The sequence below is a fragment of the Microcaecilia unicolor genome, chromosome 7 (genome assembly GCF_901765095.1).
Source record: "Microcaecilia unicolor chromosome 7, aMicUni1.1, whole genome shotgun sequence".
Classification (NCBI taxonomy): domain Eukaryota; kingdom Metazoa; phylum Chordata; class Amphibia; order Gymnophiona; family Siphonopidae; genus Microcaecilia; species Microcaecilia unicolor.
The window spans coordinates 294493123-294637301 of NC_044037.1; the positions used below are offsets into that span (position 1 = coordinate 294493123).

At 44.1% G+C, this 144179-nt stretch overlaps 3 protein-coding genes across 3 annotated transcripts in view; all 3 read right to left on the reverse strand.

Moving 5' to 3' along the window:
• Window positions 1–18514: 18514 nt before the first annotated feature.
• Window positions 18515–102066, reverse strand: LOC115473967 (general transcription and DNA repair factor IIH helicase subunit XPB). The gene is made up of 15 exons (XM_030209199.1): window positions 101943–102066; window positions 86527–86732; window positions 82519–82755; window positions 80511–80560; window positions 74270–74405; window positions 72618–72782; window positions 65628–65832; window positions 62308–62622; window positions 59666–59850; window positions 54358–54560; window positions 42049–42145; window positions 35415–35532; window positions 28376–28494; window positions 26653–26808; window positions 18515–18822 (listed from the first exon to the last, which is right to left on the reverse strand). Exons 1-15 carry the CDS (start codon window positions 101968–101970, stop codon window positions 18688–18690), a joined length of 2355 nt encoding a protein of 784 aa, XP_030065059.1. The 5' UTR covers window positions 101971–102066; the 3' UTR covers window positions 18515–18687.
• Window positions 102067–139848: 37782 nt separating this feature from the next.
• Window positions 139849–141313, reverse strand: LOC115475167 (mitogen-activated protein kinase kinase kinase 2-like). Its single transcript, XM_030210924.1, has 2 exons — window positions 141143–141313; window positions 139849–140163 (listed from the first exon to the last, which is right to left on the reverse strand). Exons 1-2 carry the CDS (start codon window positions 141223–141225, stop codon window positions 139938–139940), a joined length of 309 nt encoding a protein of 102 aa, XP_030066784.1. The 5' UTR covers window positions 141226–141313; the 3' UTR covers window positions 139849–139937.
• A 1417-nt stretch (window positions 141314–142730) lies between these two features.
• The window catches only part of LOC115475146 (mitogen-activated protein kinase kinase kinase 2-like), a 69593-nt gene continuing 68144 nt past the window's right edge, over window positions 142731–144179 (reverse strand). The window contains exon 5 of the mRNA XM_030210886.1: window positions 142731–142763. Within this exon, the coding sequence (XP_030066746.1) occupies window positions 142731–142763 (33 nt within the window). The remainder of the gene's footprint in view (window positions 142764–144179) is intronic.

Sequence of the window (144179 nt, forward strand, 5' to 3'; positions counted from 1 at the left end):
TTGGCACGCATCAAATATGCGCAGAAGAAAATATTTTTCGGCCACGTGTATCGGACACGCGGCAAGTATGAAATTACTGCAAGAGCCACACGGTAGCCATGTAGTAAACTCCATTTTGGCGTGCATTGGGCGCGCATAGACACTTACACGGCTTAGTAAAAGGGCCCTTTGATATCCAAGCTATGTCTCATGGACTACTCACAAACCCTGGCATAGAGTCTAAAAGTGGGAAGAGAGCCTCCTTTCAGAGATCAAGATGTATCACTACCTGTCCAAAGAGAGGAGTGTGGTAGCCGTGTTAGTCCACTCTTAAGGTTATCAATAGAAATCAAACAAAATAAAACATGGAAAAGAAAATAAGATGATACCTTTTTTATTGGACATAACTCAATACATTTCCTGATTAGCTTTCGAAGGTTGCCCTTCTTCGTCAGATCGGAAATAAGCAAATGTGCTAGCTGACAGTGTATATAAGTGAAAACATTCAAGCATTACTATGACAGTCTGACAGGGTGGGAGGATGGGGGTGGGTCGGAGGTATGCATGGGGACATCAAAGCATATCATTGATATTCTAACAGGATGGGTGTGGATAGGTGAGGGGTGGGGTGATCAACAGAGACATACAGCTTTATGGTTTATAATGTGCTAGGAACCCCAGATCCTTGTTAAGTCCTTTCTGTTGGGTGTTAAAATAATCAATCACTCTGACTTCAAAGGTCTTACGTTCTTGTATGGTTTTAAAGGTACCTTTCAGGATTCTCACTGTGAAGTCACTGGTACAGTGTCCTGGTCCTGTAAAATGCTGACCAACAGGCGTGGGAGCCCTACTGGCACCAGTATTGTTCATGTGATGTCTATGTAAATATATTGGCGAAACAGGCCAGATGCTTAAGACAAGATTCAATTTAATGGTGCTGGGGCCGCTTGATAACAGTGATCATAATATGATCGGATTTGATATTAGCTTTAAGTATACATAGGAAATCAAATATGTTAGCGTTTAACTTTAAAAAAGGAGACTATGATAAAATGAGAAGAACGGTGAAAAGAAAACTTAGAGGAGCGGCTGTGAGGGTCAAAAATTTACATCAGGCGTGGATGCTGTTCAAAAACACCATCCTGGAAGCCCAGGCCAAATATATTCCGTGTATTAAAAAAGGAGGACAGAAGACCAAACGACAACCGGCGTGGTTAAAAAGTGAGGTGAAGGAAGCTATTAGAGCTAAAAGAAAATCCTTCAGAAAATGGAAGAAGGAACCGACTGAAAATAATAAGTAACAGCATAAGGAATGTCAAGTCAAATGCAAAGTGCTGATAAGGAAGGCTGAGAGGGACTTTGAAAAACAAGATTGCGTTGGAGGCAAAAACACATAGTAAAATTTTGTTTATGTATATTAAAAGCAGGAAACCAGCAAAAGAATCGGTTGGACCACTAGATGACCGAGGAGTAAAAGGGGCGATCAGGGAAGACAAAGCCGTAGCAGAGAGACTAAATTAATTCTTTGCTTTGGTCTTCACCAAGGAAGATTTGAGTGGGATACCGGTGCCAGAAATGGTATTCAAAGCTGACGAGTCAGAGAAACTTAATGAATTATCTGTAAACCTGGAGGATGTAATGGGGCAGTTCTACAAACTGAAGAGTAGCAAATTTCCTGGACCGGATGGTATTCATCCCAGAGTACTGATAGAACTGAAAAATTAACTTGCGGAGCTATTGTCAGTAATATGTAATTTATCCTTAAAATTGAGCGCGGTACCGGAAGATTGGAGGGTGGCCAATGTAACGCCGATTTTTTAAAAAAGGTTCCAGAGGAGATCCGGGAAATTATAGACCAGTGAGTCTAACGTCGGTGCCGGGCAAAATGGTAGAGACTATTATTAAGAACAAAATTACAGAGCATATGCAAAAGCATGGATTAATGAGACAAATTCAACACAGATTTGGTGAAGGGAAATCTTGCCTCACCAATCTACTACATTTCTTTGAAGGGGTGAACAAACATGTGGATAAAGGTGAGCCCGTTGATATTGTGTATCTAGATTTCCAGAAGGTGTTTGACAAAGTACCTCATGAAAGACTCCAGAGGAAATTGGATAGGAGGTAATGTTCTATTGTGGATTAAAAACTGGTTAAAGGATAGAAAACAGAGAGTAGGGTTAAATGGTCAGTATTCTCAATGGAGAAGGGTAGTTAGTGGGGTTCCCCAGGGGTCTGTGCTCAAACCACTGCTTTTTAACATATTTATAAATGACCTAGAGATGGGAGTAACTAGTGAAGTAATTAAATTTGCTGATGACACAAAGTTATTTGTGATGACACAAAGTTATTCAACGTCGTTAGCGGGAGGATTGTGAAAAATTACAAGAGGACCTTATGAGACTGGGAGACTGGACGTCTAAATGGCAGATGACGTTTAATGTGAGCAAGTGCAAAGTGATGCATGTGGGAAAGAGGAACCCGAATTATAGCTACGTCATGCAAGGTTCCACGTTAGGAGTCACGGACCAAGAAAGGGATCTAGGTGTCGTCATTGATGATACGTTGAAACCTTCTGCTCAGTGTGCTGCTGCGGCTAAGAAAGCAAACAGAATGTTAGGTATTATTAGGAAAGGAATGGAAAACAAAAATGAGGATGTTATAATGCCTTTGTATTGCTCCATGGTGCAACTGCACCTCGAATATTGTGTTAAATTCTGGCCGCCGCATCTCAAAAAAGATATTGTGGAATTAGAAAAGGTGCAGAGAAGGGCGACGAAAATGATAAAGGGGATGGGATGACTTCCCTATGAGGAAAGGCTAAAGCGGTTAGGGCTCTTCAGCTTGGAGAAAAGGCGGATGAGGGGAGGTATGATAGAGGTCTATAAAATAATGAGTGGAGTAGAACGGGTAAATGTGACGCATCTGTTTACGCTTTCCAAAAATACTAGGACTAGGGGGCATGCAATGAAGCTACAATGTAGTAAATTTAAAATGAATCGGAGAAAATATTTCTTCACTCAACATGTAAATAAACTCTGGAATTCATTGCCGGAGAATGTGGTAAAGGCGGTTAGCTTAGTGGAGTTTAAAAAAGGTTTGTATGGCTTCCTAAAGGAAAAGTCCATAGACCATTATTAAAATGACTTGGGGAAAATCCACTATTTCTGGGATAAGCAGTATAAAATGTTTTGTACGGCTAGGTCAATGGCAGTGATAAGGGTTCAGGCCATAGATAGGTGCACACTAATTGTAATTTTTGCACACGCCCATTTCCTGGCAGATTAAAAAATGACCTTTTTCCCAGCCACGGTAAGAAGTGTCTCAGCACGCGCCAAAAAGACCCCCCCCCCCCATTACTGCAGGCTACTTTTTACCGTGGCTTTGTAAAAGGACCCCTTAGTTCTCTTATCTTCCTGTGCGTGTGCTCTTAGATCAGCACAACATCAGCTCCTTAATGCACCATCACATAGGTGCCCCGTATAAGAGGCTTAGCCTCCCCAGCCCAGTTGTGACCTTTCCCGCCCATGCTGCATTGCCCCCCCCCCAAACGTAGCCACTTTCCCTCCAGGCTCGAGGCCAGCTCACCCAGACCTGCCAAGTCGGGAGTCTCCCGCACTCCCGAGTCTGGGCCGGCAAAGTGGGAAAGTCTCCTCTTCAGCGCGAGTCGCGCAACAAAACAAAACAAAAAAAAAAAGAGCGGGGCCGTGGCAACCTTCAAGCATGGGCTGTCTGCGCTGCAGCCGCTCCTCTCTCTGCCCCTGGAGGAGCAGGAAGGAAGTTGACATCGACTTCCTGCTCTGCTCCGGGGACAGAGAGGAGTGGCTGCAGTTCCGACAGCCCATGCTGAAATCTGCTACGGTACAGCCCCGCGCTTGTTCCAGCAGCCAGCTGTTGCTCCTGGGGGCTCCAAAGCGGTTGCAGCTGCGTGGTGTCGGTCCTCCCAGCTGATTCCTGCGCTTTGGGGGGCGTGTAACGCGTGTTACCTTTTTTTTTTTGTCTGGACTCGGGGCGCTGCTGCTGAAGAGGAGAAGCAGCAGCAGTGGCCAACAAATTAATACCGGGTGGAAGGGGGAGCGAGAGGCACTAGGCAGGTATAATGGAGAGAGTGGGAAGATGGGGAGAGAAGGAGGGGACATGGAGAAGGGCTGGAGTCCTGGAGACTACTGTAACATTGTATATGCTGGGATTACTCAAGCAAACTTAAAGCGATTACAAAGAATTCAAAATACAGCAGCACGTATGATCTGCAGGGCCCGGAGGGATGATAGAGTAACACCTTTATTGCATCATCTGCACTGGCTCCCGATCGAAGCAAGAATAAAGTTTAAGGCTCTTGTCCTGACACACAAAGCCTTTTACACATTAAATCCTAGCTACTTGTCGAATTTAACAATTCCCTACACCGCTATGCGAACTCTTAGATCTCTAACAGATAACAGGTTAGTTATTCCCCCTCTTGCTAAGGCTAGGTGGGAATCTACACGGAGATCGGCTTTTTTCTATTTGTCACCCTCCCTTTGGAATAGCCTTCCAAGGGAGATCAGATTAGAGAAATCTTATCTCCATTACCGAAAACTTTTGAAAACCTTTCTCTTTATAAGCTACGTAGAACAGAACTTAGCATAATGAGATAAGGTCAAAAAGAAAAAGAAAAATGGGGTAGCTTAACTGTATATTAGATTTTTAATTTGTATTGATTTATTATGTAGTTTATCCTGGTTGCTGTGCTTTCCTGTCATGAATGGAATTCCTATGTTTGTTTATTTGTATACACTAATTTTTTATATATATGTAAACCGTTCTGTTTTGCAGTTGCAATAAGACACGGTATATAAATCAACATAAATAAAAAATAAAAAAAAATAAAGGGAGAAGCTGCTTAAAATGAGGAGAAAATGGGAGGGGGGGTGAAAGAGGGAAGACACTGGAAGGAAGAGTAGGGAGAGAGAAACTAACAGGAGGAGAAACATTGAAGGATGGGGAGAGAGAGGGGGGCATGATGAATGGAAAAGGGTAGAGAGAGAGACACTGGATGGAAAGAAGGGGATAGAGAGAGAGAGACACTGGATGGCAGGGAGAGAGGGGGTAGATGTTGGATGGCAGGATCGGGAGAGGGGGGATAGACATTGGATGGCAGGATCGGGAGAGGGGGTAGACGAATGGAAGGATATGGAGAGAAAGAGGGAAGAGGAACACAGAAGGTTGGGGAGATAAAGAGGGAAAACGGATGGAAGGATGAGGAGAGAGGGGGTAGACGGGACAGGGGAGAGAAGAGAAATCACTGGACATGTAGGAGAGGGCAGAGGACAGAGGAGAATTGCTAGATATGGAAGGATGGAGGGGTCAGGGGAGAGAGGAGATTTGCTGGACATGGATGGATGGATGGATGGATGGATGGATGGATGAATGGAGGGGAGTGAGGAGAAATGCTGAATATGGATGGAGGGGAAACTGCTGAATTTAAGGACTGGATCGAAACGCATTGAGGGCAGATGCTGCAACTGGAGGAAGGATAGGGACAGGGTGCCACAGATGGTAGACAGAACGCATAAGGACACAGGAGGATGGTGGACATGGTGAGTGAAAGAATATCAAATGGAAAGAAGACACCATAAAACAGACGACACTGGGACCAAAGCGAATAGAAAAACTAAATGCTCAGAAAACAAAGGTAGAAAAAAGTATTTTATTCAGAATGTATTAATTGGAATATGTCAGCTTTTGGAAATGTGCATCTGTGATATTTTGCACGTAAGTTTCAATTTCTCTAGTATTGCTGCATGCCAAGTCTGACTTCTTGAGGTAATTTTCCAGTTCAGTATTTTGTCTTCATATCTTTTGATTTCTAGTCCGTTGTGTCATATCTGTTGTCATGTGTTTTTCATGAGTGATCAAGGTGCAGTATTCTGCTAGCGTGTAGTATTTGCAGCCCTTTTTGTTTTTGTTTTTTTTCACAAGGTAGTGTATTGGTGTTTTAGAGACTGGTGTAATTACAGTGCTGCCTTTCCAGGCATAAGATTGTAGCTCGTCCTGTCCTTGGAATTAGTGCTGTTATGATTTGGTAAGTTTCTGAGTGTGTTTTTGCACAAGTTTGTGTATAGTGTTTTGCAGTGGAAAGATTGTGTGTTGGCCGTACTAAGGTGACATCAACACTTTAAATTCATTTTAGTTTGTCATAACATCAGACATGATTTTATAATATTTTGGAGGATCTGATGTTGAATTGTTAAAGGTATTAATTGTGACTATTTTACTTTTATTTATTTATTTTTCCTGTGTGTTGTCGGACAATTATGGATGTAAGCCCCGCCCCCTGGTACCACCCATAACCACGCCCCCTTTAGCCTCCCCAAACAGTTGGGCCACCGACCGCCTATGCACCATCATATCGAGAGATTATTCACAGTTCAAGGTCCAGCCCTCTGGAACTCCCTGCCTCAACATCTTAGACATTCCATCGCCCTGGATCAATTCAAAGCTGAGCTCAGAACATTTTTGTTCACAGATGCAGACTCGTAAGTCCCCACCTAGGCTGCTTTCATGTAGCTACTTTGTCCTGTTTATACAACTCACTCTTAAGCAGAGTGTGGCACAGGACCGTGAGATCTAGCGTCAATATATCCTTATGTATTCCTCTCTCCCCTCTATCCTATCTGCAATTGTAGTTCTACCCTCTTTAACGTGTGTAGTATACTTTGATTTCTCAAACTTTGCTTCTCCTCTATTTTAGATTGTAAGCCATCCAGGTGATTATATGGTTGAGCGAGATAGCAAATTTTTATTAAACTTGAAACTTCTCCATTATGAGAGCATAAACGTAAGTAAAGGGGTCCATAGTTTTTTTGTTTGTTTGTTTTTCTTTTACAAAAGTAAGAGGATCGGCCCATCTTGCTGGACAACCCTCTACTCTGAGATAGTTGAGTCTTTGTGGATTGTATATGTTTATCAATCTTTGCTGCTTATGTATTGCTTACAATTTTTAGGGTCACTTTTATCAGTGGCAATCTAATATAATAATTCGCACCTCCAACTTTCTGAAGCTGACTCCGTGGCAGCGTGGCAGTGAAGCCGTGTAGTGTTCGTGGGGTTCATAATCACACTCCCGATCACTGCCCAGCCTTCGAACCGCAAGTTTGTTCCCTCTCTCCGAGTTACAGGGTCGTCGTCCGTCCCCCCTTCCCCCCCTCCCTCCCAATTCCAGGGTCCCCCCTCCCTCCAAGTTCCAGGGTCATTGTCCCTCCCTCCATCCCACAGTTCCCGGACCCCTGCCTCCGAATTTTAAAAGTCATCCTGACTTACTTCGCGCAGTAAAAAGCGTGCAGGCTTGACACTTACTTCAGTTTTCCCTTCTCTGTCTCTCAGCTCTGGTCCCACCCTCATTTCCGGTTTCCGCAAGGGCGGGACCAGAGCTGAGAGAGAGAGAAGAGAAAACTGAAGTAAGTGCTGACCCTGCATGCTTTTTACCGTTGCTGCCGGCCGCTGTAACCCCGACGAGGTAAGTAGGATGACTTTTAAAAGTCAGAGGAAGGGGGCCTGGAACTGGAAGGGAGGGAGGGACAACGACCCTGGAACTTGGAGGGAGGGAGGGGGGATGCTGGAACTTCCCTTAAAAACATTAATGGCAGAAGGTGATTACCTTGCTAGCGCCCGTTTCATTTCAATGAGAAATGGGCTTTTTTTTACCCATGGCACTGTGTCCTCACCCTGTTGAAAGTAGAAGGATGCTTCAGACCAAATTTGCATGAGCCAGAAGGAAGAGGAATACATGCTTGCATTAGCCCAGGTGAAAAGATGGAGGAGTAGGGGCTGGTGGTTGGGAGGCGGGGCTGGTGGTTGCGAGGCGGGGATAGTGCTGGGCAGACTTATACGGTCTGTGTCAGAGCCGGTGGTGGGAGGAGGGGCTGGTGGTTGGGAGGCGAGTCTGGTGGTTGGGAGGCGGGAATAGTGCTGGGCAGACTTATATGGTCTGTGCCCTGAAGAACACAGGTACAAATCAAAGTAGGGTATACACAAAAATTAGCACATATGAGTTATCTTGTTGGGCAGACTGGATGGACCGTGAAGGTCTTTTTCTGCCGTCATCTACTATGCTATGCTACTGACTCGAGATATTCAGCTGAATCCAGAAAACACTGAATTCAGATGAATCCAGATTCAGTGGTAGCTACTATCGAGATGCCAGAATAGAAAATCTGGATTTAATTCAACCACAATGTTTGGCATTTAAATAAAACCCTGAATGTTGACTTAATCACATTTAGGGTGTGTGTGTGTGTGTGTGAGAGAGAGAGAGAGAGGTTATTTTAGTCTTATTCTTTGTCATTTATTTTCTTTGGTCCCAGGTTCACTTCACGGAGGCAGTGGGGGGTTTGTAGCTCAATAATACAACAAACAGGTGTGGCTTGGGAAAAGTTTATTTTTGTTTAATAGAGAAATAAACTTATTGCAAATGTACAGCACTTAGAACAGAAAGTTATTACAGAGCTCTTTCTGAGCTGAGGATGGTTTACAGTTTATTAAAAATTTGCTATACCACTATAGCTAACTAGCAGGTCACAGCGGTTTACAAAGTAGAAGGTGGAAGATGGAAAAGAACTACATTTTGGACGCAGACTCACAGAAACAGAAGCCTGTGCGGCCGCGTTGCTGATCTGCAAGGGCAGGCTTCTACATTACTACTACTACTTATCACTTCTATAGCGCTACAAGGCATACGCAGCGCTGTACACCATACATGAAAAGACAGTCCCTGCTCAGAGAGCTCACAATCTAAAAATGGAATGTTGCTAGTGGAATAGCAATATTCCATGTAGAATCTCAAAGAGTAGAAACAGAATCTCAAGTAGTAGCAACATTCCAGAATCTCAAATAGTAACAACATTCCATGTTCCACTGCACTAACCACTAGGCTACTCCTCCACTAGCAACATTCCATCTAGAAGCCTGGCCTTGCAGATCAGTAATGCGGCCGCGCAGGCTTCTGTTTCTGTGAGTCTGACGTCCTGCACGTACGTGCAGGACGTCAGACTCACAGAAACAGAAGCCTGTGCGGCTGCGTTGCTGATCTGCAAGGGCAGGCTTCTACATTACTACTACTACTTATCACTTTTATAGCGCTACAAGGCATATGCAGCGCTGTACACCATACATGAAAAGACAGTCCCTGCTCAGAGCTCACAATCTAAATAAGGCATGTAACCTGTTGTTCTTCCATGTTGGTCAACCTTGGTATACCTTGCAGGGCTCCTGATGCACATCTAAACCAAAATATAGTTCCAACCTCACTTTTTAAAATTCTCCTTCCTTTTCCTCTCTTTTACCCACCCTCTGTATTTGTTCCAAGCACGTTCAAATTCTTTCATGGTTTCAATTACAGCCAGCTTTGCTGGTAGGGCTATTGCCGGAATCCAGCCCTCACACCAAAATGAATTCAATGTCCTCTGAATCTGTCTCCCTCTTCTCTTTTACCTCCTTTATCTATGGAAAATGTGATTATCTGGTGCCTTCAAAAGTTGGCTAATTATCCCTTCTTCCAGTTTATTACACGAGTTGCGGGTCATACCAGAGAAGAGACTTGAAGGCTTAACCCTGGACTGCTGAATCACAGGCCAGAATTTTGTCCACCAGGCTACAGCTCCTCCAGTATGGTGAGCGTCTTACCTTGGTGTGTGACTTAGCACTAATTTGTCTTTTGAAGCCAGTGATAGCAATGAACGTTCATGCCCTGGGAATGTGCACATGTTCTATTTCTAATTATAAGCCAGACTGAAATCTGGCCCTGTGGTGCTGAGCGTTGCAAATTCTGCTATTGCAGAAGGCAATCCTGAGGCTTCTGTGACATTTTTCATTTGTGGCAAAAAGCTCTTCCTGCATTTCTGTCCTTGGGTCATCATGGAAAAACTGTAAATGTTAACCTTTTGCTTCACTTCTTGACGTTTATCTTGCAGTGGAAAAAAAGCTCTAGCCCTAGTTCTCTTGATTTATGGTTACGTTTAATTTGGAGTGATTGAAATCACAGTGTAGCACTAGCCTGGAAGCTTTAGTTTGCGGTGGAAGAGATTCCTCTTCCATAGCATACCAGGGTTTGTAGAATTTTGCTGCAGATTTTCAGGCATTAGAGCCTTACTGCAGGTAGTTTCCAAGCCCCTTGATCTAATAAACAACGGACTATTACCTTTACCAAGTCCTGGAATTTTCTTTGCCTCTGAAGCAGTGGCAGTCTGCTTGCTATGGGTAGGATAGACAACTGGTCAGTGCTAAAGCCAGTTTTCTGTTGATCTCCATCCTCCACCTCCCGTCTGCTTCAGCTGTTACCACGGCTGCCAAACCTTTGTAGGACCTACAGCAGCAGCGACACCTGTATGTTATTACCACGTTTGTTACCTCTTCCGTTCCCTTCCCCCACCTCCATGATCTTGCTCAAGGATGTTTGATTAACAGGAGATGGCACAAGGGTGCTTGGCCCATTATCTGGCCTGAAACCAGGAGGTAGAGCTTCTTGTCCTATTAATGACCTTGTTTTGAGTGTACCAAGATGGTGGCAGCTGCATTGGTGAGAAATGAAACTCTCCTCCGCTGGATAGACTTCAGCTTTGTGATGGCACGCTATCTCCTATCCATCAAACCTCCTTGGTCCTGCTCTTCTCCTGCTTCCCAGAATGTGTCAGAGCCCAGAAGAGAACTTGAGCTGAAGAGATCTATGACACATTCCTGTCATAGTGAACACAGCTTGCTAATAGGAAGGTGGTCTGGCATAAAGTGAAGTATGAGAGGAGGCGCAGGTCCATGGGAAGAAAGAAAGTGAGGGGCTAGAACATGGGGGGGGGGGGGGAGTAGTGTGAACAGAGAGTGAAGATCTGGACTATGTGGGGGGATGTAAAGTAAGGATGAAGGGTTTGACCATGGGGGTTATGGTGAGAAGCTGAACCACGGGAGAGCTGAAGAGAGGGTGAGGTGCTGGTCCATGGATTGTGAAAAGAGGGTGAGGTACAGGTGCAAGACTATAGGGGGAGGGGAAGAGAGGATGATGTACAGGACCATGAGGGATGAAGACATGGTGAAAATATGAACAGAAGGTGAGCAGCTGGACCACAGGGTGGGGTGCAATAAGAAACGGTGAAGCTGAACAACAGTAGGGGGGGGGGGAGAAAGTGAGGTCCTGGAAAGGAAGATGCTAGTCTTCAGGGTGGTTTGGAGAGCTAGGCTGACATGATGAGGCTGTGGAAGAAGGTGCTAGATTTGGGAGGGACAATAGGAACATAGATGGGGAGATGCTGGACTTTAGGGAGGAGAGTTGGAGAGGCATGCTGGACATGATAGGGCTGTGAAAAGGACAGAGATAGAGAGATGCTGGACTTGGGGGAAAAGGGGGGAGGTTGGACATGGTGGGGCTTTAGGAGGAAAAAAGAGGAAGAAGACAAAAACCTCATGAAATTGTGAGCAACCAACAAAAAAAGTGAGGCACATACCAGGAGGATACCAAAATATGCAAGGAACTTTATTGTAGCAGTCATATCAAGGGACATGACACGGCCATGTTTCGGCACATGGGCCAGCCTCAGAGGTGAACAAGCTTGTTGGACTGATGTGAATGAATAAAAAGGAAACGAAGTTATAATTTCTTCATTCTCTACAATTCTATCAGACTTATGGTACTGTTATAGCATGAATGAGCTATACTTCAAGGTGGTTTTGACTACCAACTGCTGGAGAAATGATGTTGCATTTGAAAGACTATTCGTCTCACCCAGCAAGGCTCTTCTATTCTTATGAAAACTTAAGTATCCAGAAAGGGGCAATGAGAAAGCCAATTTCCTTAGTGCAGTGGCTTGGCTGTGTCAAGCACCTGAAAGTGAGATTATTACAGAATTGAGAAAGGTTTCACATGGTTGCAAAAATGACTGATGATTATAGTGATTAGCTCAGCAGACTGAAGTATAAAAAAAAATCTCTGCCAAATGACACAATCTAGTCCAGAAAATGTGATTGCATTGTAGAAACAAGGAGTAGTAATGTTATTAATAGTAGAGTGTCACAATGGTAGTAATCCCTGCAATCAAGAAAATTTGCTTAATATGCACCAACTATTTTTGCTTGAATATCCAAACTGTTACAAAATGCCAACTTTCACTTCCCATTTTTGTATGGTGAATGAATTCTGGAAGGAAACAAATTGAAAAAGTGAAACATTAGTATTATGGTCAGAGTGGCTGCTGTCTTTTGGTTTCCCACTGTCATAGGTTTCATTTTCTCTCGTCCTATGACCAAGTTTCACTTCCTTCTGTGTTCAAGAAAAGCCACTCGCAAAACTTTATATCACTTTTTTATTTTATTTGAGAGTCTTCTCCTGCTCCTTTGGCCTTGCTACTCACTCAGAACCAGGACTGGGATCAAGCACTGCAATGCTTCATTCACAACTCCCATGGATTTTTCTTTTACTTTTTATTGATTGAAGTAAAATATATTTTTTTAATCAGGTTACACTTTTCTTTATTAAGCTTTATTGGCTTCCGGTACAGGCTCATAATAACTTTTAAGTTGTCCCAGTGGCATAGCCACAGGTGGGCCAGGGCCCACCCACTTAGGGCTCAGGCCCACCCAACAGTAGCACACATTTAGCGGTAGCTGGTGGGATCCAAAGCTCCATCAGCTGAAGGCGGTAACGAAAACGCTACTCTCCACGATACTGGCACCTGCACATGCTCAGTTTTCAGCGCATGCCTGCTGCAGACTGCCAAGGTAGAAAGAAGCGTTTTCCCGCCAGCTGGGATATTTTCTTGGTGGTGGTGTGTGTGGGGGAAGAACACTTGGTGCCCACCCACTTCTTGCCTAGGCCCACCCAAAATCTGTTGTCTGGCTAAGCCCCTGAGTTGTCCTGTTTTGTTTTTAAGATTCTTTATAGTTTTGCACCTATTGATCCAACTTGATTTCTATTCCTTCTGGAAAACGAACCTTTCGTTCAACAGATTGTTACCTATTAAATTTTCCATCTTCAAAGGGTGTACGTATCAAAAATGTTTTACAAGGCTCTTTTTTTGTTGTTGTTGGATCAAGCAGTCCAAATTTGGAATAATTTACTACTAGCCATAAAACAACAATTTTCTTATTATTCATTTAGAAAAATCTGAAAAATCACGTAAAATCCTTCTTATCTGTTCCCTTCTCCACTACTGCCAACTCCAGACTTCGCGCCTTCTGTCTCGCTGTACCCTATGCCTGGAATAAACTTCCTGAGCCCCTACGTCTTGCCCCATCCTTGGCCACCTTTAAATCTAGACTGAAAGCCCACCTCTTTAACATTGCTTTGACTCGTAACCACTCGCCTCCGTCTACCCTCCTCTCCTCCTTCCTGTACACATTAATTGATTTGATTACTTTATTTTTGTCTATTAGATTGTAAGCTCTTTGAGCAGGGACTGTCTTGCTTCTATGTTTGTGCAGCGCTGCGTACGCCTTGTAGCGCTATAGAAATGCTAAATAGTAGTAGTAGTAGAGGAGTAGCCTATTGGTTAGTGCAGTGCAGCTCCTTGTGACTCTGGGTAAGTCACTAAACCCTCCATTGCCCCTGGTACAAAATAAGTACCTGAATATATGTAAACCGCTTTGAATGTAGTTGCAAAAACCTCAGAAAGACGGTATATCAAGTCCCCTTTCCCCCTTTCCCTTATGACGTCACAATATCAGAAGTGAGCCAAGTATCAGGCAATCAAGCCATTGTGACATCACTGATGAGGTTGGCTCTTATTGGTGGACTAAGCCTCCACCTACCCTCCTCTCCTCCTTCCTGTACACATTAATTGATTTGATTTGTTTACTTTATTTTTTGTCTATTAGATTGTAAGCTCTTTGAGCAGGGACTGTCTTTCTTCTATGTTTGTGCAGCGCTGCGTACGCCTCGTAGCGCTATAGAAATGCTAAATAGTAGTAGTAGTAAAAAAGTTGAAATTGTTATTCTTCTTCTGCTGTAATATTTCTTCACATGACTGTATGATCTTGGTTATATGTACTATACAGTTTGTAAGTTGCTTTGGACCTACTTAGGGATTAAGCAGGTTATATAAATATTCAGAATTAGATAAAATTGAATAATCTAAGGAAGCAACTGCAAACTATATAGTCAGCATAAAGTATTGAAATACCCAGTGCTTTTTTTTGTGAGGTGTGGCTCACCTGCCCGGTCCCTTCCGTTCGTACACCCGTGCTCCCTGCTTTGAAATCTTTAGAGAAAATAAAGGGGAAGATACTGAAACTAAAAATTATGAAGAAAATGAGAGAAAATGAAGGAAAATTCCACGCAGGAAGGTACTGAAAAATATCTGTTAATACACGCTGTGACCTCTCAGCCCTGTAGAAAAAAAAACCAGACTAAGAAACCTGTGCTTGTGTGTCAGGCGAGAAAGCACACATGTACAGTGACGCTGCTAGAATGTTCTCATAGCTATATACACTAGCCAGCGTTCACAACGGGCTCCATCATATGACATCACCCAGATGTGAGAATACTGACAGACTGCTTGTCCTTAGAGAAAGATCAAAACAAACAAAATAACGTGGACTTTTGGAGCTACCCTGTATGTTCAATAGGTGTATCAGCGTTTTTTCTTTTTTTTTTAAGCAGCAGTCATAATAAAGTGTGATCCTTTAAAACTAAAAATCCACGATCCCCCCTAATTTTGGTTGTGTTTCTCCTTCTGGTGTTTGTCTACATAGTAACATAGTAGATGACGGCAGAAAAAGACCTTCATGGTCCATCCAGTCTGCCCAACAAGATAAACTCATATGTGCTACTTTTTGTGTATACTCTACCTTGATTTGTACCTGTGCTCTTCAGGGCACAGACCGTATAAGTCTGCCCAGCACTATCCCCGCCTCCCAACCACCAGCCCCGCCTCCCACCAGCGGCTCTGGCACAGACCGTATAAGTCTGCCCAGCACTATCCCCGCCTCCCACCACCGGTTCTGGCACAGACCGTATAAGTCTGCCCGGCACTATCCCTGCCTCCCAACCAGCAGCCCCGCCTCCCACCACTGGTTCTGGCACAGACTGTATAAGTCTGCCCAGCACTATCCCTGCCTCCCAACCACCAGCCCCGCCTCCCACCACTGGTTCTGGCACAGACTGTATAAGTCTGCCCAGCACTATCCCCGCCTCCCAACCACCAGCCCCGCCTCCCACCACCGGTTCTGGCACAGACCGTATAAGTCTGCCCAGCACTATCCCCGCCTCCCAACCACCAGTCCCGCCTCCTACCACCGGCTCTGGCACAGACCGTATAAGTCTGCCCAGCACCATCTCCACCTCCCGCCACCGGTTCTGCCACCCAATCTTGGCTAAGTTCCTTAGGATCCATTCCTTCTGAACAGGATTCCTTTATGTTTATCCCACGCATGTTTGAATTCCATTACCGTTTTTGTTTCCACCACCTCCCGCGGGAGGGCATTCCAAGCATCCACTACTCTCTCTGTGAAAAAATACTTCCTGACATTTTTCTTGAGTCTGCCCCCCTTCAATCTCATTTCATGTCCTCTTGTTCTACTGCCTTCGCATCTCCGGAAAAGGTTTGTTTGCAGATTAATACCTTTCAAATATTTGAACGTCTGTATCATATCACCCCTGTTTCTCCCTTCCTCCAGAGTATACATGTTCAGGTCCGCAAATCTCTCCTCATACGTCTTGTAACACAAATCCCATACCATTCTAGTGATTTAATGGTTTACATATTCCCCCTAGTTTTATATAGGGCGCCTAACTTTAGGCGCTCACACGGAAGTTGAGCACCAAAACACGAGTGAAATGGCAGTTAAGCGCCTAAGTGCACTTAGGTGCTATTCTATAACTTGTCACCTAAGCGTTCTCGTGCATTACCGCAAAGGGGAGTTCACATGGGAGGGGCAGGTCATGGCATTCTGAATATTTAACAATGTGCTGTCAATTAAGCAGCCATTTACACCTGGCATAGAGCAAGAATCCTGTAAATGGTGGCACGTAAAACAGATTAGGTGAACAGATCTGCTGTTATAGAATACTAGCTTAGCGTCTAGATTTTGGGTGCTTTTTAGAAACAGAGAAAAATTAAGGTGTGGTCTATCCAGTCTGCCCATCCATGCCATCTACTCTCCCTATCACTCCCTTAGAGATCCTATGTACTTGTCCCAAGCTCTCTTGAATTCAGGTACCGTTTTTGTCTCCACCACATCCACCAGGAGGCTGTTCCACAAATTCACCACCCTTTCCATGAAGAAGTATTTCCTCAGGTTACTTCTGAGTTCATCCCCTTTCGCCTTCATCTTATGCCCCCTTAGTCTAGAGTTTCCTTTCAACTGAAAGAGGCTCGTCTCCTGTGCATTTATGCCACATATGTATTGATCCCATAATGCTTTCTATTTCTAAGTCATACTATTATTTGTAGTAAATATAGGGTCTGAATATTTCGGCATTTTATAAATTGTAATTATGCTAGCATAAATTCTATATTATGCTCTTCTGGGAAGGCTTTCCGTCCTGTTCATCCAGCTTGCATTAGACAGCTGTCCTAAACAATCTCTGTTCCCCCCCCCCCCCCCAAGACACATTTGATGAACCTTTCGGAGATGTGCTAAAACTTGTAACACAAAACAATGTTACAGTATCTCAAAACATGCTGCACTTTGATACGGATTCAAGATGGCCGCTTAGAGCAAAAACGTAGAAGCGCAGTTCTCGGCGAGTTCATCCTAGCCTTCGCTATGCCTAAGCGAAGGGGCAAATCGGCCAGCGCAGTGTCTTCTGGCCGACAGGCAGTCCCTGTGATCGGACCTATGGATTCTTTCGTCCAGAATGTGCAAGGAACGAGATCTGTGAGCGGCACGCTGACGCCGGCTGGAGCAGTTGGAGGCCTGGATCCGACGCTTGTGTTTGAAACAACTTTGAGCCCAGATCAGAGGACACCACCCCCGCAACCGCAGCGTGCAAGCACCCCCATGACGGCGTCTATTATGGGAAATTCCGATAGACTGGAGACACGGGAACAACTCGGGGTTGACTTGGAGAGCCCCGCAGGAGCGGAGGCTAGAACCGCTGCGAGACAAACATCTTTATTATCGGGGGAATCCTTAGCTGCGAGAACTGAGATAAGTACTTCTTATACTAATATACCCATGCAAATGTTTGCTTCTTTAGAAAAACCATCTGAAGTAACTCTCGATTCATTGTGGGCCTTGATTGCCTCTTTTGGCAAGGCGCTATGTCCTCAAATTAATCAGTTGGAATTAAAAATTCAAACTTTAACGGAAGATACAAGTAAAATAAAAACTGAAGTTAAGGTGTTGGATGAGAAAATAAAAAATATCGACCAAATGGAAAAAAAGACTCAAGATACTCAAATGACGATGATCAAAGATTTGACGAATCTGCGTAGGAAAATTGAAGTATTAGAAAATAATCAAAGAAGTAAAAACCTTAGATTTATCAATTTTCCAAGAATAAGATCAATATCATCAAAAGAAATGTTATTAAAATATATTAAAGATATACTTCAAATTCCAGTGGAAGCAATACCACCTTTTCTACGAATATATTATCTCCCGGTGAAAATACCAGAAGATCGGATCTCAGAATCACCTCTGGATGTATCAGCATTGTTAGAGTCTTCGGACTCTGAAAAAGTTATTTCTTCTACTTTAATTGCCACGGTGGTTCTGGCACCCGATAAGGAATGGGTGATGAGACTTTTCTTTAAAAACAGAAATAAAGACTTTTATGGTTTAAAAGTTAGAATATTTCCAGACGTGACAAGAGAGACTCAAAAAAGAAGGCGTCAATTTCTTCTAAGTAGACCTGGAGTACAACAGATGGGTGCATCTTTCTTTTTGCATTACCCATGTAAATGCATAGTTAGATTTCAATCTATTAAATATGTTTTCTTTGAACCTAAACACCTTATCGAATTCTTAGCGACTAAGAGAATTGAAAGAGAGACTCAAGTGTCCTGAGAGAGAATGTATTCCTTGCTGCTCTACGTTTGCTCTTTTTTTTCTTCTACATTGTTAATCTTGTTAATATTATTATTAATTATTCCTCCAAGTCGTAAATCTTGAATCCTATTTGTGGACTTTAGTGGATTAAAATATATTAAGGGAGGGATTATGGTCCACTCCCTTTTTCTTCTTATTTCTTTTTATTGTTAATTTGTTTCTTTAATTAACCACTTTCTGGACAAGCGTGTATTGCTTGGAATGTAATATTAAAAATTATAAATAAATAAATAAATAAAAAACATGCTGCACTTTCTTTAACCAACCAGATTTCTACAAAATATTTTATTGAATTTTGTTTAAATATTTGACTTGATCAATAATAGATCATCAATAAGAAATATCTGGTCAAGCAACAGTATTTTCAGTTCTTCCATCTTGCAAGTTAAATAAAAGTTGTCCTTAAAACTCACATTCTTCTTATAAAAATGTAGGTATTACTACCTTTGAATGTCATTCATAAACCGTGGAACAGATACACGTAGTATCAGGAACACTCCTCTTCACGGCAGTGAAAAGGGTTCATTCTTTCGTTAACAAATCTTGTTCTTCTCTTATCTACACTGACAGAACCATCTCAGGACACAAAGCAAAAAGGCCCAGGGGACCTAGATAACATTTATGCCCTGAATCTATACGGCCACTGAACTCATGTCTCTCTCAGAATATAAAGCCATGTCACAGCTGTAGAGCTCATTTCCTGAAGCGTTTGAAAAGTGGATGGATGTGTTTTGAAGTAGAGCTCTTGGAGCGAGGGGCTTGGTACTCCATATAAACTGTGTCATCTGCCCCAGACATGGAACTCATGGTACCAAAACGACGAGCCACCTGTGAAAAGGAAACAAATGGTAAATACAGGAGTTGGTAAAGCAGTTAGAAAACACAAAAAGCACATTAAGGTTTGGGCTTAATATGTAGTAACGCAGGTTATGGTTTAATATTCAGATTAATGCGCGGTACTGTACCTGTTCCCAGTTAATGTGGAAGCAACTTAACGCCTCCTATTTAGGAGGTGAAAGGTGGTCTCGTGTTAACTCTGTGTTAAACAGCTAGTGAACAGTAACACACTAGTAGGCTAATGCTTGCTTCCGTGACCATTCTCCGCCCATAAGTATTGCCATACTGGGACAGACCAAAGGTCCATCGAGCCCACCATCCTGTTTCCAACAGTGGCCAATCCAGGTCACAAATACCTGGCAAGATCCCAAAAATGTACAAAACATTTTATACTGCTTATCCCAGAAATAGTGGATTTTCCTTTAGGAAGCCGTCCAAACCTTTTTTTAAACTCCGCTAAGCTAACCGCCTTTATCACATTCTCTGGCAACGAATTCCAGAGTTTAATTACACATTGAATGAAGAAAACGTTTCTCCGATTTGTTTTAAATTGACTACATTGTAGCTTCATCGCATGCCCCCTAGTCCTAGTATTTTTGGAAAGCGTAAACAGACGCTTCACATCTACCCGTTCAACTCCACTCATTATTTTATAGACCTCTATCATATCTCCCCTCAGCCGCCTTTTCTCCAAGCTGAAGAGCCCTAGCCGCTTTAGCCTTTCCTCATAGGGAAGTCGTCCCATCCCCTTTATCATTTTCGTTGCCCTTCTCTGCACCTAATTCCACCATATCTTTTTTGAGATGCGGCGACCAGAATTGAACACAATATTCGAGGTGCGGTCGCACCATGTCACACCCCCGACAGAAAAATTTAGTAATGTGCAACTTAACATGTAGAAACGACTGCAAACCCTCTTAATTTGGTCATGCAACAGCCTGTTTCTATGCATTAAGTGCTTAACAAGCCCTTTAGTAAAGGGCCTCTTAGAACACCAGCCTACAATTTTTAGAAGCCAAGGAATTTTTTTCTCTTCTCCCCAAATTTTGCTTTTAATATTACCTATAGTTTTTTTTGCTTCTTTGCCTTTATTTGTACTTTTCTTTTTTTGCTCTCCCTACTTTTCACACTCCCTCCCAGAAGTGTTTCCATCTTACAAGCAGACATTCTCATCTCTTCCTTTTCCCCCGTTAGCATCATGGTACAGGAAGAGGCTCAGGAAAGCAGATCTTCAGCCAGGGCCCACTGGTGGCAGGCACCTTCTTTTGGGTTGGTCACTCGATATTAGCGGCAGCAGTGGCTCCTCAGTGCACCAGGTGCTTTATATTTACAATAATTTCTCAACCTGGACTTGCACTGAATGCAAGTGGCAAGGGACTGATTTTTAGGTATCTGGGCAACCTGGCTTTGCATAAACCAACATGTTCTGAATTGTGTAACAGGAGATCAAGCATTACTGCACGTGAAATGTCTGGCAAGTCAGAGAGATCAAAATATTTTCTCTAACTGTCCCATAGTCTAACCCTCCAACAAATCTGTCAGTCATGTTACCTAGATTGCTTAAAGCAGAATGTCTCTTCATGTTCAAGTGTACAGCGCTGCGTACGTCTAGTAGCGCTATAGAAATGATAAGTAGTAGTAGTAGTCTTTGGGATTCCGGAATCTTGCTACTCTTTAGAATTCTACACAGAATCTTGCTACTCTTTGGGATTCCGGAATCTTGCTACTCTTTGTCCTTATCTCTTATTTGTCCTGTTTGTATGTCCTTATAAGATTGTAAGCTCTGTCGAGCAGGGACTGTCTCTTCATGTTCAAGTGTACAGCGCTGCAGTAGCGCTATAGAAATGATTAGTAGTAGAATGCAAAATCTTAGCAAATCACTGATCCCAGTTCTCTCACATATTATAAAATGACAATTGTGATTTTGAATGTTTTCAAAAATACTGACACTTCTCCTCTGATGTCATTGGCTTTCATGCTGTCAAATCACTAGACTGCCTAACAGGACTCGTCAGCTTCGAATAGAGATGGCCGAGGGGGATATAATAGAAGTCTACAAAATACTGAGTGGTGTAGAACAGCTAAACGTAAACTGATTTGTTTACTGTTTCAGGTAATAAATAGAAATAAATCAAAACGCAGAAAAGAAAATAAGATGATACTTTTTTGTTGGACTAACTTAATGCATTCTTTTGATTAGCTTTTGAAGGTAACCCTTCTTCAGAATGGAAATAAGCAAATGTTGAAAATATCAGAATACTAGTAAAAACATGCCCGTTTCTCACACAAATGAAACAGGCGCTAGCAAGGTTATCCTCCGAGTTCCAGCTTGGCCCCCTCCCTCCCCCCTCTCATCTGAGTTCCAGGGCCCCCCCCCCTCTCCTCTGAGTTCCAGGCCTCCGTCCCTCCCTCTTTCTCCTCCGAGTTCCAGGCCCCCCTCTCCTCTGAGTTCCAGACTCCCCTCTGAGTTCCAGGCCTCCCTCCCTCCCTCTTTCTCCTCCGAGTTCCAGGCCCCCCTGTCTCCTCCAAGTTCTAGGCCCCCACCCTCCCTCTCCTCCGAGTTCCAGGGCCCCTCCCTCCTAGTTCCTGGCCCCCCTCTTCTCCCTCTCATCTGAGTTCCAGGTCCCCTCCCTCTCCTACGATTTCCAGGCCCCCTCTCTCTTCTCTGAGTTCCATGCCCCCGCCCTCCCTCCCTCTCCTACCCTCTGAGTTCCATGCCCCCTCCCTCCTTCCCTCTCCTCCGAGTTCCATGCCCCCCTCTCCTCCGAGTTCCAGACCCCCGCACCTTCCTCCCCCTCTCTCTCTCCCCTGAGTGGCAGCCCGACCTGCGTTGCCCGCCCTCTTCTCCCAGTCCTCTGCCTGCCCCTCGCCTTCCTGCGTGCCGCCCAGAGTTAAAAAGTTCTTACCTCATGGTCCGGCAGCAGCAGGGCACGGCGCTTCAGCCTGCCCTCCTTTCTATCTCAGCTCTGCCTCTGGTCCCGCCCTTATTTCCTGTTTCCGGAAGGGCAGGAGGGAGGGGGGCCTGGAACTCGGAGGAGAGGGGGGGCCTGGAACTCGGAGGAGAGGAGGGGCCTGGACCTCAGAGGACAGGGGGGAGGGAGGGAGGGGGGCAAATTTCTCCCCATTGTATCCTCACCTCCAACGTTCTGTGGCTGGCTGGTGCTGGTTTCCCTTCCCTCTCATTGATCCACCCTCTGATGTCATTATGTTCAGACGCAAGGGTGGAGCAATGGGAATTATGTTACGAACCCAGGCATCCAGACGTAGAACGTTGGAGGTGCAAATTATTATATAGGATATAAGTGAAACACAAAAGCATTCCTACTACTACTACTTCCGCCAGGGTCGCTTTACTCATACTACCCCTCTCCTCAAGACCCTTCACTGGCTCCCTATCCGTTTTCGCATCCTGTTCAAACTTCATCTACTAACCTATAAATGTACTCACTCTGCTGCTCCCCAGTATCTCTCCACACTCGTCCTTCCCTACACCCCTTCCCGTGCACTCCGCTCCATGGATAAATCCTTCTTATCTGTTCCCTTCTCCACTACTGCCAACTCCAGACTTCGCGCCTTCTGTCTCGCTGCACCCTACGCCTGGAATAAACTTCCTGAGCCCCTACGTCTTGCCCCATCCTTGGCCACCTTTAAATCTAGACTGAAAGCCCACCTCTTTAACATTGCTTTTGACTCGTAACCACTTGTAACCACTCGCCTCCACCTACCCTCCTCTCTTCCTTCCCGTTCACATTAATTGATTTGATTTGCTTACTTTATTTTTTGTCTATTAGATTGTAAGCTCTTTGAGCAGGGACTGTCTTTCTTCTATGTTTGTGCAGCGCTGCGTATGCCTTGTAGCGCTATAGAAATGCTAAATAGTAGTAGTAGTAGTAGTCTCTTGTAACCAGAGCTAATATTGTGATGTCATAATGCCTCAGGCCACCAATAAGAGCCAACCTCATCAGTGATGTCACAATGGCTTGATTGTCCTATACTTGGCTCACTTTTATTACATAGCTCTTTGAGCAGGGACTGTCTTTCTTCTATGTTTGTGCAGCGCTGCATACGCCTTGTAGCGCTATAGAAATGCTAAATAGTAGTAGTAGTAGTCTCTTGTAACCAGAGCTAATATTGTGATGTCATAATGCCTCAGGCCACCAATAAGAGCCAACCTCATCAGTGATGTCACAATGGCTTGATTGTCCTATACTTGGCTCACTTTTATTACATAGCTCTTTGAGCAGGGACTGTCTTTCTTCTATGTTTGTGCAGCGCTGCGTAGGCCTTGTAGCGCTATAGAAATGCTAAATAGTAGTAGTAGTAGTATTGGTGGGTGTCAAAATATTTAATCATTTTGACTTTAAAGGTCTCATGTTCCTGTCTTAAAATTTCCTTTTAGTATTCTTACCATAAGATCATTGATGCAGTGTTCTGGTTTTGTAAAGTGCTGCCCTGACTCTCATCCACCCAGCTCTCCCTGTTTCGGGATCATTTCTGTTTTCTGCTATTCATCTTTGGAACAGTTTACCAGTAGTTATGTTCTATACTGAATTTATTAGCTTTTCAGAAAGTTTTAAAAACATATATTTTTTTTCTAATTTTAATAGCTGATTTATTTTGTTTAGTTTACATAAGTACATAAGTACATAAGTAGTGCCATACTGGGAAAGACCAAAGGTCCATCTAGCCCAGCATCCTGTCACCGACAGTGGCCAATCCAGGTCAAGGGCACCTGGCACGCTCCCCAAACGTAAAAACATTCCAGACAAGTTATACCTAAAAATGCGGAATTTTTCCAAGTCCATTTATAGCGGTCTATGGACTTGTCCTTTAGGAATCTATCTAACCCCTTTTTAAACTCCGTCAAGCTAACCGCCCGTACCACGTTCTCCGGCAACGAATTCCAGAGTCTAATTACACGTTGGGTGAAGAAAAATTTTCTCCGATTCGTTTTAAATTTACCACACTGTAGCTTCAACTCATTCCTCTAGTCCTAGTATTTTTGGATAGCGTGAACAGTCGCTTCACATCCACCCGATCTATTCCACTCATTATTTTATACACTTCTATCATATCTCCCCTCAGCCGTCTCTTCTCCAAGCTGAAAAGCCCTAGCCTTCTCAGCCTCTCTTCATAGGAAAGTCGTCCCATCCCCACTATCATTTTCGTCGCCCTTCGCTGTACCTTTTCCAATTCTACTATATCTTTTTTGAGATACGGAGACCAGTACTGAACACAATACTCCAGGTGCGGTCGCACCATGGAGCGATACAACGGCATTATAACATCCGCACACCTGGACTCCATACCCTTCCTAATAACACCCAACATTCTATTCGCTTTCCTAGCCGCAGCAGCACACTGAGCAGAAGGTTTCAGCGTATCATCGACGACGACACCCAGATCCCTTTCTTGATCCGTAACTCCTAACGCGGAACCTTGCAAGACGTTTTCTTCAGCTGTCTAATTGTATTTATTTGTTTGTAGCATTTGTATCCCACATTTCCCCACCTATTTGCAGGCTCAATGTGGCTTACAATTGTTCCGTAATGGTGATCACCAATTCCGGAAAAGAGAAATACATAGTTAAAAGGAGGTGACAGAGAGGATTAGGTAGTCAAATAAAGTTCTTCTCTTGTTACATCCTGATTATGTATCGGTTTATATTCTTTTGTTACCTCGCCTTGAATTTCATTCTCTCTTAGTTTTTAACTTCCCCTAATCCTCTAGGCCAGAATACTGTTTATTTCAGTCTCCCTCCACCCACCTCCCAACCCTCTTCTGGTAAACTACCACATTTGTGCTTCATAAAATCAAGATCTTCAAACACAGACCACCATCCGATCCCTGGTTTCCATATTTGGGGGTACTGGTCAGTCCAACCCCTAAGTTCACTTCTGATCTAATCACATCTCTCTAATTTCCCAAAGTTTCCTTCCCACTGTTCTAGGCTGTCCCTACACTGCTCTCCACTGATGCAGAAAGGCCATCTTATCTGCCAGGATCCCTCTGCATGCCAACTGTACAGAGTCTCTCTATGTTCCTGCTTGTCCACAACCCCTCCACCCTCAAATCCAACCCAGTCCACCCTCTTCAGTAGATCCCAGAAATTCTACGCTCATGCACACTTCCCCCCCCCCCCCCCCCCCCCCCCCAGAGAGTGTTTCGTATATCCCTATCTCCTGCAGCCCCTCTAGCAAATGCCTTTAAAATCTCTATTACCTTTAACTTCTACCTCAGGGGTCAGGTAGTGTTACTAAATCAGTTACCTATGATTTGTTACTGTAGACCACCTATGCACATAGAGGTGAATTTCTCTCCCAAGTGGCTCCATTTCTCCAAGGCCAGAATGTGCATTTTCTTAGGGGCATCCCATATGAAGCAGTGTTTTCAAAATGGCCCTCCCAAAAGCAAAATGTGGAGGAGTGGCCTAGTGGTTAGGGTGGTGGACTTTGGTCCTGGGGAACTGAGGAACTGAGTTGGATTCCCACTTCAGGCACAGGCAGCTCCTTGTGACTCTGGGCAAGTCACTTAACCCTCCATTGCCCCATGTAAGCCGCATTGAGCCTGCCATGAGTGGGAAAGCGCAGGGTACAAATGTAACAAAAATAAAATAGATACTATTGGAGATTCTACATGCAGGACGTCAGACTCACAGAAGCAGAAGCCTGCGCGGCCACATTGGTGATCCGCAAGGGCCGACTTCTACGTGGAATAGCAACATTTCATATAGAATCTCAAATAGTGGCAACAGTGGAGGAGTGGCCTAGTGGTTAGGGTGGTGGACTTTGGTCCTGAGGAACTGAGTTCGATTCCCACTTCAGGCACAGGCAGATCCTTGTGACTCTGGGCAAGTGACTTAACCCTTCATTGCCCCATGTAAGCCGCATTGAGCCTGCCATGAGTGGGAAAGCGCAGGGTACAAATGTAACAAAAATAAAATAGATACTATTGGAGATTCTACATGGAATGTTGCTATTCCACTAGCAACATTTCATGTAGAAGGCTGCGCAGGCTTCTGTTTCTGTGAGTCTGACGTCCTGCACGTACGTGCAGGACGTCAGACTCACAGAAGCAGAAGCCTGCGCGGCCACATTGGTGATCATGCAAGGGCCGACTTCTACATGGAATGTTGCTAGTGGGACTCTGGGCAAGTCACTTAACCCTCCATTGCCCCATGTAAGCCGCATTGAGCCTGCCATGAGTGGGAAAGCGCAGGGTACAAATGTAACAAAAACAAAAATCATGTGGGGAAAGTATAGAATGTATGGGGATTTCATCCCTAAGCATCCTATATAATAAAACTCACCCTCAACGTTCTGAAGACACTGACGTCACTTCCTTCAGCACAGGTTCGAAGCTTCGTGGTGGTGAAGCCACCAAAATCGCCGGGCCCCGCCCTCGCACCAAACGTGATGACGTCGAGGGCGTAGCAACGGCGTACGGTGCGTGGAGCAATGGCGTCTGAACGACCAAGGGGTTGGTAGGTACGTAGGGAGGCAGGGAGAAGGGAGGGGTGTTGGGGAGGAAAACCTTGCTAGCGCCCGTTTCATTTGGTCCACAAACGGTACTCTTTTACTAGTATTTTAATAAGTATAGTTCTCGTTTGCTTCAAAGGAGGCACAAAGTAAAGAGCACTTGGGTCCACCAACCCCAAATTTAAAGAAAGCTCTGTGGAGATCGGCAAGAACCTTCAAGTACTTAAAAAATTTCTGTCCTGCTCTCCCAGTGTGTAGTTTTTCCGTACACTTGTCTGGATTTCACTGTGTGTGTGTGAATGACATTCTGCACAGTCCAAAAAATAAAAAGTTGTCCTCTTACTTGAGTCGAAGACTTTAGACCAGATTCTCCTGCCACCACCTCCTCTTCAGCATCCAGGTCAGATGCTGCTAGCACTTTCTGGAGAAGTTGCTGCTGGTCTTTTTTAGTTGAGAAAGCGAGCTCTTCCTCTTCCATTCCTGCAAGCTTTGTAATCACCTAGGCAAAACAAGGTGGAACAGTCTTGATGGCCCTGGTGCAAAACCTTCCATGCATTTCTAATAGGAAGTGTGAATTTGTCCTCACCCTTGCATACCCAAATCACTTACGTATTTTATGACATGGAAAAGTCTGTCATCTACCAAATACTTTCTTCCACTCAAAGTTTGGAGGGGCTAGGTCCAGACTTTGCAAAATTATGTGTGTGGAAGGAACCACGGACATCCCAGACCATACATGGACATTCAATATCATCTGATAAACCCCTCTCTTCTACTAAACCAAGGTTAAAACAATCCTGCTTTAGTTAGATAGCAAATTATCCATAACTTAGTCAGATATATTGATTTCTTTTAATGCTTTGGTTATCAATAGAAATCAAACAAAATAAAACATGGAAAAGAAAATAAGATGATACCTTTTTTATTGGACATAACTTAATACATTTCTTGATTAGCTTTCGAAGGCTGCCCTTCTTCGTCAGATCGGAAATAAGCAAATGTGCTAGCTGACAGTGTATATAAGTGAAAACATTCAAGCATTACTATGACAGGGTGGGAGGAGGGGGGTGGGTAGGAAGTATGCATGGGGACATCAAAGCATATCATACTTCCTGCGCAGCCTTCTACATGGAATGTTGCTAGTGGAATAGCAACATTCCATGTAGAATCTCCAATAGTAGCAACATTCCATGTAGAATCTCCAATGGTATCTATTTTACTGTCATAGTAATGCTTGAATGTTTTCACTTATATACACTGTCAGCTAGCACATTTGCTTATTTCCGATCTGAGGAAGAAGGGCAACCTTCGAAAGCTAATCAAGAAATGTATTAAGTTATGTCCAATAAAAAAGGTATCATCTTATTTTCTTTTCCATGTTTTATTTTGTTTGATTTCTATTGATAACCTTAAGAGTGGACTAACAAAACTCTGTTTTGATTCATATTTTCTTCTCCCCCCCCCCCCTTCCCCTCATGAAGGAGTCGGAGGTATTGAGATGGTGGTGTGGAGGTTTATGTGAGATAGGTGTGGGTTAGTGCATATGGGAGAGCAGGCTCTGGAAGTATGTGAAAGGTGACTTTTTTTTTTTTACACTATTCTTTAGCTGCTGCTTCATTTGAGGAGTAACCTAATAACAGTGTGGTAGTCTAATGGTTAGTGCAGTGGCCCGAGAACCTGGGGAACTGGGTTCAATTCCCACTGCAGCTCCTTGAGACCCTGGGCAAATCACTTAACTCTCCATTGCTCCAGGTACAAAAAAACCCCCAAAATACTTAGATCGTAAGTCCAGCAGGAACAGAGTAGTAGCCAGTGTCCTACAGCTTTTAACAGGTTCCCATAGTAAACAGTACAGGTGTTTTGGGGCAATATGGCTCTCTGAAAACACTGATTCAGTATTACCAGATTTCACATTTGTCCAAAGAAAACTGACATTTTCTTCCTTCATGCCAAATTTGGTGAATTTATGTAGCTTTTATGGAGAGTTACTGTACATATAGACAATGGCAGATAGACAGAAATTAATCCCCTTTTGGAAAGCATAATGCACTCAAATTGTTTTTTACCTTGAAGCTATAACCTTGATCAACCAGAAATCTCTGTCGTTTGGTCGAGTATGCCATTTCTTGAGTGTCTTGAGATACGAGGGAGTAGAAAAAAGCATTGTACTCCTCTGCTATCATCCCTAGTGATGAAATGATAAGAAATCAAATGGAGCAGTTACGGCCTTGGCCTCTGCATCCAGTCCTTGAGGGCTGCCAACAGATCAGGTTTTCAGGATATCCCGCATGAAAGATTGCACACCTACTATCTCCACTGTACACAAATGTCTGTCATGCATATTCCTAAAAGCCCCAGCCCACTGGCAGCCCTTGAGGACTCGGAGTACATCAATATCCAAAAACAAATTAGGCTAGCCAGCTCCCGGTTACCAAACTGAAAAATCAAGCAAGCAGCTGGTGCTCTAAATCTACGACACTAGTGTACCAAAAGTTTTCTATGTTGGAGAAAAAGATCTCAGCAGCCTTCTAGTGCCCATCAGATGCAAACAGACCATAAATTTCAACCCCCCCCCCCCCACACACACACAACTTTTTTTCATAACATCTACAAATTTACTTTCACTCATTCTGTTTATATGTTCTCACTGACTATTTAAAAGTGAAACATTGAAACAGAAAAATGTAGGCAGAAAAAGACCATATGGTCTATCCAGACTGCCCATTCAAGCTTCTACTCTTCCTATCACTCCCTTAGAGATCCTATGTACTTGTCCCAAGCTCTCTTGAATTCAGATACTGTTTTCATCTCTACCACTTCCACCAGGAGGCCGTTCCACAAATTCACCACCCTTTCCATGAAGAAGTATTTCCTCAAGATACTTCTGAGTCTATCCCCTTTCACCTTCATCCTCTGCCCCCTCGTTCCAGAGCTCCCTTTCAATTGACTCGCCTCCTGTGCATTTATGCCACATAGGTATTTAAATGTCTATGATATCTCCCCTCTCCCGTCTTTCTTCCAAAGTCTACATATTGAGATTTTTAAGTCTGTCCCCATACGCTTTATGACGAAGACCACTGACCATTTTAGTAGCTGCCCTCTGAACCAACTCCATACCATTTATACATTTTTGAGGGTGCTGTCTCCAGAATTGTACACAATGTTCCCAAGTCTGATACAGGGGCATCAACACCTCCTTTTTCCTACTGGCCATTCCTCTCCGTATGCACCCAAGCATGCTTCTGTTCTACCTGTTTCGCCACTTAAGATCATTACATATGATCGACCCAAAGTCCCTCTCCTCTTTGTTGCACAAACGTTCTTCACCCTCTAAATTGGGGAGGGGGGAGGGGAGGGGCAGGGCTTTGGTTTTGGATTCTACCAAAAATGCATTGGCCTTTTCGGCTGAAACCTGAACCTGGATTTCGGGTTGATTTCTGTGCTGAATCTGAAGCCAAAACTAAAATTTGGTTGGTCTCTAGAAGTGGTGTTTCCCCCCTGTGACTTGGATGCATCTGTATATGGGTATAAATATACTTTAAGTCCAGAAAGAATAACTAACCCCCTTTTTGTAGAATGTGAATAAGGGTGTGTAAGGAAACCATCCTGAACTTTTGCTTGGTTAGATACTTGTTAAAGGCTCTCAGAAATGCCCATGTCTTTTTTGGATCAGGAAGTACTTGGAATAAAATCCTTTCCCTTTTTCCGCAGTGAGATGGGCTCAACTGCATTGAGAAGACCTTGTGAAGCAAATCCTGATGTTTTGACATCTTGATCTTAAAGCTCTTGGTTGGCAATTCGTTGGAGTGTTTTCTAATTGCAGACGACCTTCCCAGACAATTTTGAGAACCCACCAGTCTGAGGTTATAAGGGGCCATTCTGCTGCAAAAACATTTCAGCCTTCCTCCTACCGGAAGGTCACCTAGGACAGTTACAGATATTGAAGTAATGCTCCTCTGGAGAGAGCCAAAACCCCATCACTAGTTTTGACTGTGTAGCTGATTGGGTCTTTTGGGCCCTCAGCTATCTTGTATAAGAGCAAAGTCCTCGAGTTGATTGCGAAAATGAGAGTGATAGGATCTCTGTTGCCCTCTGACATAAACTCTTCTAGGAGAGGAGGCTGGGATACAAGTGGGCATGGAGAGGTTCTTAAGAATATCCAAGTGCTACTTGAGGAGGGTAGCAGACTTCTGTGCTTCATCTCTGAAGAGATTCTCTCCATGGTACAGCATGTGAGCAAGCTTCTTCTGAACCTCTAGCCTGAGTCTGAGGCCCACAGCCAGGCAATTCTCTGGATGCCAATCTCCATTTTGCAGGATCTCAATGTTATCAAAAATATAGATTGCACAGACCATGTATTTTCCACAATCCCTTTCCTTGTTACTAGCTAATAAAAAGTTGGTAAGATGCTATGGGGAAGTGAGCAGAGCATTCTGAAAGAACCTCTTCCCAAAAGATTCCAAGGTCCTCACCTCCCTCCCAGAGGCACCGAGGAGCGAGACTTTGTACTCTTGGGAGAGTGGATTAGACCAACATGGAATGGTGAGGAAGTTGTAGTTCCTCAAACCCAGAGCCTTTAAGACTCTGTGGAAACAGCTGACCTCTTAACAGGAAGTAGGGAGAAGAGGCTCCACATTCTCAAACACACTTCCTTCAGGATTTTGTGAACAGGCATTGTCAAAGCCTCCTGGGAGGAGTAGGGGGAGGAGAACTCCAAAGATACAACATTTCTGTCCTGGGATTCTCCTCCATCTCTAAAGAATACGGGAGCTGTGTGAATCCTTGGAGAAGGGAAGGCTGCAACAAAATGCTAGGAAGCAGAAAACCCTAGACAGAGGACGGAGTGGGAGAACAGTGCTACCCTGCCAAATCCTGGAAAGTTAAATTGAAGCAAAGCAGCATAAACTTCCATATTTGGGAAAACTACTAGCCCAAAATCCTGGAGAGAGTTGAACAGAAAGCTATCAAAAGTCCTACCCGAAAAAGTCAGAGCCAGGACTCATACAAAAGGGTATGAATCAGAATATGTGAGATGGGCCAATGAGGAAAGGTAAACCCATCTCATGAAAGGAATGATGTAGTCAGGCTGGGAAATCTAGTTCTGGTCCAAGTAGCTAATGGAGGTTAGGAATAGCTCTGATGTCCTCCTGTGGGAGGGGGGGAAGGAATAGATGGGGCTCAGAAATTACCATAGTTCCAAGCCAGCCATTAACAGCACTCCCAGGGGAGAAGGAGGAAGAAGGTCCTAAGAAAAGTAAAGACTTGCTCTGAACCTGAAGCCCTGAGAATGCCAGAGCCAGCTCCTAATTAACCTCTTGTGAGGAGATGGACATTATAGGATAAAAGACGGTGAGAATTTTTTTTTTTGTAAGCAAAAGCTCTGATTGCTTGGCTGCTGCTCAATGGTCATGGGGAGGTTTTGGTCAAAATAATCCATGTGGGCAAGACCTTCCCCCCCCCTTTTACCTGCATCCACCCTGAGAGGTAAAGCTATATACGAGGAGCAAAGCAGAATGCTGGCAGACTGAAAAGGGTGTTGTGTTTCAAAACTGCAACCTTGCAGAATGTGATGAATGCAGCCAGTAATTGGCGCAGCCGGGAGAGTTTAAGGCTGCTGAAGGCCTGGACACAAAGTTTCAGAAAGCATGAAGGTATTCTGTGAATTGGAACTGATACAGAGCAGCAGTTTGTTTAGGATGCCAGAAATGATTTTCTTTTACATACTGGTGAGAGTGGGACAGCACTAGTAGAGACTGGGGAGGCGGGGATAGTGCTGGGCAGACTTATACGGTCTGTGCCAGAGCCGGTGGTGGGAGGAGGGGCTGGTGGTTGGGAGGAGGGGACAGTGCTGGGCAGACTTATACGGTCTGTGCCAGAGCCGGTGGTGGGAGGAGGGGCTGGTGGTTGGGAGGAGGGGTCATTGCTGGGCAGACTTATACGGTCTGTGCCAGAGCCGGTGGTGGGAGGAGGGACTGGTGGTTGGGAGGCGGGGACAGTGCTGGGCAGACTTATACGGTCTGTGCCAGAGCCGGTGGTGGGAGGAGGGGCTGGTGGTTGGGAGGAGGGGACAGTGCTGGGCAAACTTATACGGTCTGTGCCAGAGCCGGTGGTGGGAGGCGGGACTGGTGGTTGGGAGGCGGAGACAGTGCTGGGCGGACTTATACGGTCTGTGCCAGAGCCGGTGGTGGGAGGCGGGACTGGTGGTTGGGAGGCGGGGACAGTGCTGGGCAGACTTATACAGTCTGTGCTAGAGCCGGTGGTGGGAGGAGGGGCTGGTGGTTGGGAGGCAGGGACAGTGCTGGGCAGACTTATACGGTCTGTGCCAGAGCCGGTGGTGGGAGGAGGGGCTGGTGGTTGGGAGGCAGGGACAGTGCTGGGCAGACTTATACAGTCTGTGCCAGAGCCGGTGGTGGGAGGAGGGGCTGGTGGTTGGGAGGCGGGGATAGTGCTGGGCAGACTTATACGGTCTGTGCCAGAGCTGGTGGTGGGAGGAGGGGCTGGTGGTTGGGAGGCGGGGATAGTGCTGGGCAGACTTATACAGTCTGTGCCAGAGCCGGTGGTGGGAGGAGGGGCTGGTGGTTGGGAGGCAGGGATAGTGCTGGGCAGACTTATACGGTCTGTGCCAGAGCCGCTGGTGGGAGGAGGGGCTGGTGGTTGGGAGGCGGGGATAGTGCTGGGCAGACTTACACGGTCTGTGCCCTGAAAAGGACAGATACAAATCAAGGTAAGGTATACACAAAAAGTAGCACATATGAGTTTATCTTGTTGGGCAGACTGGATGGACCATGCAGGTCTTTTCGGCCTTATCTACTATGACTGAGTTTGAAAAGCACCGTCATACTACAGCTTGCAGCCTTCTGCTGGAGCGAAAATGTAGGACTGAACCTTATCAATGAAACCCCTTCTGAATGGAAATGATGAAAGATATGTGGATTAAATCAGAAGGTATTTAAAGATAGCTCAGAGAGACCACTGAAAGAAAGGTTGTGCAACACAGACGCTATCCCGATATAGAAAGTTGCTAAAGTGAATGAATTAATGGATCAACGTGAGAAACTTAAAAATAAGCTATCTTATACTGGGAATGTAACATGTTCTGATTTTCTGTTTAAGATTTAAAATACCAGTGAAAGCGTTAAAGACCGTTGTGTCAGGTGTGTCTCTCTGGAAGCTTGTCCTATAGTTAAAAGGGAGAGTGATCCTGGTTCCTGAAAATTGGTGTCACATCTCTTCAGCCAACAGAAATGTGCCTGCAGGACCAGTATGTTTGTCCCACCAGAAGACGGTGAAAGTACTTTGTAAGAGACATCAGTCTCTGCTTCAAATGGCTAACTTCTTGGTTAGGCCTGGGCTGAGAGCACTGAGGCACCAGGGATCGTCAATGCACTGGGGAAGCGTCATCTCCTGAGGGACTGGAGATTGACACTGGAGTGATTGGCATAGCCTCCAAGCCATTTCAAGGCCTCAGTGTTGATATGTCTCCTTGAGTATCGGCTGGATTACTTTGAACCTCAGCATCAATGTTGTTGAAGCAGGAGCCTTGCGTCAAGCATACAGCTCCATCTGTACTTCAAACTTCTTCATGAGCTGCTCCTTGAAGGCTGCCATCAAACAAAAGTGGGGGTATCACAGGTCTCAGCAACATGGAGGCTGCTATGCCCCCTCCGATACTATGGAGGATGAACAGTCCTCAAAATTGGGAGTGTTTCTCAATAACTTGGTGTCCTTGGTGCCATGCTCTGAAGGGGCTCAAAGCTGGTTGCACTGGGCCTCTCTGCCTGATAACTAGCATCCTTGTTCCTCAGAACTGATGAAGATGAGGACAAACCCTTCCTCTTCCTTGGAGAAGGATTTGACAATGACCGATCCTGATGGCCTCTATTGATGCTTGAAACTGAAGGTAAATCAAGACACTATTGATGTTAGTAAGTCCTCAGCGTTCAATGCAGCTCTGGAAGCCACAGAAACCAATGTTTCAATTCCGATAGACTAGTCTCATTGGCACCAAAAATATGTTGGCACTGCTTCACATGACTACAGATTCCTCTCTGACATTTATGACCATATGATTTGGTCCCAGTCATTGCAGGTACCAGGAGTGGGTATCCGTTATGGATAGAATCCTTTCATACCAGGAATATTTTGAAGTCAAAGGGAACTTTTTTTCTGGGACATGTTCAGAACAGTGAAGCAAAATCAAATGATTCAATGATGAAAGATAGGTGCTCGAGGCCTACTAAGGCCAGAATTGAGCCAATGAAAAAAAAACTTAAAACCTACCGCAAAACCTAAGGCAGCTAACAGGAAGAGACACTGTGTTACAACAACAGAACGTATTCAATGAAAACAAAATGCAAATATTAACAGATAAAGGCCCAAAAGCATCAGACACAAGCTGAGAGGGAGAACAAGAAGAGAATTGACCACTGAGCTCTGAGGAAAACAGTGGCAGGCAAAAATGCACAAGCATGAGCAGTAGAATACTTTCAAAGGTTTTGACGAAGCTGGAGCACCATCAGATGACATCACTTACATACGAGGACATAAGTATCCTGCTTGTCCTCAGAGAAATCAAATATCAAAAAATAATTTTGTTTTTGAAAAGAACAAAAACACTGGAGACAAACCCTCAGGTAAAACCTCTTCAAAGACCGGATCTTTGTTTTTGCATCCATTTGGCACAGCAGAAAAAATTGAAAACTGCCAGGATTGAGGAGACACTTGAAAACGGGAAGGGCCATGAATGCTTAGTCTCACGCACTTAACTCTGAGCTCATGGACAGCTGTTCCATCCTGGTGCCATCTGATGACATCACCCACTTGTTTGCCTGACTCAATCCTGACAACGGAATGTAAACGTATGGCAACACAGATAATCCAAATATGATGAGGTATTATTTTTGCGATGCATGAAAGAAGGATAGAATTCCATACAGTTCCTAACAAAGTAGGTCATTTTTTTTTTTAGTGCAGTGCAGCAGTTTATTACCAAAACTTTAATGTTTATATTATCCACTTAATAGGGCTCATGGAAGGAATGTGATATGTACAATATTTACATTATTTAGAAATTATCAGGTGCTCTTGCACGACACAGAACGTTACCTTTCTTTGCTCTCAGCACCCTCCCCAGTCTCTGAGCTTCTTGTCTCCGAGACCCTCCATGGGAAGAAATCTGAATTAGAACATTGGCTTCTGGTAGGTCAAAAGATGTGTCACCCACCTATAAAGAAAAATACTCCTCTTAACATGCAGTTATTACCAGCAGTAAGGACAAAACCCCACCCAGCACTGAACGGAAAGCAGCCGGCAGGCTTGGATGAAAGGGCCAAAAAGATTACCTGTTGGGCTCAATGTCTTGACATCTCTTTACAACTGTAGTGCCTTCTAAAGGTTTACACACTGTAACATCTTTCACATTCTTATGAGCTACAAAATATATGGGCCACTTTCAACATGAAAGAACAATTATTATTGTTCTCTGCATTAGTCAGTCTGTGATTGGATTTGTGGATTAACACAGTGGTGTACCACAAAGATCAACAAGTGTGAACCCTTACACATATATCCAGAACTGCCTCACGATATTTGCTTGTTATTCTACCATCCTGCTTTATCATTATCATGTTACCCAAGATCCTTATGCAATACTAAATGTATATTTTCTTATATATTTCCACTATTCATGATGTAATAATGTAAGCCACATTGAGCCTGCAAAGAGGTGGGAAAATGTGGGATACAAATGCAATAAATAAATAAATAAATGGGTGGGCCCGCGTGGGCACAGGCCCACCCACTTTGGACTCACGCCCACCCAGCAGTGGCATAGCAATGATGTGGCTGGCGGGGATCCCCAAGCTCTGCCAGCAGAAGATTCCTGGCATCTCTCCCTCTAGGAGATCATGGGGGGTCAACTTAACTCCACTCCCTTGAACCCTCCCCCTTTAATCTTTAAATCCTTTAGTTCTTCACTGGCAGCGAGCAACAACACATTGCCCCTGCTTACACCGGCCTGAGCCTTCCCTCTGATGCAGGAAGTTGCATCAGAAGGAAAGCTCGGAGCCGGTCCAAGCAAGAGGAATGAGTTGCTTCTCATTGCTGGCAAAGACCTAAAGGATGTAATGCTACTGGGGTAGGGGGAATACAGTTAACTGACCACCCCCAGATTGCCTGGGGGGAGGGAGAAATGTTCGGTGGGGGGGTTGCAGGGAGTGGGGTTGTTATGCCCACCCATTTTGGCCTCAGGCCAGTGGTGTGCTGGAGCGGGCTCTCACGGGCTCGCGAGAGCCGTTTGTTAAATTTTCAAGAATTTTGGGAGCCGGTTGTTAAAGTAGGCCTCCCCATGGCTATTCTAAGAACTGACTCCCAAAATGTAGGCTTGGGTCCCCTCCTGAATTCTCTTTTACTTTGCTGGCAGTGATGCTGGCCCCACCAGCCAAGTAAATAGACTGCTGCTGCTCCCTGCTCCTTGTTTCTGACTCTGAGCATCAGGCTGGGACTTTTCATGGAAGCGCAAGAAGGTTCCATCATGCTGCTCAGAGCCAGAAACAAGCAGCAGAGAATGGTGGCTGTCCATTTATTGGCTGGTGGGGCTCGGCAAAGGTATGCCTAGCGTGCCTAGCGCCCCCCCCCCCCCCCCGCCCCAAATTTCAGGGCCGGCTATGCCCGGAGAGAGAGCCCGTTGTTTAAAATTTACCAGCACACCCCTGCCTCAGGCCCACCCAAAATTGGGTGTCTAGCTACGCCCCTGGATTAGCATCTGTAAATAATTAAAATACAGAAACATTCAAAAAGTTAAGAAGAACAAAAATGCCTTGAATGCATAAATCTTCATACCCTTTGTCATAAACTCATATTTGCTTCAGTTCCAAAAAACTGCTTTAACAAGGCCTAAGTTGAGCTCATACAAATACTCCTGGATAAGGGAATCAAGCTATTTTTTTTTTTTGAGTGAAGTAAAGAGCTACTGAAAGAACTCTGTGATAGTTATTCAATGTATTTAAACATCATTGTAAAGTGAAAACAGTTTGACACAGCCAAGACACTGCCTCAAGTAGGCTGTCCCTCCCATGTCAGCAGCCACACGATAAGGAAAATGGCAGTGGTACCTTATGTTGTGGGTTTGCTTTGCAACAGCAGAACAGGGAGGCTTATGCAGATTGAAGGAAGGATTGATGGTATATACAGGATTAGGGGTGACATTAGACCTTGTCTTTATGGGGAGTATTTCTGATGTTGTAGTAAGTGATCAACCCAACAAAAAGAGGGTCCAAGTCTCCCGCAAAAAACACATGAAAATGCAACATAAAATATTTGGGGACGAAATATGTTTTCTTTAATCCTGAACATTTAAAACAATTTATTTCTCAGAAAAAATTATTATAGTACTTGTTGACTTTAAACCGTCTTGTTTGGCTTCAAGATTTAAATAAAGGGCAACATGATATGATTTGGGGGGTTATAATAATCTGCTAACGCTTTATTGCATCTTGAAATGTGTTTTACTGAATACACTTTCTCCTAAGTTAACGGCTCTTAGCCCCTAAATGGTGGTCTAATGCAAGTTTTGTAATGGTTTCCTGGATTTTTTCTTTAATTTGAAGATTTTCTAACTGTTTTTCTTATTCAAGTAGTAATGCTTGTAATAATGTGAAAATGATAAATAAAAAATTAAAAAACAAACAAACAAACAAACAAACAAACACATGAAACAACAAAGAAAGCGGAAGAAAACCAAAATAGACCAGATAAAAACCACAAAGTGTAAGAGCACCAAAAAAGTTTTAGTGGGACCCTACACGGTCCGTGTTTCGGGGTCTTCAAATTGACGTATACAGATGTACCTCCAGAATTCTCCTGGAGTAAAAGGCATACACTGGACCTTTGGCGTTTGCAAAGGCTTTGCAAATGCCAAAGGTCCAGTGTATGCCTTTTCTTCCGCTTTCTTTGTAGTAAGTGATTGGCCAGGATGGTGTGGTTCCGTAAAAGGCACAGATAGTAATGGTTTGCTCAAAAGCAATAGTCCTAAGTTTCAAGAGAGCTAACTAACTCTGCTAAGATGGGGTGGGATACCTCAAGGAGATGTTAACGGGACAGGAATCTCTAGGGGAAGCAGAAAAGCAGTGGGTAAACCTGAAGAAGATACTGTAAGGTCAAGAAACCTCTGTTAGAAACAAAGGTCAGAGGAAAGACAGGTCACTGTGGATTTTGCACGTAGCAATTAAAAAGGTAAGGAAAAGGTTAGTGTTCATAAAGCTACAAGAGACTGCAGAAAGAGGAAGGCAGTCAACAATGTTGTAGAAAAGCTAAAAGAAGCAGAGAAAGTAGTCACAAAACCAACTATGCAAATAGAAAAAAAATAGCCAAGATAGTGAAATGAAAATGAGCCTGCAAAAAGGTGGGAAAATGTGGGCTACAAAAGTAACAAATAAATAAATAAAATAAATAAGAAATGCAGGCACAGGCAGCTCCTCTTGACTCTGGGCAAGTCACTTAACCCTCCACTGCCCCATGTAAGCCGCATTGAGCCTGCCATGAGTGGGAAAGCGCAGGGTACAAATGTAACAAAAATAAAATAGATAATATTGGAGATTCTACATGGAATGTTGCTACTATTGGAGATTCTACATGGAATGTTGCTACTATTGGAGATTCTACATGGAATGTTGCTACTATTGGAGATTCTACATGGAATGTTGCTACTATTGGACATTCTACATGGAATGTTGCTACTATTGGAGGTTCTACATGGAATGTTGCTACTATTGGACATTCTACATGGAATGTTGCTACTACTGGAGATTCTACATGGAATGTTGCTACTATTGGAGATTCTATATGGAATGTTGCTATTCCACTAGCAACATTTCATGTAGAAGGCTGCGCAGGCTTCTGTTTCTGTGAGTCTGATGTCCTGCACGTCAGACTCACAGAAGCAGAAGCCTGCGCGGCCACATTGGTGATCTGCAAGGGCCGACTTCTACATGGAATGTTGCTAGTGGGACTCTGGGCAAGTCACTTAACCCTCCATTGCCCCATGTAAGCCGCATTGAGCCTGCCATGAGTGGGAAAGCGCGGGGTACAAATGTAACCAAAAAAAAAAAAAAAAAAGTGGTACTGTGAGACTCAAAGGTCAGGGAAAGAATAAAGAAAAGTCTGATGAGGAAAATGCAGAACTGTTCAGAAAATATTTCTGTTCAGTGTTCACAAATGAAGAGCTGGAGTAGAAGCACCAAATTAAAAAAACAACAAGTGAGAATAGAAATTTTTCAAAACACTGCTTGTGGGGAGGAGGAAGCTCCTGAGGAAAATAGAGACTAGATATAGACAAATTAAAAGGGGACTTCCTGAGCCCCTATGTCTTGCCCCATCCTTGGCCACCTTTAAATCTAGACTGAAAGCCCACCTCTTTAACATTGCTTTTGACTCGTAACCACTTGTAACCACTCGCCTCCACCTACCTTCCTCTCTTCCTTCCCGTCCACATTAATTGATTTGATTACTTTATTTATTTTTTGTCTATTAGATTGTAAGCTCTTTGAGCAGGGACTGTCTTTCTTCTATGTTTGTGCAGCGCTGCGTACGTCTTGTAGCGCTATAGAAATGCTAAATATTAGTAGTAGTAGTAACATTCCATGTAGAATCTACAAATAGTTTCAACATTCCATGTAGAATCTCAAATAGTAGCAACAGAATCTCAATAGTAGCATCCTGGAATAAACTTCCTGAGCCCCTACGTCTTGCCCCATCCTTGGCCACCTTTAAATCTAGACTGAAAGCCCACCTCTTTAACATTGCTTTTGACTCGTAACCACTTGTAACCACTCGCCTCCACCTACCCTCCTCTCTTCCTTCTCGTTCACATTAATTGATTTGATTACTTTATTTATTTTTTGTCTATTAGATTGTAAGCTCTTTGAGCAGGGACTGTCTTTCTTCTATGTGAACGGGAAGAGAGGAGGGTAGGTGGAGGTGAGTGGTTACAAGTCAAAAGCAATGTTAAAGAGGTGGGCTTTCAGTCTAGATTTAAAGGTGGCCAAGGATGGGGCAAGACGTAGGGGCTCAGGAAGTTTATTCCAGGCGTAGGGTGCAGCGAGACAGAAGGCGCGAAGTCTGGAGTTGGCAGTAGTGGAGAAGGGAACAGATAAGAAGGATTTATCCATGGAGCGGAGTGCACGGGAAGGGGTGTGTAGCGCTACAAGGCATACGCAGCGCTGTACACCAAACACAAAAAAGACAGTCCCTGCTCAAAGAGCTTACAATCTAGATAAGACAGGCAGATAGACAGAACAATTAAGGGTAAGGGAATAAAGAGGTGAGGATAAAAAGGACAGGGCAAGTGAGCAGTGGTTAGTAGTCAAAAGCAGTGGTAAAGAGGTGGGCTTTAAGTTTGCCCTTGAAAACGGCCAAAGACGGGGATAGACGTACAGGCTCGGGAATTCTATTCCAAGCGTGAGGTGCAGCGAGATAAAAGGAACGGAGTCTAGAATTAGCAGTAGAGGAGAAGGGGACGGATAAGAAAGATTTATCTACAGAACTGTACATTTGTGCCACGGAGATATTTAAATGTCTTATCACAGAAGATTTACACAAAACGATGATTAAAACACGTCTTTCAATATACAATTCTTCTTTTATTGACTATGTTTACACGAATCTGTTAACCTGCTGTTTAAATAAGCTTGGTTATTTTAAAATAATACAAAAAAAAAAAAGCTATGTGTTAGATTTCTGCTCTTCTAGATGTGTCTTCTTTCTCTCAGTCACTTCTGTTGAATGACATACAACAGTGGCCTAGTGGTTAGGGTGGTGGACTTTGGTCCTGGGGAACCGAGGAACTGAGTTCAATTCCCACTTCAGGCACAGGCAGCTCCTTGTGACTCTGGGCAAGTCACTTAACCCTCCATTGCCCCATGTAAGCCACATTGAGCCTGCCATGAATGGGAAAGCGCGGGGTACAAATGTAACAAAAAAAATAAAAATCTCATTTAAAAGCAAAAAAAAAAGGAAAAAACCCATCTCGCAGTGGTCCAGATATAAGCCAACCGCTTAATACTTGGGCCAATACAAAAAAAAAAAACAAGGGAGCCAGCAACCTTTGATTCCACTTTGGCCAGAGGGATTCTGAACTTCCGTTCAGACACTGGTTTTATGCCCCCAAAGTCAAGACTGCATAGATGAGATCATTTAAAAATATATTTTTTTCCAAAAATATTCCACCTTATTTTCAGGTCAATACAGTATATACAGATGAAAAGAATTATACAGCTATTTGTCCATAAGGATGACCATTTTCAGTAGCTGGCACTGTTGTAAAGAATGTGGGTACTTTTGTACCTGAAGGACTTTGTAGCCATAACCCCAAATTATTTCCCTCTGAAAATGATTGAATTAAGATTTTATAGTCTATTCATTCTCTGGTGTGTAAAAAGTGAGGTCACAAGGTACTCATTTACTTCTCCCCATTCTTGTAGGTGGCAGAATAAGAGGGGCAGTGTGTTGTGCCCCTTTTTAATCTGGTTAACACATGCACAGCATGAAAGCCCAAACGAAGGCTTGCTATCAACCAACTGGTGAAAGTATAACTCCATTTTAAGAGAATAAAGGAGGCTCTATAAATCAGAAATATTTGTGCCAAGACTGTAACAGTGAGAATTCAAGCACACCTGGCTGCTAATTCACAGATGTCCCATCTAACTTACTGCAAAGCTATCCAATCTGGATTAGTCAAGCCCACCTTTGAGATAAAGATAGTGTTGATCTTCGGATTGTGCTTGAAATTCTGTAATATTTGCATCCTTTCTCCTTGGGATGTGGGGCCATAGATATAGGGTCTAAGGAAAAAAAAAAGTTGACAGGTGTAATCTTTGGCATAGCTACAAACAAGATCCAACAGGAATAGTAAACAATGGAAGGCAGCCCCGGACGAGTCCTTCAGACAATGACATCAACAGGAAATAGAATGCTTAGAGGGGCATTTTCGATATGACGTCCAAATTCAATTTTGGATGATTTGCAAAAAGTCTAAAAACACGGTCATTTTTGAACCTGAAAAACATCTAGCTTTTTGGTTCAAAAGTTGCCCTGTGCTAGATAATTCTGTGCTCAGTGCATCTTTCTTTAAGGGCCATTTTCAAACAAAACACATCCATGGGAAAAACTCATAAAAACAAGCCACTGGGATGTGTGGGGGCCAGCAGTCTTACTAGTCTGGCCACACAGATATTCCAGCAGAGTGGTGAGGTAGGTGGGGGGGGGGGGGGGGGGGGGGGGGGGGGATTGCAGTGAACTTCACATAAAAAGGTCCCAGGTACACATCATGACCCCCCCCCCCCCCCCTTATACTGTACGGTAAGCCCTCCAGGAAAATCAACAAAATATACTGTACCCAACTGTACACCATTATAATTGTCCTTATGCCTGAAGATGTCACCTATATGGGGGTTCAATACATATTTTGTAGGTTTTGGGGTGCTCAAACTTTCCACCACAAGTGTACCACTTAGAGCGAGATATGGACCTGGATCACCTTCTCTACAGTCCACAGCATCGACCATTAGACTACTCTAGGGTCTTGCTTGCTGCTCTAAGTGGAATGCTCATTATATCTGCACCTGTCATGGAGCCTGGTATGTAGTATCACTTTCACCTTAGAGGTGTGGAACGGGGTCAGTGATCATTAGGGGATTAAAGGGGGAGGGGTCATACCTTTAGCCCTCCAGTGGTCACCTGGTCAATTTGGGCACCTTCTGGCAGTAGTCATTTTGAAACAGGTCTAGGTAAAAACATTCTATTTTTTGCCCTAGACATTTTTACAACGTACCATTATAGCAGAAAAGCATTCAAATTATAAGCCTGCCCTAGAGTTTAGTCAAGATCGGGAGGCGGGGCTGGTGGTTGGGAGGCGGAGATAGTGCTGGGCAGACTTGTATGGTCTGTGCCAGAGCCGGTGGTTGGGAGGCGGGGCTGGTGGTTGGGAGGCGGGGATAGTGCTGGGCAGGCTTGTATGGTCTGTGCCAGGGCTGGTGGTTGGGAGGCGAGGATAGTGCTGGGCAGACTTATACGGTCTGTGCCAGAGCCGGTGATTGGGAGGCGGGGCTGGTGGTTGAGAGGTGGGGATAGTGCTGGGCAGACTTATACGGTCTGTGCCAGAGCCGGTGGTTGGGAGGCAGGGCTGGTGGTTGGGAGGCGAGGATAGTGCTGGGCAGACTTCTACGGTCTGTGCCCTGAAGAGCACAGGTACAAATCAAAGTAGGGTATACACAAAAAGTAGCAAATATGAGTTATCTTGTTGGGCAGACTGGATGGAATGTGCAGGTCTTTTTCTGCCGTCATCTACTATGTTACATCTTAAAAATTAGTTTTGCAAAAAAAGGAATTGTCCATCTGCCGCTTTGTGTCATTTTTTGACGTTCTTCTGTTTCGAAAATGAGCCCCTCAGTGTCTGCAATCCATGATAAGGGTACAACTGAATATGGCCAGGAGGTGAATTTTACCAGGTAAACCGTAATGATTGCTTGTTTGTCGCAAAACAGTTATGCAAACAACCTGCAAGGTTCTCTGTAACAAAGGGACTTAAATACGGAAGGTGGCTTTATGGTCATTCAGTAGTTCTTATCTAGTCACAGTAATGGCTAGTCATTGCACAAATCAAAGACAGAAGAATCAGACTTGAATACAGAAGGCACAAACACTTTTTAGTATGTCACCCTAATCTGCATGTCAAGTGTTTTTCTATCTCACTTGATGGGTTTGCTACTATTCCTCCCAAATTTTACTCTGAATAACCCAAATGAATGTGTTATTATTATTTGGAATGATAGTTTTGTGTGTAGTTTAGCTTGATTATTTCTCTGAAAGCTTCATGGAGCGGTGTTCCAGGGAGTCTAGTATTGCATTCTCTTTTAATCATTACTGATGGCTGAATTGACCAACTTTAGGTATGTTGAAAGGGCGGAGTAGCGTAGTCAACAGGACACTTACATAAGTACATAAGTACATAAGTAGTGCCATACTGGGAAAGACCAAAGGTCCATCTAGCCCAGCATCCTGTCACCGACAGTGGCCAATCCAGGTCAAGGGCACCTGGCACGCTCCCTAAACGTAAAAACATTCCAGACAAGTTATACCTAAAAATGCGGAATTTTTCTAAGTCCATTTAATAGCGGTCTATGGACTTGTCCTTTAGGAATCTATCTAACCCCTTTTTAAACTCCGTCAAGCTAACCGCCCGTACCACGTTCTCCGGCAACGAATTCCAGAGTCTAATTACACGTGGGTGAAGAAAAATTTTCTCCGATTCGTTTTAAATTTACCACACTGTAGCTTCAACTCATGCCCTCTAGTCCTAGTATTTTTGGATAGCGTGAACAGTCGCTTCACATCCACCCGATCCATTCCACTCATTATTTTATACACTTCTATCATATCTTCCAGAAGAAGACACGTAGACGATGAAGATATATCAACACAAGTTTATCTCATAAATGGACTTAACATGGCACCATATTTCGGCTAATGTGCCTGCATCAGGAGTCTAAAAAAGACATATTTATGGCATCTTCAAATCAAAAGACAACAAACTGTTTCAGCCAAAACTGTCCCAGTGACTTCACAGTGAGAATCCTGAAAGGTAACTTTAAAACCATACAAGAACGTAAGACCTTTGAAGTCAGAATGATTGAATATTTTAACACCCAACAGAAAGGACTTAACAAGGATCTGGGGTTCCTAACCCATTATAAACCATAAAGCTGTATGTCTCTGTTGATCACCCCACCCCTCACCTATCCACACCCATCCTGTTAGAATATCAATGATATGCTTTGATGTCCCCATGCATACCTCCTACCCACCCCCATCCTCCCACCCTGTCAGACTGTCATAGTAATGCTTGAAGGTTTTCACTTATATACACTGTCAGCTAGCACATTTGCTTATTTCCGATCTGACGAAGAAGGGCAACCTTCGAAAGCTAATCAAGAAATGTATTAACTTATGTCCAATAAAAAAGGTACCATCTTATTTTCTTTTCCATGTTTTATTTTGTTTGATTTCTATTGATAGCCAAAACTTGGTCACTCCATCTGTGTCTGGGCCCTTCCAGTTTAGAGCAATTAACCTGTTTTCCAACTCTTGTTACTTTGGGCCATTCCACAGTTTTGACGTTTGCCTTCTTAAAATTCTCCTGATTGCAGGCTAGCCATTCTGCTTTTTTGGTTGTGTTCTATAGAACTGCTTCTCAAACTGTGTGCTAAAAAACACACGGGTATGTTTTTGAAATTTTCTGCTGTGCCACATGAGTCTCTACCCCACTTCTGCAATTCTCCCAATACAGGTGCAGCACTGCCTCCTGATTTTAATACGTGAAAGGGATGACTTAAAGAGGACACTGTTGTTGCAATCTGTACCAAGCAGCAGCCTTTCCAGACGAGCCTCTCTCTCACCACCAAAGAGCCTTTCCGCTGACCCTTTGCCTGTCTAATACAACCCCCAACCCCCAAAAAGAACAACTCTTTGATAAACGAGCTATAGGCAACTCTCTGAACTACTTCCCGAAATATTTTGTCAACGGAGATCCCCCCCACCCCCATGTCATGGCTTACCTTCTCTCTTGACAGGAAGAACTCTCCCTTCGCCACTGTTACCACAACTAACCCTGAAAAACCTTTACAACAAAAGAGCATTATAAAAGGTGCTCCTGCCCCCCCCCCTCCAAATTCTGCAGTTGTGGCTCATCATTTGCTTTCCCCTCAAAGAGGCAAATCAGCAACTCAGGTGAAAATACTGGTAGCCATAGTAACATGCTGGCAGTGCATGTGTGGGTGGCAGAGAGAGAGAGGCATGTTGTTAATTTGTTTTTTTCCTGAAAGTTGCTGCAAGCCGTTCACCAGCGAAGGAGCACTCAAGGTTCCTGGGAGACCTGGCAGCCGAGGCACACGAGAGCCCACTCGTGAGTGGAGGGCAGAGAAGGGGGAGGGATCCGCCAAGTGGGTGTGACACAGCAAGGGGTAACGTGGCCCCTGCGGACCAACACCCCTGAAGCACACAACCAACACTTTTTTTTTTTAAGTCGGGTACAGCTGCACACAAGGAAAAACAAATAAAAAAATCCCCAAGGAACTTCCTAGGACCTACCAGAGTGGCTAAGACTGCACAGGTTGCACGTCCAACTCTGCTGGGAGACTGAGAAATACTGGTGGGAAGAGGTCTGCACAGGAAGGTTATTACAAGTCCAGTCCTGGGGTACCCCTTGCCAGTCAGGTTTTCAGGATATCCACAATGAATACACATGAACTTGATTTGCATACACTGCCTCCATTCTATTCAAATCTCTTTCATGCATATTCATTGTAGATATCCTGAAAACCTGACTGTTATACAGTTCTGAAATCTAGGTGTTCTCAGTCTCCCTCTGCTGGTAGGCGAGCATAACCCAAGTGTCTTGACTGGTCTAGAGGGTAGCTAAGGAATCTGTACTAGCTGTGGAGAAGAGACCTCAAAGTACCCAAGAAAATGTGGTGAAAATAATCAAACTGTCCCATCTGTACTGGGCGCTGCTAGCATGATTACATTTCCAAGTACATCTTGATTAGTGTGACAAGGCGGTGGCTGTATCTAGAAGGTTGTTGGGCTGTATAGAGAGAGGTGTGACCAGCAGAAGAAAGGGGGTGTTGATGCCTCTGTATAAGTCGTTGGTGAGGCCCCATCTAGAGTATTGTGTTCAGTTTTGGAGGCCGTATCTTGCTAAGGATGTAAAAAGAATCGAAGCGGTGCAAAGAAAAGCTACGAGAATGGTATGGGATTTGCGTAACAAGACGTATGAGGAGAGACTTGCTGACCTGAACATGTATACTCTGGAGGAAAGGAGAAACAGGGGTGATATGATACAGACGTTCAAATATTTGAAAGGTATTAATCCGCAAACGAACCTTTTCCGGAGATACGAAGGCGGTAGAACGAGAGGACATGAAATGAGATTGAAGGGGGGCAGACTCAAGAAAAATGTCAGGAAGTATTTTTTCACGGAGAGAGTGGTGGATGCTTGGAATGCCCTCCCGCGGGAGGTGGTGGAGAGGAAAACGGTAACGGATTTCAAACATGCGTGGGATAAACATAAAGGAATCCTGTTCAGAAGGAAAGGATCCTCAGGAGCTTAACCGAGATTGGATAGCAGAGCCGGTAGTGGGAGGCGGGGCTGGAGGTTGGGAGGCGGGGATAGTACGGGGCAGACTTATACGGTCTGTGCCAGAGCCAGTGGTGGGAGGCGGGACTGGAGGTTGGGAGGCAGGGATAGCGCTGGGCAGACTTATACGGTCTATGCCAGAGCCGGTGGTTGGGAGGCGGGGCTAGTGCTGGGCAGACTTATATACACAAAAGTAGCACACATGAGTTGTCTTGTTGGGCAGACTGGATGGACCGTGCAGGTCTTTTTCTGCCGTCATCTACTATGTTACTATGATTATGTTGCCTGTAATAATTACATCTTACATCTGAACTCCAGGAGAGAGAACGCAGGTAACGTTTAATAGAACACAGGTATTGAGATGAACATTAGCAGGAAATATGAGGGGCTCAGATCATCTCCCTGGAAAAATCGAACATTCTGGTGCTACTGTGAAGAGCCTGAGATTTTTAAAATAATATCTCAGATTAGGAAAAAGTGATTTTTTTTTCCTCTTCACTGACTAGTCATGTGCATCCAAAGGGATCGAATCCGTATCATGCATTACTACAAATATGTCATCAGCCCCATCAGCCTCTCACATAAATCCGAAAACCTGTGTAATTTATGTTTTAGGATTTTGAATGCAGTCTAATTTTACTTAAAAATACATTTTCTGGCATTTCAGAGGCCTATGACATAGTGTCTGAAAAACTGTTTTGGTGTGCTGCAAGCAAGGTCAAGCAAACTTGAAAGATTTTTTTTTATAAATTGAGTAGCCCTGCTCTACAAACATAGTAACATACATACCAGCTTATAATCGAAATAGAAAAACGCCTATATTGTGACCCAAATCGGGAGATAGACGTTTATCTCACAAAAACGAATAAAGCGGTATAATCGAAAGCCGAATTTGGACGTTTTCAACTGCACTCCGTCGCGGATGCGGACAAAGTTGATGGGGGCGTGTCGAAGGCGTGGTGAAGGCAGAACTGGGGCGTGGTTATCGGCCGATCAGAGATAGGCGCCTTTCGCCGATAATGGAAAAAAAATATGCGTTTTTAGCGAGAATTTAGGGCACTTTTCCTGGACCCTGTTTTTCCACGAATAGGGCCCCCAAAAGTGCCCTAAATGACCAGATGACCACTGGAGGGAGTTGGGGATGACCTCCCCTGACTCCCCCAGTGGTCACAAACCCCCTCCCACCACAAAATATGCCGTTTCACAACTTTTATGTTCACCCTCAAATGTCATACCCACCTCCCTGGCAGCAGTATGCAGGTCACTGGAGCAGTTATTAGGGGGTGCAGTGGACTTCAGGCAGGTGGAACCAGGCCCATCCCCCCCCCCCCCACCTGTTACACTTGTGCTGGTAAATGGGAGCCCTCCAAACCGCCCCCCAAACCCACTGTACCCACATGTAGGTGCCCCCCTTCACCCCTTAGGGCTATAGTAATGGTGTAGACTTGTGGGCAGTGGGTTTTGAGGGGGATTTAGGAGGCTTAACATCCAAGAGAAGGGTGCTATGTACCTGGGAGCTGTTTTACCTTTTGTTTTTTTTTGTAAAAGTGCCCCCTAGGGTGCCCGGTTGGTGTCCTGGCATGTGAGGGGGACTAGTGCACTACGAATCCTGGCCCCTCCCACGAACAAATGCCTTGGATTTATTCGTTTTTGAGCTGGGCGCTTTCGGTTTCCATTATCGCTGAAAAACAAAAACACCCAGCTCAAAAAAAGATAAACGTCCATGTTTTTCGAAAATACGGTTCGGTCTGCCCCTTCACGGACCCGTTCTCGGAGATAAACGCCCATGGAGATAGACGTTTTCCTTCTATTATGCCCCTCATAGTAACATAGTAGATGACGGCAGAAAAAGACCTGCACGGTCCATCTAGTCTGCCCAACAAGATAAACTCATATGTGCTACCTTCTTGTGTATACCTTACCTTGATTTGTATCTGCCATTTTCAGGACACAGACCGTAGAAGTCTTGCCCAGAACTAGCCCCACCACCCAAACACCAGCCCCGCCTCCCAATCTCAGCTAAGCTTCTGAGGATCCATTCCTTCTGCACAGGATTCCTTTATGTTTATCCCACGCATGCTTAAATTCCGCTACCGTTTTCATCTCCACCACCTCCCGCGGGAGGGCATTCCAAGCATCTACCGCTCTCTCCGTGAAAAAAATACTTCCTGACATTTTTCTTGAGTCTGCTCCCCTTCAATCTCATATCATGCCCTCTAGTTCTACCTCCTTCCCCTCTCCGGAAAAGGTTTGTTTGAGGATTAATACCTTTCAAATATCTGAACGTCTGTATCATATCACCCCTGTTTCTCCTTTCCTCCGCTCAAAGCCTTCGCTCTCTTAACGATAGCCATTTGCGAATCCCCTTTCTAAAAGAAGCTCATCACAAATCCACCACAGTCTGTGCTTTTTTCTGGCTTGCCTCATTGCAGTGGCGTACCAAGGGGGGGGGCGGTGGGGGCAGTCCGCCCTGGGTGCACGCCGCTGGGGGGGTGTCGTGGCACGCACCTGTCGCCCTGTCTCCGAGTTCGCACGTGTTCACTGCTCCCTCTGCCCCGGAACAGGTTACTTCCTGTTCCGGGGCAGAGGGAGCAGTGAACACATGCGAACTCAGAGGCGACAGGCTCGCGCCGCGGCACCCCCCCCCCCAGCGGCGTGCACCCTGGGGGGGGAATGTAATTTCGCCGGGGGTGGGGGGGGGTGGTGCTGCACCCGGGGGGGGGGGGGGGGGCGCATCGGCGATCCGCCCCAGGTGCCAGACCAGTGTCAGAACGCCACTGCCTCATTGCTCTGGAATAACCTCCCTACCTTTATTTGCTTAGAGTGCTCTTACTCTATGTTTAAAGTGCTTTTGAAAACACCTTTTCTATCTGATTAGATCCAAACAGCTCACAGGGATCCAATTAGCCTTCTAGTCTCCTCCTCTCAACTCTTTCACTATTCCTTTGTCTTTATTTTCTTTTACTTTTAAAATCTGGCATTTTTACTTTTCTGATTTTATGAAGTTTGTACATTGTTTTGTTCTCTCTTTGAGGAAAGGCAATTAAATCAAGTTTTAATAAATCAAATCCCTGCTGTACACCACCTTGGGTAAATCTCTTCATAAACGTGGTTAATAAATCTCAATAAGTAAATAAAATAAAGCTGTACTTATTGAGAAAACATTGTGCGCGTGCAGCTGGAAGTCCCTCCCCAACCCCCCCCCCCCCCCAATTTTCATGCAAGTTCTGTGAACAAAAAATTTGCATAGACTTAGCTTTCTGCATTCAAGTTATTACGCTCACGGTAGAAGCCAACGTGCATGTGAGGTCAACCCATGGCTTCGAATGCACAAAGAAAGATTTGTCAGCAAGTTCAGAAATATCCAACATATCCAAGAATTACCACCCTCCCCACCTCCCAGTTTTTCGCACGATATAATCTGATGGCGAGGCAGAGAACCGCACAGGAGAGTCTTACATATGCAAAGCTCACGAACTTGGCAAAGTTGACTTCCAATATATATATACACTTTATAGAACCACGTATCACTGTTCATTGGGTCATCTGATAAATATAGTCCAGTTTCCAAAGGAACTTAGACAGTGCCAGCATTGCTGGTTGCTTCCATGCCGTTGCAACTGCGATCGATCAAGGAAGACAAAGATGTAGCGGAGAGATTGAATTAATTCTTTGCTTCGGAGGCGGGACTGGTGGTTGGGAGGCGGGAAATACTGCTGGGCAGACTTATATGGTCTGTGCCCTGAAAAGGACAGGTACAAATTCAAGGTAAGGTATACACATATGAGTTTGTCTTGGGCAGACTGGATGGACCATGCAGGTCTTTTTCTGCTGTCATCTACTATGTATGTTACTATGAGGGGCATAATCGAACACGAACGCCCATTTGTAAAAACGTCCATCTCCGAGAACGGGTCCGTGAAGGGGCGGGCCGAACTGTATTTTCGAAAAAAATGGACGTCCATCTTTTTTTTCGAAAATACATTGGATTAGGGCGTTTTTTGAGCTGGGCGTTTTTGTTTTTTAGCGATAATCGAAACCGAAGCGTCCCAGCTCAAAAACGACCAAATCCAAGGCATTTGGTCGTGGGAGGGGCCAGCATTCGTAGTGCACTGGTCCCCCTGAGATGCCTCTATGCCAGCCTCAAATATCATACCTAGCTCCATGACAGTAGTATGCAGGTCCCCAGAGCAATTTTACTTTAGTTGGTGCTGCGCGGGACCCATGCAGAGAGGAAAAATCGGAAGAAAAAAAAAACAAGCAAGCAAGTGCAGTCAGGGACGTCTAAATTACCAGGATAGTAAAAGGGGGAATCGAACCAGCAACCTTCTGATTACAAGCTCAGTGCTCTAGCCGGTGCACCACTGATTAGACATCCTTCCCTCCAAGTTTCTGTCAGCCAATCACAGCTCATTTAGCTGACATCTGTGTCAGCTAAACAGCGGTGATTGGCTGACAGAAACTTGGAGGGACTTAATGGAAAGGGAAGGACATCTCAGCACCTGAATAATGTGGTTCACTGGCTAGAGCACTGAGCTTGTAATCAGAAGGTTGCTGGTTCAATTCCCCCTTTTACTATCCTGGTAATTTAGACATCCCTGACTGCACTTGCTTGTTTTTTTTTTTTTTCTTCCGATTTTTCCTCTCTGCATGGGTCCCGCACAGCACTAACTAAACTAAAATTACTTCGGGGACCTGCATACTGCTGTCATGGAGCTGGGGATGACATTTGAGGCTGGCTTACAAGTTGGGAAAAAAGTGTTTAACATTCGTTTTTTTTTTTTGTGGGAGGGGGTTAGTGACCACTGGGGGAGTAAGGGGAGGTCATCTGGTCATTTAGGGCACTTTTTTGGGACCTGTTCGTGAAAAAAAACGGGTCCAACAAAAGTGACCTAAATTCTCTCTAAAAATGCCCTTCTTTTTTCCATTATCGGCCGAGCACGCACATCTCTGCTCAGCCGATAACCACGCCTCAGTCCCGCCTTCACCACGCCTCCGACACGCCCCCGTCAACTTTATGCGTTCCCGCGACGGAGTGCAGTTGGAAACGCCCAAAATCGGCTTTCGATTATACCGATTTGGGCACCCACAAGAGAAAGACGTCCATCTCCCGATTTAGGTCGGAATTTGGGCGTTTTTCTCTTTTGAAAATAAGCCTCTTTGTTACTATGATCTTGCTGGTCACAGACTTGTTGCCAGTTTATACACATCTTTTTTAACTCCATATGGCTTAAAGTGCAATAAACAATGTTTAGCTTATGTGGATAGTCAAACTTGAACATTTGTTGAACAGTCTGCAAAATCTCTAACCAAAATTGCTGAACTAAGGAGCAAGTCCACCAGATGCGGTACATATCCCCCCCCCCCCCCCCCCCCCCCCCCCCCCCCCCCCCACCCCCCCCCCCCCAGCTTCATCACAATTATGCTAGCACCTCCCAGTCCCTGAATTAAATACATGCAGGAATCGCTTAGGAGTGTAGTACCATTGATAAAACATCTTATATCCATTTTTCATAAGATTAGCAGATATTGAAACCTTTATTTAAAGCATTGCTCCCACTGAATGAATTCATAGGTTGAAGTATAAAGGTGGGTTTTCAGTGAGGCCGTGAAGCGAAGATACGAACGCTCCGCCCTAAGTTCAGCAGAGAGGGAGCAATCAAAAAAGAACACAGAATGCCTTGTGGATTCCAATCTAGAACAATGGACAGAAGGGGCAGATAACTGGTTTCCTACACAGGAATGCACAGTGCGTCCAGGTCTGTAAGGGACAATAAGGGAAGAGAGATATGGGAGGAAAGATGGTCACCACATCTCAAAAAAGATATAGTGGAATTAGAAAAGGTGCAGAGAAGGGCGACAAAAATGATAAAGGGGATGGGACGACTTCCCTATGAGGAAAGGCTAAAGCGGCTAGGGCTGTTCAGCTTGGAGAAAAGGCAGCTGAGGGGAGATATGATAGAGGTATATAAAATAATGAGTGGAGTTGAATGGGTAGATGTGAAGTGTCTGTTCACACTTTCCAAAAATACTAGGACTAGGGGGCATGCGATGAAGCTACAATGTAGTAAATTTAAAATGAATCGGAGAAAATTTTTCTTCACTCAATGTGTAATTACTCTGGAATTCGTTGCCAGAGAATGTGGTAAAGGTGGCTAGCTTAGCGGAATTTAAAAAAGGTTTGGCCGGCTTCCTAAAGGAAAAGTCAATAGACCGTTATTAAATGAACTTGGGGAAAATCCACCATTTCTGGGATAAGCAGTATAAAATGTTTTGTACATTTTTGGGATCTTGCCAGGTATTTGTGACCTGGATTGGCCACTGTTGGAAACAGGATGCTGGGCTTGATGGACCTTTGGTCTTTCCCAGTATGGCAATACTTATGTTATATCCTGTAAGGAACCAGTTGCCAGTGATGCTTCTTCAGGACAGGGGCGATGTAGACAAGTTGCTGGAGGAAAAGTCCATAAACCATTATCATTCTTTCAGGTTTTTGGAAGAAAGAAGAGTGGCTATGGATTTTGCCTGTTCTGACCTGTGCTCCTCACCCTTCTAACATTGTAGCCCTATTCCAACTGTGTCTGTTTAACCGTTTTATTTTTGTGACGTGTTTTTTGTGTGGCTATTTTATTTAATTTTGTAAACTGCATTGATTTCTTTTGGTGAAGTGCAGCATCGCAAATGGAATAAATAAATATTGTTATTTCTTATGTTCCTCTGAAAGTAATGGAGAAAAAAAAGTACAGTTTTCACTTCTTGGCTGCTAGTTACTTTTGTGTACACTGATTTGGAAACCGCTTAAGTCGTGGGTGGTGTCTAAATGTTAAATATAAATAAATACATTTTCTTTCCACTACTTACTTGTTCAGCCGGATGGCATACTCCTTCAGGGCAAAGACATTGTCTGCAAACACAATGATCTTGTCGTTTCTCCGTTCATGAAATTTAATCAGAAACTGGCATGCTCTGAATTTATTTGGGTTCATTGTGTAGAGCAGTATTCGTTTCTTTGTCTTAATAGCCACATATTCTCGATAAAATTCGGGAGACATTGGGCACCAGACCTGTAAGCATAAAAAAGTGAAATAATCTTATGCAAATGTTATCTGCTGTCTACAAAGTAGCATGGTAGCAGTGTTCTACTAGCTTTTGCAGGCAACACACACACAAAAAAGATGAAATTTCATTCATACCTGTTATTTCTTTTCCTTGAATTCTGCTAGACCAGCCTAAATAACTGGGTTGTGCTCCTTGACCAGCAGATGGACGTAGAGAAACTGAACTCTTCCAGCAGTACCATCAATATAAGGGCTAGAGCAGCCTGGAATGCTTCAGTATGCCAATGCCAAAGTAATTCGACACGATTGACAAACCCCCTAGGGAACCACAGCAGAAAGTCAACAAACTATCCTTCCCAAAACAGCTATTTACAATATAAGGCTGAAGGCAGAGAGAGCGAATGAAATCCAGAAATATCTCGCTCGATGCTGCAGTATACCAGAGTGGGTCCTGGACTGGTCTAGCAGGATTCAAGGAAAGCAAATTAACGGATATGAATAATTTAATCTTCCATTTAATCCTGCTAGACCAGTCCAAATGAATAGGATGTAGAAAACCAGTACATCATAAATCAGGGGAAGACAAGGCCCTCTAAAGCATGGCCCTGCCAAAAACACTTCATTCATGGGAAGATCATCAGGCTCTTCTCTTGAGTACCAAATGGCAGTAATATCATGAAAGTGTCTAGATTGGGCTCCATGAGCTCCAAGGCATAATTCTGCTGTGCCACCTCCAAACACATTGATTGGAGGTCACAAGGGTGCAGCCCAATGAGTAGGCCAAGCCAACCCTGTGCTCCCACAAAGAGGGCCCACTGTTCCTCATTACAGCCTTTGGCAGCAGAGGAGGTACAGGAGAAAGGGCCTCATCCTTCACTGCCCCTTCTGCACTCTAGAAGAGAAGAGGAGAAACACTGTTTTCTCAGAGCAGAACCACCCAGTCCTTCATGTGAGACCGACTCCCAGAGTTCCTGGCTGCCAAACATGCTTTATTCTAGGTGAAGTCAGACCACAATGACTTCCTGAGGTCTCTGATCAGCTTTCCTAAGGAGAAATTAGGTCTTACCAGATAATTTTCTTTCCATTAGTTCTTCCCACTATTCAAGAATCTGTGGGATAGCTGTGACTATCAACCAGCAGCTGGAGATAGAGCATTGAAAACTGAGATGAGACATCTCTCTTGGCATCCAGTCCAGCCCTCAGTATTTACGTAGACAAGCAGTAAGGAGAAACTCAGAATAAACACAACCTTACACAACTCGCTAACCTAACACTAACCAAACAAGCAAACACGTGTGGACCTCTCTCATCTCTGGACAATTGCAAAGCTCTGGAAACATTGGGCGCTCTAGCTGAGAGGAGGACTTCCTGTCCATACGAATGGAAGCGTGCCTGAAACTGGGACTCCGACCATATTGCTGACGACAAGGCCGGTGCCGTCTGTTGTCTTGAAACTGAGAGCTCCCTAAAGACAGACGACCACAAGCTTTCCTCTTATCCTCTGACAATCGCTGTGGCTTAGTTTTCCCTAGTTCTTTCACCAAGTTATTGAGATCTTCTCCAAATAGCCCCTTGTCCCAAAAGAGCAGTTTAACTAGACATGACTTTGACGCTGCATCCGCTGCCCAATGCCACAACCAGAGTTGCCAACATGCCATGAAAGCCAAAGAATACTGCGGGCTGTAACCCATATCATCATAAATAGCATCCACCAAGTAGGCCAAACCCGCTTCCAGCTGGGTGTAATGATGCCCATCTTGTGTTGCTGACTGCTGATGTCACTTCAGGCATGCTCTTGCCAACAACGAAATAATGGCAACAAAGGATTCAGCCACTAATAATGAGAAGTCTCAGCATCCAAAAAGCCAAGCCAAATGGTCAGAGGTCCTCTGTTTCCCCCAAAATGGCAGCCACTCCCACCACAAATTCCTCTTACTTAATGCTTATATTCCGAATATATTCCTGTTGAGTTCAATGCGGATTACAACACAAAGAGATCTAGGAATAACCAGGAGAATTACACTTATAGCAGCAATTTCTTTTAGAGAAATAACCAATACATACGATTACCTTAATAAATAGTCTAAATAAACATGTTTTCAGAAATTTCCTAAATGAAAAGTAATCATTCAAGTATAAATCTATATTACTCCTCCTCCATCATCTAACGTTGGCTAACACATTCTATTAATGAATTCCCAGAAGTTAGAAAGTAATAAAACAGCAGAGCTATTGGAAAACCCTGAGGAACAGCATCAGGGATCAAAGCTGATTACTCAAGATGAGCATGCCATTATAAATTATTAGAAACCAAGATGATGATATTTCAGGAAAGTTAAATAGCATGCTAACCTGTCCTGAAATTTGTCTAACGATTCCCAAATGTGGGATACATCATCAAGATTTGGTTCCCTCTTCTTCTGGAGTGGTCCTCCGAAGAACCGTGGAGTGTTTTCCAACCCTCATCACTCAGAACGAGGGGTCACTTCTACATCCCAACCTCCAGTCTCTGGCTCTCACGGCCTGGATGTTGAGAGCTTAGAATTCGCCTCCTTGGGTCTTTCAGAGGGTGTCGCCCAAGTCTTGATTGCTTCCAGGAAAGATTCTACAAAGAGGTGTTACTCTTTTAAATGGAGGAGGTTTGCCGTCTGGTGTGACAGCAAGGCCCTAGATCCTCTTTCTTGCGACACCACGTAACCAAAGACCATAATGGACATATCCTAACTCTTCCTCTCCCTCTCTAAGCTCTCCCCAATTGTCTTTACCATACATGTACCTCATTCTACTATAATATCACCTTGATATTGTTCACACCGGAATCGGTTAACGCCGTTTACATAGTAACATAGTAGATGACGGCAGAAAAAGACCTGCATGGTCCATCCAGTCTGCCCAAGAAGATAAATTCATATGTGCTACTTTTTTTTTTACTTGTACTGTCCTCTTCCGTGCACAGACCGTATAAGTCTGGCCAGCCCTATCCCTGCCTCCCAACCACCAACCCCGCCTCCCAACCACCAGCTCTGGCACAGACCGTATAAGTCTGCCCAGCACTATCCCTGCCACCCACCACCGGCTCTGGCACAGACCTTATAAGTCTGCCCAGCACTAGTCCCCCCCTCCCAACCACCAGCCCCAGCACAGACCGTATATGTCTGCCCACACTAGCTCCGCCTCCCAACCACCAGCTCTGCCACCCATTCTAGGCTAAGCTCCTGAGGATCCCTTTCTTCTGCACAGGATTCCTTTATGTTTATCCCACGCATGTTTGAATTCCGTTACCGTTTTCATCTCCACCACCTCCCGCGGGAGGGCATTCCAAGCATCCACCACTCTCTCCATGAAGAAATACTTCCTGACATTCTTCTTGAGTCTGCCCCCCTTCAATCTCATTTCATGCCCTCTCGTTCTACCGCCTTCCCATCTCCGGAAAAGGTTCGTTTGCGGATTAATACCTTTAAAATATTTGAACGTCTGTATCATATCACCCCTGTTCCTCCTTTCCTCCAGGGTATACGTATTCAGGTCAGCAAGTCTCTCCTCATACGTCTTGTAACGCAAATCCCATACCATCCTCGTAGCTTTTCTTTGCACCACTTCAATTCTTTTTACATCCTTAGCAAGATACGGCCTCCAAAACTGAACACAATACTCCAGGTGGGGCCTCACCAACGACTTGTACAGGGGCATCAACACTTCCTTTCTTCTGCTGGTCACACCTCTCTCTATACAGCCTAACAACCTTCTAACTACGGCCACCGCCTTGTCACACTGTTTCGTCGCCTTCAGATCCTCAGATACTTACGGTACTATGTCAGCCACATTGAGCCTGCAAAGAGGTGGGAAAATGTGGGATACAAATGCAACAAATAAAATAAAAAAGATAGGGTCAGTGCTGGCAGTGGCTTTCTTTAAGAGGACTAGGGTTATCACTGTGACGATGTTAAACGGGGGGGGGGGAGGAGAAAATGATGTTAGAAAATATTGATGATGCAGTTACGATGTATGTATGCAACTGTGACCTGTTCTTATGTTTACGAAGTGTTTGAATTTATTGATTATGTTCACAATGTTTATTATCATCAATAAAAACCGTTGAAACATAAGAGGACCAGGGTTTACTCTGAACAATCAAGCAAAGTGAAGTACATGATTAATGTAAGTACAGGGGACATTCAACCAATCTAATTGCTTGACTTAACATGATCCTCGCCTGTGAAGCCAATCAGGTCAAAGGATCAAGGGTGAACATTTCCCTATGATGCATTAAAACAAAGAAAATCAGAATTTAAAATTCCAAGGTGATTTATAGTAGGGATTTTAGTTTTATAGGTTCTTTGAGGTCTTTAAAAGTATATTAGTCTAGGTCAGGGGTAGGCAACTCCGGTCCTCGACAGCCGCAGGCAGGTCAGGTTTTCAGGATATCCACAATAAATATGCATGAACTTGATTTGCATACCCTGCCTCCATGGTATGCAAATCTATCTCATGCATATTCATTGTGGATATCCTGAAAACCTGACCTGCCTGCGGCTCTCGAGGACCGGAGTTGCCCACCCCTGGTCTAGGTGATTGCTTGTGTCTCTCCTATCCCTGTTTTGAAGTTCTTTTGTTTTTATTGTTTTGTTACGTACACCACCTTGACCTCTTTTGAATATGTCAGTAAATCAAGTACAAACAAACATAGGTGGTACTGCCAGAGGGCATCACTGCGCAAGGATGTGGCCTGCTGGCTCAACCAGCCCACGGTGACCCCACAGTAAGATACGACAGCTGCAACACCTAATTTCTGGGTCACAAAGCTTTTATATATTGTTAACATAGCTGTTTACTCGTGTCATAATTTATATATGGTACAAGGATCAGAGAGAGTCAAGCAAGGAATACAGTAGTTCATGTTTCACTTATAAAAAAGAACAAAAGGACAAATAGAGATAGGAAAAGGAGAAAAATATAGACAAAATAATGAAAATAAACAACCACTAGCAAGCAGCCCAATGACTATTCTTTGATTACCATAAATAAATTTCATTCATAATGATAGTATGGCAAAAAAAACCAAAAAAACAACTTCTGAAACTCTATCCAGAAGTTAAACACCCTGACCTTACCTCTGCACACTGGACTTTAGCAATGTAACCATTGTTCTGTAGTTCCATCCAGTTGGCCTCATACAATTTTGGTCCTATCAAGAAGTTCAAATCTACAATTTTGTCATCTTCTCGGACGAGGGTGGCAGTCAGTCCCAGCTTACAGTGCGCCTGAACTATGGTAAGTACACGGCGGAACATCTTGGCTGGAAAGACAAGTCATGGTTTATAAATTTAATCAAAAATGAGGGGGGGAGGTGGAAACTCTACGAACAACTCCAGTAGAAAAAGGGAAAGGGAAATGGGACTTGATATACCGCCTTTCTGAGCTTTTGCAACTACATTCAAAGTGGTTTACATATATTCAGGTACTTATTTTGTACCAGGGGCAATGGAGGGTTAAGTGACTTGCCCAGAGTCAGAAGGAGCTGCAGTGGGAATCGAACTCAGTTCCCCAGGATCAAAGTCCACTGCACTAACCAATAGGCTACTCCTCCACACAGAGTAGGGATGGACCAGTGGGATTCAACCAAGAATCCAATGCAGCTGAAAGTTGGAAATATGGATAAAATCTAAAATTTATTGTATACACATCCAGAGGTCAAATACAGTGTAACAGATTCGACACAGGACCGTGTTTCAGCAAAAATGCCTGCCTCAGGAGTTACTGTTTCTGATTAGCACTTGAAATCAAACTTGATTGGCCTCTGTCTTTAGCGGCAGCGCTACAAGACACCGAAGGCTCTCTGGACTGAGTTTTTTGATGTTTTAGATGCGACTTACTATAGCCACAGAAGCCAATCAAGTTTGATTTCAAGTGTTAACATAAGAATAGCCATACTGGTTCAGAGTCCTAGGGATCTAGCCCAGTATGCTGCTTCCAACAGTGGTCAATCCAGGTCACAAGTCCCTGGCAGAAACCCAATTAGTAGCAACATTCCATGCTACCAATCCCAGGGCAAGCAGTGGCTTCCCCCATGTCAGTCTCAATAAAAGACTTTTCCTCCAGAAACACTAACCACTGTTACCACGTCCTCTGGCAGTGAGTTCCAGAGATTAACTATTCTTGGAGTGAAATCAGAAATGACCACTCCTGAGGCGGGCAGAAAAAGAACAATCACCCATTCAGTGTACTCAGTTATTCCTGTGTACACTGTGAAGGCTATTTCCCAACCGAAAGCCAAAAAGCACGTTCACTTGCAGAATAATCACCTCTTATCCAAGACAGTTTTTGTTATCTTTCTCCACTGCACACTAGCTGAGCGTGCAGAATCCCCTCTCCCATTCATATCGGCACCCTTCCACTCTTACATCAGACCACAGGATCCCACAATCTAAACAGCCACCTACCGAAGTGGAACTGTTTATCTGAACATTCAGCCTCTTAGGAACCTGTAGCTTTTCTGGTCAGCTTCCAATAGCAGCATGAAACATTGATCTAGTCCACATAAGAGGCATGCAGCCTGACGAACAGATCCAGCTGCATGGTTGCCTGCTTTCCCCCTAAGACCTCCTTGCAGCCTGCCAGAAAGGTCCAGAGGCTAATTAAATTTTCATTCACAAGTTTCTATTTGCAATATCAATCTACCTTTCCTAACTAGTTCTTCTGCTCTACCACTGTTAAGTGTATTCTGAAAATCCCTCAAGAAATTGGTTTTAGTAAGCTCTCATGCTTCAGAGCTGTAAGAATCATCAAAGTGACTCATACATAGTTCCAGGCAAAGGGCAATACACGGAGCTACACTCCTAAAGGTAATTACACGTGGCTGTTTTAGAGAAGAAGGGCCGAATGGCCCTGCAGCAGAGGCAGAGAAGTTAAGAAGAGTTTTGGGCTAGATGAATGGGTTCAGAGAGAAAACACTAGGCAGAGATATCAAGGCAGGACAACTGCTAGAGCTTGCTACTGAACACTTTTCACCAGCCTTCCACTTAGCCATCTCTCTCCTCTTCAATCAGTCCAAAACTCTGCTGCGCGACTCATTTTCCGCCAGAATCAATATGCTCACATTAGCCCTCTCCTCAAGTCACTTCACTGGCTCCCTGTTTCCGCATTCAATTCAAACTTCTCTTACTGACCTATAAGTGCATTCACTCTACCACTCCCCAGTGCCTCTCCACTCTTGTCTCTCCCTACGCCCCCGCCTCGAGTACTCCGTTCTGTGGATAAATCTCTCTTCTGTCCCCTTCTCCTCTACTGCTAATTCCAGACTCCGTTCCTTTTATCCCGCTGCACCTCACGCCTGGAATAGACTTCCTGAGCTTGTACGTCTAGCCCCGTCTTTGGCTGATTTCAAATCCAGGCTAAAAGCCCACCTCTTTACCACTGCTTTTGACTCCAAACCACTTTATCCCCACCTCTTTAATTCCCTTACCTCTTAGTTGTGCTGTCTGTCTGTCCTATTTAGATTGTGAGCTCTTTGAGCAGGGACTGTCTTTTCATGTATGGTGTACAGCGCTGCATATGCCTTGTAGGGCTATAGAAGTGATAAGTAGTAGTAGTAAGGGAAAGGTAATGTGCACACTGATGCCCATCAAAGACTTCAGGACAGAAACAGGGCTGACATATATTTAAAAAAAAAAACAAAAAACCAAGCTACGCAAAGAACAAATTCAGACTTAAGGACGGTTGTTCATATGTTAATGTTGGGTTTAAAACTTCTTACCAGGTATGGTATGCACCTCATCGAGAATCATGAGTCCCCACTCTTGACTTTTCAGCCACTCCATAACTCTCTCTGCTTCCCACGACCTTTTAGTCGTGTGACCCAGCATGGAGTACGTGCTAATAGCAACCGAACAGCCAATTGGTTTGTCCTTAGCATCGGATGTGAAGCGACAGATCTGACTGTCATCTATGGTGGACCACATTTTAAACTGGGCTTTCCACTGCTCCACCGAAACAGCAGAGTTACCGAGTACCAGGCACCGCTTCCGTACTGTACAGGCAGCTGTAACACCCACTAAAGATTTCCCAGCACCTAGATGGGGAGGTGGAGGGAAAAACCGTAAGTCAGCAAAACCACTACAGTGCCTGAAATACTCTAAACTGGACAGTGCTATGGGTCCGAGATAAAAGAGAAATGCATAGTCAAGATCGGGACGCGGGGCTTGAGGTTGGGAGGCGGGGATAGGGCTGGGCAGACTTATACGTTCTATGCCAGAGCCGGTGGTGGGAAGCGGGACTGGTGGTTGGGAGGCGGGGATAGTGCTGGACAGACTTGTACGGTCTGTGCCAGAGCCGGGGTTGGGAGGCAGGGCTGGGGAGGTGAGGATAGTGCTGGGCAGACTTATATGGTCTGTGCCAGAGCCGGTGGTTGGGAGGCAGGGCTGGTGGTTGGGAGGTGAGGATAGTGCTGGGCACACTTATACGGTCTGTGCCAGAGCCGGTGGTTGGGAGGAGGGGCTGGTGGTTGGGAGGCGGGGATAGTGCTGGGCAGACTTATACGGTCTGTGCCCTGAAGAGCACATGTACAAATCAAAGTAGGGTATACACAAAAAGCAGCAAATATGAGTTATCTTGTTGGGCAGACTGGATGGACCGTGCAGGTCTTTTTCTGCCGTCATCTACTATGTTACTATGTTACTATGCATATGCATTTTTAGATCAAATACAGATTATAGCAGGCTGCATTTTCCCTTTTGAGCTGCTTGCATTACTGTTCTTCAGTTAAACAGATGTAACACATAGTTCAAATGACCAGAAAGACAGGCCAGAACTGTTAAGCAGCGGTGTATGGACACTTCATCACCTGATATGTCATCACATATTCAAGCTAAATGTATTCAGACTGTGTGTGTGGAAAACTTACAGCCAATGGGGGAAGGGGGGGGGGGGGGGTGCAACCACACATCCCCGCCTGTTCTTTTGTGCCTGTCTGAAATTAAATGTAAATAAAACAAAGATATTGTTGTCACCATATGCTTCCTCTGATATTTCTGGATTGTTCCAGTTTGATGAAGAGGTAATTCCGATTGTTAATGAGTTAAGAGATTTGGGTATAATCGTAGATTTCAGCTTAAAGTTGCATGTATATAAAACTTTGAAGGATGTTTTCTTTAAATTGCAATTGATTAGATCTCTAAAGAAATTATTAACCTCAAAATTTTAGATCAGCAGTTTAGAGACTTATAATGCCGTGCTTTGACTACTGTAATGGCCTTTTGATTGGAAGACCTAAATCTCAATTGAAAGCTTTACAAATTACTCAAAACTTTGCATTGGTTACCCACAGAATATCACATTAAGTTTAAAATTTTGTATCTTGTATTTAAGACCTTCAGGTATCTATAATGTTAGCAGCAAAGCTGCATGTATATCAATCTCTGAGACTTTCGAGATCTGCAGAAAAATTAAATTTAGACATCCCGTCATATCGGGCCATAAAATTGAGTGAGTATAGAGCATCTATTTTTCATTTAGCAGGCCCTACTATGTGGAACAATTTACCACTAAGACTCAAAAAAAAAAAATCAGGAGGTAAAAGGGAAAGGGAAATGGGACTTGATATACTGCCTTTCTGAGGTTTTTGCAACTACGTTCAAAGCGGTTTACATATATTCAGGTACTTATTTTGTACCAGGGGCAATGGAGGGTTAAGTGACTTGCCCAGAGTCACAAGGAGCCGCAGTGGGAATCAAAACCAGTTCCCCAGAATCAGAGCCCGCTGCACTAATCACTGGGCTACTCCTCCACTAGCAACGTTCCATGTAGAAACCTGCCCTTGCAGATCAGCAACACGGCCGCGCAGGCTTCTGTTTCTGTGAGTCTGATGTCCTGCACGTCAGACTCACAGAAACAGAAGCCTGTGCGGCCGTGTTGCTGATCTGCAAGGGCAGGCTTCTACATGGAATGTTGCTAGTGGTATAGCAACATTCCATGTAGAATCTCCAATAGTAGCAACATTCCATCTAGAATCTCAAATAGGGAAAGGGAAATGGGACTTGATATACCGCCTTTCTGAGGTTTTTGCAACTACATTCAAAGCAGTTCAATTCCCACTGCAGCTCCTTGTGACTGTGGGCAAGTCACTTAACCCTCCATTGCCCCTGGTACAAAATAAGTACCTGAATATATGTAAATTGCTTTGAATGTAGTTGCAAAAACCTCAGGAAGGCAGTATGTCAAGTCCCATTTCCCTTTCCCTTATGACATCACAATATCAGAAGTGAGCCAAGTATCGGGCAATCAAGCCATTGTGACATCACTGATGAGGTTGGCTTTTATTGGTGGAATGAATGGAGGAGTAGCCTAGTGGTTAGTGCAGTGGACTTTGATCCTGGGGAACTGAGTTCGATTCCCACTGCAGCTCCTTGTGACTGTGGGCATGTCACTTAACCCTCCATTGCCCCTGGTACAAAATAAGTACCTGAATATATGTAAATTGCTTTGAATGTAGTTGCAAAAACCTCAGAAAGGCGGTACATCAAGTCCCATTTCCCTTTCCCTTTTATTTTAAATGTAAATATCTTTGCAGTGTAAGTTTTCCATGCACATAATTTGACTACAGTTAGCTTTCTATGAATGACGACATGTCGGGCAATGAAAATATTGCTTTCCTATGCCTAAATATAAGCCTCATGAAAATTTTATGTGTAAAACGTTTTAGCAAGGCTCATATTTAGGCACAAATGTGTACTGGCATGCTCCCTCCACTCCAATTTTTTGCGCATATAATTTGAATACCTTTAGCTTGAAGTGTCAAAAAACTCTCAGCAGCATTTCACAGTTCTGGGTGGCCAGAAGTCTAGCATGTCACCATTAGGCAGTTCCACTTCTCCCGCTAACTAAACCAATCACTTAATGAAAAACCACCATATGATAAGAGTGCTCTAAAATCATCTTTTCAGTATCTTAATTTGTGTGCAACTGTGCTTAACTGCTAAACGTGCATTACCACTCATTGTGGATTTTTGCCACAACTGTAAAATTTTAGAAAATAAAATTTGGTGAACAATATCTGCGCAAATCAGACCAGTGACCTACCGCATGGGAGCACAATAACACCAGACCTAGCACGTCCATTGCCGAACATCTTCCTAAGACTCTTTTCTTGGTAAGGCCGAAGGACAGCAGTTGGCTTGAGGTCAATATTAATATCTGGATTGACGGAGTCATTCCTGAAATCGTATTCTGCTAGCAAAGGGTATTCCAGGTGAATACATCGTTTCTGAAGCTCTTCAATCATTTCCTAAAACACATTCAAGATATCTAATGAGCCCAGACAGAAAAATCTTGCTTGCTCTTCCTGCCCCAATGACAAATATCAAATTAATATACTAAACTGGGAAGGTACACAGATTACCCCCCATCCCAACCCTCTCTTCTAAAGGAATCCTGAGAGTCAAATATGGTTCTGATTATGAAGCATGAGGAGGTTTAGCTAGGCATTTCCACTGACTTATCAAGGGGCTGATTTTCAAAGCATTTAGACTTACAAAGTTCTATAGTAACCTATGGAACTTTGAAAATACGCCTCTAAGTCTTCAGACATCATCTTTGGTACGTAGCAGAGAACTTGTGATGGAAAATATTAAGGATTGCTTTTCAGTCTTGCTTTAATCGATAATACATTTTTAAAATCTTCTGTCTTTGATCAAAAGTGACTTTCCTGGTATATCTCAAAGAACAGGCTGGAATGTAAGGCACATCTTAAGAACAGGTTGGAATGCTTCTGAAGCCAGCTTGTGCAGGAGGAAGGCGGGGTATGTTTGAGGTTTGGTAGATAAGCCACCTGGCCAGTGGTTTGTTTACCTGAACTGAGAGCATTAGACTGAATCCTCACGTACCTGGATAAGTTTTAATAAAAAGGGGGCTTTTTGCAGCAGAGCCTTGGGGCTCATTCTGTGGATGCACGCATCGTGCAGAAAAGATTTGTTCCTGGTCTGGAGACTTTGGGCTTTTCGCTGCAACGGGCCCCCCTGCTGATGAGATAAGGGCCTGAATGATGTAATTCCTGACCAGTGATGATGTATGTATAAATATATGTCTTTCTTATTTTACTTTTCTATAGCCTTCCTTTAGTAATGTACTCGATTAGTATGTGTATTTCTTAATCATTGTGATGCAGTAACAATAATGACTTATACACTCTCCAATTAAAGTGCAAATAAAGAGTTTCATTTACCCAATATGAATCTAAAAGAATCTGTAGTATTTTAGTCTTTGAGCAGTCTGCAATACCGAAGCAATACAGAACTGCAATTAAAATGCCAACTGTTGAGAGGAAGAATGTGTTGCCCTTTCAAAAACCCCACAACATAGTAAAGCACTGGTAACGATGTAAAAATTATGCTCTTACCAGATAATTATCTTTCCTTTAGTCATACCAGACCAGTCCAGACTGATGGGTTATGTACACCAGCCGATGGAGAAAGAGAAAGTTAGTTCCAAGTAATTCATCCCTTAAGGGAATCATGCAGCCTGGAACATTCAGTATTTTGAATAGCCAAGCCTTGGTGCTCCAAGATATATACCGGTAGTTACGAACACTGAACAAATTCATGAAGCTAAACCACGAAGAGAGGCTGAAGTTCCACAGACAAACAGAGAATCCACTGAAACAGAAGATGTCCGTAATGATGAAACAGACAACTGAAGAGGTGATATCTGTGAATAAATACTAAATGAAAGAAAACACTAAAGGGCGAGGGCTCAGGACTGGTCTGGTTTGACTAAAGGAAAGAAAATTATCAGGTAACACTTAATGTCTCCTTCCAGTATATAGTTTTCCACTATTCCAGAATCTGTGAGATATTCAAAAGCAATGCCTAGAGTGGGTGGGATCTTGGCACTGCCGCCCCGAGGACCACAGCCCCAGAACTGGCTTCTGAGCACACCACAATGTCCAACTTGTAGTGCTTAGCAAAGGTTTGAGCGCTGACTATGTTGCTGCCTTGCAAATATCCACCAGAGACAGTAAGCTAGTTTCCGCACAGGATGTCACTTTATGCATTGTAGAATAAGCCCACAAGGCCTGAGGAACCTGCTTCCTTGCAAGCAAATAAACTGACAAAATAGTCTCCTTCAGCCATCTAGCAATTGTGGGCTTGGAAGCCAAGAGGCCAAGCCTTTGCTTACCAAAAAGTACAAATGGTCTGTCCAATTTGCGAAACTCATGACTTCCAGATATCTAATGAGGACTCTACACATGTTGAGAAGCTTGAAGAATACCGAGCCTCTTCGTCCTCTCTGTGAAAGGATGGAAGCTCCATAGATTGGTTGAGATGAAATGCTGACACCTCTTTCAGAAGAAAAGAACCACCATGTACAATGAGACCCCTGCCACCGAACAGTGATCCCGACAAAAGAGAGCCAATGCAACAGCCACCAAAAACATTGTCTTTAGAGTAAGATCTTCACGGAGGCCTTCTGGAGTGGCTTAAAAGGAGGCTTCTGAAGAGCTGAACACAGCGTATGAAAAGGAGGCCTCCCAACAAGAATCAAAAACAATATCCAGGTGAGCTGCGTCTTCTATAGATGGCCCCTGAAACAGGCCAAAGCCACAACCCAAACTTTTAGAGAACCCAACACCAACCCTTTTTAAAGACATGTCTGGAAAACGCAAGGATGTGCATGATCTGAACAGAGAAGGGAGAAAGTCTTCTCTCAGAACACCAGCCCTCAAACCTCCTCCACACCCTTGCATATGCCACGGATACAGAGCATTTCCGAGCCTGAAGCAATGTAGCAAAGAGTGAGTCCGAATAACCTTTTCATTTCAACTGAGCCCTTTCAATGGTCAAGCTGTAAGATCAAAGGGGCACAGATCCTCCATGAGAACCGGACCATGTTTAAGTAGGCCGTTTACCTGCGGAAGACGGAAGTTATCCTTACCCTGCAGTCAAATCAGGGTCCATGAACCGTAGCCAATCCATGGCTACTAGAATTATTTGAACCCAGTGCAATGCGATCCTTTTAAACACGCGGCCTACCATTTGGGCCAAGGAGGGATGGCACAGAGTAGATGCGTCTCCAGCCAGGGCTTCAGTAGGGCATCAATACCCATCGAGCCCAGTTCTTTCTGAAGAACTTGGGCACTTCGGAATTCCTTTTCATCGCTATCAAGTCGAGGAGTAGAGAATCCCATCAGTCCACAATCAGCTGAAAACCCTGGCTGGATAGTTACCATTATCCCCGGTCCAAGGAGTCCCTGCTGAGAAAGTCCATCTCCACATTCAAGGATCCAGTGATGTAAGCTGCCAACAAGCAGAGATGATTTTTCTCTGCCCAACTCATAAGAGATGCCACCTCCACCGGCGCCATCGGACAGCTGCGGGTCCCGCTTTGCTTGTGGATATAAGCAACCGCTGTTAAACTGTCAGAGAAACTCAGACCAGGGTCCTTGCCCTGAAAGGGAGTAAAGTCACTTAAGGCATTCCGAACTGCCCTAAGCTCAAAGTGATTTATCAACCATCGAGACTCCTGTTCCATCCAGGTACCCTGTATCAGATGGAACTTGTAATGAGCTCCCAAACTGACTTGCTGACGTCAGTTGGCACCACCTCCCATTGTGTTATCAGAAAGGGAGCTCCGATGTTCAAATTCCTGGGTGACAAACACCACTGCATACTCCATCTGGTAACCAGTGTCCATGGAAGATGAAGGTCCCATACCATTTTTGTAGCTTTTCTTTGCACCGCTTTCAGTGTAAAAAGGCTGGAAGCAGTGCAAAGAAAAGCTATAAAAATGGTATGGGATTTGCGTTGCAAACCGTACGAGAGACTTGCTGACATGAACATGTATACCTAGGAGGAAAGAAGAAACAGGGGTGACATGATACAGACGTTCAAATATTTGAAAGGTATTAATCCGCAAATGAACCTTTTCGGAGACGGGAAGGCAGTTGAACTAGAGGACATGAATTGAGGTTGAAGGGGGGCAGACTCAGGACTAATGTTAGGAAGTATTTTTTCACGGAGAGGGTGGTGGATATGTGGAATGCCCTCCCGCGGGAGGTGTTGGAGATGAAAATGGTAACGGAATTCAAACATGCGTGGGATAAACACAAAGGAATCCAGTTTAGAAGGAATGGTTCCATGGAATCTTAGCGGAGATTGGATGGCGATGCCGGTAATTGGGAAACAAAACGGGAGCTGGGCAGACTTCTATGGTCTACGCCCTGATCGTGACTGGATAGGGATGGGCTGGAGTGTAAATATTAAGGGGCTTCGACATTAGCTTCAGAACTTAGTACAAGAACAGTACCAGGCAGACTTCTACGGTCTGTGCCCTGAGAAAGGCAAGGATAAATCAAACTCGGGTATACATATAAAGTAACACATACCATGTAAAATGAATTTATCTTGTTGGGCAGACTGGATGGACTGTACAGGTCTTTATCTGCTGTCATTTACTATGTTACTATATTACTAAGGTTGTACTTCTATGATACCAGAGACCAGTGGCTGAGAAGAGATTCCTGTAATGGCCCTTGCACATGCACCATTTCCATCACCTCAATCATTGATCCCAGAACCTGGATGTATTCCCAGATCCTGGGCCTGCCTTGACTGAGAATACAAATCTATTGAACCAACTTCGACCTCCATAATGAAGATCCTCTCCCTTTTTGTGTCAAATTGAATGACCAGATACTCCAACATCTGCAACAAAGCTAGTCTGCTCTTCTTGAAATTGATCACCCAATCCAGCACCTGCACAAGATGGACAACTTTGTCACTGCCATGATGTCCGAAGTATGCACAAATGAACCAGTCAAACTCTAACATTCTCGGAGCCATGGCAAGACTAAAGGGCAAAGCCCTGAACAGGAAGTGATGGCCCAGCACCGCAAAACGTAGAAACCTTCTGATGCAGTGGCCATATGGGTATACACAAATACAGCTCCTTGAGATCGAAGGTGGCGAGAAATTATCCTGCTTGAACCATGGCTATGACTTCTTTTAGTGCTTTCATATCTAAAACCAGACGAAAGGTGCCTTCCTTCTTTGAGACAATGAGGTAGATGGAGCATATGCTTTGTCCCTGTTTGGCCTGGGGAACTGAAACAATGGCCTGGAGCACCAGCAAGGAATCTACTGGCTCCCTTTTGACAAGGTGACTGCAAGAAGAGAGAAGCAACTGGGCAGAACTCCATCTTGTAAACTTCTATAAGAATATTCAGAACCCACTGGTCTGATGAGATTTTTGCCCATCTCTACCGAAACTCCTGAAGACATCTTCCCACCGGAGAAGTAAAAGACTGGATCAGCCTCACATCATTGCAAAGCTCTGGAGACACTGGGTGCTCTAGCTGACTGATAGGACTTCCTGTCTGCTTGAAAGCAGGAATTCTGCCATATTCCTTACGACCAGATGGGTACCGTCTGCTGTCTGTCTCAAAAGAGAGCCCCCCCTGAAGAAAGACAACCAGAGGCTTTTGGCTTATCCTCCAGCAACCACTGTGGCTTACTTTCTCCCATTTCTTTCACCAAGTTACTGAGATCGTCTCCAAATAACCACTTGCCCCGAAAGGGCAGTTTAACTAGATGTGACTTTGACACTGCATCCGCTGCCCAAGCTGCAATCAGAGACGCTGACATGCTGTGACAGCCAAAGAATACTGTGGGCTGTAACCCATAATAAATGGCACTTCAGGCAGGCTCTTACCATGAACAAGCTGCACACTGCCGCTTGAAGGCCCAAAGAGGCCACTTCAAAGGCTTGTTTCAGCAAGCCTTCTAGCTTCCTATCTTGTAGGTCTTTTAGAGCAATGGCCCTTCCACCAGCAAGGTAGTCTTCTTATTCACAGCCATAACAAGAAGCCCACCATGGGAAGCTGCAATTTATCTTTCTCTTCTGGAACTAAAGGGTAGAGATAAGCCATGGATCTTCCTATATATCTCTACAAGTCCTACCACAGATGAAAAAGGCTCAGGACTGATACTCTGTGTCCCATGTTCTCCAGCAAACCTCTTTTCTTTCTTTCTTTCTTTCTTTCTTTCTTTTTTTTAATGCTGGAAAAGGAGAGCTCCTGCAGAAAACAGGGAGGACAGGAAGGGAGGGAAGAAGTAAATTCACAGGGCACCACATATAGGGATCTGAATACCTCCAGATATGACTCTGCAGACTCAAGCCACCAACACAGCTCAACTGGGGACCAGTTGACCAACTGGACCAGGAGCAAATCACTCAGAATCAGAGTCTGAAAAGTGTGTCCATCTACCTGCTGGAAAAAGAAAATACTGAGGAGCTGGACTAGATGTCAAGAGAGATATGTCTCAGCTCAGTTTTCAGTTCTCTGTCTCCACCTGCTGGTTAATAGACACAATCCCCACTCCCAACGTCTTGCTCTGAGCAGCATGCTGGAACTTCTCTCACATGCTCGAGAAGTCCCAGCCTGCTGCCCAGAGCTGGAAACAAGGAGCGGGGAGCAGCAGTAGTCTATTTACTTGGCTGGCAGGGCTCAGCATCCCCACCAGCAAAGTAAAAGAGAATTCAGCAGGGGGCCCAAGCCCAGAATTTGGGAACCAGTTGTTAAAGTAGCCATGGAGGGCCCTACTTTAACAACCGGCTCCCAAATTTCTTAAAAACTTAACAACCGGCTCTTGCGAGCCTGTGAGAGCCTGCTCCAGCACACCACTGTGTGTATGTATTTATTTATACCCCACATTATCCCGAACATACTCAAGTTCAATGTGGTTTACAATAAATAAAACAACAGGCAAGATTTACAATACCATAAACAAATATCAAGTAAGATTAGAGTAGCACAAATAAGAACTAAATGATAAACCATTGATAGCCAGTTATAATCTAGCACATTCCATTAATGGGTAGAAAGCAGGCCACAAAACTTGATCATGTTGGTGCGTCACAGAGCTATACCAGTGACATTTGTAGGAATCCTTTATACCCTTGGCGTTTGTGCTACTTGGAGTAATTCCCTGGGATTTTGTTTTTTCTATTAGTGATTCTCCTGTCATCAGAATAGCGACAATGGGAAAAATCTGAAATGAAGCTCTCACTGTTCACCTGTTTGACTTCAAATGATACAGTCTGGGTTTCTTCCTCCTCCTCTTCATCTTTGTCCATTTGCTCATAAAACTCAAACAAGTCTGAGGGCACATCGCCTTTACCATGCGCCTCGGGACCTTGTGATGTGGAGGGACCAAATCCAACCTCACTTGTCTTTGCAATCTGTAACGGACAGACATGTAACTCATTAAGGGTGAAGCCCATCGACACCTAAAATTCTCTCAGGATTTGCTCAATAAGGACAAATTGTGCTTGCTATGTACTACCAACCCCTGCTACGATGTCAGAGGAAGGGAAGCCAACAGGAGTACTTGGTGAGTACCAGTGGCGTTCCTAGCCTGGATGGCACCTTGGGCGGATCGCCGATGCACCCCCCCAGGGTGCAGCACGCTCCCCCCCCCCGGCGAAATGACACCCCCCTCCGGGTGCACGCCGCTGGAGGGGAGGGGTGTCGCGGCGTGCGCCTGTGGGCTCCGACTTCGCTAACTTCGCTCGTTCACTGCAGCTCCCTCTGGCCCGGAACAGGAAGTAACCTGTTCCAGGGCAGAGGGAGCTGCAGCGAACGAGCGAAGTTAGCGAAGTCGGAGCCCACAGGCGCGTGCCGCGGCACCCCCCAGCGGCGTGCACCCGGGGCGGACCGCCCCCACTGCCCCCCCCCCCTTGGTAGGCCACTGGTGAGTACACACCCTCCTATCCTAGCCTCTCTCTCCCCTCTACCACACCCAGGTGAAATCTTCTTTCTAATTCAGTTCCTCTGCCCCCAGCCATAACTCTCTGTCTTTCATCCACCTCAACCTCAAGTCATTCCTCACTCTTCCCGGGCCTGAATGGAGGCCAAAGACGCCCCTTAACCTCAAAAGATGTAGTCCTCTCTCTCCTTGACCAGTAACACTTGCAGCCTTCTGATTTCCCATCATCTTCTCAGCTGTCCACTCTCCTCAACTGGAGCCGAAGATACAAAGTATCATCCTGCAGACTCTGACTGACAACAAAGATGGAACCACAACCTTCTCCTCAATAGCCGCAATCAGGGTGGGGGGGGGGGGGGGTGGAGATGCTGCTTCTACTGCTAATTCCTTCTGCGCCTCAACTGGAGCAAGGAGGCCACCACCTGTTTCTTCCCTGCCTGAGAGATAATCCACTCACCCCAGGCAAGCAGATCAATAGATATTCAAACCCTGAATATTTTGTTGAGGAGAGTTATAATGAAGATACTTAAAGGTAGACAAAACTAAGCTTGGAAGATTTCATCGAGTATTTACTCTATTTTCTGTTTGGGTTCTATTAAAGCTGATAGAGAAATGATGACTTTAATTTCAAGTTTATATTCAACAAAATGTAGAAGACAGATTATATATATGTTGAAAAATATTCTACTTAAGCTGGAAAAACTGTCAAATAAAACGACAGATTTAAACCCAATAACTGACTGAAAACTGACTGACATTATATGAAATCATAGAGCTTGATATCAACTATATTGCAAAAAGCCTAATAAATACAAAACATTTGCAGTGAGTGAGGATCTACAACCAACGCGGACAATCAGTTATTTAGTTCTGTGATGCCCGGATTCTAGGGTTTCAGATGCATTTGATTCCCACTGTTGGAAGTTTATACTGAAAGGCTCAGTGAACAGGCAGACTTACAGCCGATTTACTGGTGAAAGTCTCTGTGATAAGCTCCGTTTCTTCTCCTTCTGCATTTCTTAGTCGGCAGTCCTTAATAACATGGTCCTGAAGAAGTTGCTGGATTACTTCTGGATGAATGCTTTCCACAAAATACCTTCGTGAAAAAGAAAAATGCAATGCTTAATTTTATCCTGTCACAAGCTACTGAGGATCCTTGATTGCTTCTATAAAACCTGATGTTAAGAATACAGAGTGAAAAAACCTCTGATAAAAATGTCTTGGCGTATTTACAAGCTCCTGTGAATACCACTCATCTATTAAACCTCACAAGCAGACATGAGCATTTTAACCTTTGTCTGATATGATATTGAACTAAGATTCTACTCTTTTAGTTCCTTGGAGATAGCTGTGTTCAGACAGGCAGAATGATTTCTTCAGTTTTCTTAAAAAGTCCCAAAAGTGAAAACGTATGTAACCAAATTGTGAACAATATCGACTGTGTGTTTTTCTTTTCTTTTTTTTTACTGTCCCAAATAAAGACAAACAGAACTAGACATAAATCAAAAACACATTGAAATCACCTTCACAAATCTTTTTGAGGTGCTGAGAGGAAAAGCTTCATACTTTCATTGCTCTACTGGGTATATTGCCCGAAAATTTTGTTACAGTGTGAACAACGTTGGATCTTCAAATTAGACACTATTGAACCCAGGGGACTGAATACGTCTATAAACTGGTCCATTTTTTATTGAATGGAGTTTTTTATTGAACGGAGTTTCTCATTAGATGTCATTTTTCATTGAACTGAGTTCTCCATCAAATGTCATTTTTCATTGAAAGGAATTTTCTGTTTAACATCACCTTTCAGTTGCCATGGATTGTCACGTAAGCACGTAATGACATCATGGGGTGGTTCCCTTTTGGGTACCTTTAAATATTCTAGGCGCCATTTTGTCAGCCAGGCTGCCGGCTTGACACGCCGATAGACGAGAGCTTTCCAGGTACTGAGAAGTAGCACTTTCCACACGTTGATTTTTCAGTGGTTAACAAGTTATCTAATTAAGGTTTTTTGCTGTTTGCGGTTTTCAGGGAATTTTGGTGAGGACTCTTGAAAAAGCCAGCGCAAAACGGGTCCGTCAAGGGACCTCACCCTGGGAGAGGGCAACAACTTAACAGCCCATAGCTTACAGCACGGCACAGATAAGTTGCAATTCAATTTGCCATTTGTTGATAACTTTTTGAAGTTAAATAAGAGAGTTTTTTTTAGCTCATGATTACTTTTTACCGTATTGCTCCAATACACTACACAGTTTCGGGCAATATACCCAGTAGAGCAACGGAAGTATGACGCTTTTCCTCTCAGCACCTCCAAAAGATTTGTGAAGGTGATTTCAATGTGTTTTTGATTCATGTCTAGTTCTGTTTGACAACAATATACAGTGAATCATATTCATATATTTGCACCAAATAAAGACAAAACAATGAGCAATGACAATTCCCCCTCTCTCTTCCTCTGAACTTACCAGACTGAAAAGAACAGGTATAAATAGCCCCTCCGTTTGCTAATCTAGCAAGCAAACTAACTTTATAAAAAGCACAACAAAAGAAGATTACTCCTCTGTCTGCACCAGAACAAATTCACTGATGCCTGCTTCAGAAAAATTGCAAGAGAAACTCTACTTAACATAAATCTACCATAAAACAAATAAGAATTTTGAAAAAAGTTACTTATTTTAGGGCTGAGGGGGGACTCAATTCAGTTTGTGCAATATTTCCACCTAGGTTAAATTTTCACTACAAAAAGTGCTGCAGAAAAACCAGCAGGGTCACCTCTGACTGCTTATTCTTTACCCTTAATATCCTGTCTAAGAACTTAAAGGGAGCTCTGAATTAGCTGCCCAAATGCAAAAACAGTTACAAACAGTGGGGAAAGCAAGCAGAGCACGGCTCATGTAATTTTTTCCAACCCTTCTGCACGTGTGTAAGTGTGTGTACCAGAACACGTCTACTTTTACCTACATTACCAATGGGTTTCTCTCTCTGCTTTATACACTTAACTATTCTGTTTGTGAATAGCTGGTATGTCTGTGCATATTTGTATGTCTATGTGCGTGCACAAGTGTGTGTGTCAGTGCCATGTGTGTTTGTATTTGTCTTTACATGAGTGGGCATGTTTGCGTGTTGGTTCTCTGTCTGATCAGGAGGGCAGATGGGCCAGAATGGCTGTAAGAAAGGTGCAATGCTTTATTTGCTATGTGAATATTTGTATGCTGCAGCTGTTGGAATGCCTTCTTCCACAAACGCGTTTTTTTTTGGGGGGGGGGGGGGAGGTTGTTTTTCTGGAACTCTGGTCTAATCTGACCCATTTTCAAACTTAATATGTCTTTTCACCAGTTTCCTCCTCACCTCCAAATTTCACCCTATTCCATTCAATTTTTGGACAATTATTTTGCCCACAGACAGGGCTTTATTGCAGCAACAACAACAACAAAAAATTGGCCAAAAAAAAAGGGTGTACAAAAAGTTTTAATGCAAAATTTTGCTACTGTGAAATCAGTAATCACAATTCTTTAATTCATTAACAAATTGGCTTAATATTTTTGAACTGGTCTGCAGATGCAAAATGATGTGTAGAAAAGTAGAAATTAGGTCTTATCTGATAATTTTCTTTCCATTAATCCTTCCTACTATTCAAGAACCCATGGGATGGTTGTGTCCATCAACCAGCAGGAGGAGACAGAGAACCGAAAACTGAGCAGGGACTGGGACATCTCTTTCTAGGAATGCAGTCCAGCTGCTCGGTATTTAAACAGACCAGCAGAGCAGTAAGGACAAACTCAGAATAAACAAAACAACCTTAAACAACTCACAAATCTAACACTAACCAGACAAGCAAAAGTGTGGAGACCTCTCATCTGTGGACAACTTATAGAAAACAAGAGATATCAGGAAGTGCCATGCAAGGCGAGTTATTTGACCCATTATTTCATACCGACTAAACATCTCAGAAGCCTTGGGTGGGCATCTGGAATAGTGGGAAGAACTAAATGAAAGAAAATTATCAGGTATGACCTAACTTTTCCTTCCATTAAGCAGCTTCCCTCTATTCCAGAACATGTGGGATTTTCAAACGCAAACCCTAGAGTGGGTGGGATCCCGGCGTGCCGCCTTGAGGACTGAAGCCCCAAAACCAGCTTCTGAGCACACTGCATCCAGTCTGAAGTGCTTGACCATGTCACCACCTTGCAAATGTCCAGAGACAGTAAGGTTGTCTCCGCCTAGGATGTAGCTATATGCCTCAATAAAGGTCTGAGGAGCTTGCTTTACTGCAAGCAAATAAGTCTCCTTCAGCCATCTAACTATTGTGGGTTGAAAACCATGAGGCTAACCCTCTGTTTACCAAAAAGCACAGTCTGTTCGATTTGTGAAGCTCGTTCATTACTTCCGGATATCTGAGGACTCTATGCACATCGAGAAGCTCCAAGGAAGAATACTGAGGCTTTTAATCCTCTCTGCAAAAGGACAGAAGCGCCACAGACTGGTTGAGATGAAATTCTGATACCACTTTTGGAAGAAAGGAAGGAAGTGTATGCAGGGAGATACCCCCCCCTCTCTAAAAGTGAAAAAAGGGATCCTGAAAAGAGAGCCTGAGGCTTCTAAACCCTATATGCCAACACCAACAGCCATCAAGAACACTGTCTGTAGCATAAGTTCTTCAAGGATGCTTTCTGGAGTGGCTCAAAAGGAGGCTACTGAAGAGCCTGAAGGACTAAATTAAGGTTTCACTCTGGACACGGTGTATGAAAGGGACGCCACAAGTGGACCGCTCCCCACAAGAACCAAACGATACCTGGGTAAGCCGCAAAAGACATCTGTAGTTGGCCCCTGAAACAGGCCAAAGCCACAACCTGAACTTTTAGAGAACCCAACGTCAATCCTTTTTGAAGGCCTGCCTGGAGAAATTCTAGGATGTGCACAATCTGAGCAGAGAAGGGAGAAAGTCCGTGCTCAGAACACCAGCCCTCCACACCCACACATACAACATGTATGTAGTGTGTTTTCAAGCCTGAAGCAAGGTAGAAGTGACCGAATCAAAACAACTTTTATGTAAGAACATAAGAATAGACATACTGGGTCAGATCAATGGTCCATCTAGTCCAGTATCATGTTTCCAGATGGAACTTGTAATGAGCTCCCCAAACCAACTTGCTGGTGTCCATTGTCACCACTGTCCATTGTGTTATTGGAAAGGGAGTACCATTCCTGAGCGACACCCATCATTGCATATGCCGTCTGGCAACCAGCGGTTAAGGAAGATGAAGGTTGCACTTCTGTGACATCAGAGACCAGCGGCGGAGAGATTCATGTAACAGCCATATATGAGCCCTTGCACATGGCACCACTTCCATCATCGCCGTCACTGACCCCAGAACCTGGACATAATTCCAGACCCTGGGCCTGCCTTGACTGACATGATGATGAATCTGTTGAACCAGATCAACCTCCTGCACTCCGTGAGGAAGATCCTCTCCCATGCTGTGTCAAGTAGAATGCCCAGATACTCCAGCATCTGCAAAGGAATCAGCTCTTCTCAAAACTGTTCACCCAATCCAACAACTGCAGAACATAGACAACTCTGTCCGCTGTCGCCACGCTGTCCAAATAGGACAATGCACGAATGAGACAGTCATTGAGATATGGGTGAACTCTGATTCCCTTGCGCCAAAAGAAGGACGCCGCCACAGTCACCACTACCATGGTAAACGTTCTTATAGCCGTGGCGAGACCAAAAGGCAAAGCCCTGAACTGGAGGTGATGGCCCAGAATCACAAAACGCAGAAACCTCTGATGTAAATACGCCTCCTTGAGATTGAGGGCGGTAAGAAATTCTCCTGCTTCAGCTGAGGCTATCACTGCTCTTAGAGTCTCCATGCAAAAATGGGACACTCGGACGCAGCTTACTGTGCAGCGGGAAGAGAAACTGAAGCACCTTCCAGCAACTCTAGCTGTCCGTTTCAATAAACAGGCCTGGTGTAACAGCAAAGTTCCCAATGCAGCTGAATGCTCTGTCAGGCCCTGAGACTGTAAAATGGCGTCTGTGCTCCGCATGCGATCATACAGAGGCTGTTCCTCACTTCCAGGAAGCCCCGACAAAATGGCTTCCGTTCTAGAGCTCTCCTGCATCAAATTGCACACTGGCTCTACAGGAAAGCCCAAAGACCCCGGCATATTCGGATGCTGCGCCAAATCCAAAGATGTACTGCCGTTTCCCTCCACGTTCCATGGGATTCCTGGATTGTACCCACTGAAACACCCTGACGCTGGTGGGTCCCACAGCAGGAATATTGTTTGTGTACACGGGAGCTGCCACTCACCCAGACTGTCACCAGCGCAGCCCAACGTATCAATTGTCAGGATCCCTCCCCCCAAGTAGAACCTGCAGCCCTTCAAGCAGTTCTTAAACTTTAGTCAGACTTACCATTGGTGGCTGCTCCCTCCAAGTTCAGTCTCCAAACGTTTTACTACAGATGAAAAAGTCTCAGGACTGATAGTGTACCATGCTCTCCAGCAAACCTCTTTCCTTCTCCTTTCTGTTTTTTTTTTTTTTTAAAGGTTGTTGTGTTGGAAAAGGAGAGCGCCACAGGAAACAGGGGAGAGGTGAATGAAGGGAAGAAGTACATTTGCGGGGCATCACAGACAGGGATCTGAAGACCTCCAGATTTAAACTCTGCAGACTCAAGCCGCCCACAAAGCTCAACTGGGGACCAGCTGACCAACTGGACCAGGAGCAAAGCACTCAGAACCAGAGGCTGAAAAGTGTGTCCATCTACCTGCTGGAGATACAAAATACTGAGGAGCTTGACTGGATGCCAACAGAGATATGTTTCAGCTAAGTTTTCAGTTCTCTGTCTCCACCTGTTGGTTGATGGATACAACTATCCCACAGATTCTGGATAGTGGGAAGCTACTTAATGGAAATGACAGCTAGAATGTGTAGAAATTCTGAAACAATTACATACACATCTGCCGTCTGTGTGCAGCAACATTTGCAAAGGCATTCAGACTTTATTACACTGGCTACTAGGTCTGGCTAAAAAGCAGCGTTGCATGCTGCCATACAAGCGATATGGATTTCAGTTCCTGAACCTAACTCTTACTGCTTGGGTGCAGAGGGGTGAGGGATGCCGTGAAAAAGAGTCAGGGGATCTGTCACAGAAAGCATCAGACTGTGCTGTGACACAAGGCTCCTTCACATTACCTGTTATGTTTCAGCACCAGCTTTACTTTTCCATAGCTGACTGTGCACAGCTGTAAGAAATAAACCACATACTTAAGCATCTCAGATTAAAACTGCCACTATGATGTTTGTTTCCAACAAAAAGGTGGAGAGTTATATACAATATTTATTGCTCAGATATTAAACAAAAGTATGATGAAGGGATCTCAGCAATGTTTTATTGAAGGAAAAAAAATGGGTCTGATAATGCCATCGCTAACTATTAATGGGAGAATAAACAGCTCTGCTTTAAAGATTGTGCAAACAGTAATGCCAACCCAAGGCATGCATCTTCCTGGTCTGGCACACTCTTATTCAGTCTCTTGAGAGTGCATTTGCACAAGTCATTCTGCAATTAAACAAACCTACAACTTTTTTCAGTTTTTACTGATGCCTTTGCAGTGTGGAACAGTGGCAAGTAAGGATACCAGATTCCAGTCCATGTGTGCAACATTAGAGAAAAGTATATCACAGTTTTCATAAACTAGTAAAATGTTTCAAAGGTGGCAAATCCCACAGAAACAATAATGAAGGAGATATCTGAGCACAACTGACATTACTTCTGACCGAAGATAGAATCTTTTAATTAAAGAGGTATTGCCTCAAAAACCCCCCGGCTATATAACAAAGAAAGCTCACGGGGGCTGGGCTGCTTCATCACTGGCAAACACCTCATATAAAATTTTTTTTAATTATTTTTTACATATATCTAATCGTTTTCATTCTCTTACGATATAGAGATATATATACTATACATAATTCTAAACATAAAAGCTACTTAGCTTTGTAGAGGTCCGGTTTTTTCTTTTTTCTTTGACGCTGAGCACGACCACGACCAACGATGGCCAGCGTTTCGTTACCTGCTGGTCCGTTAGAGCTGTTTGATTTTCTAGTTGAGATTGACGCAGACGATGAGGCTCATTTTCAAAGCACTTAGCCTCCCAAAGTTCCATAGAAACCTATGGAACTTAGCCTCCCAAAGTGCTTTGAAAATATGCCTCCATATGACCCTGAGGCAGGTCAGCGTCAAATAAAAAAGAAAAAACCGGACCTCTACAAAGCTAAGTAGCTTTTATGTTTAGAATTATGTATAGAATATATATCTCTATATCGTAAGAGAATGAAAACGATTAGATATATGTAAAAAATAATTAAAAATTTTTTATATGAGGTGTTTGCCAGTGATGAAGCAGCCCAGCCCCCGTGAGCTTTGTTATATAACCGGGGTTTTTTTGAGGCAGAAGTAATGCCAGTTGTGCTCAGATATCTCCTTCATTATTGTATCAAACATATAAACGGCGAGTGACCGTACTCACTGCAAATGCGCAGTAGAGACTTCCCTCTCTGTCCCGCCCCCGCGTCAATACGTGATGACGGGGGGGGGGGGGGCGGGACAGAGAGGGAAACTGCGCCGCCGACGTTGCTACCGCTCCCCCCCCCCCACTCGGAGTCGCCGCCGCCACCCCTCCACCCGGCCCCTCTCTTCCCTTCTGAACTTACAGATCCATTCGCCGAACGCAGCAACGCACATCAGCTGAGCTGCAGTGAGCCCTTCCTTCTTTGCCTGTGGCCCCGCCCTCCTGTGACGTAACGTCAGCGAGGGCGGGACACACACAGGCAGAGAAGGAAGGGGCAGCTCAGCTGATGTGCGTTGCTGCGTTCGGCGAATGGATCTTTAAGTTCAGAAGTGAAGAGAGGGCCCGGACCAGGTGGAGGGGTGGCGGCGGCGACGACTTCGAGGGGGGGGGGGAGCGGTGGCGACTTCGCGGGGGGGAGGGGAGCGGTGGTGACCGCGGGGGGAGGAAAACCTCTATACCAGCCCGTTTTTACGGGCTCAACGGCTAGTTTGTTATATAAACAGCAGAGGCAGGAGGAGATTGCCTTCAGAATCTATTATAATTGTTCGTTGAAATCCCACAGAAAAACATTTATCCATATAGAGCTAACGAATCATGTTCTTTAATTGCGAGTAATAATAGCACCAACTTGCCTTAATAAAGTGAACGATGCCCTCTGGAACCCCAGTCTTGCTCAGTTTCTGTAAGTACTCAATGATATCACTTGTCTGCAAACCAACGCTGACCGCGGCATAGAGTGAGTAAGCAGTTAGTTTGTACTCATGAATATGGACTGGTCTGCACACAGGTTCTGATATGGCTACCAGAAAGTCTTGGGCGTACCTATAAACTGCAGAAAAGGCTTCCAGGAAAATGTGGCCATCTGGCGCCTGCAAAATAATGAAAAGGGTAATGATCAATCAAGAGAATTGCGACATGGAGTAAAAGATGAACGTCATTTCTGAAATAAATGTTCACGATTGGCTTAAGTCATAAATAAAAGAAGCTTCAATCTAATGCTTCATGAATACTTACCCTTAAAAAAAAATACAATTCAACAAACTGAGCCTTTACAAAAGGACAGATTAAAGATTAGAATAGCTGGAAGTATTAAGCTGATGTGGCTCTAAAATAAGGCTCAAAACACAAACAGGGAAAAACCTCTACGTCAGGAATACCAAACAGGAAAAAGTAGAGGCTGATCAAAGGACGATTCCACCGCTGGAGATGTTATGGAGAAACACTTTATTGATGCAAATGTTAAGGGACAGAAATCTAGCCCATCTCCGCTGGAATCTTACCTATCCCCACCCGTCCCCGCAAGAATTCAACCTGTTCCTACCTGTCCCTGCAAGAATTTAACCTATTCCCCACCCATCTCCACAAGAATTTAATGTTAAGTTGTATTGCTCTGTTTATCATCCTCCTCTCACCTATCCACCCCCATCCTGTTAGACTATCACTGAAATGCTTTGATGTTCCCATGCATATCTCCTACCCACCCCCATCCTGTTAGACTGTCACTGAAATGCTTTGTTTCACTTATATATACTGTCATCTACCACACTGGCTTATTTGCGATCTGACGAAGAAGGGCAACCTTCGAAAGCTAATCAAGAAATGTATTAAGTTATGTCCAATAAAAAAGGTATCATCTTATTTTCTTTTCCATGTTTTATTTTGTTTGATTTCTATAGATTCTACATGGAATGTTGCTATTCCACTAGCAACATTCCATGTAGAAGTCGGCCCTTGCAGATCACCAATGTGGCTGCGCAGGCTTCTGCTTCTGTGAGTCTGATGTCCTGCACGTACGTGCAGGACGTCAGACTCACAGAAACAGAAGCCTGCGCAGCCTTCTACATGGAATGTTGCTACTGGAATAGCAACATTCCATGTAGAATCTCCAATAGTAGCAACATTCCACGTAGAATCTCCAATAGTAGCAACATTCCATGTAGAATCTCCAATAGTAGCAACATTCCATGTAGAATCTCCAATAGTATCTATTTTACTGTCATAGTAATGCTTGAATGTTTTCACTTATATACACTGTCAGCTAGCACATTTGCTTATTTCCGATCTGAGGAAGAAGGGCAACCTTCGAAATCTAATCGAGAAATGTATTAAGTTATGTCCAATAAAAAAGGTATCATCTTATTTTCTTTTCCATGTTTTATTTTGTTTGATTTCTATAGATTCTACATGGAATGTTGCTATTCCACTAGCAACATTCCATGTAGAAGTCGGCCCTTGTAGATCACCAATGTGGCCGCGCAGGCTTCTGCTTCTGTGAGTCTGACGTCAGACTCACAGAAACAGAAGCCTGCGCAGCCTTCTACATGGAATGTTGCTAGTGGAATAGCAACATTCCATGTAGAATCTCCAATAGTAGCAACATTCCATGTAGAATCTCCAATGGTATCTATTTTACTGTCATAGTAATGCTTGAATATTTTCACTTATATACACTGTCAGCTAGCACATTTGCTTATTTCCGATCTGAGGAAGAAGGGCAACCTTCGAAAGCTAATCAAGAAATGTATTAAGTTATGTCCAATAAAAAAGGTATCATCTTATTTTCTTTTCCATGTTTTATTTTGTTTGATTTCTATTGATTACCTTTAAAAGTGGACTAACACGGTTACCACACCTCTATACTCATGATAACAAAAAAAAAATTCTGGTCGGCTCTCTTTGGGTTTGAGACGCGGCACTGCAGGCAAGGAAGGAATAGAAGTTCAAACTTGGAACACTCTGGTGCGCACATGTAAGACTTGTCTCCGATTTCCTGGCACTGTGCGCCGAGAGGTTGCCACATGCACGCGCCAGTAGATCACGTGACCTCCGATGTTCATGTCTGCGTCAAAGATGAGGCCTGTGCATCAGCCCGGGAGCAGAGAGAATTAATGGAAGACTTTCCACATTTGCGCTGTTAAAGCAAGGAGGAGGCGGCGGTACACAAAAAACTTGGCAGATGAGAGGCTGACGCAGGTGCAGCTTACACTTCCATGGGAACCCTGCAGGAACTTCTTCCATCCCCACAGAACTGCTTTCATCCCAAAGGAATCCTGCAGCCCTGGAGGTGATTACCGCAGGATTCCCGCAAATCCCATTCCTGTGCAGGTCTCTAGATAGAGGTTCCATCTTCTCTTTCCAGGATGATCCATATTGCTTTCTCTCTTCAAGTCTCCTACATTTCAGATGCTTTAATATTGTTTTTCCACATACAGGGTAACTCCTCTTCCATTCAGATCGTCCTAAAAAGATAATCTCCCTCTTCCTCTCTTGTTCCCCCAATGTACCTACCATACATGAACCTTATTCTACCACTAGTACACCTTGGATTTGTTCATACTGGAACTGGCGAATGCCGTTACGTTACTATGTAAGCCACATTGAGCCTGCAAATAGGTGGGAAAATGTGGGATACAAATGTAACAAATAAATAAAATAAATAAGTCTGTAAAGGACAATTGAAGGATCATTCAAAGGGAAATTGCTGACACATTTGGCATGCGATGGTGAATTACAACTGGAAGGACTCTAAGTCAGAAATTCTATCACAACACAATGCTTAAATCGCACCGATAAGTGCTCACTGCATGCTTCCATTTCACAAGCAATAGCAGAACAGCCTCTTCACAAAGAGGCTTCTTGCCAACTGAGGCGAAGGAAAGGTTTCAAAAGAAGAGTATACACATGTAGTGTCTGTGCTGCCATCTGTTGACGAATCAGGGAGATGGAGGCACTACTTTTCATTTAACCCTCAAATATGCATACACAATAAAGTCGATTCAGGCATCGCTTGTTTTTTTTAACTGAAATGTATACCTTACAACTTAGATGGCTAATATTTCCCATTGTAACAAAGTGGATTTGGCCCATTTTTGTTGACAGAGGCTCAATTAAATTTGGTCAACTGGTTGATTGAGTAGCTAAGGAGGCAGTTACTTTTTCACATGGGTTATATGAGTGTTGGATAACTTGTTCCTTAAATAAAGTAATAATTTAAAAACTTATGTGTTTTCTCAGGTTCCCTTTACATTTTGTTTAAATAGCAAAATCTATTCAGTATGAAAACAAGATTGTGAGCCCAACAGGAATAGGGAAATACCTCCTGCACCTGTATGTAATATGTAAATATAAACATATATGCAATAAAAGGGGAAATAAATCTCTGAATAGGACTCTCAGTTCTTATCCTTCACAGCGGATTCCAAACAAACGCTCAGGATAATGAGCGGAATAGAATGGACAGATGTGAAGCGTTTGTTTACACTTTCAAAGAACAACAAAACCAGGGGACACAAGATGAAGCTAGAATATGGTAGATTTAAAACAAATTGGAGAAAGTTTTTCTTAAATACTCAGCGTGTAGTTGGACTCTGGAACTTGTTGCTGGAGAATGTGGTGGCAGCAGCTGACCTTACGGAGTTTAAGGAGGGTTTGGACACATTCCTGAGGGAAAAGTCCATTGAATATTATTCATTTTTGTTTTTTTTTTGGGGGGGGGGGGGGGGGGGGGGGGGTCGCCGGGTTCTTGAAGCCTGGATTGGCCACTGTCAGAGACAGGATGCTGGGGTTGATGGACCCTTGGTCTTTTCCCAGTACGGCGGTACTTATGTATGACTTTGCGTGTGTATGTGTGAAACTCTTACCACCCAAAGTGGGCGTGAGGTGTGGTCCTCCTTCATGGGCATCTGTAGCCTATAATCCTTTGCACCATATTCATCCACTTTGGTGCCAGCTTCATCCACTTGCTTCCCAGCAGCAGAAGGGACAGCTTCCTGGGGTTTACCCCCTAAAGTATCCTCCTCCTCCTCCTCCTCTTCCTCATACTGACGCTTTTTAGATTTCTTCTTTTCTGAAAAGAAAATGAATTCACAAATTAAAAAAACGACAGCTTTCTGAACATTAATAATGAAATAAAAATAAATACTGCTGCTGAAACATTAGGAGGTTTTCAGTCTTCATTTCATTTTTGTTTAATCTTAAGCAAAGAATTGAAAAATACACTGAAGGCTTTAAAGGGACTGTGGGGGGGGGGGGGGGGGGGGGGGGGAATGAATCGTTTCCCAGGTTTTTCCCCCTAGCAGACTCTCTACTTCTTACCTGCCCCACATAGTAACATAGTAGATGACGGCAGAAAAAGACCTGCACGGTCCATCCAGTCTGCCCAACAAGAAAAAACATATGTGTATACCTTACCTTGATTTGTACCTGCCTTTTTCAGGGCACAGACCGTACAAGTCTGCCCAGCAGTATTTCCCGCCTCCCAACCACCAGTCCCGCCTCCCATCACCGGCTCTGGCACAGACTGTATAAGTCTGCCCTCCTCTATCTTCACCCCCCAACCACCAACCCCTCTTCCCCCACCTGCTCCACCACCCAATTTCAGCTAAGCTGCTGAGGATCCAATTCTACTGCACAGGATTCCTTTATGCATATCCCACACATGTTTGAATTCCGTTACCGTTTTCATCTCCACCACCTCCCGCGGGAGGGCATTCCAAGCATCCACCACCCTCTCTGTGAAAAAATACTTCCTGACATCTTTCCTGAGGCTGCCCCCCTTCAACCTCATTTCATGTCCTCCTCGTTCTAACCCGCTTCCCATCTCCGGAAAAGAATTGTTTGCGGATTAATACCTTTCAAATATTTGAACGTCTGTATCATATCACCCCTGTTCCTCCTTTTCTCCAGGGTATACATGTTCAGGTCAGCAAGTCTCTCCTCATACGTGTTGGAACGCAAATCCCGTACCATTCTCGTAGCTTTTCTTTGCACCGCTTCCATTTTTTTAACATCCTTCGCAAGGTACGGCCTCCAAAACTGAACACAATACTCCAGGTGGGGCCTCACCAACGACTTGTACAGGGGCATCAATACTTCCTTTCTTCTGCTGATCACACCTCTCTCTATACAGCCTAGCAACCTTCTCGCTACAGCCACCCACCGCCTTGCCACACTGTTTCGTCGCCTTCAGATCCTCGGATACTATTACACCAAGATCCCTCTTCCCCTCAGTACCTATCAGACTCTCACCGCCTAACACATAAGTCTCTCTTGGGTTTCTACTCCCTAAGTGCATCACTTTGCATTTCTTCGCATTGAATTTTAACTGCCAAACCTTAGACCATTCTTCTAGCTTCCTCAGATTCTTTTTCATGCTTTCCACTCCCTCCTGGGTGTCCACTCTGTTGCAAATCTTAGTATCATCCGCAAATAGGCAAACTTTACCTTCTAACCCTACGGCAATGTCACTCACAAATATATTGAACAGAATCGGCCCCAGCACCGATCCCTGAGGCACTCCGCTACTCACCTTTCCCTCCTCCGAGCGAACTCCATTTACCACCACCCTCTGTCGTCTGTCCGTCAACCAGTTCCTAATCCAGTTCACCACTTTGGGACCCACCTGAATGCCCCTGACCTTCTGCCATCTCTGAACCACTACCAACTTGTTTAGAAGGCTGGACAACTTAAAGATCTTGACATGAATGCTTTATCATTCTTTGCAAGAGGCTGAAATCATCCACACCAAGGGTTCTTAAACCTATCCTGCAGGACCACCAGCCAGTCAGATTTTCAAGATATCCCTAATGAATATGCAAAGAGAGAGATCTGCATGCCTACTACCTCCATTATAGGCAAATCTCTCTCATGCATATTCATTACAAATCAATCCAAGGGCTGTCACAATTTCAATATAGTTACTACTTCCACTAATTCCAAACAATATTGGTAACTATCAGAACTTTTACCATATTAAAACTTTTATTGATAAACCAAGAACACTTTTTTATATAAAATACATACCCCATATTGCACATATGCCTAACATTATCATCCTATCAATTTGTATCATTTAGCACTTGCTCATTCAAGTGCCTCAAAAGATCTCTGCTGGAACCTTAATTATATTCCTCTTACACAGCACAGCCCTCCTTGAATCTGTATGTCATGGACACAAAAAAATTACAACAGTCCAACAATTGAATAAAATTGAAAAGTCTTAGGATCACTGTCCAACAAACATCAAATCCAGTTAGTATACTTGAGAACCCACATCTAAAATTTTTCCAAATGTATATAAGTGTTGCCATACTGAGACAGACCAAAGGTCCATCAAGACAAGTTGACTGTTTCCAACAGTGGCCAATCCAGGTCACAAGTGCCTGGCAAGATCCCAAAACAGTACAATACATTTTATACTGCTTATCATAGAAATAAGTAGTGGATTTTCTCAAGTCCATTTTAATAATGGCTTATGGACTTTTCTTTTAGGAAGCTATCCAAACCTTTTTTTAAACCTCACTAAGATAACCGCTTTTACCACATTCTCTGGCAACGAATTCCAGAGTTTAATTACACATTGAGTGAAGAAATATTTTCTCCGATTCATTTTAAGTTTGTAGCTTCATTGCATGCCCCCTAGTCCTAGTATTTTTGGAAAGAGTAAACAAGCGTTTCACGTCTATGCGTTCTACTCCACTCATTATATTATAGACCTCTATCATATCTCCCCTCAGCTGTCTTTTCTTCAAGCTGAAGAGCCCCAGTCGTTTCAGCCTTTCCTCACAGGGAATTCATCCCATTCCCTTTATCATTTTCATCGCTCTTCTCTGTACCTTTTCTAATTTCACTATATCTTTTTTGAGATGCAGTGACCAGAACTGCACCCAGTATTCAAGATGCGGTCACACTATGGAGTACTACAAAGGCATTATAACATCCACATTTTTATTCTCCAGTCCTTTCCTAATAATACCTAACATTCCATTTGCTTTCTTTACCGCTGCAGCACACTGAGCAGAGGGTTTCAAAGTGACGTCAACGATGACTCCTAGATCCTTTTCCTGGTCGGTGACTCCTAACGCGGAGCCTTGCATCACGTAGCTATAGTTCGGGTTCCTCTTTCCCACATGCATCACTTTTCACTTGCTCACATTAAATATCATCTGCCATTTGGATGCCCTGTCTCCCAGTCTCGTAAGGACGTCTTGCAATTTTTCACAATCCTCTTGCAATTTAACTACTTTGAATAACTTAGAGGCATATTTTCAAAGCACTTTGGGAGGCTAAGTTCCATAGGTTTCTATGGAACTTTGGGAGGCTAAGTGCTTTGAAAATATGCCTCTAAGTCATCAGCAAATTTAATTACCTCACTAGTTATACCCAAATCTAGATCATTTATAAATATGTTAAAAAGCAGCGGTCCCAACACAGACCCCTGTGGTACCCCACTATCTACCCTTCTCCATTGAGAATACTGACCATTTAACCCTACTCTCTGTTTTCTATCCTTTAACCAGTTTTTAATTCACAGTAGCACACTACCTCCTATCCCATGAATTTCCAATTTCCTCTGGAGTTTTTAATGAGGTACTCTTTCAAATATGTTTGGAAAATCCAGATACACAATATCACTCATTCAAAGAAATGTACTAGATTGGTGAGGCAAGATTTCCAGTCACTAAATCCATGCTGGCTTTGTCTCATTAATCCATGCTTTTGAATATGCTCAGTAATTTTGTTCTTTATAATAGTCTCTACCATTTTGCCTGGCACCGACACCTGCTCACTGGTCTGTAATTTCCCGGATCATCTCTGAAACCCTTTTTAAAAATTGGCGTTACATTGACCACCCTACAATCTTCCAGTATCATGCATGATTTTGAAGATAAACTACATATTACTAAAAAAATAGTTCTGCAAGTTCATTTTTCAATTCTATCAATACTCTGGGAAGTGTACCATCTGGTCCTAGTGATTTGCTGCTCTTCAATTTGCCAAATTGCCCCATTACATCTTCCAGGTTTACAGAGATTTGATTCAGTTTCTCTGACTCATCAGCACTGAATGGTAATAAGTAGTAAATACAAAAGTGAGGTGAATCCAAAGAGGATATCAAAGAGTCTTTATTGTAAGCAAGCTGAAAAAAAGACCCAACACGGCCGTGTTTTGGCACCAAAGGCCTGCCTCAGGGGTCCAGTAAATCTATATAAAACACAAAAACATGACACGAAAAAACAAACAAATTAGATATACAAACTTATAATAAATGAATGGTTAAATTAATAATTAAATACATAAATAACAAATATGACACTTGAATAAGATTTCACTTAAATGAAGGTCCATAAAGATAATTAAAGAAAAACATTATATTAACAATGAAAAACGAATATAAGGGACTTCCGGTGACGTCACGCTCTGCAATGGCGGTCTGATTGCGGAGCTCCCGTCTTCCAGCCCGAAAACGAGCTAATATAAAGAGCAAACGATCCACAAAACAAGGTGGAAGCTGCGAGAGAGTGAGGCGAAAGATCCGCGATTCGTAAGATGGCGGATACAAAACTTAAAAAGGCAGATCTGGCGAACTTCGCTTACCGCCAACGGGAACGTACGTCAGAGATACAGGCCGGAGAGCAAGAAGGCCAAGAGAACGCATCTAGCCCGAACTCGCCGGCGAGCCAGAGAGAGCGGGAAACTGAAGGTCAAAACGAGGTCCCGCAGGACAAATGGGACCAATTAAGTACATGGCTCCAGGATATAAAAAAAGAAATAAAAGAGATGCGGCAAGATTTTGCGCAACTGAGCGCTGATTTGAGGGAAGAAATCAAAGACTTGGGGAATCGCGTCAATGAGGTAGAAATGGGGCTAGAAGAACATGCAGAAACTTTAAATGAAGTAGAGAAACATGTAGCAGAACACCAATCGGATATGAAATTTCTAACGGACAAGGTGGAAGACCTTGAAAATAGAAGCCGACGCTCCAATATTAGAGTGCGAGGCCTACCGGAGCTGCCTGAATATAATAACTGTGAAAAAGTAGTGCAAGCAATAGCAGCCCAACTTCTCTCCACAGCTGACCATCCAATAGCCCCAGAAACTATCCGACTAGAACGAGCACATCGGGCGTTGGGGTCAAGAAAGGCAAATACCCCAAAAGATATTGTGGCCTGCTTCTCGGAGTTCAAAGTGAAAGAAGAAGTTATGCATCAAGCTAGAGTGGCCAGCCAAATCACATGGGAGACATATCCCATTGAATTGTTTCAAGACCTAGCAGCTACCACCTTAAAACGGCGTGGAGAACTGCGCCCGCTGACGGAGAAGCTTAGAGCAGAAGGAATAAAATACAGATGGCAACATCCATTTGCCCTAATATTTTATAAAGAAGGCAAACAACGTAAGGTGGCATCGCTAGAAGAGGCTCATGAATATTTGGGTCAGGAAAAGATGGATAAAGCATCGACGCCAAAACCATCATCTGGATTTCAAAGAAACGTCAAACAGAAGTGGCAGAGAGTCTCAAAAGGTCGTGGAAGGCTGCGGAGACAAGCGTCAGAGCAGACAATAATACCAGAGAAAGGCCCGTGAAAGAGCAACTACAATTGGAATACAAAGATAACACATGACGTGTTAATAATATGATAAACTAGATCGGGCTAGAACACACTGAACAACAAAGAAGGATCAAACAAACTGAGCGGGCTGGAAAAGTAAACGGGACCGGAAGTCCACACCATTATAGGCATGATCTCGATTACAATAGAGATGTGCTTTATCAGGTTTTGGGGAAAGGAGGGAGGGGGGAGGGGGGGAGGGGGGAGGGAAAGGTGGTGTATAAGTAATGACTTATGGATTGATGTTGGGAGATAAAGTGTTCAAATGCATAACATTCAATGTGCGGGGCCTGAACTCCCCTACAAAGCGCCAATTAACATTTAAAGAAATGGTGCGCTTGAACGCAGATGTGGTACTCTTACAAGAGACACACCTGAAAAAAGGTTATGAGAAGTTAGTGTGTCATAAGCGTTACCCCACTATATATTTCTCATCTTGCACAAACAACTCAAAACAGAGGGGGGTATTAATAGCGTTGTCTAGCGCACTCCCTTGGGAGGTCAATAAGGTTATAAAAGATGTAGAAGGTAGATTTTTGATAATGTTAGTATCATTGTATAATGTTCAATATACAATTGTTAATGTTTATGCACCAAACACGGGACAGGGACTGTTTATAGAAAAAGTAGAACAGCAAATACAAAAACACCTACAAGGTCACCTAATAATGGGTGGAGATTTTAATCTCACGATCCAACCACACTTAGATAACTCCACAGGCCAGGCAGTATATGCTAAATCAGATAGGAAAATATGGAGGAGATTCATGGCTAGATGGGGCCTAACAGATATATGGAGAACCAAACATGGACAAGAAAGAGACTACACATATTACTCTTCCCAATACAAAACATATTCTAGAATAGACGGATGGATGGGAGATGTGATAGTGGCAAATAGAACACGGGAAACATATATTGAACCTCGTACCTGGTCTGACCATGCCCCGGTGGTCCTAGAGCTAATAGCAGGGGCCCGACAGGTGGGTGCCAGATATTGGCGGATGGACGAGACACCTCTATTGGACACTAAAAATATCCTGGTAATAGAGAAATACATTCTGGAATATAATGAAGTGGGAGAGATCCACCCACAATTTATATGGGAGGGACTTAAAGCAGTGCTCCGAGGGAAATTAATAGCGTTGAGAGCCCATCTGATAAAAGAGCGAGCAATACAGGAAGATAATATTAGAACAGAATTACGACAGCTTGAACAACAACATAAAAAAGATCCCAAGGACACTAAAGAATTGTCAAAAATGCAGGAACTGAGATTAAAGCTGAATGAGTTACAGATGGTAGATTTAGCGGTCAAACTGCAAATAGCACAGCAGGAAAATTTCGAGTTTGGAGACAAAGCGGGTAGGCTATTAGCATGCAAGCTAAAAAAAATGTCTCAACGCAATTATATAGGGGGTATACAAACGGCAGAAGGGGGCTATATCTCACAACTTGAACACGTACATGAGGCATTTCTTGCTCACTTCACCAATCTATATGAACCAGAACAAACTCCTGAACTGGATGAAATAGAGCAATACCTGCAAGAGGCAGAGCTACCTCAGATAGGAAGAGGGGGGGCGACTCATTTATCCTCACCCATCACATCGGAGGAGATAGGGTGGGCAATAACAGATATGGCAAATGGCAAAGCTCCTGGCCCGGATGGGTTTCCCACAAGATTTTACAAACTATTTAGTAAACATCTTATACCAGTATTACAGAAACTATTTAATACATTGGAAGACTTGCAGAAGCTACCAGACACCTGGAGACTGGCAGCGATAACCTTAATATTAAAACCAGGGAAAAACCCGAAATTATGCAGCTCTTACAGGCCAATATCACTCCTAAATGTGGATTATAAGATATTCACAAAAATCTTGGCCAGAAGGTTACAGAAGCAACTACCAGGGGTTATACACACAGATCAGGCGGGATTTATAGAGGGGCGCCAGACTTTTGACAATATAAGGTGTCTAATGCATGTTCTTCAACAGGTGAGAGACGACCAGACCCCGGCGGTACTGCTGTCAATAGACGCAGAAAAAGCGTTCGACCGCGTGGACTGGTCGTTTCTATTTGCAACATTACAACAAATAGGTATCGAGGGGAGGTTTTTGAACTGGTTACGTTTGCTATATCAGACTCCAATGGCCACTATAAAGATCAATGGGACATACACACAAACATTCAACCTTTGGCGGGGAACCAGACAGGGATGTGCAATGTCACCACTACTATTTGCCCTATCATTGGAACCATTGGCCAATATGATTAGGAAAGATAGAGAGGTGACAGGAGTGGTGAGGGGCTTAAGGGAACATAAACTTATGCTGTTTGCCGATGATATTCTGATGACAATCTCGAACCCACTGAAAGCGGTAGAGAGGATAGTAGAACATCTAGCAAGATATGGGCAATTATCGGGATTTAAACCCAATCTAGACAAGTCGACCTTCCTTAATCTCACGGTACCGCCTGAGGAACTGGAGGCCCTTAAGGCCGCCTTCCCTTTTGTATGGGCGACTAAATCAATACGGTATTTGGGAATACAGGTAACAACACAAATAGAGGGATTATTTGCAGCTAACTTCCCCCAAAAAGTTGAAGAATTATTTAGCGAATTGGATAAATGGGAAGGACTTAATGTCTCCTGGAAAGGGCGTATTAATGCGATTAAAATGATGCTGCTCCCGAAATTGTTGTATTTATTCATGGCAATTCCGATCCCAATCCCCAGTAGCTTTTTTGCAAAACTCAATCGCAAAATATTCGCATATATATGGAAAAAACGCCCACCAAGAGTACGGCGAACTATGATGTACCAAACTTGGGAGAGAGGAGGAATGGGGGTACCAAACTTTTACTTATATTATCAAGCGGCACAACTTCGTATTTTGGCAGAATGGACCCCCGGAGCAGCCAAGAAATGGTTACATTGGGAAAGAGCATGGTTGGGTAGGAGAGCAATTGGGGATATTTTATGGATACCAGGAGAGGAATTGGTCCCCATAATTAAACAAATGCCCATTGGATTAAAACATCCTATGTGGACATGGTATCAAGTGAGGAAGAAGCTTTTCCCTGAGAGGAATTATTATCGGCAAACGGCTATAAGATGGGCAACAGGATTTTCACTGGGGAAATCGGAGAAGGTATTTGAGCTATGGGCCCAAGCAGGGTTATGCACACTGGGACAATTGTGGAAAGAAGGAAAAATGCTTCCATTTAGAGAGCTTCAGGAAGAGTATGGTCTAAAAGAAAGAGATCTCACATACTACTGTAACTTACGTAGCTTCCTTAAAAAGAAAGCGCAGGATGAGTTGGACCTAGCCGAAACAGACATGGAGATAGCTATTAGTAGAGGGGGAGGCAAGGGAGGTATAACTCGCATATACTTGGCCCTGCTGGGACGCACTGACCCACAGGTGCGCTATCAAGCCCAGTGGGAAGATGCGTTACAGACCACATACACCAAAACAGAATGGAAAGCAAATTACAAATACTTACTTAAGCCATCACTAGCACAATCAGTGAATGAAAATGGGTTTAAGATGTTGTATTGATGGTACTATACGCCTGAGCGCCTTCATAAAATGTACCCAGGAGTCTCGGGGCAATGTTGGAGAAATTGTGGACACAGGGGATCATTTTACCACATTTGGTGGACTTGCGAGAAAGTAAAGATATATTGGAAAGCTGTAATGGAACTGGTTAACAGCATATTACAGAACACATTTGCATGGAAAGCGGAGAACTGTTTGCTACATTTCCGTCCAGCATCCATTCCAAGCTGGCAACACAGACTGGCGATTCAATATTTTGTAGCTGCAAAACTAGGCTTGGCTCGAAAGTGGAAGCAAGTAGAGACACCATCCTTACAGTCGGTAACTAGGAAAGTAGACTTTCTTTACCAAATGTCCAAGCTAACAGCCATGCGAAGAGGATCCGTACTATCATTTAACAAGATATGGACACTTTATGAACAATATAATGATTACACTCAGTCACCACCAGGGTAGGGAGGGAGGGTAAGGTATGGTTGAATAGAGGGGGGGAATTTAACAAATGAAAAGCAAATTGTAATTGAAATGTTGGCAGTTTGAATGCTGTTTATTTGATGACAATTTCAATAAAAAATTAAAAAAAAAACAAAAAAAAAACAAAACAAATATAAGTATTTTGGTATATATTATGTGATAATACATATGGATGTATGGATGAAGAAAAGATAGGTGTAAATAAAAACTGTATAGACAATATAAAAGTTGTACCACTATTGTAATGGCAAAGCATCTAACAAAAGATTATTGTCAACATCCAAGTTGTTGAAGCTAGACAAAAACATAAAAATAACTGCATAAAATGACATTTTGAACAAGATATACAGGTTGTATTTAAAAAAAAAAAAAAAAGGACAATAAAAAAGTATGGCATCTCCAAGTGGTGTAAACGTGAATGATGAACTGGCCATTATGAAGCAAAATGACGCTTAAACGTTGTTCCTAGTGATAGCAAAGAGGCGCCAAGTGTCTTGCAACAACAGAAGAGATAAACAGAAAGCAGACACTGAAAGTCCAAACAGGTCCTTTATTTGTACAGACCCCCGTATGAATAAAGAACCTGTTTGGACTTTCGGTGTCTCCTTTCTGTTTATCTCTTAGCAATAGTGTTAGACATGATATATAAAAGGAAGTGCTGATAAATAATGTTTTGGTAGCGTATGCGTGAAAGAATAAAAAATAAACGTATGATTGAAAAAAATGGCCAAGTGGGGGGCAGTGCATGTATAAACACAGAGGTGAGGAAAGAGATACTTTGAGGCATATTTTCAAAGCGCTTAGCCTTTGGAAGGCTAAGTTCCACAGAAACCCATGGAACTTTGGAAGGCTAAGTGCTTTGAAAATATGCCTCTTTATGTTTAAACAATTTTTATTGAACATGCAATAAAACATTACAACCATAATCTATGATAAGTTGTTCATTTTTGCATTACAACAACTCATATTCATATCAACAGGGATAAATTCTGGTCAGGTTAACAGGAAATCCATACTAAGATATCACGCCAACATATGCTCATCTCGGAGAAGAACTGGATCCTTAGACCCTCCCCCCTGCAGTACCAAAGAGTCCCTTAGTTTAAACAGTACTTATTGAACTGGATATTATTCTTCACCTTTACAAACAGACATCATTCTTTTATCCCTAGAGAATCCTTCTCCTCACTGATGCCCCATCTATCCCTAATCCCCCCCTCCCTCCCCCCGCTCATGTCTGATTATTGTGTAATCATCGTCCAACCATCACAGCACATTCAGAACTAAGATTCTCCCCTTATGGGTCAAAGAACCTATGTATGTACCCCAAAGTTTTAAAAAAGCAATTCTCTTTTTAGGCCCACGTTTAGCTTCTTTTGCCTCCCACATCATCAGCGGGTGGATTGAATTCCGCCAATGCCAATATTCTGGACCAGTGTCAGTCGTCCAATATTGTAGTATACATTTTTTGGCTAACAAAGTAAGTTTACGAAATAGTGGGGCACCCCCAGATGCTAGCCCTCCAACCGCTCCCGAGTAGTTCAGCAACAACTGTTGGGGGGTATCCACTATCTGACGACCTAATATTTTTTGACAGATAAGTGGCTACTTTCCCCCAGTAAATCTTAACTTTCCTACAGCTCCAAAACCCATGATAAAAGGAATTTTCTGCGCTCCCACACTGCCAACATATCGAAGTCTGAAACCCCCAAAATTTCGCTAATGGAAAGAGATACTTTAAAAAAGAGCAACATGAAAGTGACTTGTGACAAAACATAATAAATAGGAAGTATGTGAGGTTAATATTGCTATGTCATAAGATTTTAAAAAATGGGGCCAAAAAATAGGGGGGTGTCAACAAATACGTGCATGCTGCAATACAAATATATATATTTACTAGTAAAAAAGGCCCGTTTCTGTTAGAAATGAAACGGGCGCTAGCAAGGTTTTCCTTGGAGTGTATGTTTCAGAAAGAGCGTGTGTGAGAGATGGAGCGTGTGTGTCAGAAAGAGAATGTGAGAGAGAGAGAAACAGTGTATGTGTTTGTGCGAGAGAGTGAGTGTGTGAGAGACAGTGTTTGTGTTTCTGTGTGACACTGTGTGAGAGAGAGGGACAAAGACAGTGAGTGTGTGAGTGAGAGTGTATGTGGCAGACAGAGAATGAGTGATTGCGTGTGTGGTGTGAGGAACCCCCTCACCCCCTCCCTCTCCCCTGCCCCCTTGCAGCCAGGCATGTGCAGCGACCCTCCTCTCCCCGTGTTCCCCCTGCAGCCACCCATGCCCATCAACCCTCCTCTCCCCCTGCTGCGTCCTTCCTGTCTCCCCTGCTCCCCCTGCAGCCACCCATGTGGTCTCAGGCCCCCCCCCAGCATCCCTCCTGTCCCCCTGCAGGCACGCATGTGCAGCGTCCCTCCTCTCTCCCCTGTCCCCCCTGCAGCCAGCCATGTCCAGCGACCCTTCTGTCCCCCTGCCCCCCCCTGCAGCTACCCATGTCCAGCGACCCTCCTCTCCTGTGCAGCCACCCATGACTGAGGACAATCCTCTCCTTTTTCCCTGTTCCTCCCCTGTGGCCAGCCATGTCCACCTGTCCCTCCTGATGACCACCAACCCTTCTGTCCCCCTGCCCGCCCTGCAGTGTCCGTCCTGTATCCCCTGTCCCCCTTGCAGGCACCCATGTGGTGTGTGGAGCCCCATCCCTATCTCCCTGTTCCCTGCCCCCCCCTGCAGCCACCCATGTGCAGCGACCCTCCCCTCCCCCTGCTTCCTTCCAGCCACCCATGTCCAGTGAGACCCCCCCCTTCCCCCCCCCAGCCGGTGCAGCACCCAAAGAAAGCCCCTTGTCCCCCCCTTCGCGCATCACCCGACCCCCCCACCGTGGCACATCACCAAGCCCCTCCCCCCTCATCAACCCCCTCGCCACCCGCAACCGCTAATACAAACTGTATCCGGCGGCTGCTGCTTCTGCTATTTAGCAGCAGCAGCCCGTACATAAAGAAAACCAAAAAAAAATCCTCCTAAAACGCACCTCCGTTGAGAAGCATCTCACATTGGCTGAAGTCTCAGCATGCGCTCTTCCTCTCCCCTCTGACGTCTTGGCGTTTCTCCGGGCGGTTAGCTTGACGGAGTTTAAAAAGGGGTTAGATAGATTCCTAAAGGACAAGTCCATAGACCGCTATTAAATGGAAAAATTCCTCATTTTTAGGTATAACTTGTCTGGAATGTTTTTACGTTTGGGGAGCGTGCCAGGTGCCCTTGACCTGGATTGGCCACTGTCGGTGACAGGATGCTGGGCTAGATGGACCTTTGGTCTTTCCCAGTATGGCACTACTTATGTACTTATGTACTTATGTCTTCCGGCAGGGGCACTGACGTTGAGGGGAGAGGAGCAGCGGCTGCAGAGACGTCAGCCAATGTGAGATGGTTCTCCACGGAGGTGCGTTTTAGGAGGATTTTTGTTTGTTTGTTTGTTTTCTTTATATACGGGCTGCTGCTGCTGAATAGAAGCAGCAGCAGCAGCCGCCGGACAGAGTTTGTATTAGCGGTCGCGGGTGGCGAGACGGTCGATGGGGGGGGGGGGGGGGGGGCTTGGTGAAGCGGCAGGGGAGGGGTTGGGTGATGTGGCGAGGAGGGAAGGGGGTTAGGGGCTTTCTGATGCCCCGTTGCACGAGTTGTTGTGGTGATGCGGCGGGGGGGGGGGGGGGGGGGCACTTAGAGGTGCACCGTCAAGGCTGTTTGTTTCTGTGTGTGTGTTTCTGTGTGTGTGTTTGTTTGTGTTTGGGTTTTCTGTTTGTGTGTTTTTGTGTGTGTGTGTGTGTTTGTGTGTATGTTTTGTTTGTGTGTGTGTTTGTTTCTGTGTGTGCATTTGTGTGTGTGCGTTTGTGTGTGTGTGTGTTTATGTGTGTGTGTGTGTGCGTTTGTGTGCATTTGTGTGTGTTTGCGTTTGTATGTTTGTGTGTGCGTTTGTGTGTGTGTTTGCATTTGTATGTTTGTGTGTGTGTTAGTGTGTGTGTTTATGTGTGTGTGTTTGCGTGTGTGTGTTTTTGTGTGTGTGTTTGTGTGTATGTTTTGTTTGTGTGTGTGTTTGTTTCTGTGTGTGTGAGTGTGTTTGTGTGGTTGTGTGTGCGTTTGTGTGTGTGCATGTTTGTGTGTGTTTATGTGTGTGTGTGCGTTTGTGTGCATTTGTGTGTGTGTGCGTTTGTATGTTTGTGTGTGCGTTTGTATGTTTGTGTGTGTGTTTATGTGCATTTGTGTGTGTTTGCGTTTGTGTGTGTGTGTTTGTGTGTATGTTTTTGTGTGTGTTTGTATGTTTTTGTGTGTGTGTGTGTTTGTGTGGTTGTGTGTGTGCGTTTGTGTGTGTGTGTTTGTGTGTTTATGTGTGTGTGCGTTTGTTTATGTGTTTGTGTGTGTTTGTATGTGTGTGTGTGTTTGTATGTGTGTGTGTGCGGGGGGGGGGGGTTGCGGGTGGCTTTTGTGGTCGTGTGGTTGGGGAGTTTGCCAGCAGTCTGTAGCGATTCCTAGGCAGGGGGAGGAGTACAGAAACACTCCCCCTGCCTGGGTCGTTGTTTGTTGGAGAGGGTTGCCAGTTGGTAGGGGTGCCTTTATGGATCCCTTTACTCTCTGTGTTCCACCCTGGAGGGCGGGGCAGAGAGACATGGTGAGTTGGGTGGCTTCACCACCATGAACTTACGAACTGTTTAGGGATTTTGCAGATGGCTTCAGCAGGTTGTCTTCAGAATGTTGAGGTAGCGTTTTATGTACAGATGGGGCGTGGCTGAGGGCGGGTCTATGAGTGAGGGTGACTGGTCCTAGCCTATGAAGACTACAGGGTTTTGTGCTTCTCTGCCTTGGAGTGAGCTTCAGAACGTTCAAGGTGGGATTTATTAATATAGATATGAACTACCATATCTGCGTTTGGGAAGCTTGCCAGGTGCCCTTGGCCTGGATTGGCCGCTGTTGTGGACAAGATGCTGGGCTCGATGGACCCTTGGTCTTTTCCCAGTATGGCATTACTTATGTACTTATGAAATATATCTCTCCATGGATGGAAAGATCTGTGTAAATAAATTTTACAGAGTTAGCTATTGGAGAGAACGAGCTGTAAAGGTACAGTGTACAGTGCTGCGTACGTCTAGTAGTGCTATAGAAATGATAAGTAGTAGTAGTAGTAAATGTCTGCCAAACAGTGAAAAAAACTGTGAGATAACATAGTATGAAAGGCAATGCGTTAATATAAAGGTGTTGACATGCAAAAAATCTGTACAAGGAGACACTGACATGCTCGGAAGCAATTTTGGGACGAACAAATAAAACTTTTATCTAGTTGATTTCTTTTATGTGTGAAAGAGGAACCCAAACTATAGCTACGCGATGCAAGGTTCCACATTAGGAGTCACTGATCGGGGAAGGGATCTAGGTGTTATCTTTAATGATATTAGATTGTAAGCTCTTTGAGCAGGGACTGTCTTTCTTCTATGTTTGTGCAGCGCTGCGTACGCCTTGTAGCGCTATAGAAATGCTAAATAGTAGTAGTAGTAGCAGCCAATGACAACTAGGACAGCAGAGGCACTAAGTCATTTGGCAGCCCTCCCTCTCCCCCCCCCCCCATCTCCACTTCTCCTACCCTCAAACTTGTCTTTCAGGTCGCCCATGGCCGGGCCCCGAGTCTCCTTTCTCCGGCGTCCCGCCACCTCTGACACCCAACGTCTTACTCTTGCTCTCAACGGGCTCCGTCCAGGAAGGCTCCTCTCCAGCCAGCCTCCAGCTGTACCGGAAACAGGAAGTCACATCAAAGGGGGCGGGACATGGCCCACGGAAAAGACGAGGTGGTGGGGGAGCAGCGGGCGACCGGAAAGCCTAAAATGCAAGGGAAGCCGCGGGGCCCGGGGAGTTTCAGAACCAGGGAGACCCGCCAGGCAGGGGCTACAGATCTGGGTCGCCTGCGCCGAAGAGGTTAGATGAGAGCCGCGGTGACGTCAGCACGTTGCAGCCGCTTACGTAAATCTCTGTTTCCCCTTCCCCGCGCAGCCGTCATCGCCGCACACTCAAAACAAAGCAAGCAAACCTATGATCTGCAGCATCAACGTTGTCGTCATTGGTAGCATTTTTTTTTATTTAAATTCATTTATATTTTCTAACATGCCGGCTTATACAGTATACGGGTATACAGAGAGGCATTATAACAATGGAATAACTTTTCATAGGTAGAGTCATGGGCGTAGCCACACAGCCAATTTTGAGTGGGCCTGGGCCCAAGATGGGTGGGCAGAAGAACGCTGCCCTATCCCACAAGTGCTTTGGTCTCTCCTGCTCTCGCCTTTATACCAGATAGTCAATCAGACAGCCCTAACCTTTTAAATAGCAGACTTGCACCGGCAGCGAGCAGCAACTAATACACACTGCTCATGTTGGCCCCACAGCCTTCCCTCTGATGCAACTTTCTGTTTCCCCATAGGTGAGAATACATCAGAAGGAAGGCTGTGGGTCTGATGTTAGCAGTATGTATCAGTTGCTGTTCGCTGCAGGCAAAGATCTGCTATTTACAAGGTATGCAGGACAGGAGGGACCGTTGGGATTGGGCTGGTGGGTGCCAGCCCCATCATAGGTGTGCTGCTACTGGGTGGGCCTAAGCCCAAAGTGGGTGAGCCTGGGCCCACCCAGGCCCACCCTTTGCTACGCCACTGGGTAGAGTAGTAATTTGTTATAAACCATAATCAGTGTGGCATTCAGAGGGGCTGGGTCTAGGGCCACCCAAGCAGAGATTTTTTTTTCTCCTGCTAAAGGACCATAAGAATCAGGTACTCAACATTCTCTATCTATGTATTTTTATTTACATTTATATCCCACAGTCAAGATGAATTAGGTTAAAACCTGGGAGCATTATTATTGTTTGATATATATCGAATATCGTACATAAGTATTGCCATACTGGGAAAGACCAACGGTGCATCAAGCCCAGCACCCTGTTTCCAAGAGTGGCCAATCCAGGTCACAAGTACCTGTCAAGGTCCCAAAAATCACAAAACATTTTATACTACTTATCCCAGAAATAGTGGATTTTCCCCAAGTTCATTTAATAATGGTCTATGGACTTTTCCTTTAGGAAGCCATCCAAAACTTTTTTTCAAACTCAGCTAAGCTAACCACCTTTACTACATTCTTTGGCAACAAAGTCCAGAGTTTAATTACACATTGAGTGAAGAAAAATTTTCTCCAAGTCATTTTAAATTTACTACATTGTAGCTTCAGCGCATGCCCCTTAGTCCTAGTATTTTTGGAAAGCGTGAACAGACGCTTCACATCTACCCGTTCAACTCCACTCATTATTTTATAGACAGCTATCATATCTCTACTCAGCTGCCTTTTCTCCAAGCTGAAGAGCCCTAGCCGCTTTAACCTTTCCTCATGGGGAAGTCATCCCATCCACTTTATCTCTTTCATCACCCTTCTCTGCACCTTTTCTAATTCCACTATATCTTTTTTGAGATGCGACGACCAGAATTGAACACAATATTCGAGGTGCAGTTCCACCATGAAGCGATACAAAGGCATTATAACATCCTCATTTTTGTTTTCCATTCCTAATAATACCTAACATTCTCTTTGCTTTCTTAGCCGCAGCAGCACACTGAGCAGAAGGTTTCAACATATTATCAACAATGACGCCTAGATCCCTTTCTTGGTCCGTGACTCCTAACATGGAACCTTGCATGATGTCACTATAATTCGGGTTCCTCTTACCCACATGCATCACTTTGCACTTGCTCACATTAAATGTCATCTGCCATTTAGACACCCAGTCATGTAAGGTCCGCTTGTAATTTTTCACAATCCTCCCGCGATTTAACCACTTTGAATAACTTTGTGTCATCAGCAAATTTAATTACCTCACTAGTTACTCCCATCTCTAGGCAATCTATAAATATGTTAAAAAGCAGCGGTCTCAGCACAGACACCTGGGCAACCCCACTAACTACCCTTCTCTACTACTACTACTATTTAGCATTTCTATAGCGCTACAAGGCGTACGCAGCGCTGCACAAACATAGAAGAAAGACAGTCCCTGCTCAAAGAACTTACAATCTAATAGACAAAAAAAAAAGTAAGCAAATCAAATCAATTAATGTGTACGGGAAGGAAGAGAGGAGGGTAGGTGGAGGCGAGTGGTTACAAGTGGTTACGAGTCAAAAGCAATGTTAAAGGTAAAATTATGTATCATACCTGATAATTTTCTTTCCATTAATCATAGCTGATCAATCCATAGACTGGTGGGTTGTGTCCATCTACCAGCAGGTGGAGATAGAGAGCAAACTTTTGCCTCCCTATATGTGGTCATGTGCTGCCGGAAACTCCTCAGTATGTCGATATCAAAGCTCCATCCGCAGGACTCAGCACTTAGAGAATTACACCCACGAAGGGACACTCTGCCCAGCTCACCACCGCCGAAACGGGGGAGGGGAATTAACCCAGCTCATCCCCACACAAGTGAGGGAGGGGAATCCGTCCAGCTCATCCCCGCGGAGCGGGGGAGGGACACCACACCCGCCGATGCGGGGGGATCTGGCTTATCCTGCAACCGCAACCGCGGGAGGAGCTGACTGACCCTAACACCGCCGAAGCGGGAGGGGTACAAAGCTGCCCTACAACCGCACGAAGCGGGAGGGAGTGCCGGCAGAATTTTAAGTCTCAATCCAGCCCCGTAAAACGGAGGGGAGAGGAATGCAGCAGCTCACTGTAACACAAACTCGTCTCAACTCTTGAAGAATCCAAGTGAAAAAACTTGAACACGAAGTCTTACTGAAGTAACTGAAGACTAAACTTGAACCTGAAATGCAACCAGAATAAAAACAGTACAGATATCTGGGAGGGGCTATGGATTGATCAGCTATGATTAATGGAAAGAAAATTATCAGGTATGATTATACATAATTTTACCTTCCATATCATCAAGCTGATCAATCCATAGACTGGTGGGATGTACCGAAGCAGTACTCACCCAGGGCGGGACACTGAAATCCCTGACCTCAACACTGAAGCTCCAAACCGGGCCTCCGCCCGTGCAGCCACAGCCAAACGGTAATGCTTGGAGAATGTATGAGCCGAAGCCCAAGTTGCCGCCTTGCATATCTCTTCCAAGGAGACGGATCCGGCCTCTGCCATCGAGGCCGCCTGAGCTCTCGTGGAGCGAGCCTTCAGCTGGATAGGCGGCACCTTCCCCGCAGCCACATAAGCCGCTGCAATGGCTTCCTTGACCCATCTTGCCACTGTAGGCTTAGCAGCCTGCAGACCCTTACGAGGACCTGCAAACAGGACAAACAGATGATCCGATTTCCGGAAATCATTGGTCACTTCCAAGTATCTGATGATGACTCGTCTCACATCCAGATATTTAAGAGCAGAGTACTCCTCTGGGTAGTCCTCCCTACGAAAGGAAGGGAGACAGAGCTGCTGATTCACATGGAAGCGAGAAACAATCTTGGGCAAAAAGGAAGGCACTGTGCGAATAGTCACTCCTGCCTCAGTGAACTGCAGAAAAGGCTCTCGACGTGAGAGCGCCTGGAGCTCGGAAACTCTTCTGGCTGAAGTGATAGCCACCAAAAAGACTGCTTTCAACGTCAGGTCTTTTAGAGATGCCCTTGACAAGGGTTCAAAAGGCGGCTTCTGCAATGCTCTTAGCACCAGGTTGAGATTCCACGCAGGCACCACTGAGTGCAGAGGAGGGCGCAGGTGATTAACTCCCTTGAGAAAGCGCACCATATCTGGCTGCGAAGCCAGGGAAGCACCCTTCAGGCAGCCCCTGAAGCAAGCCAGAGCCGCTACCTGGACTTTAAGGGAACTGAGCGACAGGCCTTTCTCCAGACCTTCTTGCAGGAACGCCAACACTGAAGAAATTGGAGCAGTGAAGGGAGAAAGTGAGCCTGCTTCACACCACGCTGCAAAGATACGCCAAACCCTGGCGTAAGCAGTAGAAGTAGAGCGCTTCCTCGCTCTCAGCATAGTGGCGATGACCTTGTCTGAGAAGCCCTTCTTCCTCAGACGCTGCCGCTCAATAGCCAGGCCGTAAGACCAAAGGGGGAGGGATCCTCCATCACCACGGGACCCTGATGTAACAGGCCCTGCTCCACTGGCAGCCGCAAAGGATCGTCGACTGAGAGCCGGATCAAGTCCGCATACCAGGGACGTCTGGGCCAATCCGGACCCACCAGGATTACCCTGCCGGGATGCTTTGCCACCCGGTCTAGCACCCTGCCCAACATGGGCCAGGGCGGGAACACATAGAGGAGCTCTTGTGTCGGCCACTGTTGGAGAAGAGCATCTACTCCCAGGGATCGAGGGTCCCGTCCTCTGCTGAAAAAGCGCGGCACTTGGCAATTGGCCGATGACGCCATCAGATCTAGGCTCGGCTGGCCCTAGCGCTTCGTGATGTCCAAGAACGCCTGAGCAGATAGCTGCCACTCTCCGGGCTCCAAGGTATGGCGACTGAGAAAGTCCGCCTTGACATTCATGACTCCGGCAATGTGGGCCGCTGAAAGCTGCTCCAGGTTCGCTTCCGCCCACTGGCAAAGATTCATAGCCTCCTTGGCTAGAGGGGCGCTCTTGGTACCTCCCTGGCGGTTGACATAGGCCACAGCCGTGGCATTGTCCGACAGAACCCGTACAGGCTTCAACACCAGTACCGGGATGAACTCCAAAAGCGCCAACCGAATGGCTCTGAGTTCCAGGAGGTTGATAGACCACTTTGCCTCTGCAGGAGACCAGAGCCCCTGCGCTGTCCTTCCCAAGCAGTGGGCTCCCCAGCCCGACAAAGAGGCGTCCGTCGTGACGACAATCCACTCTGGGGTCACCAGAGGCATTCCCGCAGACAACTTGTCTGTCTGCATCCACCAGCTCAGCGCCTTGCGCACTGCTGGGTCCAAGGGAAGGCGCACAGCATAATCCTCCGACATCGGAGTCCAGCGCTGTAGCAAAGAGTGTTGAAGTGGTCTCATATGAGCCCTGGCCCAGGGCACTACTTCCATCGTGGCCGTCATAGAGCCCAACAGCTGCACATAGTCCCAAGCCCGAAGAGGAGAGGCTACTAGGAACTGGTCCACCTGAGCCTGAAGTTTGACAATCCGATTGTCTGGCAGGAACACTCTGCCCACTTGGGTGTCGAATCGAACTCCCAGGTACTCCAGGGACTGAGTCGGGCGCAGCTGGCTCTTCTCACAGTTGATGATCCATCCCAGGGAGCTCAAAAGAGCAACTACCCGGTCCACAGCTTTGCCGCACTCTGCATAAGAGGGGGCTCGGATCAACCAGTCGTCCAGATAAGGATGGACTTGTACCCCTTCCTTTCGTAGGAAGGCCACGATGACAACCATTACTTTGGAAAAGGTCCGCGGAGCAGTAGCCAACCCGAATGGGAGGGCTCTGAACTGGAAGTGTCGTCCCAGGACTGCAAAACGCAGAAAGCGTTGATGAGGAGGCCAGATGGGAATATGCAGGTACGCTTCCTTGATGTCCAAGGAGGCCAAGAACTCTCCTGCCTTCACTGCCGCTATAACAGAGCAGAGAGTCTCCATGCGAAAGTGCCGCACTTTCAAGGCCCGATTGACCCCTTTGAGGTCGAGGATAGGCCGGACAGAACCTCCTTTCTTTGGTACCACAAAGTAAATGGAGTAACGTCCCTTGCCAAGCTGACTTTCTGGCACCGGAACGACCGCGCCCAGGCGGATCAGATTGTCCAAGGTCTGCTGCACTGCCACAGCTTTGACCGGAGACTTGCAGGGAGAGAGTACAAACCCGTCTCTTAAGGGTCGGCAGAACTCTAGCTTGTAGCCGTCTCTGATGACTTCCAGCACCCACGCGTCTGAAGTTATTGTGGTCCACTCGCCCAGAAACGAGGCCAGCCGTCCTCCAATCTGCACTGGGGCGTGGACCAAGGCCCCGTCATTGGGTACGAGACCCTGGGGGAGGACCGGAGGGAGCACCTCCGGGACGGCGGTCTCTGCGAAAGGAATGCTGCTTGGGGGAGAAATTCCTTTTGAAGGAAGAGGGGGCAGAGGAACCCGACTTGCCCGGGCGGTACCGACGGGCTTCCTGCAACCGTCCTCTGGAGGTACCGGGACGAGTACTAGCCCGAGCCCTGACCTCTGGTAATTTCTTGCCCTTAGACGTGCCGAGATCGGTCACGATTTTGTCCAGCTCGACCCCAAAGAGCAGCTTGCCTTTAAAAGGCAATCTAGCCAGGCGGGATTTAGAGGCGTGGTCAGCAGACCAATGTTTCAGCCAAAGCCACCGCCGCGCAGAGATTGTCTGAGCCATGCCTTTAGCTGAGGCCCTCAAGACATCATACAGCAAGTCTGCCAAATAGGCTAAGCCCGATTCCAGGGCCGGCCAATCAGCCCTCAAGGAATGATCCGAGGGGGAAGCCCGCTGCACCATAGTCAGGCACGCCCTGGCCACATAGGAGCCGCAAACTGAGGCCTGCAAACTTAAAGCAGCCGCCTCAAAGGACGACCTTAAGGCCGCCTCCAATCTTCTGTCTTGGGCGTCCTTTAGGGCCGTGCCACCTTCCACCGGCAACGCCGTTTTCTTAGTCACCGCATTGATTAAAGAATCCACGGTAGGCCACAGATAGGCCTCACGTTCACTCACCGCCAAAGGATAGAGGCGGGACATAGCCCTAGCCACTTTAAGGCTCGCTTCCGGGACATCCCATTGAGCCGAAATTAAGGTGTGCATGGCATCATGCACGTGGAAGGTTCTAGGCGGGCGCTTCGTCCCCAGCATAATGGCAGAGCCAACAGGGGCTGAGGGAGAGACGTCCTCCGGAGAGGAAATCTTCAAAGTGTCCATGGCCTGTATCAACAGGTTGGGCAAATCCTCTGGACTAAAAAGCCGCGCTGCAGAGGGGTCATCCGCTCCATCCGAGCGGGGATCCATCTCCTCCAAGGAATCCGCAAAGGACCGTTGGGAGACCTCAGACACGCTGCCCTCATCTACATCGGAGGAGACAAAGTCCTCCAAGGCCTGGGAATCAACCCGAGGGCGTTTACCTCTGGGAACCTCAACCTCTTTACCAGACGAGGGAGCAGGGGCAGCGTTTTGTATGAGGAAGGCCTGATGCAGCAGCAAAACAAACTCGGGGGAGAAACCCCCCAGACTGTGCACTTCCGCAGCCTGGGCCACAGCCCTAGACGCACCCTCAACCGGCGCTCGCAAGAGCGGGGGAGAGACATGCTGCGCATTCAAAATGGCGTCCGGCGCGACACTCCGCGAAGGAGCCGCACGGGAAGAACGGCGCTTAACTTTAGCCGCTTTTGTGCCGTCGCCCAAATTAAGGGCGTTCATGGCATTAATGTCTCCAACCTCAAGGGCGGCCCACGAAGAAGCCGTCCGAGCCGCGTGGCCGGCCAAGATGGCGGAGGCGAGGAGCGGGGGATGGGCGTTTATGGCGGGAAAAACCGCCACGCCGGAGGAAGGACCGGGACATTCATCGGTCACGAAACTGTCACCCAACAAGGGCGAATCAGGCTTTAAGACCCCCGCATCCCCTCTAGAAGCGCTCAAGCGATCCGGGGAGCGACCCTTTGCGCCCTCGCCCTCCGACACCATATGCCACGAGGAGAAGAATCGGGGAACCCCCTGCCCGCTATAAAAAGGTAAAAATTACCTGCTTGCCGCTCCGAGCTGTAACGACCTGGTGTCCCAGTGAGTAGCTGCAATGAACGTTTAAATAAACGTCGAAATAAACGCCTTTAAGGACGTTCAAAATTTTTTTTTTCTTTTAACGGAGCCAGCGGGAGGGGGGAGAAAAGGAGGGACCTGGCACCACCAGGTTTGCACTTGCTCAAAAGAGCCCTCAACCCCAGGCACTCAACAAAACCTAAAAATTAGGCTTGGAGGCCTAGCCAGAGCTGCTGCTGTGTGTGACCACCACCTGCTGAGATAGAGAACATACTGAGGAGTTTCCGGCAGCACATGACCACATATAGGGAGGCAAAAGTTTGCTCTCTATCTCCACCTGCTGGTAGATGGACACAACCCACCAGTCTATGGATTGATCAGCTTGATGATATGGAAGAGGTGGGTTTTCAGTCTAGATTTAAAGGTGGCCAAGGATGGGGCAAGACGTAGGGGCTCAGGAAGTTTATTCACTTCACTAAATCCATGTTGACTTTGTCTCATTAATCCATGCTTTTGAATATGCTCTGTAATTTTGTTCTTAATAATAGTCGCTACCATTTTGCCCGGCACCGACGTCAGACTCACCGGTCTATAATTTCCCAGATCTCCTCTGGAACCTTTTTAAAAATCGGCGTTACATTGGCCACCCTCCAATCTTCTGGTACCATGCTCAATTTTAAGGAGAAATTACATATTTCTAACAATAGCTCCGCAAGCTCATTTTTCAGTTCTATCAGTATTCTGGGATGAATACCAGCCAGTCCAGGAGATTTGCTACTCTTCAGTTTATAGAACTGCCCCGTTACATCCTCCAGGTTTACAGAGAATTCATTAAGTTTCTCCAACTCATCAGCTTCAAATACCATTTCTGGCACCAGTATCCCACCCAAATCTTCCTCGGTGAAGACCGAAGCAAAGAATTCATTTAATCTCTCCGCTACGGCTTTGTCTTCCCTGATCGCCCCCTTTACTCCTCGGTCATGTAGCGGTCCAACCAGTTCTTTTGCTGGCTTCCTGCAAAGCCATTATCAAACCTGTATCAAACTATTAGCTCAGCATGGTTTACAAAGAGCAATAATTATCAAAAATGCATTAATATTTAATAATATAAATGTCTAGCTAAGATATAGAATACTTGTTAAACAACCACATTTTCAAGTTTTTAACAAAATTGTAAATAATCCTGTTCCAATCTGAAATGCGTCCAAGATCTTACCGCTGCAAAAATTAATATCTTCTTACAAGAAGAATTTAGTTTTAAAGAAAGCTTGTTCCTGTCTATTATCCTACTGGAATGGTGACCAGTAGGCAAGGAAACTGATTGTAATAGATAAGCAGGACAATTTCCATGCAAAATTTTAAATACTAAACACAGAATCTTGGACTCAATTTGTGTGACTACAGGAAGTCAGAGTAAAAATTTCCATAATGGAGTTATAGAAACGGAGAAAAATGTAGGCAGATAAAGACCATATGGCCTATCCATGCTATCTACTCTCCCTGTCCTATCCAGTTGAATTTTGTTTGACATCACTCTGGCCGCAATGTTTGCAATAATTGAATCCTGGATAAAGAATTTTTAGAAAAGCCCACCTACAAAGAATTATAGTAAATCAATTCTAGAGGTTATAAGAGCATGAACAACGTTTTGTAAATCATCTGAAGAAAAACAGGATTGATCTGGCATAAAACTCTTAATTTACTAAATACAGAAGTTAAACGTTTATTTTCATTCAGAATCAAGCCCAACTCCAAACTTCACATTGAAGTTTAATCAATTTTACATCCAATACAGGGCCCTGAACTGGAACATTAAAAGATTTCCTGCTGAGCAATGTAGCCTTTTCAGAATTTACAATTTCAGTAATTCATTTATTTCTTTTGCAGCCTTCAGCTCATCTGAAATTACCCTAAAAAGCACAGGCTTTGATTTTGTTTGTAACCAGAAAAGAGAAGGTTGTTGTTTATATCCATTAGATATCTGTTCCCATCGTTTTTGCTTTAGATCCTCTATAACTTCCCTAAGAATAAAATCCTACCAGCACCAGCTGCCTTTTACCTTTTTCCCCATAGCCTAATGGTCTCCCCCCCCCCCCCCCCCCCCACACACACACAGTAGAATAACTGCACTGCTCAGTACTATACTGTCCACACTTCCACTTCCAGCTTCTGCTTGGGCGGGGTAAGCCACTCGTCTTCACCGGGCTCAAGTAAGTAGCAGCGGAAATGCAGACCCAGAACCATTCTAGTTATGAGAAGCTCAGAAACTTCACATTCAATTTGAGCTCACTGAGGCTAGCATTTCAGTTCTTATCAAAATTTAAAAATAAATAAAATAAACTAGGGTACAATGGAACAATATTGCATGTTAGCATGCATACCCTTCTTGGCAACGATACTGGAAGTTATCGTAGCCAGTCATCTTCAGGAATTTCTAGACTAATTCAATTTATTGGATCAAATGCAATCTGGCTTTAGAAAATTCTACAGCACTGAAACTTGTCTTTTTTTTTTTTTTGTTGTTTCCCTTAGTCATTAAACTTAGGGCCTCTTTTACTAAACCGTGCTAGCAATTCCTGCACTGCAAAAGCGACAAAGCCCATTGAAATCAGTAAAAGGGGCCCTTAGACCATGGTTGGATGCTGGTCGTCGTGCAGCTCTGATGCAATTAGATGTTTCAGCTGCATTTGAAGTAATTTATCATGACCTTTTGTTGTTTAAATTACATTGGAATCTCTGGGACAGTTCAAAATTGTATCCCTGCTTTCATAAAAAATAGAAGTTACAAAGTAATAAAGAAAGGAAAATGCGCTCTCGTTTGGCTACCTGGTTTATTTATTTTGTCACATTTATACCCCACATTTTCCCATATGTTTGCAGGCTCAATGTGGCTCACATTAAACCGAGAAGGCAATCGCCAACCCGGTTATTAATCAATTACAATATATTGTAAACAGAGAGTAGAAGAAGAAGTTGAAAGGAGGGACAGGAAAAAGAATCCAAAATAGTCCATTAATGTATTGCTTTGGAGGACTTTAGGATTTATGTTGGATTCTGGGAGTAGGCTTTCTTGAATAAGCTGGTCTTGAGTAAAGATGATTTTGGGTAGTTTGGTTGTGGTGTACCTCTGGGCTCATTCTTAACTCTCATTTTATTTAATGTTTTCTGTACTTCATTGGATAAAAAAAACTTCAGTCATTAGGTCTGTCCTATTTCATTTATGCTGAGGATATGCAGATTATTTTTCCATTAACTACAATGATTCAAGATCCCTATAATTATTTCAGTTTAATTTTTCAAAAATTTATTTATTTATTTATTTATTTGCATTTGTATCCCACATTTTCCCACCTTTTTGCTAAATGGATGTCCATGAGGAAGAAAGCAGGGCTAGGTGGAATTACTTCTGATAACTCTGAGCAGAACAAGGGGTCCTTTTACTGAGGTCCCCTCCTTCAACCTGCCTCCTTTTCTTCCTTTTCTGAAATCACTGAAGAGGAAACTGCACGTTTTCTTTCCTCCTCCAAACTGACTAGCTGTCCTCTAATCCTATTCCCACCCATCTACTTAACACTCTCTCTCCTACTGTCATCCCTTCGTTCTTCAATCTTTCACTTTCCACTACAACTGTTCCTGATGCCTTCAAACATACCATAGTTACACCACTCCTCAAAAAACCCTTCATTGGACACAACCAGTCCTTCCAACTATTGCCCCATTTCCTTCCTCCCTTTCCTATCCAAGAAACTGGAATGTGCTGTTCACCACCACCACCGTGTCTTGACTTTCTTTCATCTCAAGCTATTCTTCATCCACTTCAATCTGGCCTTTGCCCTCTTCATTCAACTGAAACAGGCCTTGGAGGAGTAGCCCAGTGGTTAGTGCAGCGGACTTTGATCCTGGGGAACTGGGTTCAATTCCCACTGTAGCTCTTTGTGACTGTGGGCAAGTCACTTAACCCTCCATTACCCCAGGTACAAATAAGTACCTGTATATGCCATGTAAACCACTTTGAATGTTGTTGCAAAAACCACAGAAAGGCAGTATATCAAGTCCCATTCCCTTTCCCAGCCAGATCCAAAAGTCTCATCCTTCTCAATCTATCTTCCGCTTTTCACACTGTTGATCACCACCTACTCCTTGATACACTGTCCTCACTTGGATTTCAGGGCTCTGTTCTTTCCTGGTTTTCTTCTTCTCTCTCCCATCACACTTTTAGTGTTTACTCTGGTGGATCCTCCTCCACTTGTATCCCAATAGCAGTTAGTGTACCTCGGGGCTCTTTCTTGGGACCTTTTTTCTCCATCTATACTTCTTTTCCTTAGAGCTCTGATCTCATCCTATGGGATGGGAGGGCAGGGGAGAGAGGAGAATCGCTGGACATGGAGGGGAGGGGAGGGGAGAGGAGACATGCTGGACAGGGAGGGGGGCAGGGAAGAGAGATTTGCTGGATATGGAGGGGAGGGCAGGGGAGAGAGGAGAATCGCTGGACATGGATGGGGTGGGAAGGCAGGGGGGAGAGAGGAGACATGCTAGACAGGGAGGGGGGCAGGGAAGAGAGATTTGCTGGACATGGAGGGGAGGGGAGAGAGGAGAATAGCTGGACATGGATGGGAGGAGAGGGCAGGGGAGAGAGGAGAATTGCTTGATATGGATGGGAGGACCCAGCTTTTACTTATAGATGTAGGGCAAAAAATGAAGAAGAAAGGAGGAGTGGCCTAGTGGTTAGGGTGGTGGACTTTGGTCCTGTGGAACTCAGTTCAATTCCCACTTCAGGCACAGGCAGCTCCTTGTGACTCTGGGCAAGTCGCTTAATCCTCCATTGCCCCATGTAAGCCGCATTGAGCCTGCCATGAGTGGGAAAGTGCAGGGTACAAATGTAACAAAAATAAAGAAATATATGGAAAGGAAGCCCTGGAAACAGATAGAGAGCAGCAGAATCAGAGACTGGGACCAATATGGATAGAAAAAGTCACCAGACAACAAAGGTAGAAAAAATCATTTTATTTTCATTTTAGTGTTTGGAATGAGAATTTACATCTGCTGTCTTATTTTGCACTGGATATACTGGAGCTGTAACAGCTTACAGAAATTATTTATAATGAAAAAAAATCACAATTTATTTTTTTAATCCTATACTAGTATAATATTTTCAATGATGTCTGTTTATATGCGCCACAACTGGAATAAGGGGTGTGGCTAATGTGGGTGTGGCTATCATAGGAGCAGCACCATATGTGGTGCCCCCGCCCATAATGAGTACCAGCACTTTTTTTTCTACAAAAAAAAAAAAAAAGCACTGGACCTTGCAACCCGAAGGTCGTAAAGAATCCTCTGTTGAATGAAGTTTACTCCATAGTCTATACCCTCCTTCTATGACTCATCATTACAGACATTGATTTTCATTGAAAGAGGCCCATCTCCTTTCCATTTTAAAATTTTTGATGTAACATTTGATGCAGTAACTCCCCAAATAATAATTTTGGGTTGATTTTTGCTTTTCTAATGACTATTAAATAGTTGGTCATGTGTAGGAAACCTGATATATACATTTGTTCAGGAGTGATGAAAAGTAAATAAAAATGTTGAAATTGTCAAAATGCTTTTCTTTATCTACTTGGACTCAAGTTGCTCTTATGGATGTATGTGGTGGCTGTTCACAGATCATCTGGCTAGAAGCACAGATTAGCAATGCGCAGGAAAGATCTGTGGGGTCCTTTTACAAAGGCACACTAGCGTTTTTAGAATGCACTAAAAATAAGCACAAGCTAAGCGTCAGAGTCACCCATATATTTCTATGGGCGTCGCTAGCATTTAGCACGAGCTTAGTGTGCCCTAAAACCACTAGCATGCCTTTGTAAAAGGACCCCTGTAATTACAAAACAGTATATGTGAAAAATGTCGATTTATTGCACCTAGACTATTAATATTACATATTTATTTAATTTGTAACACTTATACCCCGCACTTTCCCCACTCGCTAGCAGGTTCAATGCGCCTTACATAGTACATCAAGTTTACAAAGTAACCATGAAGAGGTAGGTGGTCATTTAGATGTGGGTAGGTGAGAAGGGCAAAGGAGGAGAATGGTAGAGGTAGGGGAGTGAGAGGCAGGTGTGTAATGGGATTATCAAGTTGTTTAGTATGGGAGAATGTGTAGGGAGGGGTTGGAAGAAGGATGTGCTTAGAAAGGATTAAATAGGAGAGCACATTCAAGGTTCTGTCATTATAGTCTAATCCGGGTAATGTATAGTTTAAGTCAGGTCATTTGTGTATGTTTGCTTGAAGAGGTAGGTTTTTAGCAGCTTCCGGAAGGGCAGAAGGTCATTAACTATTCGAATGGATCTTGGTAAGGCGTTCCAGAGTTGGCTGCCTATGACGGAAAAGTTGGATGCGTAATATGTTTTGTACTTAAGGCCTTTGCAATTGGGAATATGTAAATTGAGATAAGTTCGAGAAGATTTAGAGCCGTTTCTGGCTGGAAGATCAATCAGATTGTGCATGTAGCCAGGGGCTTCGCCGTAGCTAATCTTGTGAATTAGCGTGTGGATTTTGAAGTATATTCGCTCAGTAATAGGGAGCCAATGGAGCTTGTATTAATATATCATATTATATAACAATAATACTTTTTGAACTCAAAGTAAATATTTTAAGTAGATATTTGCAGGTCGATATTCAAAGTGATTTAAGCAGCCAGGAGAGGGACTTAATCGACTAGTGCCACTGAATATCACCACAGACAGCTGAACTGAAAGCTGGCTATTTTGTAGGCAGTCTGGGGGCAGAGACAGCACTTACACAGTTAAATATTCTAGCCTTTAACCACCCAAGTTAAGCATCCAAATCAGACCAATTAAACATAGTCCTATCTTTATGTGGCATTGTTTAGGGAGTTACGGTAAGTGCTGAATATTGCACTTAACCGCATAACAGATACCCAGCTGCATAAATCCGGCTATTCAATACCATTGCCTGGACATGCACCAGCATTGAATATCCAGAAATAACTCTGGCAAAGGCTTAAAAAAACTGCTCACCACCATTTCTTTCTTTTTAAACTATGCTAGTCAGGAAGGTGGTTTCCTCCAGAATTTCCTTTAGACCTTCTCCTTTGTCTGGCAGACTGTCCCGCAGTAAAAGTAGCTACCTCACCTTCATTGAGCTGTCCGAATACTGGATTCCAGTAGCTACTTCGAGCTACTTAGATTATTCCTCTACTGGTAAGATCCACCAGATTTGAATATTTGGTTGAGCTCTCTGAAGGAGTTGTGAACAAGCAATACAAAGACAACAAGCCTTTAGGTGTATAGCGCCAAGAAAATATTGAAGACTGCTATTTCAAGAACCATTTACTGATTATGGGAGGTTATATTCATTTGTTAATGGATTGGTTCATTTGAAATGATTTCTAGGTGTTTGATGATTTATTTATTTAATATGCTGCCCTTGGTATGATGGAACAATCTCATTCAGGGAACTAGAAAACAAGCAGAGACACCACAAAACTAAAAACAACACACAAAATAAATTACAATCCAAGAAAAAGAAACAAAAAAAAAAAAGGTACAAGAGCCTGGGAAAAATCACACCAAACATCAGATACATTAGTTATTCCAATCCAGTGAGTGAAAAGCCAAGTCTTTATAACCTTCTTAAAAAGTTTTACGACGCTTCAGACCTAAAATCATGCGATAACTGAGTTCCAAAGCTTGGGAGCCATGTAAGGAAAGGATGATTGCCTTGTGCCTTCCAGTTGCATCCTGAAAGGAGGAGGTAGCACCAACAGTCATTTTTGCAAAGATCTGGAGAGATAAAAAGCAACTATCATCGAGGCACAATAGAATGCCATTCCCATATAGTAAACTATGCCTTGTCCTAAATAATTTCATACCTTTTACTTTATCTGTGAATCATATATTGGATTTATATATTTCATATCTTCTTTTAGTTTATTTGGTGAGGGTCTGGGTTTATATGGTTTTTCTTTTAGAAGCCTTTTACTAAAGTGTTCTTTAGTTTTCTTGTTGCTGCACATGAATTTCCTAAATTGTCACTTGATAATTACAAAGCCACTGCAACTATTGCCCCCAGCTCTGCCAATGCAGTTAACACAGGTAAAGCAAAGTTACTCACCTGTAGCAGGTGTTCTCCCAAGATAGGACACACAAAATCACATATGGGTGATATTATCCGATGGAACCTGGCATTCCAGATCTTTCTGAAGTCTTTGGGTAGTGCTGTACTTGGCATGCACCAGTGCCGTCCTGCCTGATGTGAATACAGGACCAGCAGTATAATAAAAAGCTTAAGGAATACAACTCCTACGGGAGGTTGGAGGGTATGTGGTATTGTGTGTCTTGCTGTCCTTGAAGAACACCTGCTACGGGTAACTGCATTTCTCCAAGGACAAGTGAGACCACCTTGCCAGAAGAAATGAACAGCACTAACAGTTGTTTTGAAAAGCCTTGAAAACATGGCTTTATGTGAGCTCTTTTGGGCAGTCGTGAAGAATACCATTTTAGTATTTATATAATTACTGGAGAAAAATTGGCAAATTGTCATTTGATGTTTTGGAAATGTAGTTTTTTGTAAGTCCTTCTAGGCAATTGAGGAAAATGATAGTGTTTATAATTTGTAATATTTTGTACTGTTGGCATTTTATTATAATCTGCTTTGATAATTTTATGTAATGCGGTATAGCAAGTTGATAAATGAAATCAAGAGCGGTCCAAGACAGACTCAGCTACATACTCTTCATGAGAGGGCTAACTCTGTGTCCGCCTTGGTCTACTGGACTCACGTCCAGACTCGGAGCACTACAGGACAGGCCCTATCCTGGACAACAGGGCATTTCCTCTCCGTATGGGCTGGTGAGGAGTACCACCTCTTCCAATGCTGACATCTGTCAAAGCACTGGCATCAATGAATAGGAGACAGAGCACGAGTATCCAGGATTGGTTGGGGTGGAGCCGTGGTTGGCATTGATGCCCTCAAGGCTTCAGCATTGCGCCAAGCCAATATCCACTCGAAGTCTTCCTGCAAGAGTGCTAAGGGGCAGGCATCACTAAAGGCAGGACCTATATTGGTGTGGGGTCAGCCTGTGAGTAAGATGGCCCTGAATTGTAGGCTGGTCCCGGAAGTGAGGAGACTGGCGCATTGACACAGGCTCCGTGGAGGGGGCGTGGTTCTCTTGGCACAATGCTTCTCAGGTACCGGCAGTGCTGATGACTCAGAGGCTCCTGGCATTGTGCTTCGAGAGGTCCGCTGTTGATATTCCTTCACCTGATGCACAACATCCCCAATGAGGACAATGTTGAATCCTGGTGTCTCCTCTGTGTCGAGTCTGATGCTGCTTGGTTTGACAGGCCCTACTGATTTCAAGGCAAGGAGAGACCTCCTCGATACCTGTGCAACCCCCGTGTCCGATGCAGCTTCTGCAGCCATGGGGGCCGATGGCTCTGATGCCAATAGACCGGACTTAAAAGCACCAAAAAGTTTCTCATGCTGGGTTTCTTGACTGTTTTGGGTTCTGCTCTGCATTTTAGAGGTTCTAGCCACAGCAAGCACAATTGTGAGGGTTAGTCACAGAGATGACCTTGTCACACCGAGAACACTTCTTAAAGCCACTGTATGAAGGGACATTGGGGCGAAAATAGTTGAAGTAAAATCAAATAGCTCAATTTTTTTTTAATTAGAAAAAAAAAGTATCTGACTGAGCACTCAGGCCTAAGAGGGCTGACGGCACTGTGGAAAAATAAAGAAAAAAAACTTAAACAGGCCAAGGAAAAAATACCTATGCAAATTATAGGGAACAATAAAAAAATTACTTTTTTTTTATTGATAATGAACATTTGTGTCCCACATTATCCCAGAGTTCGGGTTCAATGTGGCTTACAATCCAGAGAATTTATTACATACATATTATTAGTTATAAATTGTCTGATAAAGGAAAAATGTCAAGTACATCATCTATATATGGCCATATGAAACTTTACAAAAATTACATTTATGATTTTACAAGGTTCTATTGTGTAACAAGCAAATTATAAGCAGTTATACAGGATGAAGTATGAACAGCATTTTGTATAAAAGTGGTTATTTCTGTCTTCCATTATCTTGTTGCATTTTGAAAAGTTAATAATAATTTCCAAAAAGTAACTGTAATCATGTACAGATCTAACAGCCCTTGGAAGAAGATTCCGCCAATCAGTACACTGATACAAGTCAGCAGAGAGCACTGTTTTGTAATCAATCTGTTTACAATTAGGATCATGGAGAATTAAGAATTCTTTTGATCCAGGGATGGAATTACGTGTAGGGAGGTCAAAGGGAGCATATAGTCAGGGGCCATACCATAGATAACCTGGAATACAAAGACATAATTTGAAAGCAACCCTGGCTTTGATTGGAAGCCAATGCAATGAGTAAAGGAGTGGTGATGCCTTGTTAAATCGTGAGATGTTACAAGTCTTGCAGCAGTGTTTTGGGCAGTTTGTAGTTTCTTTATGACTCCGTCCTTGAATCCTGATTACACTGCCTTACAATAGTCAAGTTGGGATAGTACTAGGGTTTGGTCTAAGTTTATGAAAATTTCTTTTGATTAAAGGGATCTAATTCTTTTCAACCTCTATAAAGTTTTAAAGACTGGAGATATTTGCAGATCAAAAGAAAAGTGTTGATCGATTGTAATACCTAGAATTTTCTTGTTCTGTTCTAGTGAGAATTTACATTGACCTATAATGAACTATTTGGCAAGGTATGAATGGAATGGGATCAGTGAGGATTACAATTTTCTTTTTCCCTATTTACCTTCAGTTTGAAGGTGGATGCCCACAATTCCATCAGGTCTAGTCCTGCTTTAACAATATTCAAAATTTTGCTTAAATTGTTATTGAAAAGTATGTAAATGGTTACGTCATCTGCATAAAGGTGTCAATGCCATTTTCTTCTAGTTTCCTCCCAAGTGGGGCCATGATGATGTTAAAGAGGAGATAATGACGAACCTTGTGGCACACCACATACAGTAGTCCATGATGGGGAGATGAAGAAAATAATAAAGGTTGCACTACCACAAGGGAAGGTACCAGAATAGCAAAAGGTCATACGCTGAGGATAGTCAGCCAGAACATGACTGCTCTGCAGAAGAAAACAAACAAACAAAAAAAATAAAAAAAGACTGCTGGTTCCACGTGCTCACATTGGGTGGGAGGGCACCTGTGTGTACACGGTATGATGCAGCCAAAGACTTCAGAAAGATCCAGAATGCTGGATAGCGTCTATGCCAGGATCCATCAGATGATATGTGGTATTGTAGTTGTCCTGCTTGTCCTTGGACAAAACATCTGACATTTCAATTTTATTTACAATACCGCAAATAAAAATAGGATATCTAAACAGTTTACAGTACTCAAGAAGAATGAAAGGGGAAGAGAAGGATCAAGACACAGAGGCCTAGTTTCCTCAGCTACTGAATTACAGAGGGCAGCAATTATTTATTCTATGATATACTGGGAAGGAAGGTAGTAGAAAGTAGACACAGCAGTAGGTGTGCAGTGCAAACAAGAGGGGTGCTACAGCATGTGCCTTCAAGGCTGCTAGAAGTTACACTGTTCAGGGAAGGCTCAAAGAGTAGTCATCCGATTTGTTCTTTTTTTGTGTGTGTTTTGATTTTGTTTGTATGATTATGTACCTGTATTTTGTTTTTAATTTGTCTGTAGTATTTATTTGAAAAAGGAATTAAATTAAAACTAAATAAATTCAGTGTCCTCACTACTTCATTCTGGAATTCAGCAATATGGAAAGGATTTGCCTATTGTGATCTTGAGGGAACTGGACTGGCCACTGCTAGAGGCAGGATACTAGACTTGATGAACCATTGGCTGACCATATGTTGCATTTACATTCTAAATATATCTGAACAGCACTAAGTACTGGGAAACATCTACCTAAAAACCATTCCTTCTATAAACCTCTTAAAGCTGGATAACCTGAGACGTGGTAGCATTGTGGTCTTGGCGTGTTCTTTTCAGACAACCTATATCAGAGTAAACAAATCCACACTTCGTACCATTACAGAAACATAGGAAACAAAAGTGTGAAATAAATATATATATTCTTTATTAACACTCATTGAAGTGCTTTCATCAATTTTTCCATAGGCCATAAGGTTACTTCCTGTAAACCTTTTGCACTATAACCTTCCAATGAATAAACTCAGAAGAAAAAGCCATCTTTCATTGTGCCAGTTCTCACAAGTCTTCATGCATGATCAGTTTTAAGAAGCAACAAAAAATAAAAGGCACCAGCAATATACAAATCTGCTATAAACAGTCATTGGTCACAAATAAAATAAACATGGTTTCTTTTACATTAGATGCAAGAACAAAATAAAAGCTACTGTACCAGCAAGAAAAACCACAGGTAAATACAAAAGTTTTAAAAAATCCAAATTATTTATTGTATACATTAAAAAAAATAGTTTTACAAGCACAATTCTAAGAATGTCATAATGTGCTCAAAAAGAGGAACAATCTGTATTATATCTGGCATTAAGTGTGGTGTTTAATAGCAATACATTGGCTCACTGACAGTCAAGAGTGCACTCTACTACACACCACATGGGAAAATACCTCATACGGGTTTCTTTTTTTTTAAGAAACAAAAATGGCAGTTCATTGAAAATGCAAAGCTCTGATTCCAACTGTAGCAGTTACAAGAGCAAGATAAAGCTGTATTAAAAGGAGAAGGGGCAAAGAAATCACTTGACTCTAAAATACCATCAAGGGAATGAAAACATTTTTAAAAGACTATGTTTAAAATAACAAACCCACTATCTAATGCAATGGACTTAACCACTGGTAACAAGGTGCTATATTGCAACTTTAATAAAAGCAGAAAAACTATCTTAACCAGTTTATGATCATAGAACATTTTTGTTCTCTTTTCAAAAAGTCAGAAATGCAGTTAGACACTTAAACCCCTCCCCCCCCCCCCCCCAATAAAACTGGATTTCTTCAGCAAGTGCAAGGACAGAACAGACACTGTTAAATGCACAATCTCAGAGCAGCTGGACATATAGGCCCTATTTACTAAGGTGCGCTAGCGTTTTTAGCATGTGCTAACCGTGTAGACGCCCATAGGAATTTTATGGGCATCCACACTATTAGCAAGTGCAAATGCTTAGTGTGCACTAAAAATGCTAACACACCTCTGAGTTGCCTACTGACTTCCACCTATGCACTGAAGTCACTGGGCTCAATTCGCTTTTTCTACGCATCCTAAGCCACAACTCAGCAGATACTGATGTTTATCTTTATTTAGGTCAGCACCTGCTGATCCTCTATTTAAATTCTATGCTCACTGTGCAGTAAACAGAGGCTGTATGAGCTCAGAGATACAGAGCAGCCTTGCTTCATAAGTACGGACAACAGGTACAATTTAAAATTATTTTCCACTGCCTACATGTAGATTTCCTGTAAAACCCCCTCTCCTTTAATGTACCACACAGAGTAATACAGTTTAATTTTGGCTCTTGCTACTAAGGGAAGGAAGATATAAAGACTAAGGCGTTTCAAAGCCCTATTCACAATTTGCATGTACACATAACAGCATTTACACATGTATATTGAATAAAGGTTGAAAATCCAATTTTAGAATGCTGGGATTTACATGTGCAAGTCTGCAATGCATGCATATGGCAAGGGTGTATGGTTTGGGTGGGACTAGGGCGGAATAAAAAAATAATAATAAGAAAAACACATGTGTTCCCCATTTCAGAAGTGGAATGCACGTCTATGATCACCAAGATCAATGTTAAGATTTAAAGTTGATCCTGGGTACGGATAGGTTTTGTAAAAGTGTTCATTTTGGGGATCGCTCTACAGGAGAGATATGGAAAGGTTGCACCCTTAATCCCCCCGCAGTGATCCGTACCCCCAAATCAAAAGTCAACTACTGCAGCCTCTATACTCAATTGGGAGCATTTAGATGTGTAGGTTTCCAAAATGGCACATATACATATGAAATACCACCTTACACATGAAAAGGCCAATGCATAAGCATTTGCCGAGGTGCCTCCACTGATCATTTTAGACCGACATAGGTGAAATGGTTGTTTAACCACACATAACTAGTGCATACACGTGCATTCCTGCATATATTTTATAAAAGGTTCTATGTCAGCAGATCCTTTTCTAAAATACTACCAGACTTTGACACATCCTGACCCGGATGTCTCAATTCTGTGCTATAAACATTCCTGGAACATGTAACATAATAACGGATTCTTCATGAATACACTCCAGGAACCAGCAAGAGAATAAAATCAGAGATCTGCTGTCAAAACATAGCCATTTTTTGTTACCTTGTTTGGGCTGTCTTAAGAATTCAAAGCTTGCTTTCACACTTTTTTTATTTTATTTAAAGAGAACAGTGTAATTTCTCTATCCCAAAACACTTAACACTTTATACAAAATTCTCAGGAAAAATGATCACACAGATGACCATCAGACCATCGTAATACAGCTTTAAAGTACCATTTATAATTGCAAAACTACAAATACATTTTTAATGGTTAAAAACAAAAATTAAAAAAATATTTCTTTCTTAACATCAGCCAGCTGAAAATATATATCTATATCTATCTAGTAAATTATCTCTCGGAAAGCTTTTTATATATTTATTCTGACTAAACATGGTATCCATGAAAACAAGTCCGTAAGAATGCAGAAATGAAACTGCAGAATTAAGAGCTCACTGGATTTATACATACCAATCTATAAAAGGAATTGTACAACTTTAAGTCCCCATTCCCTTATGACCTGATTCAACCCTTTTTTTTCAGCCATGTGTCCGTTGCATAGAGGGGGCTTTATATGCCAAAACATTTTCAAACTCTAGTAGTCAGAACATAGCCTGATTAAAAAAAAAAAACAACTATTTGGGTCCTTAATGATTTTTGCCATAGGCACAAAATAGGTGGAAGTTTTCAGCAATTAAGGCCCCAGGTTAGAGTTGTTAAATATTTCATGTACTGTAACGGAGCACTTCATTTCAAAATGCCTCAACATATGGAAGGCTTGATGTAAGTTACTGTATAATGAAGAATGGCCTAGTGATTTAAGAAGCAGGTCACAAATCCTGCTTCTCCCACTGGCTCTCCTTGTTACCCCGGGAAATTCACTTTATCCTCCACTGCCTCAGATACCAACTTAAATTGTGTGAAGGGACTTTACCTACTGCACCTGAATTTTAACTCACCTTACCATGGGGTTTGGAAAGGTGAGAATTAGTCCAAAATCCAAATCCACTCTAGAGATGAGCGATATTAAATGTCTAAAATCAGCTGAAACCTAATATTTACAGAGGCCTGGAACACGATGATCGCTATGTGATAAAACACCACACACAAGCTTCTCAATTCATTATTAGCTTTATGAAAGTTGGTTTTCAGCTGATTTTAGATATTATTCTATAGCACCTGGCTGCTCAGTAATAACTTCTTGATACCCAACAAGCACAAGTGCTTAACAGGCCATGAATGGCTCTAATCACCAAGGATTTCAGTTTTGCCAAGCTAGCTGAAACTCATCATGAGACTTCCATTTAACTTCATTTTTTTGTCTTGTTTTAACCCCCCCCCCCCCCCCTCTTCTATCACCCATCACAGTATGTCCTAAGTGTTATAGTCCTAAGTTTGGTTTTTGCCTTTTAGAAAGCAGAATCCCAAGGTTTAGAATGTGTTATGTGGTGGAGTTGGAGAAAACAACAGACAATAAATCAATCCACGCTAGGTGGAAAGCTCATGATGGAAACCCTGGTGTAAGGTTTGTAACGATAAGTTTTGCCATTAGAATAATATAAGAGAAGCCACCTTACTAGACAGGACCCCAAGGAAACAAGAGTTACATGTCTAAAATCCTCAACTTGAGATACATTCCACAGGCAAACAGACTTCTACACAAGAACTTCCATAGAAAGCAGCAACAGCAATGCAGTTACTAAGAGCAATATGTTCATACAAACAGAGACAGTAGTACATTGCACACATACCAAATTTTCACACACTCACAATTGGTCAGAGTATTAAATCCATGTACAAATGAAAATACTTTTCAAAAATGTGCAAGAGTCAGCACTGATAAAAAAAAAAACCCCAAAAACCAAACATTTTTTCATAAGTACATTATAAACCGTGCCCAGAATGTCACTGAGAAAAGATGTAAAACCATTTATACAGCGTAACCAAGAAGATTAAAGTCAATGGCTGCATAAAAGAATAAAAATAAGATTGAAAGGTCCAATTTATAAATGTGCTCATAGCACTGAAAATTTTAGGTCTCAAATTATCCACATGTATTTATTTACAACACAACCATGATATGATATGGGATCTAGAGTAACTTATCCTGAAGATCATTTAAAAAAAATGCTCATTTCAGCACACCATAAGATTTAGCATAAATTAAAACAAAAAAAACAGCACTGTACTATACCTCTACAAGACTATGCTGATTTTCTTATTAAAAAAAATCTGTGTGTAATAATTTGGCTTTATCAAACTGTTACAAACTGGTAATTTCTTGCAATGCACCTTCTTAAATAGTAAATGGAATAACCAACGTTCCTCTTATTTTCAGCCCTGGAAGCTACCAAAAGTATACACACAACCCCTGTCTTTTCAAACTATCAAATGCATTCACTTCCCTCTTAGTGAAGAAATTGACTTTGGATCATATATAACTTTAAACAAATTTACACTACAATAAAGAAGAGATCATAACACTACTTAATATTAGCTGGAAATGTTTCTTCTTTATAGCATAAATGCTGCCGTAAAGCATACCGAACTCCTGAGATGTATAATGTTTATTATTTGGGGAAAAACAAAAATACTGAGCATGTTTCCAAAAGGAATCTTGCTGAAAAAAAAAAAAAAACATTTTTGCTTCACATTGAACAAGATTCAGCATCTCTAAAGATGTTCAAAACTCTTGCCTGGATAGACTCAATGGCTGAGCTGTAAATGTTGTGAACTATCATGTGGAGCAGCTGGTTTTGATTCCCAGGCTAGGACACAGATTCCTGGGCTGGGGATACTGTGGAGGCAGTGTAGGGAGTCCCTGGGAGAAGAGAAGCCTTAGCCATTCCTCAGCATTGATGTTTAGTGACCAGACTCCGAGTTAATGTTTCTCAGATTGGGAGGAAGCCACAAAGTAGAGGGTCCCTGGCTTAGAACTGCTTCAGCAATGGCAAAGCCAAGGTAAGAGGGGGATATAAAATATGGAGATAGTGCTGTGATCCAGTTGAGTCAGACAGTAAAAGTACAGAAGGCAATTCCCTGCAGGTCAGGTGGAGGAACTGCACCTGTCCTAAACGGAGCTGTCTGGTTGCCATTTCTATTCAGATAGCCCTGAACAAAGGGAGAAATGTAAATATGCGTGTTTTATCTCATCCTTCTCCCTGGTTCTGACAGCCCCAAACTTATCTACTAGACAATTCTGCTAATTGATACAACCCGGAGCACTGCTTTAATATTGACCAGCACTCTCCCATGACATTACTGATTTAAATATCCTTGTGTCTGTTTATTGTTTGATTAGGCAATGATCTCTCTCCTAGTTAATTACTAGGACATCCATGAAAAGCTCCCAATTTAGTCTGCTCAACTGAACACAACTCCTAATTCCATAATATTGGGTGCCCAACTTTACATTCAGCATGCAGTTTGCAAGCAGCATTTCTAGAATAAGGTCAGTTGCACATACATCATAATTTAGTAACTGGCTTTTAGCTAAGAGCCAATTATAGGCTTAAATTGGTATTAATTGGTGGTAAATGGCATGTACACTGCACTTACAATTCTAGAAGCTGCACATGGGATTTCTGTCACATGCAACTTCTAGGGGGATGTGAACATCAGAAAGGCATGAGTGGGTCAGGAAGTGCCTAGGAGTTATGCACACAGGTCATAGAGTATTAGGGATTAGTTATATAACTACCAGCAATTAGGAATGAGCGCTTACACCAACCTTTCACATGGCTTAAGTGCCTGCGCCTAAAGTTAGGTGCAAAACTGCTGACTTACAATAGAGCGAATGCTACATACCTGTAGAAGGTATTCTCCGAGGACAGCAGGCTGATTGTTCTCACTGATGGGTGACGTCCACGGCAGCCCCTCCAATCGGAAACTTCACTAGCAAAGTCCTTTGCTAGCCCTCGCGCGCCCGCGCGCACCGCGCATGCGCGGCCGTCTTCCCGCCCGAAACCGGCTCGAGCCGGCCAGTCCAGTATGTAGCAAGACAATACACTTCAAGGGAAGACACAACTCCAAAGGGGAGGCGGGCGGGTTTGTGAGAACAATCAGCCTGCTGTCCTCGGAGAATACCTTCTACAGGTATGTAGCATTCGCTTTCTCCGAGGACAAGCAGGCTGCTTGTTCTCACTGATGGGGTATCCCTAGCCCCCAGGCTCACTCAAAACAACAACATTGGTCAATTGGGCCTCGCAACGGCGAGGACATAACTGAGATTGACCTAAAAAATTTACCAACTAACTGAGAGTGTAGCCTGGAACAGAACAAACAGGGCCCTCGGGGGGTGGAGTTGGATCCTAAAGCCCAAACAGGTTCTGAAGAACTGACTGCCCGAACCGACTGTCACGTCGGGTATCCTGCTGCAGGCAGTAATGAGATGTGAATGTGTGGACAGATGACCACGTCGCAGCTTTGCAAATTTCCTCCATGGTGGCTGACTTCAAGTGGGCTACCGACGCTGCCATGGCTCTAACATTATGAGCCGTGACATGACCCTCAAGAGCCAGCCCAGCCTGGGCGTAAGTGAAGGAAATGCAATCTGCTAGCCAATTGGATATGGTGCGTTTCCCTACAGCCACTCCCCTCTTGTTGGGATCAAAAGAAACAAACAATTGGGCGGACTGTCTGTGGGGCTGTGTCCGCTCCAGATAGAAGGCCAATGCTCTCTTGCAGTCCAATGTGTGCAGCTGACGTTCAGCAGGGCAGGAATGAGGACGGGGAAAGAATGTTGGCAAGACAATTGACTGGTTCAGATGGAACTCCGACACAACCTTTGGCAGAAACTTAGGGTGAGTGCGGAGGACTACTCTGTTGTGATGAAATTTGGTGTAAGGGGCCTGGGCTACCAGGGCCTGAAGCTCACTGACTCTACGAGCCGAGGTAACTGCCACCAAGAAAATGACCTTCCAGGTCAAGTACTTCGGATGGCAGGAATTCAGTGGCTCGAAAGGAGGTTTCATCAGCTGGGTGAGAACGACATTGAGATCCCATGACACTGTAGGAGGCTTGACAGGGGGCTTTGACAAAAGCAAACCTCTCATGAAGCGAACAACTAAAGGCTGTCCTGAGATCGGCTTACCTTCCACTTGGTAATGGTATGCACTGATTGCACTAAGGTGAACCCTTACGGAGTTGGTCTTCAGACCAGACTCAGACAAGTGGAGAAGGTATTCAAGCAGGGTCTGTGTAGGACAAGAGCGAGGATCTAGGGCCTTGCTGTCACACCAGACGGCAAACCTCCTCCAATGAAAGAAGTAACTTCTCTTAGTGGAGTCTTTCCTGGAAGCAAGCAAGATGCGGGAGACACCCTCTGGCAGACCCAAAGAGGCAAAGTCTACGCCCTCAACATCCAGGCCGTGAGAGCCAGGGACTGGAGGTTGGGATGCAGAAGAGCCCCTTCGTCCTGCGTGATGAGGGTCGGAAAACACTCCAATCTCCACGGTTCTTCGGAGGATAACTCCAGAAGAAGAGGGAACCAGATCTGACGCGGCCAAAAGGGAGCAATCAGAATCATGGTGCCTCGGTCTTGCTTGAGTTTCAACAAAGTCTTCCCCACCAGAGGAATGGGAGGATAAGCATACAGCAGACCTTCCCCCCAATCCAGGAGGAAGGCATCCGACGCCAGTCTGCCGTGGGCCTGAAGCCTGGAACAGAACTGAGGGACCTTGTGGTTCACTTGAGATGCGAAGAGATCCACCAGGGGGGTGCCCCACGCCTGGAAGATCTGTCGCACCACACGGGAATTGAGCGACCACTCGTGAGGTTGCATAATCCTGCTCAACCTGTCGGCCAGACTGTTGTTTACGCCTGCCAGATATGTGGCTTGGAGCACCATGCCTTGACGGCGAGCCCAGAGCCACATGCTGACGGCTTCCTGACACAGGGGGCGAGATCCGGTGCCCCCCTGCTTGTTGACATAGTACATGGCAACCTGATTGTCTGTCTGAATTTGGATAATTTGGTGGGACAGCCGATCTCTGAAAGCCTTCAGAGCGTTCCAGATCGCTCGCAACTCCAGAAGATTGATCTGTAGATCGCTTTCTTGGAGGGACCACCTTCCTTGGGTGTGAAGCCCATCGACATGAGCTCCCCATCCCAGGAGAGACGCATCCGTGGTCAGCACTTTTTGAGGCTGAGGAATTTGGAAGGGACGTCCCAGAGTCAAATTGGAGCAAATCGTCCACCAATACAGGGATTCGAGAAAACTCGTGGACAGGTGGATCACGTCCTCTAGACCCCCGGCGGCCTGATACCACTGGGAGGCTAGGGTCCATTGAGCAGATCTCATGTGAAGGCGGGCCATGGGAGTCACATGAACTGTGGAAGCCATGTGGCCCAGCAATCTCAACATCTGCCGAGCTGTGATCTGCTGGGACGCTCGCACCCGCGAGACGAGGGACAACAAGTTGTTGGCCCTCGCCTCTGGGAGATAGGCGCGAGCCGTCCGAGAATCCAGCAGGGCTCCGATGAATTCGAGTTTCTGCACTGGGAGAAGATGGGACTTTGGGTAATTTATCACAAACCCCAGTAGCTCCAGGAGGCGAATAGTCATCTGCATGGACTGCAGGGCTCCTGCCTCGGATGTGTTCTTCACCAGCCAATCGTCGAGATATGGGAACACGTGCACCCCCAGCCTGCGAAGCGCCGCTGCTACCACAGCTAGGCACTTTGTGAACACCCTGGGCGCAGAGGCGAGCCCAAAGGGTAGCACACAGTACTGGAAGTGGCGTGCGCCCAGCTGAAATCGCAGATACTGTCTGTGAGCTGGCAGTATCGGGATGTGTGTGTAGGCATCCTTCAAGTCCAGAGAGCATAGCCAATCGTTTTGCTGAATCATGGGGAGAAGGGTGCCCAGGGAAAGCATCCTGAACTTTTCTTTTACGAGATATTTGTTCAGGGCCCTTAGGTCTAGGATGGGACGCATCCCCCCTGTTTTCTTTTCCACAAGGAAGTACCTGGAATAGAACCCCAGCCCTTCTTGCCCGGATGGCACGGGCTCGACCGCATTGGCGCTGAGAAGGGCGGAGAGTTCCTCTGCAAGTACCTGCTTGTGCTGGAAGCTGTAGGACTGAGCTCCCGGTGGACAATTTGGAGGTTGTGAGGCCAAATTGAGGGTGTATCCTTGCCGGACTATTTGGAGAACCCACTGATCGGAGGTTATGAGAGGCCACCTTTGGTGAAAAGCTTTCAACCTCCCTCCGACAGGCAGGTCGCCCGGCACTGACACTTGGATGTCGGCTATGCTCTGCTGGAGCCAGTCAAAAGCTCGCCCCTTGCTTTTGCTGGGGAGCCGCGGGGCCTTGCTGATTCGCACGCTGCTGACGAGAGCGAGCGCGCTGGGGCTTAGCCTGGGCCGCAGGCTGTCTGGAAGGAGGATTGTACCTACGCTTGCCAGAAGTATAGGGAACAGTCTTCCTTCCCCCGAAAAATCGTCTACCTGTAGAGGTAGAAGCTGAAGGCTGCCGGCGGGCGAACTTGTCGAATGCGGTGTCCCGCTGGTGGAGAGACTCTACCACCTGCTCGACTTTTTCGCCAAAAATGTTATCCGCACGGCAAGGCGAGTCCGCAATCCGCTGCTGGATTCTATTCTCCAGGTCGGCGGCACGCAGCCATGAGAGCCTGCGCATCACCACACCTTGAGCAGCGGCCCTGGACGCAACATCAAAAGTGTCATAAACTCCTCTGGCCAGGAATTTTCTGCACGCCTTCAGCTGCCTGACCACCTCCTGAAAAGGCTTGGCTTGCTCGGGGGGAAGAGCATCAACCAAGCCCGCCAACTGCCGCACATTATTCCGCATGTGTATGCTCGTGTAGAGCTGGTAAGACTGGATCTTGGACACGAGCATAGAGGAATGGTAGGCCTTCCTCCCAAAGGAGTCTAAGGTTCTAGCGTCCTTGCCCGGGGGCGCCGAAGCATGTTCCCTAGAACTCTTAGCCTTCTTTAGGGCCAAATCCACAACTCCAGAGTCATGAGGCAACTGAGTGCGCATCAGCTCTGGGTCCCCATGGATCCGGTACTGGGACTCGATCTTCTTGGGAATGTGGGGATTACTTAATGGCTTGGTCCAGTTCGCAAGCAATGTCTTCTTCAGGACATGGTGCAAGGGAACAGTGGACGCTTCCTTAGGTGGAGAAGGATAGTCCAGGAGCTCAAACATTTCAGCCCTGGGCTCGTCCTCCACAACCACCGGGAAGGGGATGGCCGTAGACATCTCCCGGACAAAGGAGGCAAAAGACAGACTCTCGGGAGGAGAAAGCTGTCTCTCAGGAGAGGGAGTGGGATCAGACGGAAGACCCTCAGACTCCTCGTCAGAGAAATATCTGGGATCTTCCTCTTCCTCCCACGAGGCCTCACCCTCGGTGTCAGACACAAGTTCACGGACCTGTGTCTGCAACCTCGCCCTGCTCGACTCCGTGGAACCCCGTCCACGATGGGGGCGTCGAGAGGTAGACTCCCTCGCCCGCATCGGCGAAGCTCCCTCCGCCGACGTAGTCGGGGAGCCTTCCTGGGAGGTGGCCGCGGTCGGTACCGCACGCGGTACCGACGTCGGGGACCTCAACCTGGGCGATGGGCCAGCCGGCGCCACGCTCGACGGTACCGGTGGCGCAAGCACCGCCGGTACCGGAGGGGTAGGGCGCAACAGCTCTCCCAGAATCTCTGGGAGAACGGCCCGGAGGCTCTCGTTTAGAGCGGCTGCAGAGAAAGGCTGAGAGGTCGATGCAGGCGTCGACGTCAGTACCTGTTCCGGGCGTGGAGGCTGTTCCGGGCTGTCCAGAGCGGAGCGCATCGACACCTCCTGAACAGAGGGTGAGCGGTCCTCTCGGTGCCGATGCCTGCTGGGTGCCGAATCCCTCGGCGACCCAGAGCTCTCGGTGCCGACACGGGGAGGAGACCGGTGTCGATGCTTCTTCGATTTCTTCCGAAGCATGTCACCGGAGCTCCCCGGCACCGACGAGGAGGACGTCGAATCCATCCGTCGCTTCCTCGGGGCCGAGACTGAAGAAGGTCGATCTCGGGGGGGCTGTACCGCAGGAGCCCTCAGGGTAGGCGGAGACCCACCCGAGGGCTCACCGCCACCAGCAGGGGAATGGACAGCCCTCACCTGCACTCCACCCGATGCACCACCGTCCGACGACATCAGCAGACGAGGTCCTGGTACCACCGACGTCGATGCAGCTATCCGATGTCTCGGCGCCGATGCAGAGGCCCGATGCCTCGATGCACTCGATGCAGGGGCGGCCGAGGAAGATGGTCTGGACGCTGACGACGTCGATGCACTCGAAGATCCCGGTGCCGATGCCGACGAAGAGCCCGAGAACAACACGTTCCACTGGGCTAGTCTCGCTACCTGAGTCCGCCTTTGAAGCAGGGAACACAGACTGCAGTTCTGAGGGCGGTGCTCGGCCCCCAGACACTGAAGACACGACGAGTGTCGATCAGTGAGCGAGATAACCCGGGCGCACTGGGTGCACTTCTTGAAGCCGCTGGAAGGCTTCGATGTCATGGGCGGAAAAATCACGCCGGCGAAATCAAAAGCCGAAATGGCGAAATTTGAAGCACCAAATTTAGAGGGAGAAAAAATCTCGACAGAGGCCGAAAAGAGGCCTACCCCGACGACGAAAGAAACTTACCGGGGCAAAAAAGCTGGAAGTACGGGGAGGATTTACACGAAACCCGGCGGGGGGTTTCCGGAGCACTTCCCGACTAGGACAAAGCTTTCCCGAAGGAAAAAAACACGTTCAAAACAAATTGGACGCGCGAGGTCGACTTTCCGGGGCTCGACACGGCGAAAACACGACCGTACCGAGTGCGGACAAAAGAAGACTGGCCGGCTCGAGCCGGTTTCGGGCGGGAAGACGGCCGCGCATGCGCGGTGCGCGCGGGCGCGCGAGGGCTAGCAAAGGACTTTGCTAGTGAAGTTTCCGATTGGAGGGGCTGCCGTGGACGTCACCCATCAGTGAGAACAAGCAGCCTGCTTGTCCTCGGAGAATATTTTATAACAGCAGTTCCAAGCGGCAATTCATGCTTATTGCACACCATTTTGATACCTAAAGTTTGGCATTTTTTCTTGATTCTACCCCATAGTGCAAACATGCACTGGCCCAATATACTAAAAATCTATTCAACACATGGGGGCCATGCTTACTAAGCCACACTAGCATTTTTAGCACATGCTAAACACTAGAGTAACCCACATGTTCCTATGGGCGACATAACGTTTAGTACGTGCTAATCATTAGGACATGCTAAAAATGCTAATGCGCCCTTAGTGCTACTTAATAAACAGGGTCCAAAGATTCATAGTGCAGTTACTACTGTTTCCTAAACTGTGATGCAAGTAGCACCCCTGCACTCCCAACCCACATTCCGTTTCCCCCTCACATCCTAGAATGCCCTTGCTATACTATACATGGCACATATGGCAATTCAGCCCATTGTTTTATTTATTAGTTCATGGCTTTGTATTTCTTTTTACCATGGCTTTACATTAGCAAAACAAATACAATTTATGATAAACTGTAAAAATAAGAAAATAACTTAAAAATATCTTCCTTCTAAATTCACACACATTCTATTTGAGCTTCATTGCAAGTACGTTTGAGATTTATAACAGCTTAAAAATGTGAGTAATCAGGAAGCAAACTTCAATGGCCACACAAGTCCCTAAACAGCTCCAGAAGGAGTACTTTGGCTGTGCTTCCTGATACTTGTCCCAACCCACTTATTAGTTTTTTCTTTTTGTTTTAACTAAGCAGAGGAAATATCATTGCTGCTGAGGTCACTCCTATCTCTCTCTCTCTCTCTACATAAGAGGTGGGCTTATAAAAAAAGAAAAAAAAAAAACCCTTTGGCTTTAAAAACCATCACCGCCAATGCAAATCAAGTAAACACTGGAATTGGTAATTGCCTAACTGCTATTTTTACAATTTCCCCTCCCCTTCCGAATCAAAGCACAGGAAAGCAAAATATGCTATTTTGAGTGTATAGATGAGGCTTAAGAAGAACAAACCATAAGAAATAGTGGAATACAGAATTAACCTCACCATGTCTCAAAATTCCAATGTAGTTCATGAGCTCCATATAATGCCATCTAAATTACATTAATATGCTTTCTGCTTTTGCCACTGTAGTGTGCAATCAAAATAAGGGCAAAATTCATTCAAAACAGAGATTTCATATAACCATTTTTCAGCTGTAAGAAGTCCATGATACTGAGCTCATATGCTGTCTAACAACCTGAGCTACTCACATTTTAAAATTTATGTTTAATACAGAACTAGTCATGAACAATAAACATAATAAAACTAGCACTAATATACAGTACTTAATCTATTTAGCTATAGGGATGGTGAAGGCCCCCTTCCTCACATCTGGTTTCTTTGGTTCACGCATAGTAAAAACTCTGCGCTGCTCAGAGCATTTTCAAAACACACCAGCAAAAGAATCAGGACATGCCAGCCCGCAAAGTCTGAAAATGCTCACAGGCAACAGAGCCTCGATAGTAGCCTAGTAATGGGTTTGAACTGATCTGTGCGCTGCCAGAAAAGTCTTCATGTGCCAAAGGTTGCTGACCTAGAGTAGCTTTGAGTCCAGGAGGTAGTTTTACTCCTGAATCTGTTGATTCTAGAATAATACTGAATTTACATATATATAATTGAATTGAGCCAACTTCAGTATTAATAGAGAACACGGCATTAAACTAATGCACAGTTAATCCTAGAGTACCTTATCAATAAGACGGCAACAGCTTAATACAAAATGAACCTATCCAAAATTCAACAATGGAATAACGAATATTGGAGTGAAAGAATTTGTATGTAAAAACAGCACAAAAGAAGAGATTCATAGTTGAACCGATTACTTCAGGGGTAACCGGAGATGAGAGTAGATGGTCCATTCCTAAATTATTTGGAGAAGGGGGGGATTAATTTTCCTCAGTCATAATCTGATTCTTTTTATGAGCCAACAAAATTACATTAAAAATGGACAGATCCCCAGTGACCTTTATTTTGGAATAAGGTCTATGATACGTCTGTAACAAAGAAATCATGGTTCTTCATCTGCCACCAGAACTATGCACTACTTTAATTCAAACCTGAGAATGAGACCACATTCATGTGATCAACTCTGGATCCGTTACATTGTTTTCAAACATAAACCATTCTGCTCCAGCTTTAGGCACCTAGGTTTCAGTTTCGTTGTTTTCACTGCACTATTCACACCAGCAATGAACAGATTTCATTTTCTACTATTTTCACACCAGCTACTGGAATTTACTTCCAATTTCTTTTCACTTCCAGGATTTGTTACTCTTAGTTGGTAGATCTTCGATTCATAACTACCTCTTTATAAAAGTGATTTAATGTGCACTAACTTACAAATTAAAACGTGTGTTTAAATATTGCAGTGCGTGTTTAAAGTTGCTACTGAAACAAAAAAGTAAAACCGATCAAAAAAATGTACCTGCAGATCTGGAAAAATTCATGGAAAAAGAAAAAAAAGCTTTCCTCTGCCCAAATCCCTAGTGTCACAGTAAAACCACTTCTTTGGGTAGAGTAGCTAAGCCAAGATGAACAAACTGCTGAAATTTTACAGCAATGCTTACAATTACTTTTAGGTTCTGATGCACTCATGCTGCCACACTATTCTCCACTCCTTTTTCCCCTGATATACATACAACTGCATGTTCTTCTAGGTTACGAAAATCTGATCAAGTAAAAAAAAAAAAAGTTGTTCATTTTCTGTGCTGCTGCTCCAGCCCTTGAAGACTGCCACCAGCTCACCGGACTGTCATCTGACCTCTTATGCTACAAGTAGGTGAAAAAGGGTTGTTTTTAAACATGACAGTATTTCAAGCAAAGTAGTGGGTTTGTCCACCAATCTCTTGAGTGTCATCTTTCAACAAAAGGGAAGAGAGGAAAGTAAAATCTAACATCTTCCCCACAAACACACTAAGGAATAAACGGTCCTCAAAATTATCAACCTTCTGGGGGATCAATAAGTAGAGTTTTACTTTAAAACTACTCATACATCTAAGTATGAATGTGCAGCAAAATGCTATCCTTCCTAATGTGAGAGGACAAGATTAAGTTGGGGGAAAGGATAAAATTCTAATGTTACCCCAATTCTTGCAGTGCTCCAATACCAAAATAAAAAACTACACGTAATTCAGAGAAAGGACAGAAGAGCTTCACAGCAAGCTTTCCCAGAGATTTCAAACATATGACCTCCTTAATGTAGACATAAATTTGCTTTTCAAAATGGACCCAATATAGTTTACAGTCTCACCTGCCACAGAATATTTTCTGTTCTGGATATTACCGCAATGTTTAATTGCAGAGAAACACAAGCAAAATCGTTAATAAAACAGCAAAAGTGATAAAAGCATCTTGCAATCTTCATTAATGCTACAGTATAACCTTAGAAATTTGATAGCCAATTTAAAGGATTTTAAATATGCAGTTCTGTCTCTATTTAAAAAGTAGTAAAACAGGTCATTAAATATACTGTACAATCAAATTTAGCAGCTACATAACATAAAACTGCACGTCAGCCTGCACAAAAATAACGCTGCAACCTGGGATCACCATATCCAAAGTTTCTTCATCTAAAACTGAAACCATTTTATGCAATCAACTACAGAAATGCCCAGAAATCATGGAAGCTTCACATCAGTCTACAAGTTTCAACTTCTCAGCACCAAATTTTTCATGGAAAAATATAAAATGGCAATTAAAAAAAGAAAAGCATATGCCTTTATCAAGACAAGATACAAAGGAAGCAATATAATATAGACTGGCATCATTTCCATACTGTACCATCCAAGGATCAGCTCAATGAAAGAAAGCTAATTTCTGCTATATTTCTATACTTAAAAGTACACTTTTGTCTCTCAGTTGTAAAAAAATATTACAGGAAAAGCTGCATTTAAATGATCAGTTTAACCTGCTGTACATACTCCTGTCAAATTGTAATCTTTTCCATATTATAAATAACTTATTAAAATGTCCAGAATAGGGCCAGTACAATGGCTCAGTGACAGTGCTGTGCACGACCACATAGGCTTGATTCTCAATTTCCACTTAAACTTCTTTGGCCGGTCTGGAGCTGGTGATGTGGCAAAGCAAAACTTCACAGCTCTCAAGGGGGAAGGCATCCCTGTCATTCTGCAATGATAAGAGTCGCTAGCTGAATTGGTGTCCCAGTCCAAAGAACAACACGGTCTATCAGTGGATAATTAGAGGGTGTTAAAAGTGGGGGGAAAAAACCCAGGCTTCTGTGAATGAAGTCTGATGGCACCATAACCCCCATAACTGAGCTGAAATTCCCAAAAGGAGTGAAGCAAGAAGCTGGTAGGTTAAAAACAAACAAAAACTTGCACACGTACATATATCCCCCTTCTTCTAATGACACATGTGCAACACTGTCAGCTTCCAAGTTTTTCCTATATTTTTGGTACTTTTCTAATTTACTCCACACATCTATTAGTTTGGGTGGTCTATCAATTAAATAAATAATGTGTACGCCCAATATATTGTAAAATGTTTTAAAAATACTAATGTGTTTTCCCTCTCTCCATGTGCTACCAAATTTCTGCTAAATGATGCAACAGTGGGCTATGAGCCGTTTTTCCTTGTTGTTAAAGCAACAATGCACCTCAGTAAAAAAAAAAAAAAAAAAAATTCAGCCAGTAAGAACTCAAGCAGCTACACTTGTCCATGCCCTTTGGAGAAGTGCCTCCAAGTACCACATAAGTTGAACATTTTCACAAGCGCAAAATGGGAAACAGTCCTGATCAGACAAGCAGCAAAGTACCTTTAGAAACCACACATTCTTTTTAAATCTCATAAAGCAAAACAATGAAATAATGAGCATCTTAAGAGCTGCTCCTCAACGTATCGCATAAAGGACAGAAAAGTGCTTTCAGTGAAAGAAGAGGTGTCAGGTGCTTCTAATTGTTGTCAGGCTCTTTCACCTGTAGAGAGAGAGATACTGTAAATACTTTAGTGCATAGTGTAACCGAAAGCTACATAATAAAGGCAAATTTCTTCTTGGCCGGAAATGTCCCTATTCAGAAGCTGCTGCTTTAAGCCAATGAAAGGGATCCAAAAAAAAAAAAGCATTGGAGAAGACAAGTCTGCTCCTTAATGATCTCAAGTTTTCACACAAGGTTCAGCAAGAACAGTGTTTACATTGCTGGTTACCCAAGCTGAGAACAACCCTTCGATCTAACAAAACAAAGGAAACATGAGAGGAATGAAAGAAGCCCAGCTGCTCAAACGCTATCAGCTGTGTTGTTTTCACCCAGCCAGAATTCAAATGGTGATGGAAAGATATGCACAGTCCCAGACTACCTTGAGGCCAGTTTGTCATTAGCTAGGAATGAGCATATACTAAAGTGCTTTGTCTAACTGAACCACATCAGTACCTTATAAAAAATGTATACTCTTTGTGGAAAAAGGTCCTCATTATACATTAAAAAAACAATTTAGAATAATCATTGCAATTTAAATGAAACTTGGAAATCAAGAGAAATAATTTTCCCTCTTGTCTTTCTTGCTAAAATAGAAAAAAAAAGTGCAGTCACTTAGAAAATAAATGCAGCAGACGTGAGCCGAGTTTGAGGCAGGTGGCTAGTGATAATGCACAAATGTGTGCCTTAACAGTTCTTCTGCAGAAGGGCGTAATTTGGCTTCTACAAAAATGCGCTTCAGGAAATCCCGCAAATGATCTGAGACATGGGCAGGCAGCTGGGGACTGGTTGGTTGTGTGGCTATTTTAAAGATAGCAGCCATGGCTTCAAATTCCGCCCAAGGGGGCTTCTGAGTCAACATTTCCACTACTGTGCATGCCACACTCCTAAAAAACAAGAAACCATGTATGAATATCTTCAATATAGAAAAATCTCTTAACAGTTCCATAACAAGAATAACCAATGTCCTGGCTTAAATTTTGCATTTATACTATTCACGCTTACTAAGCAGAGCACTAGATTACTATGAGGGGTATTTTCGAAAGGGACGTCCAAGGTCTGATGAGGACGTCCTCGCAAAACGTCCCCATCCAGGGGGAACAGATGAACAGAATATCAATATCATTAATACATGTTGCCCTATATTTCAACAATATTATAACCAAAGAACTTCAATAATATTCAGTCTCTAAATAATTCTATAAACTCAAATTCACTAGAGAGACTCACTCATATCCTCAACACACATATGTATTTAAACGATGTATTTACATCTGGAAGCACTGTAAAAATTGCACTGCAGAGACCTAAACCAGGAAGACTGAGAAACATTTTACCTTGAACTTAAGCTTACTTTCAAAGCCTTAAAGAAAATTACAGGACATCTATTAAGCATTGGGATTGTTGAAAACACCAGTACACAGCTTAAACATTTATATTGTGGACATTATAAGTTTGTCTTGAATTAGGAAAAATAGACTGAAGCATTTGATACTGGTGTATATGAATATTTAACAGTTTAATGTTGTAATTATTTCTAAGTGACATATCACTTGAGAGACTTTGCAATTAAGCACAGGATTTAGGAATCATTAAAAACTTTCTTAAAAAAATTTAATAGATTATAAATAAAGCATTGTTATTACACATGTGTGTTGAGAATATGAGCGAGTCTCTATAGTGAATTTGAGCCCTTTATTTCAAACCTAGATTTCCAAGATTTTTGAGTGAGACAGGAAATGTTCCATGGCACTTCCTGTATGTCATGTCCTAGTGTAGTCTCCCTGCTTCAAAATGTATTAACGGATGGTATGAAATAAAATTGTTTTAGTTATGTGTAAGATTATAAAGCCAAATTTAACATACCAGATATCTGCTTTTCTACCATAACCTTCACCACTAATGACTTCAGGGCTCATCCAATATGGGGTCCCTGTGACAGACTTCATTCCCGTACCGGAAAGACAGATGGTTTGGAGACGTTTACTGGCACCAAAATCTCCCAACTTCACATTACCTGCTGAATCCCGAAGAATATTTGCTCCTAAAAAGGAAAGTGTTTTGCTTAGTGTTACACAAGATACATTAAATGATCTGCATATGTATGAGTAGCAGAATTGTAGAAGCTGTGCTGGTCTTGGCCAAAAAGAGTTTTTGTGTGATACTTTTCAATGGGCCAAAAAAAGGTGTTGCAGTAGACAGGATTTTGAGACGTCATAGGCTACGATCTGAACATGAGGCCTGTAAGATCTCAAACTGATTTACCGCCATCTTAGCTAGTCCTCTCAACCTACAAAAGACTCTAAGGGGGCAGGAGGATTCTGTATATTCTTTAACATGTGTGCCTAATTTTCATAACACGCAACACCAGAGGGGTGTGACCATGAGAGGGGCATAAGCGGGTCAGGGCTGTTCCCAGAATTTTAGTATGGTATTATAGAATACCTGCTTTTCCGTGCCTAACTGCCATTAGTTGGGCACAAGCATTTACACCAGCCTTTGGCAGGTATAAATGCTCATGCCCAAAGTTAAGCATGAAATGCAAGTTAAGTTAGTATTCTATAAAAGCTGTTCCATGCAGAATGGCCTTTACGGAATTCACACTTAGTGCAGATCATCCCGGCTCCTAACTTGGGTGGCCTTTACAGAATTCCCCAGTAGGTGTAAGCAGTTTAACACTCAATCTCATCACATTTTTAAAATAACATTTCTTTCTAATGCCACCTTATAGAAAGAAAAACAATTGGGAAATATAGTTTATTCATATTAGAAAGAAAAATTGGGCGCACAATAGTAATTTTGTGAAGCTTGTCACCACAAAATATATCTTCCGTTAATTCCTACATCTGACAGAGCTATGAATGATTTTAAAGTCCAGCTAAATCCAATTAACCCTTTAAGTGTCCAATGTTCCCATCAATTTGTTCCCATATGGCTTATTACTGGAACATTGGACACTAAGGGGCTCATTTTCAAAGCACTTAGCCTCCCAAAGTTCCATAGAAACCTATGGAACTTAGCCTCCCAAAGTGCTTTGAAAATATGCCTCTAAAGGGGTTAAGTCAATCTCCCTTTCTCTCTCCTCCACGCATTTGTCATCCCTGGTCGCTCAAAACAAAGCAAGCAAATCTATGAACTGCCCTAATCACGTTGTCATTCTTTATTGTTGGTACCATTTTTATTTGATTTCACTTATATTTTCAAACATGCCAGCATGTGCAGCATACGGACGTACAAAGAAGTAGTACTGGTTTCATCGGTTAGGGTAGTTCTAAATTGTAAATCATTGTGTCATTTGGAGGGGCTGGTTATAGGACTCCCTGTATTTGCACAGAGATCTTTTCACCTAGTAAATGACCACCAAAACAGACATCATGTTATGAGAATCAGGTGCTTAACAATAAGATTTACTATTTAAGTACAATTTTTAAATAAATATTAATTAGGTTGAAACCTAGGAGCATTTAACATCTTTATTTTCTTGTACCTGCAAGAAAAGAAACAGATTGCATGTGGGAACTTGCTCCTTTTGTTTTGTGGAATGCAGTGATATATTATAAAAATGCACTTGCCTTTTTTATTACTATTTCACAGGAGAGTACTGAACAATGAAGGATGGGCTTCCTTCATACAGCAGTTCTGTTCAGTCTAAATGTGCCAACATAGTCCAGTTCAGCACCCAAGTTCATACAAAGTTAATTAAGTTCAGTGGAAAATAAATCAGTTGGCTCAGGCTGCCTGCTGTGTGAATATTCCATCAATATTCATGCTTTAAGCTTTGTTTTAATTTGTTTATCCAAACCTTACATGCACATGTTTTTGCTTTTTAAACCCAAAGGTAAATTCTAAGGGTGGCTGAACAATTAGGTATAAACTGTGCTGTTTCGGACTGCTTTGGGTCCTACTGATCTCTACATCTGATGTCTAGAATTTTGGAAGATGGAAATGAGAAAATAAAAATTAAGTTTTGGATGTACTCTGTAGAAGTTGTTGTTTATTTTTGCAATATGTGTATGGCTGCCTGTTCTGGTGTGTGCATGTAATATTGTTTGAATAACTGCCTATACTTATGGCTATGATTTCTGAACATGCGACATCGTTAAAAGGACAGACTTTTAAATGCCCAGTGGAGATTATATATATATATATATATATATATATATATATATATATATGCCAATCTCAACTTTGTTAAATGTTTCAGACATATCCATCTACTTGCTCCCATGATATAACTGAATTCTATTATTCTGTTTCACTGTATTTTCAAATGTAAACCACATTGAACTGAGTTTGCTTGGAATCATGTGCAATATAGTGAAGATACTTACCTGTAGCAGGTATTCTCCGAGGGCCAGGATCAGAAGTTTTGCTAGCAAAAATCAAAAATCTTCCAGAGTCTTCTGGCATGCGAGCGGCGCGCACTGCTAATGCACGAACTGGTTTCCCGCCCGACGCGTAAGGACCTCAGTGAAGTCCAAAAGAAAGCGAAGAACAATGAACAACTCCAAAGGGGAGGAGGGCGGGTTTGTGAGAACAATCAGCCTGCTGTCCTCGGAGAATACCTGCTACAGGTAAGTATCTTCGCTTTCTCCAAGGAAAGCAGGCTGCTTGTTCTCACACTTGGGGTATCCCTAGCTGCCAGGCTCACTCAAAACAATGAACATTGGTCAATTGGGCCTCGCAACAGCAAGGACATAATAGAGATTGACCTAAAAAAAAAATACAAGTGAGAGTGCAGCCTGGAACAGAACAGTAAAGGGCCTAGGAGGGTGGAGTTGGATTCTAAACCCCAAACAGATTCTGCAGCACCGACTTCCCAAACCGACTGTTGCGTCGGGTATCCTGCTGTAGGCAGTAATGAGATGTGAATGTGTGGACTGATGACCACGTTGCAGCCTTG

What these genes read in the sequence shown, in the direction of transcription:
- LOC115473967 (XM_030209199.1), bottom strand. Translation starts at nt 101,970, where the DNA reads ATGGGCGACCTGAAAGACAAGTTTGAGG. An exon ending in TGTTATTGTGCTCCCATGCG is followed by an intron (nt 62,623 to 65,627) that starts GTAGGTCACTGG and finishes CTCCCCATCTAG; the next exon opens with GTGCTGGGAAATCTTTAGTG. An exon ending in CTAAAGTCCAGTGTGCAGAG is followed by an intron (nt 54,561 to 59,665) that starts GTAAGGTCAGGG and finishes TTATGCTTACAG; the next exon opens with GTCTGGTGCCCAATGTCTCC.
- LOC115475167 (XM_030210924.1), bottom strand. Translation starts at nt 141,225, where the DNA reads ATGAAGTCTGTCACAGGGACCCCATATTGGATGAGCCCTGAAGTCATT. An exon ending in GGTAGAAAAGCAGATATCTG is followed by an intron (nt 140,164 to 141,142) that starts GTATGTTAAATT and finishes CTTGTTTTTTAG; the next exon opens with GAGTGTGGCATGCACAGTAG.